Source organism: Eucyclogobius newberryi, unplaced genomic scaffold (genome assembly GCF_026437365.1).
Source record: "Eucyclogobius newberryi isolate DKJ021-1_F unplaced genomic scaffold, fEucNew1.0.hap1 SCAF_11, whole genome shotgun sequence".
NCBI classification, from domain to species: domain Eukaryota; kingdom Metazoa; phylum Chordata; class Actinopteri; order Gobiiformes; family Gobiidae; genus Eucyclogobius; species Eucyclogobius newberryi.
The window spans coordinates 18,210,673-18,352,183 of record NW_027315735.1 but is presented as its reverse complement, the minus strand read 5'-3'; the positions used below and the strand labels follow the sequence as shown (position 1 = coordinate 18,352,183).

The window sequence follows — 141,511 nt, the reverse complement described above, 5'->3', positions numbered from 1 at the left end:
GACTACAAGGTGCGGTTGCGTCCACCTGCCTACATCTGCTTGATCGTGTGGAGAGGCTTGGAGATAGCCACTCGAGTCACTGCCCTGGTTCTGTTTAGCACAGCCCTCACTCACTGGGTTATACTTGTGGTGATGTTGAACCTGCTCTTTTTCTTTTTCCTTCCGTGGGCTGAGTTTTGGGCCAGAAAAGGCTCTTTGGCTGAGAACATAGAGAAGAACTTTTCAAAGTTGGGCACCACTGTGGTGCTGTGTCTGTTTACTCTGCTATATGCCTGCATCAACATCTTCTGCTGGTCTGCCGTACAACTGGACCTCACTCACCGAGAGCTCATTGAAAGGCAGCTGCGATGGGACCGTTTGGCCCTCTACTACAGCGGCCGCTTTCTGGAGAACTTCCTCCTCATCACCCTCTGGTACTTCTTCAAGTCGGACTTCTACGAATATGTGTGCGCGCCTCTACTTGTGGTCCAACTGCTGGTCTGCTACTGCCTGGCCATTCTCTTCATGCTTCTGTTTTACCAGTTTTTTCACCCTTGCAAACGTCTCTTCAAGCACAATGTTCACGACTGTCTGCACTGTGCCTGTTTCCGAAGAAGAGTCACTTCACCCGGGAGTCGACGGGGAAAGCCTTCGTACTCCACTGCTGCCACGATGGTGTTGGTGGCAGAGGAGCCCGTGGACAGCCACAGAACACAACCCCTGGACCCATCCTGTCTGCTGGGAGAACAGGAGACGGCCATTCTCGACGATGATTCGGATGCAGCTTGATTTCAGAATATAGCTTAACGAACTGTGAGATTTAGTAGCGCAGGTTTCATTTTGTTTCTTTATGTGCAAAGATCTTTATCGAGTCATTGTTAGAGGGATATTCACACATTTTTTGTTTTGTTTTTCATGGCGATGGTTGCACACACACACTAAAGCCTCTGTACCAAAGAATGTAGCATGTTTTAAGCATGCAGCTCGGCACAAAGGTTGCCCTGAGCGACGGGGTAGGTAGATCAAGCAGGTGTACGGGAGTGGTGCCAAGTGTGGAGATCACAACCACAGGAATCTCTCGCCATGGATGCTCTTTTTTTTGCACATTTCTAACACTTTACTAAAACAAAATGACCATCTACAGGTCAAAAATGTAGAAAATCAGAATTACTTTCACCCCCTAGGATAAATTATTTTCATTAAACCAGGAGAAAAAATACTTGGTTGAAGGTTTTTTGCCGTTTCTCTTTAAAATTTAGAAATACATAAATGACAATATGTGCCTGAAAGCCTTAAAAAGCCTTGTTACACAAACGAGTTATTGAACAGTTACAGCACAACTGACCCGACTGGGCTGCTGTCACTATGAGCTTTTACATGTTTGTTTTAGTGCCTTGACTACTTATGTAATACTTGAAAAAACTAAATAACGCCTTACGTCCACTTAATAACTCAATTATGAAAGAACTTTTTGTTGTTGTTTAATTTACTTATGTAATAATAAAAAAAAAAAAAAAAAATCAATGTTGAAAACTGTAGTTTGACTTTCTATACACCAGCATCATTATTATTTGAGTCTTTATAGATTATGAAGATTGCGTCATAGAGCACACTTCACTATCTCAGTTTGTTCAAGCCATATCTGCTGCTTCATAGTTATTACCGGTAAGTACTTGTTTTTGAAAAAGTAGAATGCTACATTTTAGTAGATATAGTACTATTTTAATAAGTCAATGTTATTGTAGACATATTAACACCTGTCCGGCAGACGAAGCCCATCCTTACTTCCTCATTCCAGCAGCACCATTGTTCAACTCTAAAGTCTCCAAAGGTCGGAATGTAGTCTACCTGCTTCAAGAGGAAAGTCTCAAACTGGACGTGTGTCTTTATTTCCGTGTGCTGTCAATGGTTCCAGGAGATTTGTGTAATCGGGAGGAAGGTGGAGCTTTTCCTTGACACTATAATAAAGCTTGAGTCAGAAGGTGCTGAACAGGCACATAAAGCCTTGAACGGTGAATGCTCACATCATGGGTAATTGGTTTGTCAACAATGGGCTCACTTCATTCATACTGGTAAGTTTTGAGTATCTTTTCAAAATAATTTACAGACGACATAACGATTGTATTGCTGAAATCAAATTGTAAGGGTATTAACAAGTGTTTATCTCACCCTTATCGACTTTAAGGTTTTGTGGATGGGCATCAACATCTTCCTCTTTGTGTATTATTACCTCCACTATGACTTGGAAGAGGAGCATTTCTATACCAGGCATCTGTTAGGGGTGAGTGACAGCTGCTCTAACTGACACATCACCTTATGGCCATGATGTATGTATTGTCCACTGTTCTTGTCTCTTTCACAGTCTGCTTTGGCTTGGGCCCGAGCTCCTGCTGCTGTCCTTAACTTTAACTGCATGTTGATCCTGCTCCCTGTGTGTAGGAACCTGCTGTCTTTGCTCCGCGGCTCCTTTGTGGTAAGAATACACATACAAATATACAAAATACAAAAGTGTTTTAAATAAACTTCTCTGAGAGGTTTTCTGCCACCTGCATACTTTTACTCCTACTTCTGTTATATTTCATTCATTTTAGTAGTGTGGGTGGGACCACAAACAATAATGAGAATATTACATTTTTTGAAAATTTTGTTGTGTACTTTAAGATATGATGTAGTTTTTCTATTTTTTGATCCTTGAAAATGTCAGATTTTGTGCAGGTTTTGTCTTCCAAATAAATCAACTTCAAATTATAAATCAGTTATTCTTACTTGAGTAGCAGTTTCCCCGCACTTGAGTAATGTCTTTGTATGAAGTCGGTGTAATCGTCCAGGATTGTTATCATAGGAAAAGATTCAGTTGCAGATCTAGTCTGAGAACTCAGATATTATCTGAACAAAAAATTTGTCATAGGTGAAACTGATACTGTGTAAACAAATGGATAACACAACCGGCTCCCTGTATAATCAATAATAATCAAGAGTCCCACCCGGGCTGACGTAGGATTCAGAGTTCTCAGACCAGACTCTTGGATGATATCCATGTGAATTTAATGTAATAACATGATTATTTTGATCGTCAGTGTTGTGGAAGGTCATTGCGAAAACAGCTGGACAAGAATTTAAGTTTCCATAAGCTTGTGGCCTACATGATCGCACTGATGACAGGTGAGACATCCTTTACCTTTCACTTCAAATATAAGCTACATATTTGACAAAAAACATAAATACTAATTTATTTGAAAGTCATTTATTTTTCATAAGGAATGCACATGTGCAAAAAGGACTTGCTTTGTTGAATTGATTATCACCTGGACTGGATATATTTTGTGTTGTTCTGCTGTTATGTATACTTTGTTTATATTATTTACCAGTTCATTCCAATGTGATGAAGTGGACAATGGCTTACAGGCGTTGGTTTCTGACAAAATACACAAAAGTGACTTAAGTGGTAGATTATACTTTCGTTCACGTGTAATTAAACATTGGCTAAGCACTTATTGGCCAATGGTGGGTTTCCCCGGCCTACCATGTATCAGAAGGAAGCTGCATTTCTTTCTAATAAAAGCACATTATCTTTCCCCTCCCAGCCGTTCATGTGATTGCCCATTTACTGAACGTGGAGTGGTACAACAATAGCAGACAAGGAGTTTATGACAAACTAAGCACGGCCCTGTCGGATCTGGGAGACACCGACACCACGACTTATCTCAACCCAATTAGAGAAAAAGACATTGTAAGTAGTAACCTTTTTCTTTTCTGTTTTTTTTTTTACCATTCATAACTTACACATTGTGTTTCGGCATGTTGCTAGAATGGAAATGTTAGTTAAAAAAACACGATGCATTTCAAATTGACCTTGTTGCTTCTTCTTCCTTGTTCTAGGATCCACAACAGATTCCAACCTACTTTGTATTCACCACCATTGCTGGCATCACCGGGGTTATTATCACTCTGTCTCTCATCCTCATCATCACTTCCTCTATGGAGGTCATCCGGCGGAGCTACTTCGAAGTCTTCTGGTACACGCATCACCTCTTCATCATCTTCTTTGCTGGGCTGGTGATCCACGGAGCTGGGTGAGTCTTCTTTACGGTGTTTTTCTCCAGCATGTTTAACCTATGGCTTGTTAAATTGATTTTATTTGAACGTCTGATTTATCCATTTTCAGTCGTATTGTGCGAGCCCAGGATGACGATTATCCACATAATTTCACGTACTGCAAAGACCATGTTGACGATTGGGGAAAGATACCAGAGTGTCCTGTTCCTCAGTTCGAAGGAGGGTTTCCAAAGGTTTGTCGAAAAGGTTTTACTTCAAATCCAAACATGCATGCTAATATATCGATTTGTTTTTACATTTATATCACAAAGTTGTAACGTGCTATTATCTTGTGACTTTAGACCTGGATGTGGGTTATTGGGCCCATGTTTTTGTATCTTTGTGAGCGAGTTCTTCGTTTCATTCGCTACACCCAGACTGTCAAGTACAGAAAGGTAAAAAGCAAATTTGTGGCGTTTTAAGAGATTATACAAGCATTTATTGTATTGTTGTTATGTGACATTCCAATTGTATTTCAGATTGTGTTGAGACCTTCCAAAGTACTGGAGCTTCAGCTGGTGAAAAATGGGTTTAAAATGGATGTGGGTCAGTACATCTTCATCAACTGCCCGTCCATCTCGCAGCTTGAGTGGCATCCTTTCACCATGACCTCTGCCCCAGAGGAGGACTTCTTCAGCGTGCACATCCGCTCAGCAGGAGACTGGACCAACAAACTCATCAGCATTATGGAGCAGCTGCCAGAGGGAGCCCAGGGGCCCAAGTTAGTCCAGCCAATTTCTAATCTAAAGATTTGGTTGTAGTTTGAGGAATAGTAAAGCCTCTGGAGTTGCAAGTTTTATATTGTATATTTTTATTCTACTTCAACTTAGCATAGGTTTTGTTGGATGAATACCAAAGGAAAACATGTGCAGCTTTGCTTTCCTTTTGATAATGATGTGCCATTTATGCTGGATCAGAGTCTTGATGTTAGACTTTGTCAGATGTAAATCCAAATAAATGAATAATAGTATGGCAAATGTGAATTAATTTATGTAATCTATTTCATAATTCACTTCTTTAGGCTTGGTGTGGATGGTCCGTTTGGCACAGCCAGTGAGGATGTCTTTGACTATGAGGTGGCCATGCTGGTTGGCGCTGGTATTGGAGTGACTCCATTTGCCTCCATACTCAAATCTATCTGGTACAAGTTCAAAGAGTCGGACCCAAAGCTGCGCACCAGAAAGGTTAGAAGTGCCCTTCCCTTTTCTTAAACCTGGACCAAGTATGTGTTACAACACTGACGCACCATTGCACTTGCTGTAGAAAACAATCCATCTTTGTCTTCTATTGTGTTGCAGTCTCTTTTGTAAAGAACAATTGTTTTACAAGCTTGCATTTACTTCCTGGTTCAGATCTATTTTTACTGGCTGTGCCGGGAAACCAATGCCTTTGAGTGGTTTGCCGACCTCCTCCAGGTGCTGGAGAGAGAGATGGAGGAGAGAGGAATGGGTCATTTCCTCACTTACAAACTTTACCTAACAGGATGGGACCAAACCCTGGTAACTGCAATTAACTAGCAAGCAATGACTCAAGTCTACTGCAGTTTGTCAAAATGTAACTCCTTTTGTTTCTTTAGGCCAACTTCTTCAACGTAAACTTTGATAAGGACACAGATGTGGTGACCGGGCTAAAACAGAAAACAAACATTGGCCGGCCAAACTGGGATAAAGAATATGATCAAGTTTGCAAAGAAAATCCCACGTGAGTAAAAATATAGTTATTGTATTATTATATAGTATTGATTTAAACATACAAGTATTGTCCTTAAAATCATATTTCCATGTGTCCATACGATCCTCAGGTCTGGGGTGGGAACCTTCATATGTGGTCCTGTAGCACTGGCCACAGTTTTGGAGAAGAAATGTGCTAAATACTCTGATGTAGATCCTCGAAAGACCAAGTTTTATTTCAACAAAGAGAACTTCTAATGCTTACACTCTTACAATATACAGAAACAATGCCCAATGATTACAATTCAAGTGGTTCAGCTTTAAATCACTGTAGCACCATGTTCAGTGTAAATACATAAGGTTTCAGCAGCCTATGATTAGCAGCTTGGGTGTGGAATGTATTTTAAAAACTGTTACGTCTGACAGATGATTTATACCATTGTCAATATTGTTCATCTGACTATTCTGTTGTAGTTCTTTCATCAGTGTAAATAAAATGCAGTACTTGTGTAACCATGTGATAAAATGTTTATTTTCTTAAAGGGAATGTCACGTCCATGTTGCTAAATTAACACTTGAGAAATCCAAACAGTTTTTTTTTCTTTTTATTGGTAGTAGAGGTCAAAAAAATATTGTTACAACATAAATTCACAAAAGCCAAGACTGGTACAAAAAAGTTTACAACATTCCTAACAAGCTGGAACTTTCTCAGAGTGCATTTAAGCAGGTTCAAATGGCTGAAAAATAATTTTAAAAGTAAGTGGATTATCAATAACACTATGCTCATGTTACATTTCGATGCGTTTGGATCAAGGTGCTCCACTGGCCGTCTTCTGAATCTGCTCCTTGAGAATGAGGATGCTTTGTCGCTGTTCCGGGGGCAGCATGGCGATCTGTTCTGGCGTGAGCTGCAGCACTTGCATGATGAGGGCAGCCTACAAACAATGGAAGATAAGCAACTGATTACCAGGAACAAGACGGATGTTGTCATGTTCAGGAAATTATGAGTTTTAACTTCTAGACAATACGAGAATGTATAAGGGCATAACGCTTCACTTGTTCTGGCGTGTCCCCATAGGGAGAAAATGTATCTGCGCTTTGAGAAGTGCCGACAAAAGGTAAAGGTTGAGCCATTGTGAGCACTACAAGCATGTGACAGAAATGTGACACAAAAGAAATTTGACATGAAGATGTGTGGCTTTGAGTGACATTCACCTTCTCTTGGTCTTGAGAAGAAACCGGTGCCTGTCCAGGGCTAAAGCCTCCTGCCTGAAGGACAAATAGCCGGTCAACGGTCTGATTGTGATGAACAATTTAGTGAACATGAAGCCTATTTTAGCAGTCGCAGCTCTTACTGGTCTCACAGGTGGGGGGGCATTAGGACCCATATTGTGGGGAACGGGACCTGGCATTCCCCCAGCCATAGGAACCCTCTGGTTACCCACAGGCACGCGAGCATCCATTGCCCGAGGGTCACGACCTAGAGAACGTTGACCAAAATGGAGAAAAAAAAAAAAAAAAAAAAAGACGATGCAAATTTAACAACATGCCTCTTTCTGAACAAGATAAAGATCATTTGTCACACTTTCCTTGACAAAGGACCTTTTGTTAGAAGATAGGTGTAATACAATTGTGCCTTTATACAAAATCAAGTGACAGAGCATTGCCGCTGCAACTACCTCTCGTCTCCATTGGAGGTCCACGTGGCTCCATCATTGGGGGTCCTCTGGGGTCACCCATCATATTTCGTGGCTCACCCATGGGGGGACCTCTCATGTCCATTGGAGGTCCTCTCATATCTGGAGGGGGTCCTGCACTCATTTGGCCCATATGCCCAGAAGGTGCTTGCAGAGGAGGTGGGGCTCCCATGTAACCTCGACTAGATTCACACGAAAAACATGAATGAGTGGTCATATCATAAAATGGATAATCGTTTAATCATTAAACATTTGTGGCATGGCTTACTTGGGATCTATCACCTCAGTGACAGACAAGAGAGTTCCTCCTCTGGGGTCATTGGGACCATCTCCTAAAAGACCTCTCGGGGGGATGCCACCTGGTCCTAAAGGCAATGAAAAGATGCATTTGAACTAGAATTTTACCCATACCAAAGTAGAGAAGGGTGCTACATCATCTCCCAAAAATATATAAATTGTTGTTTTTGATGCAAAAAAGTTGATAAAATGAACAAAAAAAATTAGACTCTTCCAAACCGATGGTGAAAGGTGATATTTCTACTATTTCTGTGTGACAAAGACCTGTACAAGCAGGTTTAAAAAAAATTCAGATGAATTTATAAACACATTGGGGGTATTCCATCAACGTTGCTTAGTAAGTGCAGGCTCATTCTGAATTCTAGGCCCATCTCCAGCCTCAAGTTGGTCCATGACAATTGTGGGTTTGAAATGAATAATTGTGAGTTTGAAATAAATAATTGCCCCATGAGATGTGCCATCTCATTTTCAAGGGGTTTGCTTAATAAATACTATTTAAAGCCAGACAATTTGTATATTTTTTTTACATACGGAACTAAATCAAAAATATGCTTTCATTCTTGCACAAGGCAGTTTCTAGGCAAACTAATTTATCAAAGATGGTTTTTAATCCTGTGTTTGCAGTGGCTAACCAGCTCAGACAGAAGATACAAGCCCATTTAGTCTAATTTCCCTGCAGATCCGTCTTTAGTGGCTATATACCTACATTCTATTTTGCACGGCTTTACCACCGAGTGTGCCAGTGCTGTTGATTTTCACTTCCACTTCAGCTCATCTAATTTAAAAAGGGCCGTTTTCCAGAAACAGCAGAAAACACAGTGAATAATGTCCTATGTGTACGGGCCAGAGAGCTATAATAGAACTCTTCACAGGCAACAAAATTGGTTAAACAATTTAGCACATATTTGGAATGCAGTTTTACAGGATTTGAGACAAAGGGAAGGACAGGTTAGAGCCACAATAAAACACCAGATTATCTAGAATCCAGCTCCACCGTCTGTCCCATGCAAAAACACTTCCCAGTTATAGATTTGGACTATATTAGGCCATTATATAATATGTGCCTTGTATTTGCTCAGGCAGCATGAAACATGTTTTTATAGTTTTTCAACAAAGGCAAGTTATTTAACAAGAAGTTTGATAAAAAAAAATGTCCCTTCAGAAATTTTGAGGCATATAAATCATCAACAATCTGGTTCAGAACAGGATTGGACCAAGGTGTATTTTCCACTGCAACACAGAGCCCACTCATTTTGGCTACATTGATGGTCTTATTAAAACAATGTGTTCATGGAATACCCCCAGTTTGGCCATGTAAAACTTAATCCCCTTCTTGAGAGGATACACAGCAATAGCTTCTGAAAGAAATTGTGTGGCTGTGAGTTTGTGAGTTTATGGATGAACACGCTGAACAAAATCAGCAAAGTTGATCAGATCAACTTGAGATGACATTCCTGCAAATATCCTACAACCTCACAGAAGAAGTGAGGGGTACAGTGATACCTTGCGGCCGCTCGATAGCAGCTGGACTGGATGATCCCGTAGGGGAATGCTGTAGATTTCCTGAGCCAGCATTAAAAAATGAGAAGAACAAGAGAAACTGAAGGAGTAGCGAAGGAACAATAAGGGACGGAGGATTTTAATGTTCTGGCGGTAAAGGTTTCTGTACTTTTTATGGAATGCTTCTGTACAAAAACATTACAGATGTTCTTCCTTAAATATATCCCAACTATATGTTTTCATAACTTACTATTGCCATTTGCTGACAAGTCCTACTACCACTAACATGTTGGTGCTGCTGTTGGAGACAAACTTTCTTCAGTATTTATTTGATCATCCAAGCTGGCCATTGCTACCAGTTTCCCAAATGGAACCAATCTAATCTAAAAGGCTTCTCAGATAATACAATTATCTGTAATAATATTATCTAAAATTACAAAATGTTCTAAGCAGTTCAAGATTACAAGAGAAGCCTCTCTGAAGTTTGACATGCTCAAAATAAAAAAACACAAAAATGTAACAATCACCTGGAGGTCCAACTGGTGCAGGCCCAGGTCCAGGTCCAGGAACCACACCCATATTAGGAGGCTGCATCATTTGAGGAGCTCCATTGACATGCATTCCAGGCTATTCATGCAACCATATGTGAAAAATAATTAATTATTGGTTTGGTTTTTGTAAGAAGACATTTCGTAAGAGTGTGTAGGTCATTTTGCTCATACCCCAGGCTGTGGTTGTGAGACTGGCGCGTTGGGCTGAACTGGAGGTGGGTTACCCAGTGGTGCTCCTCCTCCTTGTCCACTTGGAACAAGGGGCTGGACTGTAGTTTGACGATGAAGCATTTTCTACATGTAAACAAAATTGATCACAACTTTACGGACTATAAATGGTGAAACTTATACAAGGCCAACAAAAAAGCTGATTTTAGAAAAGGTACTTACCAAAGCTATTTCAGGATCAACTATACGCATGACAACTTGGGCCTGTAGCAAAGCATATGCCAGCTGTGGATTCTGAAGCAGCATATTTCTTGCCTCCTGTGGACTATTTTGCACACATAACTAGAAAAAAGAAAATAACTTCAGATAAATAAAAAATAAAATAAATTAACAAGATAAAGAAACAAAACCCAACAGCATAATAAATGAAGCCCTCTAGTTTTGGACTCCTTACTGATCATGCTAATTGATTCAAATTAGCATGATCAGTAAGGAGTGGACCACTTGGATATTAAGATAACATTTGTCAAGAACAAGTCAATAAATGAGTTGTTAAAAGAACAAAAACTTGTGTACCTTCATCTGTTTCATGAGTTCAAACATTTGTTCTGGCGGTAGACTGGCCACGGCTCTGCTAATGGATTCGGGAGCTTCTTCTGGCTGTACATTATCCCCATATGGAGACTCAATGATCGGCGCTCCTGTGCCCAGGCCTGTGCACAGAAAAGGTAGTTAAATACAGTATGTGTGTGTGGCTTTGATTTTCGAACAATATTAAAAAGCACTTACTTTTAAGTTCTTCTTTATTCTTTTCACTTGCAGCATTGTCAACCCGAAGTGCACGACCACTGAACTCTCTCCCATTCAAGTTGCGCATTGCACTGAGCGCAGTCTCCTGATCCTGGTACTCGCAGAAGCCATACCCTTTTGGCTTTCCCGTTTCTCTGTCATACACTAACCTGCAGCAATAGAAAGAGTACATTTGTTGCATCCATCTATGTACATGGAGTTCTTCTGCACACATTAACCTAACATATTGTTTATGTTTAACAACGCATAAAGCCAGAGCAAAAACGTTAATAAACTTACCTGAAACTCACCACAAGTCCTACTTCGGAAAATATATCTTTCAGTTGTTCCTCTGTAGCTTCATATGGAATGTTTCCCACTAAAATGTGTGGCAAAACACAATTACATAATCAGAGGCAGGCCAGATAAGATTGATTGCAGATTATTTAACCTCTCCGTTAATTGGGCTTCACAGAAGAGCCAAGCCTGGATTCAATATCTCAGTTAAACCTAGTTGGCTTGAATGATGCTCTTTCAGTCAATTCTATACGATAAGTATAGATAACAACAATGTAGCAGTATCTATTTTTTACACTCAGAACTATGTGGACATGACAAACAATTAAAACTAACAATTGTCTGCTTTGGCCCTTTACAAAGCAAATACCAACTTTGTACTGTACACGTGGATATGTAGGCTACTTGTTCAATCGATCCACACACTAAAGAAAAGTCTGAGGAATAAAGTCTGGCGGTAATGCAACAATTGGATGCCAACCGCCATAAAACAACAACAACAACAACACACTAAAGAATGCACAATAACCCACCGTGTGGTCCGGCTGAGTAGAGGACAGTGGCTACAAACAACGACAGTCCCGTATGCATTTATTAGCTCAAATCAAAATAATAGTCAAAACGTCTCGATTTCAAAAACGACATTTGAAACCTTTCATTTTAGAAGTTTAGTTGTGTTTTCCCCCACACTTGGTTATCATTGTTTTGGCCCAGTAGATGGAGGTTAGCCACAGTGATGGCACGAGCCCATGGTGTCCCTCGTGTTAGTGGGCTGTATTTTGGACGCACAATGTAATGCATTGGATCATAAATCATCATAATTGACTTACCAAACACAGATCGAAGAGAACGATCAACAGCTGGATCTCTTGCAGCAGCAGCAGCGGCGGCTGCGGCGGCGGCAGCGGCGGCGGCTACAGTCGCCATTTTGGGACAGAAATTAATGTTGCACCGGAAACTCAAGGAACAATTTCCGCTAAAGCCACGGCGGAAAATGGTGCACTGGACGCCACTAGACGGCGCTATTTTGCCAAATGCAGAGCTTCTTTCAAACTTTTTACTTGCGCACCCCATAATAGAGCCATGGCACCCCCCATAATAGATCCATGGCACCCCCATAATAGATCCATGGCACCCCCCATAATAGATCCATGGCACCCCCCATAATAGATCCATGGCATCCCCATAATAGAGCCATGGCACCCCCCATAATAGATCCATGGCACCCCCCATAATAGATCCATGGCACCCCCCATAATAGATCCATGGCACCCCCCATATTAGAGCCATGGCACCCCCCATAATAGAGCCATGGCACCCCCCATAATAGATCCATGGCACCCCCCATAATAGATCCATGGCACCCCCATAATAGATCCATGGCACCCCCCATAATAGATCCATGGCACCCCCCATAATAGATCCATGGCATCCCCATAATAGAGCCATGGCACCCCCCATAATAGATCCATGGCACCCCCCATAATAGATCCATGGCACCCCCCATATTAGAGCCATGGCACCCCCCATAATAGAGCCATGGCACCCCCCATAATAGATCCATGGCTCCCCCCATAATAGATCCATGGCACCCCCCATAATAGAGCCATGGCACCCCCCATAATAGAGCCATGGCACCCCCATAATAGATCCATGGCACCCCCCATAATAGAGCCATGGCACCCCCCATAATAGAGCCATGGCACCCCCCATAATAGATCCATGGCACCCCCCATAATAGAGCCATGGCACCCCCCATAATAGATCCATGGCACCCCCCATAATAGAGCCATGGCACCCCCCATAATAGAGCCATGGCACCCCCATAATAGATCCATGGCACCCCCCATAATAGATCCATGGCACCCCCCATAATAGAGCCATGGCACCCCCCATAATAGAGCCATGGCACCCCCCTTGGGAGATAAAAAAGTATCCACGCCCCAAGAGGAAGAAGGGAGTCCAGGTCCAGTCGAATTGAGAAGACCAGAACTGATGGCTAAATTAGTTTTATTGTTTCCATTCCCTGTAATTCAACTCACGTCAGAACTAGGCAAGAACAAATAAAAGAATAATTACCATTTTGTCCGTTTAATCACATTTACTAACTCATTACATTAGCATAACTGTATCCCATACATTAAAAAATAGATATTTAAAATTCTTAGCTTCTTTAATAAATGAATAAACCTTATTTATTTACCTTTACAGGGAGGGAGAAGAGCGCGAAGGGATCCATGACAGAAGCGCGTGCGGGGCAGGGACAGGGACACAGAGATGGCACTGGGCATTTTCCTGTTGCTCAAAATGCATGTCTCGCGTAATAAGATAAGATAATCCTTTATTGTCCACACAAGGGGAAATTTCGTTGTTACAACGCAGTAGATACAGGGGGAAAAGACAGATTATAGGAAGTTTAAAAAAAAACACTCTTAATAAAAGAACTCTTGTGAACAAAACTCCTCTCCTATCTTAATAGGGAATGGAGGGGGGGAAATAAAATAAAATAGATAAATAAAAATAAAAAGATAAGATAAAAATAAGATAATAGTAATAATAATAATAGAATAAAATAAAGTAAAAATAGCTAGCATAAGACTAGGTAATACTAATAGTAAGTAAGTAAACTAAATGTGCGCCGCAGAGCATTGTTGTGTAATACGTGTAAATACGTTTGACTCCGTAAATAGTGAACAGTTTATATCAACAATTGACTTGATCCAGTTCGTCAAAACCACTCAATACGATGGTTCCACTGGGGCTCGAACCCAGGACCTTCTGCGTGTAAAGCAGACGTGATAACCGCTACACTATGGAACCCTGACGACATAATTTTCTCACTTGGATACTAACCTCACTGGGCGTTACTCAACAGCGGGATCTGGTGGCCATTCACATAATTAATATTATAGTTATTAAGAATTACTCCCATAGGCCCTTTAAAAGTTTTTGAACAAACACATTCTAAAATCTTAAATATATCTTATAAATATTGTATATAGATTAAATGTTAACCCTATATTGTTTCTATTGTATCTAAAGAGTTATTACATAATTTCCTGAATAGAAAAAGCTTCAGTTGTAGTCATCTGGACTCAGTTAGAAAAAATAGACGTTTCGACTCTCATCCAAGAGTCATTGTCAATAAAAGAATTTAGGTCGAGAACTCCGATATTAATACTGTTCTGTGGTAAGACCCGCCCATTGGGCGGAGCCTTCCTGAAGTAGAAAGAGTTGTTTGTTTCAACAGAAACTCCCCCCTTGTATCTACCGAGCCTATTCAGAATCTTAATGGGCTATTAGAATCCTCTTTGTCTTTGTGAGACCCTGGCTCAACCACCCTGAGTACCTGATTAGCATCTGAATGTCCTCTACCTTTCCAGGGGTTCAGTATACCATTATAGATACCAGGAAGATTGAATCTTAGCCCTCCATTTCTGTTTAAAGAAGGTCTTTCTTTTTTAACAAAAATAGCTTCCTTGACTCCTCTTTCAAACCATCTTTTCTCCCTGCTTAAAACCTTCACCTCACCGTCTTCAAACGAGTTATTAGAGGCTTCAAGATGGAGATGCACGGCACTCTGAGGTCCTGAACTTGTATTTCTTCTGTGCTGATAAAGCCTCTTGTGTAGAGGCTGTTTCGTCTCACCTATGTAACGTTCTTTACAGCTTTCTTCACTGCATTGGATCGAATAAACTACATTGCTCTGTTTTTGAGTCGGCAACTTGTCCTTAGGATGAACCAGTTTTTGTCTTAAAGTGTTTCCTGGTTTAAAATAAACAGGGACTTCGTGTTGTCTAAAAATTCTCTGCAGTTTTTCCGAGAGGCCAGACACATAAGGGATAGAAACACCCTTCCTTCTCTGTTCAGTTTCCCTTTTGTCCTGCTTCTTGGTTCTCTTCACTCTGTTGAGAGCCCAAGCGGGGTAACCACAGGCAGAGGGCATTTCGGACATGTTTTTCCTCTTTCTTCTTGGCCTCTGAGCTGGTGGGCACACCTTGAGCTCTGTGTTGTAAGGTTCTGATCACACCCAGCTTGTGCTGCAGTGGGTGGTTGGAGCCAAAGAGCAGATACTGGTCCGTGTGTGTAGGTTTCCTATATACTTCTATTTGGAGTTTCCCGTCCTCTCCTCTGATCGTGGAACAATCAAGAAAGGCCAAGCGATTCTCCTTAGCGTCTTCTCTTGTAAACCTAATATGTGGGTCCACAGCATTGATGTGATCAGAGAAGGTTTCCAGCTCTTGTTCCTTGATTGTTACAAAAGTATCATCGACATAGCGGAGCCACAGTTTTGGGGCTATGCCTGAGAATGAGGCCAGTGCCTTCTTCTCAAAGTGCTCCATGTACAGGTTGGCCACTATGGGAGAGACGGGCGAGCCCATGGCACAGCCATGAATCTGTCTGTAAAATTGTCCCCGGAATTGAAAGTAGGTGGTGTTCAGACAGATGTCCAACAGTTTACATATGTGTTCAGGTGTCAGTTTGGTCCTTTCCTGTAGGGTGGTGTCTTCCTGCAGTCTGATCCTCACTGCTGCTACTGCATCAGAGGTCGGGATGCAGGTGAACAGGGACACAACATCATATGAAACCATGAGGTCATCTGGGTTTCACTTTATCCACAAAGTTGTGCGTGTTTTCCACATGATGTTCCGAATTCCCCACAAGCGGAGCCAATATAGTTGTTAAATGCTTGGCCACATTGTAAGTGATGGAATCTGTGCTGCACACTATGGGTCTGAGTGGAACATCCTTTTTGTGTATTTTTGGAAGGCCATAAATGCAAGGCATGGCTTCACCAGGATACAGTCTGTAATACAGAGGCCGGTCTATCGCTTCCTCTTTTTCCAGCCTTTGTAAACAGTCTATCACTTTCTTCTTGTAGCCACTGGTCGGATCTCTTTTCAAGCGTTCGTATGTGGTCGTGTCCTCGAGGAGGGTGTGGACTTTAGCTTCGTAATCAGCTGCGTTGAGAATCACAGTGCAACGTCCCTTGTCTGCTGGGAGGATGTTGATGCTATGATCTTTTTCCAGTGCTGAAAGTGCTTTTCTCTCTTCAGATGTGATATTTGAAGGAGGTGGTTTGGCACTCTTCAGAGTCGCTGTGACACGTAACCTCAGGTCTGCAGCCTCCGATTCAGTCATTTTGTTGTTCCTAATTGCCGTTTCAGTGGCTGTGATGTAGTCCTCTGTAGGGATGTGTTTAGAGGTGACAGAAAAGTTGAGCCCTTTAGAGAGCACCTCCTTTTCTGCCTGTGTCAGAACACGATCTGATAGGTTCTTAATCCAATTGTTTTTGCTGGTCGCTAATTTGTCTGTCTCAGTCCTAATGTCTAGCTCGACCTCACCTGCATTCTTTTTGTTCAAAAGAATGTTGAACTTCTTGATTTGGCGTTCCTTGCTCTTCTTGTGCTGTGCTTCTTGTGCTGTCTGTGTAAAATCCAGCACTCTTTTGAAAGCTTCTTCAGGGAGTATGCTGGTTAATTTCTCCTGTAAAGTTCCTGTTCCGTCTTTCAATTTATCAATTCTGACGTTGTTTTCCTGGATCCTTTCACTGAGCATCTGCATAAGGCTCCTTCTCCAAATCTTATCTGCTCTGTGTCCTCTGACCGGTGATTTGATCTGCAACTCTTTCTACTTCAGGAAGGCTCCGCCCAATGGGCGGGTCTTACCACAGAACAGTATTAATATCGGAGTTCTTGATCTAAATTCTTTTATTGACAATGACTCTTGGATGAGAGTCGAAACGTCTATTTTTTCTAACTGAGTCCAGATGACTACAACTGAAGCTTTTTCTACTATGGAACACGCCTGGACGAATGAGGGATTACACCGACATAATTTCCTGAAATCATATTTTCTGTTAAGCTCAAATACTTTGTAAGTAATAAATATGTGATTAATGCTGATTCTGTCCACATAACAGCTGTAAATAAGGGTGTTCTCGTTAAGATTATAGAAAAAGGTTCAGTTGTAGTCATCTGGAAACGTTTCGACTCTCATCCAAGAGTCATTCTCAATCTGCAAATTTAGACCGGGAACTCAGATATTTATCCTACTCTGTGGTAAGCCCTCCTGGGTTAAACCTCAATGGTCGGCATTAGATCATACACGCATAACTCACGGAAGTCAGAATCCCACTCGCTTTTTGCTGTTGTTTGTTTTAATTGTCAAAATTCTTTATTACAAAACATTTATAAAAGACAATAAACAGTTTCCACAAGTTAATATACGGAATCTGGGCGAAAGTGACTGAATCTGAATCCAACATGGCGGCGACCAAGACCAGTCCCTCTGATACAGCTCAGGCATCATTTTCTCTCTCTAAAAAGCTTTTTTTCATTGCATTACAGTCTGTTCCACTTCACACCTTGTATAGTCTGCTCGAAGATAGTGTTTGACCATAAAATAAATAACCCGAACCCTAAACCTTACCTTAACCCATCTTATTTTAATGATATATATAACCAGGGTCCATTTCACTGTAAAACTAAAATATATTTGATCTTTCTGGGCCCTTGTCAGTCCCAGGGCCCTTCGAATAACCCATCAAACTATTGCATGTGTTGGGCAAAATATCTAATTGTGAGTTTTCTGACCAGTATTTCGATTGCAATTAGATTTGCAAATTATGTTTTAATACTAGGATTCTGTTCAAAGTTTACATTCTAACCATCCAGGAGAATTTACACAAAATACATAAAAAAGGTCTAATAAAATAATCACATGTATTTCAGAACGTGTTTGTACAGATCTAAACTAGAAGGTTGTTTTTATGCAGAAAAAGACAGGGTATTTAGTCATTTGTGTAGAAAATGATGGTACTTCAAAAACTGCCTTTGAATTTGCTTATTGCGTCCAATAAAATAGCACTTTTGATTAGATTTTGATTATTTGTGCAGCCCTAGTACGTATCAGAGCAGCCAAAAACTAGTGTCCAATATTGCAGAACAAAGAAAAATACACAATGAAAGTAAACATAACAAAGTTTTAAAAAAAATTAAAGGTCTTAGATGCAGCTAGCGTTTGACTGATCAATTTAATTACCATGTAGAAAACTTTGGGTGACCAAGAAGTAGGATCTGGAATTTTTACAAAGGGAGTGTCTACAGAGCCGCGGCGCGTGGCCGAAACTGCTGTTAGGGTTAGCCATGAGGCTATAGGGTTAGGGTTAGCCATGAGGCTATAGGGTTATGGTTAGCCATGAGGCTATAGGGTTATGGTTAGCCATGAGGCTATAGGGTTAGGGTTAGCCATGAGGCTATAGGGTTAGGGTTAGCCACGAGGCTATAGGGTTAGGATTAGCCATGAGGCTATAGGGTTAGGGTTAGCCATGAGGCTATAGGGTTAGGGTTAGCCATGAGGCTATAGGGTTAGGGTTAGCCATGAGGCTATAGGGTTAGGGTTAGCCATGAGGCTATAGGGTTAGGGTTAGCCATGAGGCTATAGGGTTAGGATTAGCCATGAGGCTATAGGGTTAGGGTTAGCCATGAGGCTATAGGGTTAGGATTAGCCATGAGGCTATAGGGTTAGGGTTAGCCATGAGGCTATAGGGTTAGGGTTAGCCATGAGGCTATAGGGTTAGGGTTAGCCATGAGGCTATAGGGTTAGGGTTAGCCATGAGGCTATAGGGTTAGGGTTAGCCATGAGGCTATAGGGTTAGGATTAGCCATGAGGCTATAGGGTTAGGGTTAGCCATGAGGCTATAGGGTTAGGGTTAGCCATGAGGCTATATGTAGCCATTCAATGACACACAGGACCGAGAAAATGACATGAGTGAAATACTGAAAGATGTCTGGGACGGTAAAAATATTACTGAAGACATCATCCACCACAATCCTGCTTTAGGCTTAATTATTTATCAAGATGCATTTGAAGTGGTAAATCCCCTTGGGTCAGGAAGAAAGAAGCACAAAATAATGGTGGTTTATTTTACACTAGGAAATCTAAAACCTCACAACAGGTCAACTATTGACCAAATGCAACTTGTGCTTCTCTGCAGAGAAAAGGATTTTAAGCATTTCAGTCAAAATGCTGTTTTTGGACCTTTGGTCAAAGACTTGATGGATCTTGAGAACAATGGTATTGTATTATCTGATGGACAAGTGTGCAAAGGATTTCTCCTGGCTATTCCTGGTGACAATTTGGGGTCCCATGGAATTGGAGGGTTTTTGGAAAATTTCAGCACCAGTGGACATTTCTGTAGGTTTTGTGAAATCGACAGAAAGACATTTCAGGATGACCCCCTAAGCAGAGCTCCAGATCGCACAGTTCAGTCATATAAGGAGCATATCCAAAAGATTGGACCAGGCTTAGCTCATTCTGGTGGCATAAAATTTCACTCCATCTTTAACAAGCTGTCTTTCTACCATGTATGCAAGCCAGGACTTCCTCCATGCATTGGCCACAACTTATTTGAGGGAATTGTGGCATTTGATGTGGCTTTGTACATCAAACATCTGGTGACAGTTGACAAGCAATTTACCTACCTTGACTTGAACAGAAGGATTAAGCAATTTAAGTATAAAGGAAATGACGCAAATGACACCCCCTGTGTAGTCTCTCCTGGAAGCAACACACTGAGTGGACATGCTGTCCAAAACTGGTGTTTGATAAGACTTCTACCACTGCTGATTGGAGACAAAATTATTGCTCCAAGTGAAAATCAGGTCTGACAGCTAGTGTTACAACTGAGAGAAGTAGTTGCTCTTATTTGTGCACCTGCTATTTCAACTGGACAGATTGCATACTTGAAAGTTCTTTATGAAGAATATTTGTTTTTCCGGAAAAAAAACTTTCCCTGACCACAAGCTACGGCCCAAACATCACTATGTGACTCATTATCCTGAGCTCATTATCCATTTGGCCCACTAATTTGTTTATGGACATTACAATTCGAAAGCAAGCACAGCTATTTCAAACAATGTGCCAGGAAACTCCACAATTTCAAAAATCTCTGCTCAACTCTTGCTGAAAGGCAACAGCTTCTCCAGGCATATCTCACGGCAGGTGACCTCTTCCCTCCATCTGTGTCAATGGAAAGAGCAGCTGTTTTTTTCCTGGATGACTATAATGATAAAATCAAAGAATCTGTCTCAAGCCATAATTTCACCCCTCTGAACACTTTAATTGTTCACGAAGCAACAGTGAAAGGCACAAAATACAAGAACAATATGCTTGTGGCAATAAAAAATACATCAGATGACCTCCTTTTTGGTCAAATTATTTTAGTTCTTCTGCAAAATAATGTATCTGTCTACCTTATCACCAACAACTGTCAAACACAGTTTATCCCTGACATAGGAGTTTATGCCTTTCAACCAACAGGAGATGTGTCATGCATTAGTCAACAAGAGCTAGTTGATTACTACCCTTTACCTCAGTACACATGGTGTCAGATGCCAATTATTGTTCCTCACCATCGAGGGAATAAAGTCTGGTGGTAATGCAACACTCGGATGCCAACCGCCATAAAACAACAACAACAACAACAACAACAACCATTCATTTCTTCCTTTTTAAAGAGAATGTCAACTTTAAATGAGTTGCGTAGTATAATCCAAAGGACCCTACCAACCTGTTCAGAGGAGACCCAAGAAAACATAATGGAGCGATCTGGTATCGACTGCATTGATGACCTGAAGTATTTACAACAAGAGGATATCAAAGATGTTCTACCCGTTAATCAGCAAAGAAAACTGATGGAGGCCTTCAAAATGGGTACTGCTTAAACTTATTTTATTTTCATCATTATTATTGTTAGATTTTTTTTTTACATCTTATCATTGCTTTTTCTTCATATCCCTATTGATATATGTGATGTGTCCAATTTAGTGACGGAATCCATAACGCTGAATCTTGAAGATGTGACATGCGCCCTGGCTGATGACACCATCATTGTACCAATCCCAAGTCCATGCAGCTCATCCTCATCCTGCCACCCATTCTCTAGCGAATCTGAGGAAAGTCCAGGCACCTGCCAAATACTAAAAACATGGCCAGAAACCTTCCAAGTTCCCTGGAATCTCATGCCAGCAGACACACAATCTGCAATTGTAGAGGAAAAAAGGGCGTCACCAGGAGGACGCCGACAAATGGTGAGGATAATTGCAGACAAAATGAGAAAAAATGAGCTGAACCCTACCCGTGCCCAGTGTGCAGTGGTGTGTCGAAACATCGTGAGGCAATATCCAAAAACATTTGCAGATCAGATGAGCAGTGGCCAAATAGTTGGAGGAGGATATGATTCTCTTCTACTGCAGATCAAGAATAGAATCGAAATATTAATCGACCCACCAGCTTCAGGCAGCATCGCTCCAGCAATGGAAAGAAAAGAGGACCCACAGACACTTATGGGTGTACACGTTTTCAACCTGCTCTACCACCAGAGGAAACCGAAGAGACACAGGAGACAAAAAGGAAACAATTATTGGAAATATATGCAAGAGAAGGGATGAATGGAAGCGAGAGAGCTGATGTCAAAGAAACAATGAACGTGACTTTCGCCTTACAGCGGCTACACATTAATGCTCTTCCATCTCCAAACATCGCTGAGCTTAAAACAAAGTGGCCCTACCTTTTCACCCAAAAAGGCCTGTTCAGTCATTTTGAACTTCTAACTGTTGAGCACACTGGAGATGGCAATGGAGGAATGTGGGAAGGCTATTATTGAGTTCTTCAAAATAAAACCAACAAACAAACAAGTTAAAGAAGTTCTCAAGTTGGCCGCAGATGTGGAGGTCCCCTTTGTGGTGTTGCAGCTCCTGATGGCACACTTTGGAGAACAACTCGACGGCTTAGTCCTGCTAGCACAAGTAAGTAGCCTACAGCACAGCCATGGGGTTGCAGTGTAAAGTAGGACATCAGGCATTCAATTTTTGGAGCCCAGGTCTGGGCTCAGACCTCTGAGCCCAGGTCTGAGCCCAGGTCTGAGCTCAGACCTCTGAGCCCAGGTCTGAGCTCAGACCTCTGAGCCCAGGTCTGAGCCCAGGTCTGAGCCCAGGTCCATACACTATGCTTGCATTTCCCAGTTTGCCTTTAAAACACATAGAATACAAATGTAAAATGAACAATAAAACCAAATAAGTTATGTTTGTTTGTGAAAGGAACACATGACGTCTGCTGACATAGAGGGAACCCTTTCCCTTCCTGCCACGCCTCGTCTCATACTGGTATGTCACCTGAAGTTTTATTCATGTTATCATAGTTCTCCATCTTCTTGAACTGTATTTTGAAGGATTTATATATTGTCATTTCACAGCAGAATAAATACTGACTATATTATATTTACACTTTATATATATTTTACACTAAAACCATTGTAGTTTCAGGTGACACTGGTGGCAACTGCATCAGGCACTGGAAAGTGAGCCTTGAGGGCAGCATCGTCTCTGATGGGATCCAGCCAACCTTCGGGACAGGACTTGCAGCTGTATTTTCCACCTATTATAATTTTAACCTGGAGTACCCGGAAGAGGCAGCCTGCACTTTGGAGTTCATTCAAAGGTTAGAACAGTAATTATTATAAAAATGAATAGAAGCTATGTTCTCTAAGTAATAGATTTCCTGACTTTATGCCTCTTCTATTTTCCAGGCGTTTCATAGGGATAAACCCTGAAAGGGGCACCAAGATCACAAGGGGAGAGGTCGTCTCCAAAAAAAAAACGGGAAAGTGACGGTGAAAAAGACATCCACCGTAAACCCACGTGTCTCCACACTATTAAGATAAGATAATCCTTTATTGTCCACACATGGGGAAATTTCATTGATACAACGCAGAGGAAGCTCATGGACTTTGAATGGGATTTCATTTAACGCTTTAATCCCAAAGAACCTAATGTGACACTAGAGAATCTTCCTCTTCTCAGGTGACTTTGTTCCTCTGCATCAGCGTTGGCTGTAAGTTGCCTGTAAGTTGGCTGTAAGTTGGCTGTATCTTTAAGAAGGTGTGAAAAATGACATGCAGTATAGAATTTGCACTTTATTTTATAATAGGAAAAGGAATCCCACACATCAGATTCTGTGCCAGGTGTGAAGGAAAAAAGGCGTATGTGACGCTAAATGCAATAGGAAAAGGAATCCTTTTCAAAGGAATCCTTTTCCTATTGAAGGAATCCCTTTCCTATTGAAGGAATCCTTTTCCTATTACATTTAGCGTCACGTACGCCTTTATTCCTACGCACCTGGCACAGAATCTGATGTGCAGAGCACCTCCTTGATAGCACTTTATTTTATAAAATCCTGCTGCTGCGATGTTTTATTTTGTTATTATTCACAGCCAATTATATTGATTTGTTTAATAAAACAATCAAAAATAATGCAAAATTGTTGTTTCTTTGTAACATTCACATATTTTTGAATATATATATATAAAAAAAAAGAACATTATTATACTGTTTTTGAAATTAGATTTAACGGCAAATTAAAGTTAAATCAATGAAATCACAATGACCTAATGTTATTTCATGAACAGTAATAAGCTGTTAAATTTGCGACAGTAACGAAATTCTTTACAGTGTACAACTGAATGTTAAATGTCATTTCTTTCATAACTTTGTTTGGAGAACAATATAAATTAATTTCATTGATTACGATCCAAACCTGTCTCCTCCTGCTCTTTTGGAGCTGGTCATAAAACTGGTCTTAAACAATGCAGACTTAATTCTGAAAGTAAAGGTCTGCTTATAGTTAGATTGTATCAAACATTTTGCCTGTTCTTCTCCAAGTTGGCAATTTTGGTGATGTTTATAATGTGACATGCTGGTTTGACAATTGATTTGGAGGAATTTAACACAGGCTATGTCCAAAGCAAGGTGTAAAGTCCCTTGTGTTTCCCTTGCCTGACCAGCTAAGACCCAACGCTTTGACACTACTTTACAAAGACGTTTTGGTCCAGAATCATATCCTGTCTCCCTGATTTCCAAAGCATTTAAAACTGCAGAGGCTCACCAGCAGCCCAGGGACAAGTTCACAGACAACAGCGAGACAGTAGAAAGAAACTGAAGGTATAATAAACCAAAAACTTAATATTTTAACATGTATTCAATTGCAGGACGCAGCCATGTCCAACTCGGATAAACTGAAATGTTTCCTGAGTTTCCAAGAAGGAATTCCGAGATGTGAGGCAGAATCCAGTCAGAGCTTGAGTTGAGGAATACTGGTTCTAAATGTCACAAAGCCACTTTACAAAATGAAAACACGTAAATGACAATTTACTGCTTGCTACAGTGAAATGCCACTAGGGATGTCACAATATTAATTCATTAATTAAGAGTCACAATTATCATGAAGAGAAATATCACGATTTTACGATTACTCACAATTATCAGCAAAAAGAAAGGAAATATTTCCATTGTATTTCTTTTACGTTTTAACTTGCAAATATTTCTGTGAGAGGAAAATTTGGTTTTATAACAATTAACTTCCCTGCTCTTAAATACAGCATATTAATTCAAAATCAAAATATAAGTGCTACAAATTGATTAAATAATATAAATGTACGTTTATTGGCCGTTCATTGTAGCTCTTTTAAGCATTATATAATTAATTAGTGAGATGAGCTCCATGGTAACACTTGGGGGAGGCGCTTAAAATTTTGAGAAAGTCACTTTCCTTTGGCTCACGCCAACAACAAACTGATTTGTGAAGAATAAAAGCGTTACAAGTAAGATTACGCTCTGGAACTACCTGTCTCCTCTCCCGCTCTCTCTCTCGCTCGTGCGTTCCGTGTCTCCACTTTCGGCTCGCGCTGAGCGTTTGTCGTTCAGCGCGTTCATCCAGTCTTGTTTGACACGCTGGGCTCTGTTACAGATTCCAAAAAAACCACAAATAACTTATCGTGGCCATAAATAATCGCGATGATTGAAAAAGCGGTTAATCGTGACATCCCTAAAGGCCACTAATACCCCTTTTCCATCAAGGTGCTGGTTCTGGGCTGTGAAGCCCATTTTCCACCAAATACGGGCTCGTGTCTGTTGCCATAGCAATGCACTCTGTACTAGCTAACATTCAGCATTTGTTTAGTTTTTTTCTCCTAACTGATAAATAGATTTTCTGAATTTAAAAACATGAAACACCAGAAACAGAGCGAGACCAGAGAGAACACAAGAGGTATAAGTAAGTTGAATAAAAAAAGAAAATAAAAGGAAGAAGACATCTAAAGAAGTAAACTCATACAAAGTCCAAAATAAGCGTTCCATTTAGCTAGCAAATTTGTCAATTTTCAGATTTATATTTTGGACTATATCTATATATATATTTTGTTTCAATTTCTTGTGTCTGTGACAATGCCGGTCCAGTCCTTTATCGTTGGTACAGTTTGTGTCATGCTTTTTTTTGTGATGGCCTTTTTCCTGCCGCCAGAGGCTCAGTGGATTTATGGGTATTTGGATTTTCTTTCAGTAATGAGAATCAAATATTAAGTCGTAATTTAAATTTCAAAATAACAAAAATCTTAAATGAAATACTAGATATATTTTTGTTTTAACTCATACAATACAAGCAAAAAAACACAGAGCCAGAAGTGAAAAAGGAGTTATTAAATGATTTTTAAACTGTTTTCTGATGTTAATGCTAAACTTTAGACTGTATTGGAAAGCCCTAATGCTGCATTGTCTCTATACTTCTGAACACCACTATAATGCCTCTGTGCCAACTCTGTGCCAGGCCCAAGAACGGACTTTTCTACTCTGCAGGCCTCTGCAGGTGCCTTTGTAAGACGGAGAAAAGGTAGTAGTAGTAAGAACATTAGTTGAAGGAATAATAGTTGAGAGAAATAGTAGAATTAAGAGAAATGTTTCTAAAAGTAGTAACAGGAGCAGTGAGTAGGTGGAGCTGCAGTGTAGCGTCAGTCCAGACTGGGGCGTGGGGCGGGGGTCATGGCTTGAGAATGGCTCACTCAACTTGGCAACATTGGACTGGTCCCCACACAGTTAAAGTCCCCACAGTTAACGTCCCCACACAGTTAAAGTCCCCACACAGTTAAAGTCCCCACACAGTTAAAGTTCACATTTCAGTGTGTGGACAATGTTCCGCAGTGTTGATAAATTAAGGACCGATTTGTCAAGTATAAATCCACAAGATGGACACATATGAAATGAATGTTCCATGCACAACTCTGATGAATGTGCCAAACGCTCTAACTCTGGAGGATAGGCACAGCGGGAACAAAGAGAGAGATAGTAATAGTAATATCCATGCATTTGAGGTGGTGTGTCATATTTTCCATGACAGCTTTTCACTTCTTTCTTCTTTTGGATTTTAAACTCCAAAAGATTCTGAAGGTCCATTCACACCGCTGCGTCAAAGCATCTAGTTTCGATTCAAAGTCTACGTGGACGCGTTTTGAGCGTTCTTGCGGCGTGAATCCTGCGTTTTGAGAGTCGGACTCAGAAAGGTTGGATGAAGCTGAACTTTATTGCGGCAGACGCAGCTCAGCAGCCAATCAGAGATTCCACTCTAGTGACGTGCCTACACACTACCCGGAAGAAGGCCTAAAACAAACTCTGCAAGGACCAAAAAAATCCTCAAGACGAACCTATAATGATGATTAATGATGAATGATATTCACCAAACTCTACTCACCAATGAAGTATCTGGGACCCAGACAAGCCCCGGAGCCGATCGCCTTTGGACGTTGTAAAGTAAATACACTAATGTCACTCTCTCAACCTGGTCTGTCTTCAGACCAAGAGAACAGCAACACCGGGGAACACAACAACTCCTCCACCGGCTGGATGCCTCGGACGCGTCTGTTGGAGAGTTTATTTTTCTGACTTAAAAAGCACAGGCGTCCAACTCGGCTGTCCTCGGGTGTCCAGCGCGAATTTGGACAACGCGGTCTGAACGCAGCTTCAAAGTTGCAATTTGAACTTCCTGTGGTGCTTTTATTTTTTACTCACAGGCGGAAACAGATTTCCCTTCCTTCTCTCCCCGACTATCGGAGAATTCAGAAAATGAAAGAGAATCCCTTTTTCTTTACTTTATATACTGTATGTAAAAAGTAAATTACATTTGTTACTGTTACTTGAACATGAAAATAAAAAGGCAACAAAAATCAAATAAGAACTCATTGTTTATTTCAATACTGAATTCTGAAAAGAAAATCCAAATACCCATATATACACTGACCCCAGAATATTAGCCGATGTTCCAAAGAAAGGGGTGAAACGCTATTCTTAAATGTCACGATATGCAACGTACATGTGTCCGTCTCGATGCGAAACTGACTACATAAACTACACAACAACGTCACCGCAGACACGTCCTGAGAGCCCGGTGGGCGCGCCGTGTGTCTGCATGACATCCCCGCACTATTGTCACGCGACAAATGCGAGCATGAAATGTCCATCGTAAACATGCTTTTGTACACGGCACGTAACGTGCTGGACACAGCTTTGATGACACGCCATGGACACAGAAACTGTTCTCCGCGCATCAAACGTCCTTCTCTGTGTTTTTGAGCAGAGCAGTGAGCGAGCCGCGCGCGCACGGACACACGCGCGGCCACAGAGAGAACTGCCCCGGGACAGAGCGCGTGCACAGTCATAGCAGACGATGTTTCCAACAAGTCAATCTGGCAAAATATTTCATCAAACTGCTATAAAGATGCAGAAACACTTGGTCATTCAATAAAGAAACGCACGTAGAAAACGATAAGCACAGACTAAATGTATCAAGCAGTTTTAACCTAATAGGAAAAAAATCAACCTAAAGTTAATATTCATATTAAGGGCGATGTAATCCCTCATTCGTTTGTAGAAAGATTCAATTAAAGTCATCTGGACTCTGTCTTAAGAAAATCAAACCGTTTCGACTCTCATCCAAGAGTCATTCTTAGTCTGCAAATCGAGTATGGGAACTCAGCTATTTATCCTCAGAACTAATAATGGTGAGCCTCCAGGCCCCCAATGAAATGCCATCAGAAAGACTCCTGGACCATGTATCTCTTGGGTATTTGTTTATCAACCAGATGCTCATACCTGAAGCACTCAAAACTGCCAAACAAAGGCTCCAAGCCTTGGCCAGCCGCCTAAAGAGGTACACAAGAGATAATGAAGCCAGACCAATAAACCGGCTCAACCTGCAAAAGTGTATGCTCAATGGCAGGGTAATAACAGCAGAGCAGACTCATCAAGGCTGGAAACGGAAAGGTACATGAAAAGTATATGGGGAAAAGATGCAACGCATAATAGTGATGCACAGTGGTTGGTGGATCTAGAAGTGGACCACAGCAACCTTCCAGAACATAATCCAGTTGCCATCACAGTGGCAGACATCCAAGAAGGAGTCCCAGGTATGAAAAACTGGACAGCACCAGGCCCTGAAGCACCGGGCCCTGAAGCACCGGGCCCTGGCAGGATTCGCGCCTACTGGCTAAAGAAACTCCCAGCAATCCATGAGCGCCTAGCAGCACTAATGAACCAGCTGACCGAAGGGAGTACAATCCTGATCCTGAAGGATCCTTCTAAGGGTACAGTCCCATCCAACTATCGGCCAATAACCTTTCCCTCCACAACATGGAAGCTCGTGTCAGGCATCATTGCAGCAAAGCACAGAAGGGCATTGGCAAAGACACCAGAGGAGCCAAACTACTGGTTGATAGAACAGTCGCTCAAGACTGCAGAAACCTACACACAAATCTGTGTACTGCCTGGATTGACTACAAGAAAGCACAAAGACTCCATGCTACACACATGAATCACTGAATGCTTGAAGATGTACAATAGGACTCCACAAGTCTCCATCAAATGCAAATGCTGTGTGTTTTATCACAATCAGACTCATATTCACAAAGAAATTAGGCTAATGAGGACACGAATCTAGACGCGGCCGAACGCAAAGACACACATGGAGCGTGGACATGCAATATACGGGGGTCTGCAGTTTAGAACCTGCCGCATTGAAATGAGACTTTCTTGGCCAGATCAGCCTCACGAGTCAAAAGACAACCCTGCATCACTACCGTGGAACATATTTTTGTGTAAATATTTTATATAATATGTTACAACGAAAAATCACTCGCTAAGCACAAGCTCAAGAGCAGATCGAACCAGATGTGAAGACACAGAAAAATCCGCTCACACAGAGTAATCAAGGACAGCTCAGACGTGTTCTCTGTTTGTTAAACTTCAAAATTCTGTATGTTTTTTTAAAATCCAAATCGACCCAAGGCGCAGCGGACTGCAGGTGCGCTACCAGACAGTTCAAAAGACAACCAGCGCATCACTACCGTGATGTGTGTGTAATTGTCTCATGTTACAATGCAGGCACCTGCAGCTTATTGACAGGTGCGGCCCGTATATGTACAATTTATTTATTTTTTGTAAATTTTGTTGGTGCGGCTTTTATTCTTTTAATCAACAAGACTGGCAATGGATACTGAACTCAGGAATGGGGCCACTATCAGACACCTCCTCTACATGGATGACATCATGCTGTATGCCAAGAGCGAGCGAGAAATAGACTCACTGATCAACATGACCAGGATATACAGCGCTGACATTGGGATGTCGTTCTGGTTTGAGAAGTGTAGTCCAATAGTGACAAGGAGAGGGAAGGTGGTCCACACAGAATAGGTCTCACTCCCAGAAGGGACAATAGCAGACATTGAGGATGGTTACAAGTAACTAGGAATACCACAGGCATATGGTAAACTCGAAAAGGTAACAAGGAAAGCTGATCTGATTGGTCGGATCAGTTACGTGTTACTTAAGTCCTTCTGTGCATGGTCCTTTGATAGCCCAGTCATCGGATGTGCCTGATTGCTAAAGGCTAAAGTGGCGACAGCCGCCAATGAGCGTGACCCATTTACATGAATTGGATGACATCTTGCAGTTGTTTTTCTGACTCTCGCAATGCATTGGTTTTCAATGTACAATATTGGACATTTTAAGCGCTGTACTTTTTCCATCTTCTGGAAATTTGGCGAGATCCTTAAATAAAGCCCTTAAAGTGCTCTATTTCATAGAACATCCAATCTAACCTAAAACCGTTTGGATTAGTGATCAAAACTAGATTACAATAAATCAAAGAATTCCAAACAAAGTTTAGAATATCAAACCTTATCAAAAGAATGGGGCGTGTCCATTTGGGCCATGGCTTTGGCGTGTTCCCATTTTCCCCTCACAGTGCTCGTCTTCTAGTTCCCTAATCTAACTTGACCTGTCTTTTTGCAATAGCTGTTACGCATTCATGTGCATTTATAACATTTGATTTCATGCAATTTAGTTTCAGTCTCAGAGATGTGGACGCAGCAGCAATCAGTGCCTGCAAAAAGCAGAGTAGATGATTTATGGTGACCCAGTCCCAGAAGTTAAATGTTGAAACTGTTTGCGCTGTGATGATTTTCATCCACTGCTCGCAGCGGGCAGCAAGTGATGACCCTCTGTCCATGCAGCTGAGAGGGCGATCTAGCCATGAAGGGGAGGAGCAGAGGAGCTGAAAGGAGAAGAAGCGCCATCAGAGAAAGGCAAATTTCATATCTGACCCTGATTGTGTATGTATTGAAAGAACAATTTATTTTGCATATAAAATGTCCTACCTTTTAGACAAAAACTAGACAAAAAAAAACATATTTTTTAATTGGGGATATTTTTATTGGACTGAAAAACGTAGACAGAACTGTGTAGTTTAAATTTTCCATGGAATTATGCATGTGACGTTCCACCTTCAGAAAGTTACATATTGTGGCTTTAAAGTAGCACCTACCTAATCTTGTAGTATACTTGATCAAAGGTTCCGAGAAAGGCTTGTTTATATCTCATTTTTGGTTTATTTTAGCCTGGTTTATCAAAAGTTTTAACTTTGAATATTTTCACTTCAAATTTAGTTTCCCCAGACACTTCCTCCAACTCCTCCGGGGGGTCCCGAGGCGTTCCTAGATCAGCTGAGAGACATACTCCCTCCGGCAATTCTGGGTCTTCCCTGGGGTCTCCTCCGGTGGGACATGACCCGAAACACCTCCCCAGGGAGGCGCCCAGGAGGCATCCGGAACAGATGCCAGAGCCACCTCAACTGGCTCCTCTCGATGAGGAGGAGCAGCGGCTCTACTCCGAGCTCCTCATGTGTGACTGAGCTCCTCACCCTATCATTTCAATCTCCCGCACAAGCTGTCCCCAGAGTTAGTTTCTGTGTCCGGAGGTCTTGACGTCGAGGCCCCTGCCGTCGACTGCCGCCCAGATCTCTGCACCACCTTAACGGATCCTCCTGCAGGTGGTGGGTCCACGGGAGAACGGCGCCACATCACTCATTCGGACTGTGCCCGGCCGGGCCCCATGTGGAAAGGCCTGGCCACCAGATGCTCACCATTGAGCACCCACCCCAGGCCTGGCTCCAGGATGAGGCCCTGGAAACGCTAATCCGGGCGACGTAACCAGCCCATAAGGTGCTTCTGAACCACTCTTGGTCTAGTTTCCAAACTCCCCTCTGTAATTCTTTTGTATCTAATATGTCAACTGTGTAACAGATGAAGTCGCTAAAAGGTTGTCTCACCTGCAAATAAACTTTTTTGTCATTTCTGTCATGTCTTTGTGATTTTAATGCATTTTTTCCTGTTTGTAGCACTTTTAATTGTGTTGTGTACAAATTGTGCTCTACAAATACATTTGCCTTGCCTAAAACTTACCTTGCATGTAAGACAGTGTGTGGGATTTTCATCATCATCTAATATGTTCACAAAATGAAGCAAGAAATTTAAACCTGGCTCTATTTTTCACATTTATGTCCCAAATATTTTATTTACAAATAAAATGCTTTATTTTTTTATATGAAAACATTATATGGTGAAAAATCTGCAAGTTGGCCACTGTCCAGGATGTACCCCGCCTAAGGCCCGAAGTCACTGGGATAGGCTCCAGTCATCTGCGACCCCGAAAGGGAACAAGCGGTAGAAAATGGATGGATATATGGTGAAAAATGTAATATTTTGTTTCTTACATTTATGTGATTAAACTTTCATTTTTAGGCCCATAGGCTTTATTTTGACCGGACAAGAGCCGGATCTCACAGTGTTGGGGCTGGCTCCATCAGGCAGGCATGTGGGCTATCCAGTCCATCAGGAGCTGCACAGATTTTCCGTCAGTTGTCTTTGTTGAAAATCAAACTCCTAAAACAGGACCATGAACTCTCGTACATTGGTTGAAAATGTGTTTAGTTTTTTTCAGTTTAGTTCAGGTCATTTATGTCCATTTTGTGGCAAAGTGCTGCTACACAATTTCATCAGGAGTATGCCTTCTGTAAGATTAGGTGTAAAAATACTCTTTTCTCTTGGGCATTTTTTTGCAAAACCGGTTCAACCAAAATAAGATAAGATAAGATAATCCTTTATTGTCCCACATGGGGAAATAGAAATAAATAGTAAAAACACAGATTTACACTTTTTATTGTATAAAATGAAGTTGTATTTATACAAATCCTCAAGATTCTAGGTTACGTAATATGACTTGACAGTGATATTACAGTATGTGATTTTTGGTGTCACACCAGTTTTGTACTTGGGCTCATTAAAAGAAACTCCCAAATCGTTTTTATGTCATTACATCAGCAAGGTGTGCTCATTCAGATTTTATTAGAATAATTCATTCATTATTATAAATATAAATCACACATATGAATCCAGAATTTGGGGACTTTGTTTTATTTGATTAAAATATGCAGAGAAAGTGACAAAGATTAAAATAACTTTTTCACATCTTTCTGTCTGATTAGGGTTTAACAGACTTATACATTCCATTTGACATTTAGAAGACTTGAAAAAAAAGAAAACTCACACAATCTACTAGTAAAAAAGGCAAAGACCCAGCTAAATATTTGGTTCTTCTCCATAATTCAACTCACAATAATGTATTCGACTACAGTTTTAAAATTAAGTTGTGCTTCTTATTATAGTAAATTATGCAACAAACATATTCTGTAACATTCAGGTTCAAACTTTATGTCAGACATTATTACTCTCCATTTCAATTGTGCGTTATTTACCTTACATTAATAGAGCTCCAGCCACGTCACAAAATTTGTTGAGGACGCCATTACAACAAGAGAAGAAATAGCAGTAATGAATGGCAACAAGCCAGAATTTTTGCTCTTGGAGTTTTACTTCGTCATTCAATTCACAATTACATCTTAAACAGTAATCTGATTAAACATTAGCAACCTTTCCTTGGTCCGAGTGAATGGAATAGACGTGTAGCTTGCATCCTAAATCTGATTGACTTTCCACCTTCTAATACCATCAAAAGTGTCCAAGTGATCATGTTTGTGAGAAATAAACTGTATTGATAAAACCCTACATGTAGTGGCCAGCGGCCCTGTGCTACCAGCTACTAGGCTAACAGAGTTAAAGGTGTTAGGATGCATGGATTAAGAGCCCGATACTCATGTGTTCAGCGAAGAATCCTTTTATTGGTCCCTGTTGCCATTTTCAACACCTACGCATCGACCATGGTCAAAAACTGTATGCCTGCACAATAATATAATAGATCCATGGTCTCCACTCTGTAGCCCTGAGGCCAGGCTAAGTAGGCCTTAAATAGGCAGACCTGCCCACACCTGGACAAGACCCAATGAGCTGCAGTGCCACACAGTGGCTGGTGGTGCATGCTACATGTACAAGGCCTCAATATGGCTCTTACACTACATATAATTGATAATGAATAAATTGTGAAAAATGTGGGACTCTCTCCAATTTCTGCTTTACATGACAGCAGGCTAATCCACCCATGTCAATGTAATAAATAATAAGTTTATTTCATTTAACAGTCAATTTGGCAAAAACTGTTTTTGAAAAGCATGTATCTTCAAACTACTTTCCCTCGCTTGATTAATAGATTAATAATTAATAGTATCACCAATGCACAGTCTTATTAAAACATGTTAATTGCTTTGAAAGTATAGTTAAATCATTCCCATCATATGAAAATCCAAATCAATGCAGACATACATTTATAGCTTAGTAAATGTGAGGCTTGACTCACTTCCAAATCCGTTTTCTCAAAAAAAATTCACTAATCTGGTAAAATGATTCACAATTCCTGAAATTCTGATAAAGTTTGTTAATTGTGGCCGTTTTTGCAGTTTCAATGCAAATTAATCACCACCATCTCTGCTACTGTGGAGTTTGATGGTGCATGCCGGGATAACGCGTCGACAACTACAGGAGCTCTATAAACATACTGGCATATTATCTAACTGAAACTCCACATTAAGGCTACAATGAAAATAAAATAGGTTTTATGCTATAATCCTGTGGAGTGACACAAAAAAATTGAATAATTACAGACATTTTTACAAACATACAACACACAATTGTATATAGGTTGTTTTATTATTGTTCATTGTTTTATGTTGCTCCGTATCACCAAAGCAAGTTCCTATCTTTGTGAATTCTGTTCATAGGCAATGCCAATAAACCGTTTCTGATTCGGATTCTGACATTTCTGAAAAAACATTAAAACATTGAACGTTTGATATGTATTTAATAAGAAATAAATAAGAAGAAATAATATATATATATATATATATATATACATATATATATATATATATATATATATATATATATATATATATATATATAAATAAATAAATATATGTGGTGAATGTGGTGTGCCACCTCCTATCTAAAATAACTTGTAGGTTGTTGTTCCTTTTTGTTTAAAATATTTGTATTTTACTATATAGGAGACATGCGGTGGAGTGTCACACCAAAGGCAAGAAAACACCCAAATGGCCTTTCTAAAAAATTGGTTAGACTATTATTACAAATTGGTTAGACTATTAGCAATTGTAAACTTCAATGTCAAAATATAATGTGGTCACACCATATGACAATTATTATTCCCCGTGTGGACTGATTCAACACACACGTGCCTTTGTTTATTAGCGCGACGGATCGCATCGCATCGCTCGTCTCCCGTAGATTTCCGTCTACTTCTCCGTCAGCTCGAACTGTCTTTCTCCGTCTTCATTTTGCCCCGTACACTGAGGGAACTATATTATGATAGATCAATGCGCTTAGACACGCGGAAACGTGGGGACGAGCCTGACGCGGCTGCAGGTGAGCGATAGGTGCGTGTTATGATTGATACGTGGCAGGACTAATCGGCAGTCCACGCCACGAGGAAATGAGACTCAGATTTGGGCCAAAAAATCGTCCATTCAACCTTTAACTGTATCTTCATTATTTTTAAAAAAATATTTAGCAGAACACATTGTTTGTTTGAAATAAATACAAATTAAAAATATTGAATCGTACTTTACATGGACACTAAAGATTCCAAATTATGTCATTGACCCTTTGAGTCAACAAAGGGTCAATGACAAGACAAATTGGACAAAAGGACAAATTGAGTAGATTACTACAGCGCTGGAACTCTGTAAATCTGAGGTAAAGAAGTTCAAGATAGTATTCCTTTAAAATCTTACTGGGATAATTAAGAGATGTCTTCCATATTAGAGAGACACAAATATGCAGCTGCGATTGGATAGTCCCAAAATTTGATGAACAGAAAGTAGGACAAACTGGCAAGCAAGAATTGTAGAGTAACTTCAGCTTCCAAATAATAAATGCCTTGTAGTAGTTCACCTTAACCATGAAAGTCCCACTGAGATATGAAACTCTTACTTTTACACAGGACTCAAAGTGCCAAAAAGTTAACATTATAAGATTCAGCCAATTCAGCCTCTAGGCCTGGACCAGCTCACACTTTGACTTTCACAAGGGAGTCCTGGCCCCACTTTGCACATTGGAGCAGAATTTTAGTTTCAATTGTAAACTACTTTATTAAAGCAGCACCGCATATGATTCCTGATGAGCATGTCGCCTGCATCACTCCATGGAGACGGAGATAGAAAGTCAAAATCAATATTTATAATAATAGTTATAATTTATAATTTATATTAATGATCCTTCTCCAAGGAAAATGATCAGTCAGAGAACATCTTGGGGGCAAGCAGATGGCAAGCCTTTTACCAGAAAAGTTACAAGTCATGGCTGTGGAGAAAGCATTGAGGCTGTATGTTTTTCAATATGTATCAGTGCTTTAAAAACATCAGTAATTAAATAAATGGCTTATCTCAGTATTTATTATCGTCTTTTCTGAAAAGTTACTGGGGCTTTAAACCTTACCGTGAAAACTTGAAAGTTTGAATTTGGCTAAATAACAAGGATTTGCACAATAACCATACGTCATAAACTACTGTAATGCAGATTGCCTTATATAAACTATAATGACGATGTTCGTCAGCCAAGTGCGTTGCTGCAGTCTCCTTGGTGACTTCAACACTTGGAGAGCATCAAATAATCATTTAAAATATGTTCCAGTTCTGGAATGGTAATGATGTCCACGTTGTCTGTTGCTGGTTATGTGCTGTCTTCATGTTTGTGGGGGCTCCTGGGGGTCTCCAGAGTCCCCGCGCAGCTGCGTGTGCAGCCTCTTCACCTGTGGGGCTTCCTCGGCGCTAGGACCCTGGGTGCGCGATTTTCTCCAGCTGCTGCAGACCGAAACTGGCAATAAGGAAAGAAGGCGAGGACAACCCAAAATTGCATTCTGAATTCATCTTACTGTAGATCCCATCCCTGCCCGTGCGTGCAGGACGTGTGAGGGCAATAGCTTGTTGCTCTGTGTGCAGCTTTGTGGCTGAAATAAGCTCGGAGCACAAGGTAAGACGGCGCAATACCACGCGATTACTAATAACAAAGGCGTTCTGGGCGAGCAGGGGGCATTAAAGGGGGCATTGCACTAAGCTACTGAGGTTGAGTGAAACTCTTGTCAAACTTTGACCTGCATGTCTGTATTTGGTGCCTCGCGTATCGTAGAACGTGTCTCTGGTATCCCGCGGCATTATGTACAATCGTGTCATGTGGAGGCTATGGAGTCAAGTTGTCTGTCAAGATGACAACCCCAGTGTGCTCTCCACACACAGACTGTCGGCGCAGACAGTCCAGACGCTGCCGCACGAGTACGAAGAGAAACAACCACTGCATTTCATCAAAGCCTTGCACCTGGAGAGGGGACATCACCCGGCTTCATTTGTCGTATCGCGTGCCGTTGTTGATTATATCTGATCTCACCAATAATGACTTATCTCACCATCATTGGGGAAGTATAGTGACCCCTTTGACCAGCCGTGCCTCTTCCCAAAGCAGGACATTTACCACGTGAACAGCGAAGTTCTACGGGACATTAATAACCTCCAATGTGACTAGAATCTAGATCTAGATGATCGTCAACCCAAGTTACAGGACGACATTTTCCAGAAGCCACGCAGGACTGCGTCTGCGTGGTCTCGTACTCGTGTTTCTCGTGGTCGTGTGCGTTCTCCTTTCTCCTCTCATGATATAATTGCACAGAGAAGAATTTCGGCGTGTTGACCGCGGGTCACCCACACGTCCAGGAGCAGAGCCCTCTCACAGTGAGGGTCACCAGGCTGCCCCGCTCAGACAATACAATGTGCCAACTCAACTTGCCCCTCGCTCACAATCACAGTTTAGCTCCGAAAGTGCCTCACGAGTCCAGCGGCCCCCGGCCTGTCATCTGTCCGTGTCCCCCGGCCTGTCATATGTCCGTGTCCCCCGGCCTGTCATCTGTCCGTGTCCCCCGGCCTGTCATCTGTCCGTGTCCCCCGGCCTGTCATATGTCCGTGTCCCCCGGCCTGTCATCTGTCCGTGTCCCCCGGCCTGTCATCTGTCCGTGTCCCCCGGCCTGTCATATGTCCGTGTCCCCCGGCCTGTCATCTGTCCGTGTCCCCCGGCCTGTCATCTGTCCGTGTCCCCCGGCCTGTCATATGTCCGTGTCCCCCGGCCTGTCATCTGTCCGTGTCCCCCGGCCTGTCATCTGTCCGTGTCCCCCGGCCTGTCATCTGTCCGTGTCCCCCGGCCTGTCATATGTCCGTGTCCCCCGGCCTGTCATCTGTCCGTGTCCCCCGGCCTGTCATCTGTCCGTGTCCCCCGGCCTGTCATCTGTCCGTGTCCCCCGGCCTGTCATATGTCCGTGTCCCCCGGCCTGTCATCTGTCCGTGTCCCCCGGCCTGTCATCTGTCCGTGTCCCCCGGCCTGTCATCTGTCCGTGTCCCCAGCATCGTTCTGGTCTGAACGTGTCACCTGTCGATCCCGGAGCACGCGGCCTCATCACAGACGGCATCGTGCTCTCACAGCCTCACTCCGCGACAGGCAGCAGCTGCAGAGAAGTAGTTGCTCTCGATAGGACTTTAGTTCGCACAGATTGAGACCACGCAGAGGTTAACAAACAGACTCGCACAACACCAGCTGTGGCGTTGAGGAGTGATATATCCCAATCATCTTGTGAGGGAAACGTCTCTCTTGGTGAAGGGATTTGGCATCAAGCAAATTATAACTATAACCAAGGCCTGCTTTTTGTCTAGACAGAAAGTTCAATTGTATGAGTGGACTTTTTTTGTTCTTGTTTAGTAGGTTTAGTAGATCTGTTTGACAACAATATTCAGTGTGTGCTTTGCAATATATTTTATGGATTAAATGTAAATAGACAGTTTGGAGGCTAAGCAGTTAAAGAGTATGTGATAGACATAGACTCTTTAATACTGATTGTCTACTTGCAAAGAAGGAATTCATCAAAGTCCTCTGGAGTGTAGGCTTATATTATATATTTGAATTAATTAATTAATTTCGACAACTGTTAAACATCTCGTATTCGTCGGTATCCCACGGCCTCTGAAACATGGTTGTTGACACTGGACGGCCCGTGCGTACAAAAACACAGTTTATTACTTGGTTACCCCGATAAGGCTTTAGACTTTAGCGCACCGTTACACTTTGGTTACGATCCCCCATTCCCTGAGCCGCTGGAGGCCGCGTTGCATGCCGGTACCTGCAGTCCTCACCCCTCCCCGCCGCCTCAGCGCCTGATCCTGGGCGTGGATAGGCTCGCACTACATCTCCCATGCGCTCCCCGCGCGCCCCCTCGCGCTCGCGCTCCCTCCAGACCGGAGACTGGAGATACGGAACGGACCGTCTTGACGACCCCCACCTCCCCTCCTCACGTACCCTCCCTCCTGCCTCCCGCCCCCCGGACTTTGAGAACCGAAAAGCGTCGAGATTAGTGAGAGCCACGGACGGCAGCGGCGGGCGGCTGGACGGACACGGCCGTATCGGAGTCGTGCAGTGCGTCGTTCACATGCCATCTGGACGAGCGGTGCGTAACTGTTTCAGTCACTACAGATCTTTTATTTAGTCTTAGCTTTGGGCTTTTACAGTATTTATGGAGCGAGGGAGTGTGCGAGGGGACGAAGAGGGGACGAAGAGGGGCTGAATGCCGTTCAACGCCGAAGTGGTTAAGTCAGTCCAGCAAGGGCCGAAACGAGGCTCGCGCACTCGCGGAGGGTCGCGCGGGGATAGAGAGCCTCTCGTGCCTCAACACGTTGAGCAGCGACAGCCTCAGAGCAGCAGCTCCGGAGCGGAGGGCGCTCGCTTCACTTGAGTGTTGTTCAGTGTTGACCTCCCCGCAGAGGGAGCCTGGAAGAAGTTGTTATCCGGGCTCTGGCTTCACACTTTTCTTCGGTAAGTCAAACGCCCTGCTTCAGTTTCAGTCATGATCGGCAAGTGCGTTCGATTGTTCCGTTTGAGAAAGCCGTGCACAAACTCGTTTAACCGGTGAGAATGACGGTTTGGCCGTGACTTTGTTGTTGTGTTGTGTATTGCGTGTGTGTCTCTCACGTTTGAGTTTTTGAGTCGTGTTATCTGGATGTGACGGATTATCACGATGGTCCATCACGTCGCAGCCCCGTGTGCATCTGCGTCCGCGAGCCATCCGTGTGCGTCTGATCTCACGCGTTTAACCGTTCGGATGGATAGATATATTAGTTAAGTCCACTTTTTGCTGAACCGTAACATCTTTTTCTTTTCAGACTACATGTTTATAGATTGAAATAATGAGTGTGACCCCTTAGCCTACATGTGGTCTTCATGCGCAGAGTGAACTGTGCCGGCGGCAGGACGCTGCTGTGGCGGGGGTGAAATGATCAGGCATGTTTGGGATTGTTTGCTGTAATATTTAGCATTTTCACTGCCTGCGGGTTAAGTGAGGACTGCAAAACTTGTCTCTCGTTTTAGGGATTAGACCTGCTGTATTGTGGTGTTTATCTGGCAGCTACATCTCAAACAAGCTGCAAACAAGAGTTGTATATGAATGAAATGTCTCGCTTCAGAGCACTGAGTTTGGTTAGTTTGACCATAAATGCTCTTACATTTCTGGCCTGTCCATCTGATTATCTTGTGCACCTTGTTCCTAGGGTTTCAGTCTATATTGAGGTGCACTTATCAACCAATGCTCCTCTTTAATTGTTTACTATATCCTTGTAATATTAATAGTGTACAGTAATATGGCAACTAGACTATTTATTATAATGGCAAAAAGGGGAAATCTGATTGACTAATCATGGCTAGTTAACTATAAAAACTAAAAAAATATTTTTATAAATGTAATTATTGGTTGGACAATACAGACTCCAAATGTTTTTCATAACAAAGACAACTGCAATATTAAATATACAATGTAAAATAATCAATAATACACTTTTTTCATAAACATTCTCCATCTTGAAGACTTCAATCACCATATTTCAACCTTTATTTGGTTGATTATGTTTTGTTTTTTTAAACGCAATGTACAACAGAAATGATCGCTGACAAGTCGACAGTATTACAATAATCATTAGTGGCAGCACTACTGCAAATAATATAGTCAGACTAACATTTTTCAAGCAAATAGGAAATGTGGTACAACGCTCAAAAAAAATAAGCAGTAGTACAAATATTTGAGTATTCCTGCAAAGTAACATGCAGTGCAAAAAATACTTCCTAAGTGTTTATTTTGTTGGTTTTATTATACCACAAATACCTTTTTACAGAAGTATTCATATTATGGGTGAATGGTTGAGTGGTCAATTGACCACAGCCACAGAGGGACCATCGTGTTAAGGCAAATGCTGCAGTCAATGCTGCTGAAATATACATTTGTAAACAAAATGTATAATATTTATAGGGACAATTTCAATACATAACTCGATGATACACTACTATTATTTAGCTGCTGAAGCTTTTGATATAATGGGTACCTTCATCAGACCTTAATGTTCTCTAACTCCAAATAAATTAAATGGGTCTTAAACTGTTACAGAAGATTTAATGAAATCCTTTTGTTCCGTGTAATTAACACTAGTGGTGATACTTAAGATCATAATATGTGTTCCCTTTTCCATTTGTACAGCTGATGAAAAAGTTGAAGAAAACCCACTTAAATGATACGGCAGTACGCAGAAGCATGCTGTATTAAAAATACCTATGCAGGTAATTCCTAACATTTCTTGAAAAATTGTCATTTTTCAGTGTCCATCCTATTGTTTTTATTCATCTTATTCTATCACATAGGTGGATCCCACACTGATGAATGTAGGGGATGGAGGAACAGTGAGCAGAGAGATCAGTGCTCCAAATAAAGTCACCACAACTATGGTGGGAAATCCCTCCCAGACGCTATCCCCCGAATTGAGAGGAGATGTTACCCTCAGTCAACAGAACAAGACCATTGCAAGAAATACTACGGCATTAAAAACGAGCTCGGACACTTGTCATTATAACCACAGTACAGGGCTTTCATCCCTTCAACAGCTCAACAATGCACCTGTGACATGCTCGGCCCTCATCGTAACAGACAAAAGGACTGAAGTCCCTCAACCTAAGGCCGAGAACACAGTGGTTTTCTCTGCTCCTCAGTGGTCGAGTGGTTTCAAAGTTAATAGAGAGGAATCACTGAACCCTTGTCACAGCACCATGACATCTAGTAACCAATCAAAGACACAAATGCATTCTCAAAGTACTCCTCCTGGTTTCCATTGTTCCACAATATTTAAACCAACTCAGTCTGTTGCCTTCCTCCCGTCTGCTAATTTTTCGTCCCTTTGTAAAATTACTCTTCCACCAGCACTAGGTCAGATTGCAGCTTTGAGAGAAGCTACAGCAAGTCAGTTTCAGAAAAAAATTCAGCCACAAAGTTCCGGTGTCAGTGGGGCGCCTTCAATGCGGACCTTTCCCTATCCCTTCACCGTGGGTCGGACTTCATCATCTGAACAGAAAGCCAATGCATGCACCTCAAAACAAAAATCAAGCCATTTGTCAAACAAGAGCTCCAAATCTGTAGAGCACAGATCTTTAGCTTCTGTGGTATCCTCACCAGCTATTGCACTCCCAGTGCAGCATCCGTCACTGACATCCCTTGCCCCCACCCATTACACTATGTCCCCCACCGCAGCATTTTGCTGTGGCTCTGCACTAGCTAACTTCGCCTCTCAGGGCAGACTGTTGAACCCAATAGACAAAAGCAACAGCATAGACATGACAACCATAACCTCACTGAATTTAACTATTCTTCCAACTTCAGAAGACCAGGCAACATCATGCGCCAATGAATCAAGGGACGTACCGCTTGATTTATCTGCAAAATCAAAACGTGCTAAATGCATAACAGACCCATCTGGATTCCCTGCAGTTACTTTTAAAGATGAATCAAATCAAAATGATTTTGTCAATTCGAAGCGGAGTTACTCTTCAACATTTAATTCAGCTGTGCAATATCCACTTTTACCCCACACTCACAGAAATGGATCTCATCAAAAACAATTGCAGCCGCTTCAGAACCCTCAAATTTTGGATTCCAAATCCTGCTGGTCAAAAGGGTCTTCACAAGACCCCATCCAAAATATTCCAGGGACATATGTTGGTGTGGCAAGCCCCATTTTAGCATCAACACTTCGAGGACAAGATGGCACTTTTGCCGATGAATTTCAGAGTTTTGCAAAGCAGGAGTTTATTTCTATTATTGACCAAGGAGAACATATGGCCTCAGGGGAACATAAGCCATCTTCTCTGAAGAGTGAGCAACTTGCACTCAGAGTCAAGCATGTCAAAAACACCAGCACAAAAGTCTCTGCAAAGTGTCTCTCCAAAACTGCCCTAACTGTGGCCCAATCTAGCTCTGCAAATAAACAGATCCATAAATCTGGAAGTGGCAAATTGGCGGGATCATACCCAACTACTGCTGTCAGTCCTGCTTGGCAACAGTCAGAAGATTTCTCACAGCAACCTTTGACACTTCAGAGAAAAAACGCATCAGCATCCCCAAAGAACAAGAACACTCCGGCCATTGATGAGTCTAAAATTGCAGATTACAGCCTGCCCAATTCAGAAGATAAGTGGGAGAGAATTCAGTCTCCTCTGTCTAACCTAGCTTCTATTGTAAAGCAGCAGTCTCTGGATACAGGAACGTTTGCAAGTGAAGCAAATGCTAAAGTCCCACTTGTTACATCAAGAAAATCCATCAATCCAGAAACGTTTAAAAGTAACCAGGATATTCAATTTAAAGATAATTTGGAGTCTCCACCGTTATGGTCTGTGAAGAAACAGCCACCTACCTCTCAGAGGGATTTAACTGATTTAAGTAAGACTGTACAGAGACTTGAAAAGATGACGAATGCCACTGAGCCTGTGCAGAACGACCGAGAGATACAGAGCCGTCAAGAACAACACACAAAACAGACTTGCTTGAAGCCAATCAAGTCTAAACTCTTAAAGAATTCATCAACAAATGGGAGCAGAGTGGAAAGCCAACTGGCCCAGGTGTTGGAGGGGGAGATCCTGAAGAGGGACAGGGGATTGTCAGATATTTCAAGTCCTGAAAAATTAGAGGGTACTGTTGCATCTAGTGTTACAGGCGAAGGAGACCGCGACATAGAAAATAAATCAGAAGTGAAAGATATTTCTCCAAACAAAGCTAAAGCTGCACTTATCAAACAAAAGAAGCAAAGTCCTAAGAAACTAGTGAAACTGAATTCACCAGTTATATCATCAAAAAAGTCCAAGTCCAAGAAGAAAGTTCATTCAGATGCCCTGCCAGAGTCTCCCAATAAAAAGGTATGTGTTCTATTAGCTACATTCCAATGTATGCCTCCTCCTCATTCGGTCAACTCTTCACTTTTGCGCCGGCCACAGAGAGCTGGTGTTTCCTAATGCAAAGGTTCTCAAAGAGAGGGTCGTGAAGCATGTGCTCGGGGTCGCGGGATAATTTCAAGGTGTAATATAAATGAAATGATGACACAGTATTTAATCACCTTTTTATTGAAAGCAGTCGGTTTTGGTGAAATTGGATCAGATGACTTAATAAACTACTAAAATAAATACAATGAAACCACATTTTTTATGAACTTTGAAATTATTACGGACATCTATTTAATTTTACTGTGGGGGTCCCCAGCGTGGACAATTTGGGAACCCCTGTCCCATAGGCCTCTCTCCTCAGTGGATGGGCCTGAAAGTAGGAGAGTTGAGATGTGAAGAGCCAGGGTTTTGTGAAAATATATTTGTCTTGTTCAACAAATATTATTTTTTCCATTTGAAACATGCTCTTTAATTACTTGATTGAAAGACAATTATAATGTTCTAATATTTACTTTAATCTCAAAACAAAACAAACTTATGTTGCAGCAATGTTTGCTGGCGAATCAACTTTCTCAGCATGAAGATGACTTACCATTGGATCCGATCAGTCCCAAAAAGGTTGAAAAGCCACGCCCTAAAGCAGGTGAGCTATTTCTTAAAATCCAGAGTTATTATCTTGTGTAGTAATGTGCTGATCCACAATTCATGGGTTTCAGCTTCCTGTGTACTCGGGAGTGGGGAATATTGACAAAAATGGATTTCTCAATATTTTCTTAACAATATTCAGACTTTAATATGTCAATCCAACATGTCTTCAAACATATTAGTTGATGTTTAAATATCAGACCTTATATGAACATTGACAACAAGTTTTTTTTTTCTTTTTGTAGCATTTTTACTATAAACAATACACTCAATATTCCATTTCCATATTTTCAAGACAACATTCTTATATAAGATAAGATAAGATAATCCTTTATTGTCCCACATGGGGAAATTTCATTGGTGCAACGCAGGAAGATACAGAGGTAGATACAGAAGAACAGATCACTTATAGGAAGTCTGAAAAACACTTTCAAAATAAAAACTCCCATAGACAAATAAATAAATACCATTGCATGTGATCACGACAGTAATTGCACATTAATATGTGTCACGACGGCACATAGATTGCACATGAATTTCACAGTAATTGCAGATGAATTCCAACAGAATTCCAACAGAATTCCAACATGAATTCCAACAGTAATTGCAAATGAATTCCAACATATATTGCCTACCTTTGACCTGGTCCATGGTTATTATCTCTGTCATCACTGGGCCAATCCACATGAAACAAAAGTTCTCTGCTTAAATAAACTAAGGGGAAATACTTTTTTCAAGATGGTTTAAAAAAGTTTGGCAATATTGAACCCAAAGTAGGGGTGGGAAATATTGACTAAATTTATATTTCAATATTTCTGTGCATTATCTTGATAACAATATTCAGACAATATTTTATCCCCCAGAAATGAGCTAAAATGTGCCTGTAAATCTATTGGTTCAGTTTCAAGTCTAGAACAAAACGTGCCAACCACAAAAGGGCTGAAATATTTATATTGTATTATTATATTAATAGTATTCTTATTATATTTATATCCTGGTGTGGGAGATTACACTGGATGTCTGTTTTTGAGGTAATTTTTAATACTTAAAATTGTAGACAATATACTTGATGTTTACATCTCCAAAACAACAATTGTTATATTATCAATTTATGATTTTTTAAGACCAGATTATTGTCAGTTGCAAGAATGTTAAAGTCTCTATGACAGGTTAGACGCCACGTTTCACTAAAATGTTGTGAACACATTTCAGATTTTACATTTTGTCCCAATTTGACAATTTTTTGAGAGTTTATAATGTTAATTCCTGGTTGGACATGGGTAGCAAATATGACATAGGTAATTCCACAAGTGTTACCCAGCAACCATACTGGTCATATTCAGTCATAATTAGAAAAACTGATCAAATATCTCATATAGACTTTAAGCCTTTAAGGCCTTTAACAAGAGTACAACACACGACTTTTCAGTCAAAATAGATTGAATAAAGGCATTTGCCTTGAGGGGGCATCTCCACAAGTACTTGAACCCTTTTGGAAGAGGATCTGCTGCCACCTGCTTGTCTCCATGAAAATGTCTTAAGAATGACAGAACTGATCTTGTCGCCATGGAGAATGTTCTATCTATAGTTTGATTTGAACTTTTTTATCTCCATGGAATCATGCAGGGATTCACTATCTCACGCTTTGCTGCTAGAAACTCTGTTTAAGTAAAGGCTTAAAGGTAATCAGATAATGAGATTAATATGGCAAGTTTGTAACAAATAATACATTTCAACATTTGTGAATTGTAAGTTTGTACATTTATTCAAAAAACATCTCTCATAGAATTTATAGGCCCCTGCCCTCCATCTGAAGTGATCATATCATAAACTACTATATTGCTGCCTGTTAATTGTCTTGTTACAAGTACTTAACATTGTGTACTCTTGTGTGCTAGAGGTGGGAGCTGCATCAGTAAAATTGATAATAATTGTTGTTTTGAAGATATGCAAAATTTGAATTTTGAGTACATTGTCAGTAATTAAAACAATTAAAATGACCTCAAATGTCTTGTGGGATCTCCCAAACAACTGACATTTCCCCCTTTTGTGGTTAATTTTATGGTTCATAAAACTTTTGTGCTGGACTTGAACCCCAAGCAAGACATTTCAAGATGTTCCTGGTGGATTGTTAAAATATCATCTGAATATTTTTTACAGAGATAATGCAAAAAAAACAACAACATTGAGGTGTTCATTGTTGTCAGTATTGTCCATTCATACACTGTTGACCATTAAGTGACAAAGCCACTTTAGAGCTTATAAATGAATAAAATGAGTAGAATTTATATATTCAGTTTCATTGGAGTTTCCAGATACAAAGTTAACATTTTCAAATCAAATATTGCTTTTACTGATAACATTTGTAATTCTGATTGATTATTAAAGGGGCTATGTGTAGTTTGACTCGCTAAAGCTGCCCAGCTGTTGTTCATACACGCTGTTCAGCTCTGTGCCTGTTCGTGCACAACACTCAAAAGCATCAAGTTTTTAATTTGTAATTCATTATTTCTCTTTATTGTGAGATAGTGATTTCTTTTCACCTCCACTCATTCCTGTCCACATGCTCTCTCTCTCCGTCACACATCATACACTGGTCCGTCTGCAGCGGAGGATCCGGTGTGGGCCGGGTGTGTGAGCAATAGGGCATGGGCAAGCGAGGGGGTGGAGACTGGTGCACACACTCACCTCTGCTGCTGTTAGAGCCATCTGTCCCGGTGCTCGCTACGACCCCCCACTGTCTCTTTCTACTTTGTTTTATCACGGTCCGTGTAGCTGTAAAGTCCAAAAGTTTCCCTGATAAACCACAAAACACTTTCTGCTGTGCTTTCAACATAAAAGCTTCAACAGTTACCACCTGAGAGCTCGGCTGATTATAAAAGTCAATTTGTTTGCTTCAAAGGGTTAGGGTTAGCAGTAAGCTTGTGGACACGTTGCATCATAGTTGCAGATTTAGCAGGGAATCGAACCCGAGCACTCAAAATTGAGACGACGACTTAAAGGAGCAGTCTTGGTAGAGAATGACCCCACATCAGCATGAATGTAGATTCATAAAAAAGTTATTTAGGTAGAAAAAAACTACACTTAACCCCTTAATTGCAAAAACATTGGACATAATGACCAAATTGATGTTTTTATGTTTGATTCTAAAGAAGATTATCCAAGATTGAGTGATGTTCATGAGTCTCTCATTTTGGTTGTCAGTTCCAATGCCACGTGTGTTTATGTGTTATTGCTCATGTATGCGGTTTAACCGGTTAATTTACAATATTTTCATAGTAAATCACAGATGAATATTGACAGCAGTAGACATGGGTACTGGTCTGGTTTTGGGCCCCAACACTATGTATCCCAGTACTCGAACCTTGTTGCAATACATGTTGTGATACATGGTCGCTAGGGACGGGTCGATACAGCTTTGTCACAATTCGTCTCGATACACAAAATATTTTTCTGTTCATTTGTTAAACAAAACAAAAGTTACCATAAATTACAATACGTGTTATTGTAGTCTAAAGGCTATTTGTGTTTTGTTTGGTTTAATTATTAGACTATAACCCTGAATTTTTAATAATTGAAAATAATTGGAATAATTGTGTCTCATAGGGGCATGTGTTTATGATATATGCTATTATGCTATTAATAGGTTATTGGACATACAATCACCACCAGACTTCTATTTTGTGCATTTTACTTAAATAGCTTATTTTACGGCCTCGTCCCCATCAGCAGCAGCCCCTCCTCTTCCCTTCTGCTGCTGATAAAATAACACACAACTCTCCTCTTCTGTTTTACTTCTAAACCAATTATACCAAGTAAAAGGGTCTAAACGGGTTGTTTTCTGTGTTTTAAAAAAAGGTTGCATATTTGCTGTAAGTTGCACTGTGTGAATTGCGAGCGCCTTTAATTACTGACACTTGAACTCATTCCTGGGTCAATTTACGTCAAATAAAAGGTGACAGAAAGCTGAAACTCTCTTGAATTTAGCTGCAATAAGTCTGCTGTTTACTTCCCCGGTCTGCGAACAGAGGTTTAACCCTTTCCCACCGCACCAAAATGACATGTGAGAATTGATCGCAACAGTGAAGTCTGATCAAACCAGCAGAATCGTCCCATCCCTAATGGATGCCTCTTAAATCTAGTATTAAAAGTTTACTAAACTGATGTTTTGATTACCGATATGTAGAATAACAAAATCAATTGGAATGTAATGTTCACAATGTCCTTAATTTATTTTTACAATTGTATTATAAATAAGCCTTAATGCTGTACTCAGTATATTATTAAGTGTAGAACTCTGCAAATTATAATTAATTTATGTTCCTTAAAAGAATCACGATGCACATCTCTGTATCGATACATGTATGTATAGAAATCGGTCACAAACCGCGAAAGAGAACGTGAACAACATCCAGATTTGCAAAGTAAATACACTTTGCACGGACATTATTTTGATCAGATTAGTGATGTTTTACAAATGCTGCTTTGATAATTAGACTCGAGCCATTAACTTTCACTTCATGTAACTGAAACACAAAGAAGAGAAAACTTTTATGGACTTGTTCGCAGTTAAATGCCTAATTATCCTCACGTTGGAGAAATGCGCCCGCAGGAGGCGTTCTGTGGCGCAGCGGACATTCATGTAGTGGACTCGGCCCACAAGAGAATAATTGGTTGATTTGTGCGCTTCAAGTCCACACATCATATTAACGTGCTGCAACTATGCCGTCTCCTTTTCAATATATAAATGACTTTATTTAGTATTTGTAATGCTCCTGTCAATTTTCCAAATAAATTAAACGTTTTACTTGACATTAAGATTATGCTCAAAGAATTGTGGCTTTCTCTAATATTAAAGTGGTAATCAAACATTTTCTTTGAGTTTTAGATGGAAAGTTCTGTCACCAAAAAGTAAAGGGTCCGACCAGAGCAAGTAAAGAAGCAACAGGGCAAAGTGTTCCCAGATTGAGGAGAGGGCGACGGCGGGCAGATGAATCTCGGCTGGATCTTTGGGGCTTTGCCACTCCTTCTCCACCAACAACACCCCCTCCAGTGTCGCCGCCCCCAACTCCACCGCAGGCAGCTCGGCGGCCTCGAGGGCGTCCGCGTACCACTCCTCTGCCAGAGCGAGGTGCCCAGGGCAAAGGCAAGAAAACCAGTGCTGATGCAGAGTGTCCTGTTAACAGGAAACGGCAACGCTGCAAAAACAAGAGGTATCAAACTGGGGATTACATCACTGACAAAGATAAACTGGATGATGGAGAGCACCGTGATGAATCCCACTTGCACCGTCAAGATCATGACAACACTGCAGGTAACTAATTCCAGTCATTTTTTATTTACTTGATAATAACAATCTTTCAATAGACAACATTGTCTTAAGTGGTGCCAATGGAAACATTACATACAGTTGCATTGTTGAGGAATATAATGAAAACAAAAACATTGTAGATTTGCAGAAGAACCAGTGTTTGAATCCTCCTGCATCCAGCCGTGAACTCCGAAGACTTTCACTGTCTCGGTCAGCAACAGTGTGCTACCAGGAGCGTGAGGAGTCCCCAGAGTCCACAAACAAACCTTCAGGGAAGAGGAAGTTCAAAACCAAACACTTATGTCCCAGTGATGAACAGAAGGTAATCTAATTGACCTACACATTCTGTGAAAGTTTTAGTTTGTAGTGCCCCCTTGTGGCAAGTCATATTTCCGATGGATGGGCAGCTCATTCAGTGTTGCTCACTGGTAATTGAAACCTACTCCCTTGACATGAATGAGCATTTAATTAATTTCTATAGTAAGTGCTATTTATAACTTATAAATCTGCATTTTAGATTAATTCCAAGCGTATCTTGGGAAAGAGAAGTGGCTCACGCGTGGCAGATGAAGATTGTAGTGACGCTAAAATAGCATGCAGCCCTCCAACATCTCCTAAAGGTTTGCCCTCACCTCCTTCCAACATCAATGGTTCAACAGAGTCACCTCCTAAAAGGGTCATTCCCCCTGAGGTGCGCCGGCTCATTGTTAACAAAAATGCTGGAGAAACGTTATTGCAACGTGCTGCTCGTTTGGGTTATCAGGTGAGTTTTGAAACATTGAGAAATATTGCTCTAATATTAACTCATGCATTGTCCCCCAACCTCTGTAATGCTTATAATTTTAGGATGTAGTTCAATACTGTCTGGAAAAGGACGTACGGGAAGTGAACCGTCAGGACAATGCCGGTTACACAGCGCTGCACGAGGCTTCCTCCAGAGGCTGGGTTCAGATAGTTCAGATGCTGCTTAAGAATGGAGCTGATGTCAACTGTAGTGCTCAGGATGGGACACGGTAAAACTTGCAACGCACAGTAGTAAACACCTGTATTGAACAAATGTAGATATGCCAGATAGCTACAAAGTACATTTACATCCGCAGTTCCTAAAGCTGGAAGTCATTCCCTTCCTCCCTTCCAAACTTTGAGAAACATTGTCCATTAATTAGTCTTAGTTATAGCTTAGCTTTAAAATGATACTCCAACAAAACATCCTTCTGGCACTCACAGTGCAGTTTACATGTTTCTCCACGTCTCTTCTTCTGGACAAAAAGTGCACAATAAGCCTCTGCTTTCCCCAGTGGCACTGCTTGAAGGACGGGTCGAATGCAGAGAATTAATTTCCGTCATGGGGGATTAATTTGAGTATATCTTAAGTTATTGAGGTTGTAACTAGGGATATCACAATGTCAAATTTTTGTGTTCTGATTATTGAAAAAAAAATAAAAATAAAACGCCACAATAACAATTAGTCAGTGAACTTAATGTGACCAAAACATAAACATTCTTTACATTTAAGATTTCATTTTTGGACTATAGATTGAATTAAAGGTTTAAAGTCTTAAGCAATATTGCTTCAAAAATTGTCACGATTACAGTATTATTATTATTTTTTTACAATTGTACTGTGACAAGAATAATCACAATTATCAATGAACCTAATAATCCTGACATCCTTAGAGTCACAGAAATATAGATCATTCTTTGTTTGCTTGTTTGCGTTGTACTTGCTGAGCTCGGTGCTAACTTTGTTCTTTCTTCAGACCTATCCATGACGCTGTGGCTAGTGATAACTTGGCAATCGTCTGGTTGCTTTTAAATCATGGAGCAGATCCAACATTGGCCACCTACTCCGGCCAGACCCCAGTGAAACTGGCACACAGCTCAAGCATGAAGACTTTTCTATCAGGCAAGGGCCTAATTAGTGCTTTGTCTTTAATAATATGGGTACAATTTATGACTGTAAAATGTTATGTTGAAAATCTAATTTGTTTTCTATGCAGAATACTTTACCGATCTACAAGGCCGAAGTGAACAGGACCCAGGTCTACATTGGGATTTCTACAGTAGCACTATGTTTGGTGCGAAACACTATATTCTTTTTGTTTTGTTCTGCTAAATACGTTTTGGATAAAACCCTGAAAAAGATGAACTGAGTATAGTAACCAAAATAATATAAAATAGCTGATGGGATTATATTATTGCAATGCCAGTATTTTTAATATTGCTTGATGTGTCCACTAGGTGGCACTCAACTGCCGCCTTTAATCATTGCAGATCTGCCAACAAGTTTAAGTGCTCTTTAACTTGCTTTGAATGGGTGTGAAACTTGTTTTTCTCCCAGAAACGGAGCAGGAGCCATGCTGGGACTTCCTGCTGTTGGAGCAAAACCACGATCTGGAAAAGGAAACTGGTTTGAGGACAGAAAAGGACCCTGACATAGACTGCCTTGTGTTTGAGTTCTCCTCTGAGCCTCTGCTTCCCTGTTATCACGTTCAGGTGTCGCTAACACAGGGGTGAGTCTCCTTGACAGTGCAGGCAGTGCATTAATCAGACATACTTTAGTGTCACAAATATCCAATACACTCGTTACCTCCAGCTAGTGTCACTTTATGCAGATTGACCTTTGTTTTGCAGAAAGGGTAGAAAATCTAGTTATTCACGTATTGAAACACACTTTTAGACTCAAAGAATGCACTTTTAGGCGTGTGCTGTGAGGGTGAGGTAAATGCTGCAAATATGTATAAAATATTATACACAATTTATGTCACAAAAAAACTCTTTTTCAACGCTTTTCAACTTCAATAGTCTGACTCTAAAACATGTTCATATTGTGTTTCCTGTGTTCTGCTATGTCCTCGTGTTTTTGTCCACCTCAGTCCAGCACACACTGACCCAGGCCCATTGACCAGGCTGTTGTTCAAAGAGCGTGTTACATCTGAAATCTGTGTTTGAATAGTTCCTCATTGTGTTTTAGGCACTGCGAGAAGTGTTCTGTTGTTTTGATAAGAGAGTTGAGGCTTGAAAATGTATGTAAGGTTGTGCCAAAATGAGTGTTTGCTACTTAAGCGGCAAGTTTAAACATTTAAGCCAAAATTTAAACATTAGCTTCAAAGTGATTGGTCATTTAAAAAAAATATTTATACAGCTAAAAAAATGTAGATATAGGAACTGTACCATATTACCCTGTAGTTACAACAAAATCGTAGTGAATACATTTATATTTCAGATTTTAAGATAAGATAAGATAAGATATTCCTTTATTGTCCCACATGGGGAAATTTCATTGGTGCAATGCAGGTAGATACAGAGGTAGATACAGAACTATTTCAGATTTTACTGAACATTTTGCCCATTTGTACCCAGTTAGAAGTTTATAATTGTACTTCCTGGTTGGACATGGGCAGCAAAAATGCCATAGGAATGGGTAATTCCATAGTTGGGTAATTCATACTGAAAACAAGAGCCAAAATCCATATAAATTACACAATATTTATTAGTTCTTCTTTTGTGTTTTATGGCAGTTGGTATACAAGCGTTACATTACCGCCACCTACTGTAGTTGTACACGTTATTCTTCAGACGTTATTCTTCAGACTTTATTCTTCAGACGTTATTCTTCAGACTTTATTCTTCAGACTTTATTCTTCAGACTTTGTCTTCTTCTTTGGTTGTTGTTGTTGTTGTTGTTTTATGACGGTTGGCATCCGAGTGTTGCATTACCGCCTGACATTCTTCTTTGGTGTTTTATGGCTGCTGGTATCCAAGCGTTACATTATCTTTAGACTTTATTCTTTAGACTTTATTCTTTAGACTTTATTCTTTAGACTTTATTCTTTAGACTTTATTCTTTAGACTTTATTCTTCAGACTTTATTCTTCAGACTTTATTCTTTAGACTTTATTCTTTATGACTTGACAAGGTATGAGCTGTTGTTGTTGTTGTTGTTGTTGTTTTATGGCGGTTGGCATCCAAGTGTTGCATTACCGCCAGACTTTATTCCTCAGACTTTTCGTAGTCCTCTGACTGTCGTAGTCCGTAAAAGTACTCCTTCCATTGCTTTGGTGTTACAAAGCCCATGAGGTCATGATATGTGTTTTCAATGAAATGTCGCCTTTTGATGACATCACAAAAGGATTCTGGTTTTAGAAGTCAGCTCTACTTCCTGTAATTTTTTAAAGTCTAAAGAATAAAGTCTTAAAGTCGTACAGCTGCAGTAGGTGGCGGTAATTTAATACTTGGATTCCAACCGCCATAAAATACCAAAGAAGAAGAAGAAACGTATTTTTCAAAATGTCTTCACAAACTGACTATAGACTTTAAAGTAAAGCCAGTCCATATGATTAAAAAAAGAAAAGTCCAGTCATGTGAAAAATCTATGAATTCTATATTGTTGGATTTAGAACAGTAAACCCTTTGAATTTCAACTCTTTCCGTTCTAATTTTTGTTCTGACTTTTTGTTCTCTGCTCAGTTTCTGCAACTGGTTCCTTCTGACTGATGTCTTGAAACGTGTGAAGATGTCAGCGAGAATATTCAGGGCTCGCTACCCGCACCTGAAGGTGGTGAGTCTGCCTCATGCAGAGCTCATGAAGCAGGTCTCTGTGAGCCAGGTGAGCCCCGCTTTGGCATCACCGCATAAAGGTCAGAGCAAAGACACAGACGAGGCAGAGGAGGAAGAAGAGGAAGGACATGTGGATCTGGTGCGTTGCGTGCCTGAACTCCAGAGACTGCTGGGCTCCTCTGTTCATATCCTTCAGGACAACGAGGACGATGAGGAGCCAAAAGAGGACAAACTGAGTAACACAGGGAAACTACGCAGCCGGTAGCCTCCAACCATCAGACAACTACATCCATTTTCCCTTTTCTACAAGTAGTTTAAAACAAACTTGTCTGTTCAAGGATGATCGTGGGTTTACCCCAACCAACCATAATGACTTGACCCTCGCCTTTAACCTCTGACCTCTGCCAGAAGGTGATTAAGTGATCACATCACACAAGGACCTGCACATAGGAGTGGTCAGTACTGGAAAGCAGCTTTCAGGTTCCTAACTATAGATATATTTGAATACACCATTAGGAAACCTTTTTTTGTTACAATTATGTACATGTGAGTGTATGTATATCTTGCCATCGGGGTTAACACATTTGGTTTTATAAATGTATTCTTTTGGCAAGGGATGGATTCTGTTTTTTGGACTTGTTTGTTTCTGTATGAAAGTGATATTTTTGCTGATCTATGTAATCCAAAGCAGGTGAGAAGAGCCTGTGGCAAATAGTGTTCAAACTCACTGCACCCTGACCTCTTTTTTTGTTTTTTTGTTGTTCCAATTCAATTATGCTCATTAATTAAGTCATTGACATTCGGAAACACGATGTTTTCCTCACATTTTGAAGAATGAGAGGCACTAGATTCTCTCTGAAGGCCGATAATGTGTGTTTGTGGCCTGAGGTGCAGCCGCCCTCCGCTCTGGGTGTGAACTATAATAAGAGTCCTGTGGATCTCTGGAGTCCAGTGCACATGCCGTCACGACTGTTCCATCTCCTCAAGAGTTTGGAGATGGTGGAGTACTTTGTGTTGCAGTGTTTTTTTACTTTGTTTGTTGTGCTTAATTTAATAGTCATTAATATATTTGACCTCTTGTATACCTGACAAGTGTATCAAAGACACATTTGTATGGTTGGTGCTTCATTTTCAAATGTGCTTATTAGAGTCCCTTTGCTCCTGTGTTTAAACAGTATTTCAAGAAAGCTGAAAGTACAGTTTTATTGTACCGGTGCTGAAAAAGATTTTGTGTTGACAATCAATGAAGTTTTGATTTGAAGTCACAAACTAACAAACATATTTAAAACAAAGAGTCTAAAGATAAGAAAACAAGATAAAAAAGGACTGAAAAACAGTGAGGTTTTATTTGATTTTTTTTTTTAAGAAATCAACAAGAATAAAGCATGGTTGTGAATCCAATAACCGTATGCTTTGTGTATGTGTAAGTGTAATAACGCTACTTTTGCAGATTTATCAGCGTCACATTGAAACCAGAACATCTGAATTTTGCTGGGTTTTATCTGATCACATTTTACAAACCAATAATGTTAAATACAGATGGGGCAGCTCAAATCAATATGGTTAAAATTCAAATATTTGTTGCAATAAAGTGTGTTTATTGTGTCTAGTAACTGATAGAAATGATCAGGTTCAAGTAGATTTTTATTTTGAATATTTCATGGTAAAATACGATGCAATGAACTGGGAAAAGTGTCAGTTTCCCGTCAGATTATGAGGTTCTCTCATTTTAGAATCAGAACTGAAACAATCCTTTAGCAGTTTAAAGGTGCACTGTGGGATTCTTCTGGTGGAGTGCATGTCTCCATAGCGATGTTCTTGCGTGGTTTATTGAATGACTGTGACAATAGCGATGAACAATTTAAAACAGGATATGTCTTTTGAATGGTGAAAAAGTCCTGAAAATGCTGCATAAAACAGGAAGCTGAACCCCATGAATTTCCTCAGAAAGTGGTGCCATTATTCAGTCCCAAAGACGTGGTCAGTGAAAAGTCTTAAAGCCGTAATGGTCAGTTTAAACAGTATACCCCTGCCCTCAATCTGAAATGATTACATTCTTGAGTGTGAATGCAACTAATAAACTATAATGAATTGGCGATGTTCAGTTTGCTTCTTACTGTGATCGCCAATCCACGGATCAGACCCGTGACTTGGCCTGGATGCGTCACTTGCTTGTGTCTATAGAGAACAAGCTGGAGCAATGTAAGCTATTAATAATTTCCATGGAGATATTTACTCTACACCAGAAATAGTTACGCACTGCACCTTTAATCCCATGTTGTTTGTACCTAGATACTTCCATACACAGATGTGTCCTGTCTTGTCTCTAGTACAGCGGAAGTTCTACACTCTTGTCAGGGACGAAAGATAATCTTTTGCAGAGGACAATCAAATGAAATGTGATCACAATCGTCTTAACAATTGAGAAACATTAGATGTAAATGTTTTGTGAAGGCTCAACAGGACTCGTTGTCATGACTGTCCGCTAGAAGGATGCAGCCATGTACTTCATCCTTCACCTTTTTGCCTTGTATTCATATTAATGGTGTCAAATTATAAATGCGCTCCTTCAGTGGTGAGCAACGAGTAACTATCCTGTTATTGAGATGTCGAATATGTCAGCGCCAATATCATCACATTATATATATCTATAGATACAGAAACGTTATTACAACTTCAATTAAATGTGTGGGCTGATCCCTATTTGACCTAGACATTTTATTGTTTGGCCGGCCAAAATTATATTCTTGCATTTCATATGAAGAAAATGACTTTCTCCGTATGGAAAACGTATAAAAAGTCAGTTGTTTTCCCAGGCAAGTGTGACAAAGCGGGCAGAGGGCCTCATGCTGCAGGTCTTTACAGTGCTCAGTACAGGTTACTATAGTTCATTCACTTCAAAGAGCGTTTCATTTCAAAATATAGTCCCTAATTCCACTAAAGTTAACTCATAAGCATTTACCGGCTAATGCAGTCGAATTAGTATATTTTTAGAGTTTAAGTTTTTGTTTCCAGTAAATCTAAGTTATTACAGTTATTACATCATTCAAAAGAACAGTTAGCACCGCCCCTTTCACCGGGCCTCTGTTGGTTCTCGTCTTCCATTGGACCCCTGTTGCAGACCAGACCGCCTCTGATTGGAGCGAAAGGAGGGCAAGTCTGTACTGGGCCTACACTTCCACACATGGAAAGAGGAAGGCCACTTTGGAGGGTTTCCCACTGTTCAAACATGGAGACTGAATAGGCAAAAAAAGAGGGAGCGGCGTGTTTTCCACATCAACATTCAATACTGTTGAGTCCTGCCTAACCGGAACAAAACTGTAATGGGGCAACGGCTCTTAAATAGTATCAAGTCGTTGAAATTAGCTTTTGTGTGTTGCCTTGGGAGTTCAGAGAGGACATCTGTTTTCTGGTAATGGCCGTTGGATCAGCTTATGTAACGTCCATGTCCTGCTCACTTGCATCTTAAGTGTAGCCTAGATACTTCCCTTTCCCTCACGTCAAAACAACTGATCTATTAAATCGTGAATGTTACATGTACCACAAGAAATCCTTTTAAAAGAAGGAAAGCTCTGTCTCTGCATTGTTGATTGTTGTTTTAGCTTTTGTCAGAGCCAATTTACTCCATCTCATGAGACCTTTTGTTGTAAACAGCAAATGAACACCATGGTTTCTCCAGCATCCTCTGGAGATGTCATCCTGTTTTCTTCACCACATACAGTACATTTATTCCCAAGTCATCTGGTTACGTTCTGGTGTAAAGGGCCATAGGTTAGATGAACCATTGTATGTTTAATTTGCTGCTTGGTTCATCTCTTTAGTAAGGGTCATATCTAAATATATCCCTAGAGAAAACATGTCTTGCAATACCAGTCTGATGTTACAAGGGACTGATCTTGCTTCACAACAGTGTTGTTTACACAAGTTTCAAACTTGAACCTGCTCACCAGTTACAGGAATAATCCACACTTTACTTAAAAAACAACAACTGGTGACTAAAAACACGCTTAGTTATTAGTTGGTCTGTAGTTATGATTGTTAATGGAAATACATAATTCAACAAATAGCTGAAGTGGAAAGTTCAGTTCTTATCTAAATTGATAAGAGGGATGTTCCTTCTGTTTGCGGTCAGACTACACCATATCAGCTCACAAAGCCCATAAACAAATAATTACAGTAAAGAATGACTGCTCTTCTCTTTTCTGGACCCCATTGGCCATCATTAATGGTTGCTAAAATGTTACTCTCCTCTTGCCTTTACAGTGATATTCCGTCTCATATCCTTATTTCCTGATATTGACAAGACGTCAAAACTTCTATCACGTCAAAATGTTCACATCCTTCTCAAACTCTGCACGTCTTTTGTAGAAGTTGTGATACTAAAATATTAGCAAGTGCTTTTGAGTCAGAAACACACTCCACAAACTGGAGGAGGTGTAGCATGAAGTCCTGGGCCCTGGATACAGACAATCTTGGTTGGTGAAAAAAAAAATCACATCAGAGACTTTGCAAGGTAAACAAGTACCCTTTAACCCCCCAGTCTGACACGGGGAGGCACCAAATCTGAGGGTTTTAAATCATCACTTAGTAATGCACGTTCAAGGCAAATCTGAAAAGAAGTGTATTTGTTATACTGCATTCTCTCCCCCCACAATGTCTCTGGAGACAATGTGATCTGTTCTTCCGTGGACAGCGGTGCCATTGTCCTGCCCTCATCCTGCAGATTAGATATGGAGTGATGGGCACATTTGCTGGCCCTCGCAGAAGCTGTGGTCCCATCACAGATAGCTGTAGATGACTTTAGTATCAAGGCCTGCCCCAATAGTTATCACTGCCCTGATTAAAGTCAAAGGATAAAGTATTTCTTCTCTTGTACAAGGATTCCTCACTTTCATTTTGTTACATTTAGAGAAGATAGACATGGATAGTGTTTGTTACTGTTTCTGTTTTGTTTATTTTCAGAAATGTGCCAGATCAGCCAGATCATTACTCACAACAATAGACATCTAACTCCAGATCTTGGTTGGCTGGTCCTTGTTGATTCCCTTTGTTGCCATACTAACCTCTTTAACATATGCCTACTCACAATATATGTGCCAGAGAAGACTGACCTAAATATTGTAATCTGCTGCAAAAACAAAAGGATAGGGACAGTGTCTGTGTATGTGTGCATGCATCTCTCTGTGCGTGTGCATGTGCGTGTGTGCATGCATGCGTGCATTCATGCGTGTGCGTGCGTGTCTGTCTGTGTATGCATGTGTGCATTCATGTGTGTGTGTGTGTGTGTGTGTGTGTGTGTGTGTGTGTGTGTGTGTGTATGCGTGCTGCGCATCTGTGTGTGCGGAGCTGGGTGCTGGCTCAGAAACACTCGGTGTCAGGCTGTAAGCTGCTCCTGCTGAACCACACACCCACCCGCCTGTTACATAACCTCTTAGGGGGAGTATGCATTCCTCCTACTCCTATAGAGTGCGTGTGGATAATAAGCAGTTTTTTTGGTTTTGTCTCAACGTTTTGGCACTTGTAAAACATGACAATTATAAATGAAATGTATTTCTTGTGTCATTTTTAGTTTCCCAAGTATTCAAGGTCTATTGAACATACTCCATGAATCTTTCAATATCACATTGAAAAGAGCTCCATGTTTGTTGAAAATGCTCAGAGCTGAGCAAGGACATGGTGTTCCCAGCCGTCTCCATGCGGCCGAGACAAAAGATGGAGATGCAGTTTTCAAGCTTCACTGATTGAGCTGAGACGGTCCAAATGACAAAACGGGCAGTTCAAACAGACATGTGCAGTGTTCTTCTGACACAGATCAATAACTTTCCTATGCCTTCATGCAATGATTAATTAAAACTGCAGATTATGATAGCAAGAGCACACTTTGTACATTGACACAAACAGTTTTATATAATTCTTGCAATTGTGCAAACATGTTGCTGTTGTGGAGACACTGAAACAGAAATGTTAATGACATGAGTGAGCATGCAGGTTCTTATTACTGCTGCCGTACAAGACACTATTCATGCCAATTGCAGAGCTCCACATGAGAGCAGTTACCCTCACAGCCTTCTACAGCACAATGCACAGACACACATCCACCTTATTCCTGGCCAGTTATATTGACTTTACTGAAACCATTTTAAGAGTCTACAGTGCATATTTGCTAAGGGATCACAGAGGTGTCAGCATCAAGTTGAGCAATCATACAGAAGATGTGGCCCAGGGTTTAGTTAGTCTGATGACTTCAGTACTTGAATCAGCTATTCTAGACCAGGCTTTTATTACCTGAGCTTTATTTCAGTCAGTTTATAGCCATTTGCCAACAGACAAGGCTGCTGTGGTTAAGAGGGCACTGCCCATGCAGTGTACTCATGCAGTGAGGGTGCACTTCTTATCTGCCAGCCTGAGGTCAGGGTGCTCCAGACACGTGCTCCAGACAGCTGAGGCTGACCTCTGCCAACATCAGCGTGCCAAACTCATGCAGCTCTCACACACCAAAGATCATTTATCAAAATACATTAAACTTTGTACTGTATGTGCTGCGCAATTTTGAGCCCAAGAGTGGCACACGATGCAGATAACATCCGGACTTATCAAAAAATTCTGTTGCACCACAACTGCCCTGTGTGTGTGCCCTGTGTACTCCAATAAAACAGATTAGAAATATACCCTATAAGTTTCAGTAACGTTTTAGAGTCTAATTTATGAATGATCACTGCTTTAATCCCAAGTGACAGGTTCTCTTTAATGTCCTATTTTTTTTTTTTAACTTTATTGAATAAAATCTATTGTAACTATAAATGGTGTAAAACTAAGAGTTGACTAAGAAAAGTTAGAAAACATGACATTGCACGGGAGAGACTTACATAGGTTTTCTGATCCTTGAAACTATTAAGTGTGTAACATTAAGTTGTACATCCAATGTACAACATTAGTGTGATGTCATGATTTACAACCAGGAAGTAAAATTACTTTTTATTTGCAAACTCTAATCAAAGTGCAACTTGTCTCAAGCACTTTAAACTCAAGTTATAAATTAAATGCATGTATACACAATATACTGTGGATTATCCCATTTGGAATTAGTTTTTTTTATAAAATTTTTAACAGCCCAGCTTTGTCAGCGACTGACCAGCTGTTCCTGATTCATCTCATCTGACCCAGTTTATCAAAGTGGGCAAACTCAGTGACCAGTAGTCATGCATCTGGTCCACCGTCAAGGATTTATGCCAATATTCCCTATTCAGAAATAAATGAGTTTTAGGTTTAAGTGCGTTCATCTCATGTGGTTCCTGCATTCACTTCACTGCTGTGCTTTTGGAGGAGAGGTGGAGCTGTTGCTAGGGGAGGAGTCAGCTAGTCAGGCAAATAAGTGAATGCAAGAGTGCGGTTCTACACCCCATCTAGGAGACTGGTCATTAAACATGTCACAGGGAGAACTCATTGCCATTTACCCACACCTGCAGCTCCTCACCCCAGACTTAAGATTTACGCAAATACAAAAGACACCGCTTTGACAAATTGTTCCATGACCAGTTAGTTATATAGCAGGACTTAGCTTTCTTTAGCCAAAGCCCTCCTTAATAAAGCACCTAAAGCCTTCAGCACCGAGATTAACACAGGTGTCCCATTTTAGAGTCACCGCAGTGCATTTTAGATCCAAGAGACAGAGCCAATCAAGCGTTTGACCTGATGAAATTGCAAGACAAATAAAGTTTATTTAAAATATAAAACAGTTAAAACAACGTTATAATACCTTAAAAAGTCCAGACAATTTGAACCACAGAGAAACTGAACAGGGCATGAAGATGACATACAAACGTCAAGGCACGCCATGTTACAGCAACACTTAGTGGGAATGACTGCTCAGTCATCAGCTCAGGTTTAAAACACTACCAATTTATAAAAGGGGAGGGACCGAATAACCAGCATTCATCTTTCTCCTACAATTAGAATCCTTTTTGGGTAACATGTGTCAAATATGAAAATAATTGCCATTAGCTGTGCTTCATCTGGACTGACTTTATTGTAAAACCTCTGCCGAGCACAGACACGGACTGATGCGAAACCGAACATGCAGGCGTCACTGGTTTTAAAAAGGCGTTCACTGGGAATTCAGGAGAGCAGCAGGAGGAGACTGGAGTGAAACTCAGTAGACATTTCAGAGTGGTTGTCCCATCATTGTCATCGACAAGCGCCCTGCTCATAACAACCTAAAGTGCAAACCAGTCCAGACACGAGTGCCCATTATCTCATGAAGTTTCCTCCTCCGATCTCACGCTTGTACCTGTTGGTGAGGTGGTCCGCTTGCACAGTGAGCTTGGACAAGACTCCGAACAGTCCCCGGAGATGGAAGTGGAACTCGTGCTCCAGGTCCGCGTTGTCCTCCAGAGGCAGCTCCCCCCTCACGGGCTGCTGCTCCTCTTGCTTCACTGCCATCTCCAGGAAGCTGGCGCCACTGCTCATCTCCCTCTTGAGCAGACCCCACTCCATGTCGTTCTTGATGGACTTGAGCAGCAGGTAGTGCTCGTACATGTCCCGCTGCTTGTTGGGACAGGGCGTCTGGTTGTTGTTGGCCTCCAGCTCGCTCCTGACCTGCTCCTCCAGCGGCACGTCCCGCAGCAGGTTCGGCACCATGATGGTCTCGTCCATGTTGTTGGCGGCGGCGATGAAGCGGTGCATGACGTTGATGAGGGAGTGCTTGTTGCAGGCCGAGTCGCCGTTGATTTGCATCATTTTGAAGGCTTTGAGTTTCAGCTTGGGTTGCGGGTTCGGCTGGCAGGTGAGGTTAAGGAAGAGCCGATCTGGGGGCTGATCTGCACAAAGAGCAAATGACTTAGCATCAGTGTTTGACCCGATGATGGAGTTTACCGTGTTACTTCGCATACAAAATATAACTAGCTCGTTTTGAACACACACGCTTTAGCACTAGGCAACGTGTACATGTTTCAATCGGTTGAACTTTAAATTAACCATAAAATCAAGCGGTTTTCTACGACGGAGAACAGGAAACTCAAAATACGTGCTAAAAGGGCATGCGACGCAGCGGTTTGCCACCATCGACGGGTAGTTCGTAAATTACACACAAACATCACATTTTAAGGACTCACCTGGACCACGAGGTAACGGGCAGAACCTTTACTTTAAATTTCCAAAAAACCCGTTTTTGTCCACGCTCCTCACGCCACCCGCCAGGAAGGAAAGACGAAATTTTCCCCACCTAATGGAGACGCTCAAACGGTTTTTATGTCGGTCAGCCGGTTTGAGGGCGGAGCGAGCACCGCGGCCCTGCCCATTTGAGTTTTTCTGCGCTGCTGATTCGCCACCACAGGCTACTTGGGCGGGACTGATCCATACTGACCAATCATGAGCGCTGTCAATCAAACAAACGAGTTAAGTTCGGAGCTTTGATGTGCGCAAGCCCGACGCACTTGTCACGTTTTCCGCTCGAATACTTCTTACTGTTGCTTATTGTATCACCGAAAGTACTTCTCACGGCAGCTAAACTCTGAATTTAGATATTGCACAGTACAAACTTAAGTATACTTTGTCAAATAGTTGTCCGTTTGTCCTTTGTGTTCATGGCTAACGCTGTTTCTTTAACTACACTGCCCTCTGGTGGCCAAGAAGTATAATCTGAAGTCAGAATCAGTATACAGTATTATAATGGGATATTATTATATTCATATTCACTGACAATTCATAAACTAAGAATGTGTTTCAGTGATGTAGTGCAACAAAAAAAACAAAGAATAATAATTGTAAAATACACATTTTGATGAATTGGGTAAAAGGCAATGAAAAAAACAAAACAATATGAACAGAAATGCAAACTAGCAATGCAAATGATGTTGTCGAGAGTTATTTAATGCGACAAGTATTATGATTATAGATGATTCAAACTTGTGCAAATGTACTCATACCAAAAACTAAATATTTGTAAGCCACAATGCTAGATTTGACATAAAAAGGATAACAGCATAGGTGAATGCAAGAAAAACATATTTAATCAAGATTACAATTATGAGAAACACATAGGGTATCAAAATCAGCTGTTAAATCTGAATCAATTTTTATTGTTCAAGTACTTTACATGCAGAGACAAAATATATATATATATATTGATAACACTGAAAACTGAACTATATGGGCATAGAAAGGCACATATGAGTTCTAATAGGCAGCACACAATATTGGACACCTAAGAAACACAAAGAAATTCACTGGGTTTTGCCTAATTTAACTAAGACAAAACACTAAACCAATGTCATAATAACCAAAAGTACAACATAGCACAACTATTACAGACACATAAGAAAATATAAGAGGGGAAAATACAATTGTAATGCCTTTTGAAAATAGCCCTCCTGGACCTCTTGAATTCACAACTCCCAGACTTATTCCCTTCCCTTTTTAGTAGCAATTATGTATAAAATCATCTGCAGGAATCCCTTTATCTACAATGCCAGATGCATAAAATCACAGGAGTTTCTTTGAATCTGAACAACCTAAAAAATATTAAAAAAAAGTATTAATAATTATAGATATTGATTTTTGTCATGGAACTAAACATGTGTAAAATGCAGTTTGACCTGTGCAAGATGCCGTTAAACCATCTCATACTGGTTATTGGTTATGTATCGGGACAAACAGCAGGCCAAGAAAATTCCAATAAGCTGAGGGAAAAAAACAAGAGTATTGCATGTTTTAGTAGTAGTTTGATGATGATGATAATGATGATGATGATGATGATGATGATGATGATGATGATGATGATGAAAAAAAAAAATATAAATGGAGTTTGTACAGACCTGGAAGAAAGCGATTCCAAAAGAGATTCCAGCAATGATTCCCAGGTTTGCCTCCATTGCATTGGTCACTTTCATAAAACAACCCTACGACAAAACAAAATCAAACCACTTGTTGTAGTGATCAATGGTTTTATTTTAATTTGTATCTGAATCATTACCTCATTGAACACTACAGCTTTAGCTTTGTCTGGGATCTTTAGAGTTTCTGCAGAGCAGTTGGAAACGTCTTTACAGCAGCTCGTGGGGAAGCCGTTCTCATTGAAGTATGCAGTGTCGATCCAGTCAGTGTAGTTATTGACACCACAGCAAAGAAGCTGAAAATAATCCACAAACACGGCAAGAAGTTGACAGTGACAGTCAACATTTTCATTAACTAGGTTCAATAAAGGGAAGGGATCAATCATCGTGATTATTCATGCCGTAAAAATAAGTAGTTTCCATTCCTAAAATATAAACCTAAATGTAAAATGGCTTGTATTTGGCTCAGAACAGCACAGAACAGCACCATCAACAGAGCAGGATGGAGTTCTCTTTTTGGTCGCGGTGTCAATAATCTTGAATAATTGTTAAATTGTTCCCAATAATCAGAAGACAAAATACCGTATGTACATTATGCCATTCCTTCTCTAATAACAACTAATCATAAGAAATACAAAGCTAATTGGTTTTAATGCATTTTATTTACCCATTTTACACAGGAAAGTGCCACTGAGTTTCAGAGCAGTTTACAGAGTCTGGATGGGCAGGACTGATCCAGAAGATTCATTCATTCAGACAGATTTATCTGAGAAGTGCCTGGTCCGCTCACATAGGCTGTGTTGTGATTTCTGTCATGTCTTTGTGATTTTAATGCATTTTTTTCTGTGGCGTGAAGCACTTTGAATTACCTTGTGTTCAAATTGTGCTCTACGAATAAACCTGCCTTGTCTAGTTCAGGTATAGTCCTGGTTCAGACCCGGGTGATACTAAACTTAGTCCTAGTTTAATTCTGGTTCAGCAATGTTTGTCAAGCCTTTTGAATTTGATTTTTCTAAATAATAAATATAAATAATTGTTGTTATATTATCATGATTGAAACAGATATAATGTTATGGATATTTTTGCGACACCACATTGTGTCAAACACATGTGTTGTGCACGTTTCTGGCCCAGAGGCGCGGCCCTGAAGATAATGCTGCTGAATCGCGCTGCACTAGATGCTGTTTAACAGACACAAAGGATTTAACGTGCTGAACGATAGCGGCAGCTTTGAATGATATTTGAATAAGTCTGTGTAATCCCTCATTTGTCCAGGAGTGTTCCATTGTATACAAAGCTTCAGTTGTAGGCACGTACTGAACAATTTGACTTTCACCCAAAACTCGTTCTCAGACTGAGAATGACTTTGGATGAAAGTAAAACTTTAAAAAATGACCACAACTGAATCCTTTTCTACGATATTTGAATGCCACATTGCAGTTGAATGGCTGTGAGGGAGGGACTGGCACCCAGACACGAGTGGAACGCAAACTTCACTCAGTTTAAGCTGTAATCATGTGATCTCGGAAACATGGGAGATTCCACTCCGACTGCACACCATCACAGCTTGGTGTACTCGCAGGTCAGTGTTGCACACAAGTTACCACCTCTTTGTTGTTAATATAAAGTTGTTACCACTAGAATTTGGTTTATCTTTATAATAATAATAATAATACATTTTCCAGTAAAGTTTCCCACATGAACTATTCTATCACAATCTTTCTGATGCTGCCTGTCCAAACACTCTCTGGGGCTCAGATCTGTAGAAAAATAGTTTCTTCTTCCCCTTGATGCCAATGATTTGACCCTCCTCAAACACACTGACATCTTTTCCATGAGCACGGGATTTGTCTTTCCATGTGTGTTTTTTTTTCAGAAATGAGAAGCCATTCACTGCATGAGGCGGGTTTAAATACCTGCAGCAGTTCTCCAGTAGGAGGAGAGGACCTACTGTATTGGCTTTGTTGAATCCTAGTGGCGACTTATATTTTTAGGACAGGCAGTGTATGTCGAGTTTCCGAGATCCCATGAACGCATCATCACGCGCCATTAGAGGGGAATGACACATATGGCTTTACTGCTGTGAGTGAACCAGAAATGCAAACGAACACTGGGCCTAATGTAATCTGACACTCTTATTAAAATGCTGTGGTTTGGTTTTAGAGATCTCAAAGTAACCGTGCACAGAAGTGTCATGGTAAACAATGTACTTACAGTTTTCTGGATTGTATCAATGGCAGTGCTTCTGGAGTCTGTGGTGTTGTAGTTCTGCACTGCGTCTTTATAGGCACCACCTAAAGTAGCTTTGATCTGGTCAAATACAAACGCAAACATATTGTTTTAGAACTAGATTGTGTTATTGAATAAGATCTTGTTATTCTGTTCTTACTTCATGTCTGAAAATGAATCCTGAAATACCAGCCACAAGCTCAGCAAGGAAGACCACAGCTAGAAACATGGCATACTGAAAAATGAAAGTGTTTAAAACGACTGTTAGTCGAGCAGGTCCAAGGCCTTTGCTGTTCATCTCGTTCACCCACCAGTTTGAGCATCCATGGACTTCCACGACATGTGGCAAAGCAGCCAAAAAGCCCAAAAATAACAATGATGGCCCCTGTTCCAATGAGAACATATGGTGCATTGGTGCCCTCCTCCGAGGCCAGAGACAGATAAGCCAGGCTCACCTTCCCCGACACGCCGACAGCCAACAGGATCACTCCAGTGAACTGGAAGAGCAAACACAGTCAATCTGGACAAGTCTGAACGGAAAATAAACATCCAACAGAGATCTCATTTCACATTAAATTGCTTTCTTTAATGTTCACAGGGCAATATTTGCCCTTTCGGACACAGTTGTTTCCATAGACCGAGATATTTAAGATGGTTGTTCCTTTCTTTTCCAAAAGCACACCTGGAGCAAACCTACTGTAGTTTATCATCTGCAGCCCACTTTAGCCATGAGCCCAGGGGGCCAGAAGGACAAGCTGCCAAGGGCCATAAATTGCCAGATAAAAGTAATGAGCTGAACTTTGTGTTTGCAGCTGTTGGTTCAGTACACAGATTGACTGGAACATGGCACCAAACAAACTCCACTTTAGTACTTAGAACAAAACAGAACATACGTTTAAAGTATACGTTTGATTACTACTAAACTTAAGGCAAAGAGCCCAAATAGAGGCTTTTATGGGGAGACTTTTTTCTTTAGGGGACACGTCAGCTTAAACAGATAGTTCTGATCTTCTGCGATTAACTCAAGCTAAACTTTACTTTCCCACAAACAAACAAACAAACAAACAAACAAACAAACATGGTCCGTGTCTTTCGCGTTGTGTCTGTCTCGTCTTGATCCCGGGACAGAGCCGCTTCAGGCTCGCGCTCCGTCCATTGTTGCTGTTGTCTCTGGAACACGTAAACCAAACTCACCCAGAAAATGAGGCTGTAGGAGACGAGGAAAGTCTTGAGGCAGGTGATCACGGGCTTCGTCTGAAGCCGTCGAGAGTGAGGCGGCATCGTGACTTTAACCGAGGACAACAACACAAACAAGTTTACTTCAGCAAAAAGTCTGGGTCTGAGGAAGAAAAAAAAACCTTCGGAGGTGAATCCCAGGAAAGAGGGAAGTGTCGTCACAGAGCCAGAGTCACGTCCTGAAGGGAGAAAAGCACCGCAGCCGCCACAGATCTGACTCTTTATAACAAGAACTTTCTTATTTACAGGATCAAAATGCTATTTATCATTGGTTTTGCGTTACAGTTTTGTATACAGGAAGGGAAAAGTGGAAAAAGGCGTAGTGCCTATTTAAATAACCTATTAAATAAACAAAATATACTGTAAACACATTTGAATTTAATATATATTTATGTATATATAAATAATTATAATTATAATTATTATATATGTGTATATGTATATAATTATTATTATATATACATTATTTTTTATATTTTATTATTTATTTTTTTTCACATTAAAGGCGCAATGGACGATTTTTCGGCGATTTGAGAACGCAGGCAAAAGTGCGCATGCGCACACCCCCGTGCGGACTGATACAACACACACGTGCGTTTGTTTATTAGCGCGACGGATCGCATCACATCTCTCGTTTCCCGTAGATTTCCGTTTACTTCTGAGTCAACTTGAACTGTCTTTCTCCGTCTTTATTTTTTCCCGTACACTGAGGGAACTATATTATGATAGATCAATGCGCTTGGACACGCGGAAACGTGGGAACGAGCCGGAGGAGGCTGCAGGTGAGCGGTAGGTGCGTTTTATGATTGATACGTGGTAGGACAAATCGGCAGTCCACGCCACGAGGAAATAAGACTCAGATTTGGGCCAAAAAAATAGTTTTTTGAGTTTCAGCTTCCTCTGAAACTCTGTGAGATTTTCTATCTGGTACCCTTGGTTCTCCTGGCTGTGTGCTGAGGTCATTGTCATGTTGGAAGACCCAGCCGGGGAAGGAAGTTGTTGCCTTACAATACATGGCCCTATTTACTTTCTCCTTAATACAGTGCAGTCGTCTTGTCCCCTGAGCAGAAAAGCACCTCAAAGCATGCTGTCGGACTCCTCTATAATTTGTGAGTGGGAGCAGGGTGTTCAAATGCTTACTTTCCTCACTATATATATATATATATATATATATATATATATATATATATATATATATATATATATATATATATATATATATATATATATATATGTAACTATTTGACTTCATCAGCGTGTACAGATGTGCATAAAACGGTTTAAAGGGTTTCTAGAAAAGACTGAGGCAAAGACAAAAGTGTTTATAAACCTCTGTACAGCCAAACCATGAATCTTGGTAAGTGTTTGTTTGTTTTTTGACATTAATTATGTATTAATTTAGTTTTGAATATTTTAAGATAATGTTTCTATCATAAATGATCCGTGAACTTGATCACCTGGCGTTAGTGCAGATATTTTTTCTCTGTGCTAATTATTATCATTGGATATGAGTCAGGGTGTACATATTATACATTTAGATTTTTTCTATTATTGTTTAGGCTGATTTTTTTCCCCTCTTTTATGGCCTGGTGCTAAGCTTTACTCTTAACGTTAACGTTACCTCAACTCATTAAGGTTTATTTGTGATCGCATCGACAATACTCTTCCCTAAAAGATCTAATAACTAACCAAGACAGTTACAATTATTAGTAACTTTGTTCTAACATATTTTGATGTCAGTGCTGAATGTTAACATCACTTCAATAAGTAAATAATGTTACTATTTTATTGCAGTTTTGCTTTAATCTGTCTTTCAAACAGTATTTGACACATGCTTTTTGTTGGGTGTGTTTTCCAGCGTGAGTGCCTCTCTGTGCACGTACTACATTTGTTCAATAAACCATTTATCTGAAGTAAAGACAGTGTTTTGGTGTTTATCATATATAATGCATGCTGTGAATACAGACATTCTAGCACCATTTTTGAAATGAATATACACACATTTGTATTGAGATACTAAAGAGTTGCTATTGCATAGCTTAAATCATCTGTGCTAGAAATATAATACTCTTTAACTCACAATACAACATGTAAGTAACTTTTAGCCATCTAACTGTCTGGTGCTGTGCGGCCTCACAGCGCCCTCTGGTGGTGTGTGGCCTGCAGGACAAAGGGGCAGGGGCTACAGACTTTCTAACAGAAATTGCGGAGACTGAAGAGAGGGACATTATTTGACTCTGGCTCTGACACGACGAAACGCAGGACGTTTTGGGACCAATCTTACTCTTTTTAAAGCTTCACCTGGAATACAGCATCGTAGTGAAATTATTGTGTTTTTACTCAGGTGTTTTCTACCGACCTCAACATGCGACTTTTCACCACCAGTGCTGTTCTAATGTTACTTTTTACAGGTGAGGTGAGACAATCTTATTGAAAAGTATGCCATGGCCTACACACTTTACTCTAGTATAGGCTGAACACAAACTTGTAATACTTTTTATGACAAACGTGATCATTCTTTTGACAGTTTGGGGGGAAACTGAAGCTTTAGCTGTGGTGGAGCTCTTGGTTGTTTCTGGAAATGCCTCCTCAGCAGTTCTGTTTATTCCAGATGTGATTAATTTGAAGATGAGCCAATATAAACAGACCTCCTTCAACACGTCAACATGCAGCTGACTTAAAGCTGTGTGATGTATAAAAGGGGCCAAATGTGTCTTAATTACAGTTACAGTTACAGTAGCTCAGTATTAAGCCTTAAATAATCACGTGACTTCACAGTCATAACGGTGAGACAGAGTGTGCAGGGAGTTTGTAGGATGCAGTGTGCGTTTGTCACTTACATATCTTCTAAATATAAAATATTTACTCTGCTTACAAAAAGACACCCAATCTGGCTCTAATGAACACTATTTTGTAGTGTACAAAGCCAAAACTAGCTGCAGATGTTTGAAGAGGGTCATGCACTGTGTGCATAATTAAAACATGTTTGTCATAATAAGCTACACGCTTTATCTATCTAAGTATTGCACAAGCTGGATTCTCATTTCATTTTCATGCTTCCTCTTTATGAGCTTCCTGCCAAACAAAGGGAGCTCATTGTAGCATGCTGATGAAAATGCCAGGTGTCTTTGGATAGGAATGTTATTGAGACTAACCCAACATCAAATAGTTGTGTGGATCTGTTCGTATTTGCAGAATTGTTTAATTTGCATCTATTAACATTAAACGTCTACTAGATGTGATAAATCACAGCACTAATTGTTGGCAAGTTAAAGTCTGGTGGTGATCAGAGATGGTTTTACTGTCTGCACATGTTGCACTGACTGTGCTGTTACAGCTGGCTCTGGGACCACTGAAGGCTACTATGACTTTGTCGAAGAAGACTACACTCCACAGCTAGACTACACTCCACAGCTAGACTACAAAGGTATGGCACTCACGTTATTTGAAAATCAAAAAAACAATGAAAAGCAGCGATATATAGTCCGAGCTCTGTGCCATGGCTAGACCCTCACTGGTGCCACACTCCGGGCCTGACCAATGGAGAGGTGACCTGCCGCTCCCCTCGTGGACCATCTTACCGCAGCACCCTTGGCACCCGCTGTAACATGAAGTGTGACCCGGGATACAGACTTATAGGAAGGAGCTCAATACAGTGCCTTGCCAACCGCCGCTGGTCTGGAACAACCCTTTGTCGCAGTAAGTCCTTCGAACGCACATGTTTTTAAAACCCACATGATAATAACCCACTGATAACTGTGTTTATTGTTTGAATAGAAAGGCGCTGCCATGTACTGCCCCTTGTTTATCATGGAAGATACACTTGCACTGATGGCTTTATGGTGGACTCAAGGTGTGACTTCAGGTGTGACCCCGGTTACAGCTTCGAAGGGGGCCACTCGCGAACCTGTCTGAAGACCAGCCTGTGGAGTGAAGTCCAACCAGTCTGTTCAGGTATACTGACAAGTTAGTTATAAACACCTCAAGCTCTACTGTGAAGCATAACTGAGCTCCATCTGTGCAAGACTTCCTATTCATCATTTTCCTCAGTTCCCCCTTTTGTGTCCGATATTGCACACACAAGCGTTCCCCTTTAATACTTGGACACAAAGCATTTTTTTTGTACTTTTTTGGCGATGCTTTTTATATGTTCCTTTGCAGACATGGATCCTCCAAAGATCAAGTGTCCTCGATCTAGACTGAAGTTTGCTCAGCCCGGTCAGCTCACGGCTACAGTCACCTGGGATCGACCAGTGGCCTCAGATACTGCTGATAAATCACTTGAGTATGCCACTGCTTCCTCTTCTATTCTCACCCGTTTGCGTTGAACATCGGGCAACGATCTGCACTTCTCGTTCAGGGTCATACTTGTCGGACCGGAGCCGGGCAGTGAGTTCAACGAAGGACCAACCATCATCCGCTACAAAGTGTACGATCAGGCCAAAAACAGAGCTGCCTGCAAGTTTATAGTCCGCGTCGAAGGTAATCGCACGTAACCCGCACATCCACACAGCAGTCCACGAGTTTTCACTGGATATATTCTGCAGTGAGGCGGTGTACTGAGCTGACTCCACCCCTGCACGGCTTCCTAACCTGCTCCTCTGATGGGAATAATTACGGCGCCGCTTGCGAGTACCACTGCGACGGAGGCTACGAGCGCCAAGGCCTGCCCAGTCGAGTGTGTCAGTTTAGCCTCAGCTGGGATGGCGAGCCTGCGCAGTGTGTCCGTAAGTATGGAAGGGGTTTGTGCCATCGTAATCGGGTTTAATATGTCAAAATTTAGATCGTATCAGGAATGTTGTTTTGATGGTGTAGTATATTTGTTGTAAAAATGCTACAAAAAGGATTTAAAATGAAAACAAGATGTTGTAGATGTTCAAATAAAGGTAAAAGGTGATTCATTTTACAGATATTTCACATTTGTCTGATAATTGAACCTCTACTAATATGTTAAAGACTGGATTTAGCACATTAATTGACATAATATCGCCTGGCTATTGTTATCGGAACACTTTAAAAATGTAAATATCACCGACCCCTGGTGTAGAAATAATCCAATTGGTGTTGTGTAGTGCTTTCTTTGGACCCATCTAGCAGTAGTATTTTCATTGTACTTCATGCTCCAGTATTAGTTTTATTCTGAGAGTATAAAATGTCCTTTCTTTTTAGCTTTAGACTTCAAATCTGCACATCTAAAAACGGCCTCTTCTCTCCTGGAGCAGTTCTATGAGAAGCGGAGGCTGCTCATCGTCTCTGCCCCAAACGAAACTGACCCCGACTACCAACTGCAGAACATCATGATTCAGGTGAGAAAACACTAGAGTCAGGTTTAATCGCTCATTCAATACTAATCAGGTGTATTTTGTCAGACCTCCGACTGTGGCTTAGACCTGCGACATGTCTCAGTGGTGGAGCTGCTGGGCTCTCCGCCACAAGAGACGGGCCGCATCAAAGAGGACAAACTCACAGCTGATGTCATCCAAGGCTTGAGGTACATAAATAACACAATCCCTCCTGAATACACAATATGTCTCATTAAGATAGCAACACGTCTCCCAATAAAAAATCTAAAGCTTTTTTGGGTTGACTTTAATGGAAAGAATGTGCTTATGCATAAACACAGCTAAAAATAGCAAATACTTCACAGAAGCACCAAAAGCACTTTATTACAATATATTTATACTTTCCACTTAATTCTAGACACATATTTAAAATTGTGGGTAAATATTAGTGTATTTCTCTTTTCTACTGTTGGACTTAGTGGTTTAAAATAACTAAAATTCAAACTTTATTATCCTTTACTCAAAAAGTCACTTCCCATTTAAACTTTGGCCCAAAGTAAACTTGAGGGCTAATATGTGTACATGGGATTTAACCAGTTGTTATGTGATACACTTTTGATGCTTTCCATTGTTTTTGCTCATTAAAACTGACCCTTTGATAAATGTAAGTTAGGACCAATCTTTAGGCTGGATTTGATGTATCATTTGCACAGTACATACACATCTAGCTGAATCCATCAAATGATAATTCAAGGGTCTATTTAACGCATGCATGTCTTGTTATTGTAGACAGACTTTTCGGATCTCCAGGTCCTACTTCAGCATGGTGCTGCTGGACGAGCTGGGACTGGACCGCGAGCGCTTCATCACTCCTGTGTCGTCTGATGAACTCTTCTCCTACATCGACAGCTTTGTGTTGAATGAGGAAGAGAGAGAGAGACTGGAGCGCCACAGAGACCTCTGCCAATAATCACTGAGCTCATTGTAAAACGAATGACGAAGAATAATACACGGTATCCTCAAATGTGATGTGATACTGAAGCTGGTGTGCACAGTACAGGCACGTGGATGTGTGAATTATACCACAGTCAGCCATCATTTAGGTTAAATAAATGTTTATTGCACAAACCTAATCACATACTTTGGAATAAACAATTTAAAAATGTGCATTCTTTGTATCTTTTACAGTAACTTAACACAAGATCAAATCAGTGGATGCAGCTAAATTAAATCCATCTCATTGGCCTACATTACAATAAGCACGTCTAAACATGTCTAAACAGAGACACATATATATTCATAGGTGCTGGATTTCAATAGTAGCAATATTTAAAAAAGGAAAGCTTTGTCATTACTTTGGTGTTGAAGCAAATATAGTGTTGTGATGTTTTGGCACGGCTCATAAAAGTGAAAGCAAAGTGTAAATAGTGAAAGTGTTTAAGATGCTGGGTCGACCACACCAAAGTGAAACCCAGCAAAGACTATTTATGGCACAAAACACAGTTGACAAATTACCCTCAAAACTCTCTTAAAATCATCCAAAAATGACATCAAACCAAACACACTGCTCAGTCCAGTGTTTGTTCAGGAGATCTCAGTTTTCCTTGGACTTTCCCATGGTAGAGCGCAGCGGAAGAGTGCCCTCTGCCCACGAGTCTGGGTATTTCATCATCTTCTGCCAAAGACTGACTTCTTCTCCAGCCGAGTCCATTTCCACCTCATCATGTCCTGTTTTTACAGTTTGTGACGAGGTAAACACAGAAGAGCAAAACAAATCGAAACTTGTTCTTAGTATCAGTTTCAAAAGAGAACGAATAACACGATTGTTTTAAGTAGTTAAATAAAGTAATAATTGACAGATGTACCTTTTCCAGAGCTGAGGCGAACTCCTCCCAGAAACTCATTGCTGGACATGGCTTCTCTGTCCCACACAGTCAGCTCGAGGCACATCTCCTTCAGCTCTTCCAAGCACACACTCTTGTACACAAACGTATGATCAAAATGAGGGTTCAAGTTTTTCTTTACCACAGGCGTTTTCCTCTTAGTCGACTTTCCTTTAGTTGGCAACAAGTACCTGTAGAATCAAGAACGCAATTACTTGTCATTACCTCAAAACAATCACTGGGTTGGTTGTGCGTGGCATTTCTCACCCCTTTACAAAGCTGTCTGCTGTATCTCCAATTTTGATGGCTACTAAATTCTTTGCCTCTTTGACCAGAATGTGCAGCTCCCCCTCTTCAGTCACAGCCTTTTTACCTAGACGCAAAAGGACACATCAGAATACAAGTAGTATAGTAGTATAATATCATGTGTTTTTTCCCCTCCTTACCTTTGAGCTTCACAGGTGTTTGTGTTTTAGGCGTGACATATTTTAATGAAATTACCAGCTCTCCTTTGTGCTGATCAAAAACTGGAACTGGAGATGGCATCTGTGAGGATGAATGAAATGGGTGGAAACAAATATTTGTATCAGTAGCAAAAAAAATGTGTTAATAATGACAAATGTACTAAAGATTATATTCTGCGTGTAGACAAAAAGGCTGATGTTGAACGTTAGGATGTGTCGTGTTTTGTGATTTGAAACAACAATATTTCTCATAACCTTTGACATGAGTACGACGGTTTCTTCCGTTTCTGAGTTCAAGTCTCTGCAGTCTAGAGCGATCTCGATCTCACCCAGGAAAGCGTTGCGGCTGAAGCGGCCGTGATGCCACACCGACATGAGCACGGAGCGACCGAACAGCTGAGAGCGACTGATTGAGTACTGAGGAAACAAGACAAGACCACGCGTGCCTGTTTTGGAAATGCCGATTACTGCGGCTTATGTTGAGGTGCAGTATTTCACAATATGTAATCGTATGTACAGTGTCAACATCCACGAGCGCGGCCTCTAGGAGTTGTCCGTGTTTGCGGTGGCATGAGGTCATGGGTCTGGGAGTGTCGGAGAGTCAACAGTGTAAGGTCAATAATAGTCACGCAGTGTCACGGTAGCACTTGTACCTTCAGCGTTTCATTGAAGACCGGGTTAACCGTGTGTCTCTTGATGTTGGTTTTCCTCTTGCTCTGACGGGATTTTTCAGGGAGAAGGTAGCATTTGACATAGCTGAAGAAAAGACACGATTTTGTACAACATGACACACAGAGAACAGCGTACTGGTTAGACATTTCCTGACTAAATATCTGATGATTTGCAATTTCCTGTGCAGTTTGACTAAGCGCCCTTGGGATGTGATTATCGAGGCCGTTTCAACATCGCAGCGCTTATCCGCGCAGATCAAAGACGTGCGTGTTAACATCACAGAGGAAGGAACACAAGCCTCAGAAAGATCCCCTGCCAACTGTGGTTTGGTGATGCACATTTCAGAGGCTCAGACACGCGCTTAACTTATGTAACTCAAGGTTTTGATAGTTACGGGTTGGACTGCCGGCGTGAAGAGTCGCCGAACGCCAGGTCGTGACACTCCTTGACGAAGACGAACAGGTTCTGGGCGTGTTGGTCGTATCTGATGGAGAAGACCAGGTCTCCGCTCACCTCCACGCTGTCGTAGTCCCCCGCCTCACTGTAGATGCTCATCAGGCTGCCCAGTGTGCTCTGAAAGAAGCAAAATATAGTGGATTTACTCGTGGATACTTGCAACCTTATGTTACAGTAGTGTTAGCAACTGTCTTTTCAGTTCCAAGGTTGAACAGAAGCACGGAAAAAAAGTGAAGAAGGAAAAGATAGGCTATTACAGTCAGAAAACATCAACAGATGATTTGCTTGTTTATTTTCCATGTTCACTTTCCTGCTACTGGCATTTGTCCTGCTTTAAGTGGCTTTCTGAGGGATGTTTGTACTGGTGTATACAAACCTAAACTCAATAGTTTACCTTGGAGGTGTTCAGGCTGGGGGAGCTAGAAGCCATATTCCTTCTGTGGAAACTAACCAGGCTGTCAATGTCTTCATCTTCCTCTTCTTCCTGTTGCATGAATATAATCATTTATATTCGCTCATATGTGAAAAGACTGAAAGACTGTGACAAATACAGGTTTGGCGTTCTCGTGTGCTACATACTGCGAGGTCCAGGCCCGGAACAGACTTGCTCCTGCTGACTATTGAGGCTGGAGGAGAATCTGGCTCATCGCGGAGGTCCAGAGTCGACGTGTACTCTGAGAATGACACGTGGAGGAGGATGTAGCTTTGATTTTGGTGTTTGTTTTGGGCCGAGTTCGCACATACCAGAAGTCCTGTGTGTGCGCTTGATACTCTTCTTGAAAAGTTGCTCAACATCAGGAGAGGCACTGCTCTCTGGGACGTCCTGGCGGAAAAGCAGTTTCACATTATGATTGGGTGAATAGCCTGAAGACGCAATCATTTGGTCCTTTTTTTCTTTGATTCTCAATTGATGAAGGCCGAGTTTGATGGCCATTGATGCATTGATGGAATGTAAGGACAAACTATAATCAATTATTGCCAGTGAAAATCTTTAAAATAAGTGATCGATATGTGATAAGGACTAGAGAAAACCAGTTGGAACAGTTTGGAACAGGCTAGGTGGAAACAAAAAGAAAATAGTCCCCAAAAATGATGATGAAATGACAAAATATGACATAAAAACAAGCTTCTCAACACAAAAAGTTACTCAGAGTTATTATTTTGTAGATAACCTTAGTCAGAATGGTAATGAATAGAAAATAACTGAATCTTCTTGTACCATGCTCCAAATAGCAGAAAACGTGTAACTACATTTCTTTTTAGACCTTTTCTGTTTCTATTTTTGACCTGATCTCTTTATCCAGAATGTGCATAGGTTATTTAGAACAATAAACGATGTGAGCCGATAAAGATACATTGGTGTAGTATGGAGGTTTCTATCATGTAAATATCCTTGATATTGTAATGCATGGACGTGTATTCGCGCTTATTTGGCTACAGTGGGGATTGAAACACATGAAGAAAAAAACCTGAAGCAGCAGCTATATTTAGCCAGATGACCTCTGTTCAGATCGATGAGTGGTAGTGACTTGCAATTCAAGTGCCAAAAAGATCAGAGGAAGATGAGGGAAGACGTCTCTCTCATCCCCCAATTCACACTGTCCTTTCCTGTCTAATAAAGCCTTCAGGCCAAAAAACCACTGAACACTTTTTTGGACACTTTGTCCAAACAGACGTACATGAGTGAAACAAAAGAACGGTCAAGGTGTGAGTGAAAGATTTAAATAAACATTTTGTCTCCATTAACCACAAAAAACGTACTTGGTCAGCTTCAGTTCTTAAGCTGTGATCCATGACATCAATTCTCACTGGAAGCTGCAGAGTAGAAACACTGGATTCTGCCAAACTGGAATGTGGTGGTTGACTCGCTTTCCTTTAATTGGCATAAAATTGAAATTAGTTGCAGCAAATTAACCAGAGTCATTATTAACTGAATAAGAGTCTTGTTTGCCCTTTTTCCTATTGGGCTTTAATACCTTTCCACTTCTGGTGTGACATGGCAAGACTCTGTTGCCGTTCTATTGCTGCTCAAACTAGTGATTTCTGCAGACTCTGTGTCACTGCGGGTGGACTTTGGCAAAACATCCTCTCTTGATTCAAAAGATTCCCTTGAAGCAAGGGATACTGAATTTTCACTTGAAGCATTACTAGAAAAAATCAAGTATTCATGAATAGAAAAACAACAACAAATAAATAATGCAATATTGACAAACCGTGAGTGAGTGGCTTCCTGTTTGAGTCGAGCCCGAGGAATAGGAGTTGGAGGTTGAAGAACGACTTCTGTACTTCTTAAAAGCACTTCACTGGTCGTCTCACGCTTTTTTACTAAACAAAACACAGTAAAACAGATTATATCCAGAACATGTACATGTGTAAAGGAAAAAAACATACATCACAACACACCTGTTTAATTAAAGTAAATACATGTATATGTTTAATTAAAGTAAATACATTTAATTAATGGATTGACAGAGCTTCTGACATTGCAATTTGTGCATCCAAGTTAAATCCACAGGCATCTTCAGGCACTGACTCCTCCTGTCAACTCTAATCCGATTATGTTTTGTTTTTAGAAAGATGTGTAATAAGACTCCTTATTCTGTTTTAGTCCTTTTTTCTTATTTTTATTGTATAAAAATGTAATGTAATGTAATGTAATGCAGATGATGGGAACATGAGGTAGTATTAGGTTTTATTTTAAATAAAGAGTTGACTGTATAGCAGTATTTCTTCTTGAAAACATTCCAACACTAGAGTGCTGTTTGCATTCCTACTGTTGAGCCACTTCCTCTTCCTGTACTCACTTGGATCAAGCTTGATGGAGCTTCTCACAAGGTCATGTCCAGGACTTGCTGAGAAGCGGTTGACCCTCTGATCATAAAACCAATCACCTGTTCTCTTTTTCATGTCCCTGTTAATCACAGTTAAGCGAGGCGTGCAAAAAGAGTCAGTCTATACCATGTGTGCAGTAATTCTGCTTAGGCAAGTATGACTAATGAGGCTCTTACGATTCCATGGCACACACACGGCAGAGCCAGGACCCCTGGCCGTCAGGGGTCCTGCAGTCGCCACAGATGTAGTGATGGCACATCCTGCACTGACTGGAGAAGACGGCGAGTCGGGTTAGAGGCTGGAGGCAGCGACCACAAACACGCTGACTGTATTTTCCACTGCCACGTTTGGCCCCTCTCCTCTTAATATCCAGTAACTCAGTCTTCAACTTGCTGAAAGAAATGATGACAGCAAAGGAACAACTTATCCATAATCATTTTTGGATTCACAAACTGTAAGACATTATGACAGCAAAGGATCTGTACACACAACACAAGCAGGTTAACATGTTTGAGATGTGTCATTGTTGGGTGAGCAAAATGCACCTCTTTATTAAACATTGTTCAGAATCTAAACTGTGCTATGGTCAGCTGAATAAATAAGTCTTAATGGACATCTTGCAGTATATAATGAGAGCATGTGGATACCGTATGCGCTGGTCCTCGGCCTGTCGTAGCTCTTCATCTCGCCTCAGCACCTCCAGGATCAGCTCCCGCTCACAGTCCGACAGAAAGCCCAGGTTCATGTCCGCCTGAGGCATGCTGCAGAGCTCAGGCTGAATGCAACAGTATTAGGAAAATCTAAAGAAAAGTCAGATGATCAGATCAGTTCAGTCCAAACCCAAACATGTTGAGGGTTTGTGACTCTTCAGTTTGGTAACGGCCATAGTGTCTTTCTCACCACATCACTGTGATTGCAAACAGGTTATTGAGTGTGGTGCAAGAGTGCGGGGTCGGTGCTGGTCGGAGCAGCAAATGGCCACATTTTCAGCCTCGTTTAAGTCAGTCAGCCCCAGGGCAGCTTTGGCTACAGAAGTAGGGAGTGAGTATTGACTTTATTATTATAGTGGAAGCAGGGTGTTTACTGATAAATATCTACTGTGCCCCAGTGAAAGATTGTAGGAGCAGCACAGTAAAAACAACATTAGCTTGGCTCTTGGCTGCCATGTATGGTTCCCACCCTTTAAGGATACAGAGAGCGAATGGAGATCAGGAGTTCAGACATTTGTCTCAGTCCAAACATGACAGGATTATGTGTCATGCTCCATCTCAAAGTATACGCTTCATTTCATCTACTTCAAAGAGAATATGTAAAAATGCAGGCTTTTCCTCATAGTTTAAATGCCTGGAACCTAGTCTAACATGTTTAATACTTACAAACAGCCTCTTTAACTAAGCCTTTAGGAACTGGAATTCAATTTAATCTGTATTTAAGACTCCAGGTCCAAATAAAACAATTAAACACACTATAATAAACTATTGTTAGGAATAATGTCAAGAAGTTTAAGTTTACTGGAGCACCTTTGTTGTTTTAGTCATGAACTATCCCTGTATGCCAGCTTTATTACTAACCTTATATGTGCCTCTGTCCCGAAACAAACCTTTTCATACACATTAGCCACATTAAGTCAAACGTTTGACAAGCCCCCGCTGAGGTGGGCTTTGCTCTTTTCAATTAAACAGGATGAAGTAAGACATTTCCTCAAATAACGGTCCCATTGGCGGTATTAAACACGCGCTGAACACGCTGTGGCTCCATGAAGAGGACGCACCTGCTGTCATTAGTCGCGTTTCTGGAGCTCGAGACCTCTTGAGCGCGAGCCCTCCTCAGCGCGTGTCCTCTTCAGCGCGAGTCACCAAGCGACCGCCAAATCCTCTTCAAAACACCACGAAATCATGCGCTTTGTCCCAGAGTCCGATCACTGTTATTTGTAGGAGAAATGAGGGTGAAGCCCGCGTCCCGGCGCCTCACAAGTGACAAGAAGCACATCCGCATGTTTCTCCTTGACTCCGTCTCCACAAGTGTTGACTTAGTGCGCGCTGGACCCGACGCACCGGAAGATAAGGGAAGTTTGCAGCACAAACGCCACGAGATCCTCTCCACATTTTCCATAACCACAAAGACTGGACATGGGAATTTGTGACAAAACAAACTACACGCTTATATTGTATACCATGTTTGATATTTCCTCCTTTTTGCACTTTATTTTTGAAAACACCAAACTGGAATAGACTCGAAGTGAAGGTTCAACCATTGACAGGCCAATATTGTTTTTATTATTAATGCAAAATTGCCAAACAAAGAGCACCATATGCATCTAATATACAAATAGATCAAATCAATTTTATTATATATATATATATATATATATATATATATATATATATATATATATATATATATATATATATATATATATATATATAAATCCGAACAGAAATTTGAAGAGCACATTTCATACACAAGGCAATTCAAAGTGCTTCACAACAGGAAAAATGCATTCAAATCACTAAGAAATTACAGAAACAGAAATACAATAAAATTAACTAATTAATTAATTAAAAATAAAAATTAAAAACACCTAGCCCACAGAGGGTAACGTGTTTTCGGAGTCCAACTCCTTTTTAAATCAGTCCAACTGATTGTACTTTTACACGTCCAACGTGTTTCGGAGTCCAACTCCCTTTTAAAAGGAACAAAAATAGCAGAGCTGACACTTATTATACAACACATTATTTAAAAAAACAACATTTTAAATCAACTGTTGTCACACACTTTCCATTCGTCATGTGTGTTTTCCTCTAATAATGGTCTGCACTCCAGGTCCACTACAACATGTTGGATGTGAGGAGCATAAGACTTCACGTGCTCAATGTGCTGGACATGTGTTCTCCATTCTGTCCCCGTCGTGTCCTTTAGAAGAGCAATAAAGCGTTCAGCTGTGCAATCAGCCCAAACCTGCCATGCTCCTCTGTCATTCTTCTTCCCAGAAAACCTCAGAGTGTCATTTCTAATCTCCAAGGAAGTGTCACTCTTGAACATTGGAGAGGTGACATTGTGATGAATGTGCAAAATGCCCCCAGTGGATCTTTTCAGCAGTCGACAGGCAACAGGCCAACCATCCTCAGAGCTTGGTATGAGTCCCAGGTTTACTCTGTCCGCAACATCACACAGCTGGAGCTAAGACATCGCCACAACATGGTCAGACTTTCAGAAGTTTCAGTTCAGTGCAGTTTCAGTTTGTAAACAAAATGTGAAGATTGACTAACTTACATGTCTGTTGTCCCCTTGATGGATAGTGCAACGCCTGGAGACCTTGTTTGAGTTGAGGTTTTTCCTCAAAGCTTCAACAGCATCTGGATTCCACTCACACGCGTGAACATGAGCAGCTCCCGTGTGAACCAAATAGGGCAGTGTGAAATATCCAATTCCTACAGTACACATGTGGTTATTGATTATTCTCTGTAAATGTCAGCATATTTACACGTTATAAATAATTTTACCAGCATACAAATCCACAACAGTTTCTCCTTTACAGTTAAATTGGGCAACTCTGAGTTTTTCTGTTATGTTCCCTGATGAAAACATGCATTTGGTGACATCAAAACTGTACCTAGAGAATAAAAACATACATGTTAAATATTAGTGTATTATATTGCAAATAAAATCTTTAGTTCTCAAACTACCTGATGCCATTATCAACATGTGTCACCCAGCTGTGTCCTCCATGCAGCAGCGTCACAACAGGAGATCTAAATCCATTATCGGATATACAACTCTTTTTTGCAAGTCGATCACCTCCCAACACATTTGCCACCGTGCTCCACAGTGAACGACCTGTATGGGGTCAAAATAATTCAAGAATCTGACAACTATGAGGAAAAACAGCAAGATGTGTCAATTATACCAAACTTCATCCATATTGACAGAGAGAAACAGTTGTCTGACAGTAGTATAAGGTCTCCATGTCGCTCAAAGCCACGTGGGAGGTCTCTGCTCTGCTCCTCTGTCCATTCTTCTCCAGCAGACTCCAGCAGCTTCTCAAGGGCCACCTCTAGTTTATTGACAATACTTTGTTTCTGCTTATTTTTAAAACTCTATTCAAGTAAAGATAGATAGTGGGAGATAATACATCGTCAATCTACAGATGTTTGATGGGGGTAAAAAGACGTTTAAAGTGGACTACCTGGCTCCAGGTTATTTCACAGATGCTGTCAGACGTGTCCACTGTGGACTGGAGATGTCCCATGTCCAGCTGGGACACACTACCGGGCAAAATGGGCAGCAAAATCGTGTCATCCGTGTCTTTGTATAAGCGGAGAGTTGTGTCCAAAACATGCTGAGACTGTAAATATGTCCTGTAAGATAACAGAGATGTAATTTCAACAACATAGGGACTTATTTACAAGCTTTATGCGGGTGGGATATGTCTATGCTACATGCGGCCAGATTAGCAAAACTAGCAATGTAGCTCTTCTTTAAGCTCCTGTAGTGAGATTACCTGAAATGCTGTGCGTGACTCTGCGATACACGAAGACACGGTATGTTTTCCATGTTTGTACAACAGCCACAAAGCTCAAGAGTAAGTAATTAAGCACTGAAACGGCTTTTCATATGCCATTTCTGCAACATGTTTCTAGTCGGAGGACATTTCACGACGCGCAGACTGTAACACTTTCATCTTCCAGCAGATGGCGTCAATGACCCGAATGTCTTTGGTACACAGTTTAAAACATCTTTTCTTTTTCTTTCTTTAATATATCGACTATCCCTATTAACAGATCAATAAAACTGCACATTGTATTGTATTCCTAACACTAGCTCCTGAACGACAAACATGTCCCATCCCTCATGTCCTGACAGAACATGGTGAACTCTAACAGGACTTTTGACCTGGGTCATAACCTGCTGGTGGGAGACAGAACTATAGTCGTGGTTTTAACGTAATTTAGACTGGTTAGGCGAATCCTGCTTGGGTCTGTTTAAAACAATTATAATCCAGCCATTAACTGACTATTGACTATTGATACTGCCAGGTTGGAATAAGTAAGAAGTCTATTATTGAATTTTAAAAAAAACAACAACTCCTGTCCAGGGGTGGAAAGTAACTATTTACAAATACTCACGTTACAGTAATTGAATAGATTTTGGGGTGTTGTCTAAAACGACTTTAAAATTTGGTATAAAATATTGATACACCTAGTACTTTGAGTAGTATCTTTACAGTACTTGTACTTGTAAATGAGCACATTCTTACATTTACTTTGGGAAAGACTATTAGTATTTCTCATCAGTGAATGTGAGTAATAGGACCATTGACACATTAAATGACAAAAAGCAGCGTTGAGTCTAATCTAATGATCGCTGCAGGATCATTCTCAGTCTAAAACGCGCTGTAGTGAGACATTCAGCGCTTTGTTGTTCTGTCCTGCCGCTTTAAGATGAGGCATTTCAATCTAGGCGTGTTTTCTGCCATTGACTAAACCAGATCTTCTTTCTGCGGGAAAAGCCACGGTAACATCTCCCGTTCCTCCATTTGCGCTGCGCCTCGTTATCATCGTGACATTATCGGGACATTATCGTGTCACTTTCCACGTCCTTCCCGGCTCTTTCAGCGAGTACGTGTGCGTGATTTGGACATTCAGAGATGATATGAGTCAGCCGGTGGTCAAGCTCCGCGCTGATGCCGTCTTCCTCCGGTGGGAAACATCTGCCGCAGGTTCTCGGAGGATTCTGCGCTCACTTTGCGCCTTCACGGTGACGGCCTGACCTCGTCTTTGTGAGAACTTTACTGCTGAAATGTCCTGCTGCGGTCAGACGGGGGAAAACGTCCCGCGGAATCGTCTGGATTAAATAAATAGATGATGTGACTGCGACACTGCGCGCGGGGGGGAAATGGTCCACGGCATCGGTTTGGCGCACGCGGCTTCACGTCTATTAACCGGACTCTTTGTCTTCACATAAGTGTCAGTTTTGAATCGTGAGAACATTGTTGTGTTTTCCTGAGCACTCGCAGACGCTCCACAGCGGCAGATCCACGTCCTCCAGAGCCGGGGCTCCGGCAGCATCATGTCCGCAGTGATGATCACGAAGAAGGTGCGCAAATGGGAGAAGCTCCCGGGGAAGAACACCTTCTGCTGCGACGGCCGCGTGATGATGGCCCGGCAGAAGGGAGTCTTCTACCTCACACTCTTCCTCATCGTGGGCACCTGCGCGCTCTTCTTCGCATTCGAGTGAGTACGACCGGCCTTCTGTTCACAGGCCTGTGCAGAGAGAAGAGCCTGCCCTGTTCCAACTGTGACCTCAGATGGGCCTCGTTTGTAAACAGTCTTATTTGTACAAACCTATATTCTACATCAGGCCTCTTTACCCTTGTGTGATTGACACTGCACTGTTCCCTTCACAATGGGCCTTTTTTTAAAATAGTTCTGCTCATATCAACATGATCCTTTATGGCATCTGTAAAGGTAATGTGCCTCTTACAATCAGTGTTTGCTCTGTAACCTGTGGCCTACTCTCTGACTCAATGTGGCACACTGTCCTTTTGAAATCCTGGCTCTGTTGAGATTCTGACCATTCTCTTTCCACTGAAAAGAACGTGCTTAGGATTGATCCCTGGTGGAGATGGTTAATATTCAATGGCTTTAGCTGCCCAGCCTCATATTTGGTTAAATAAAGGTTGTCTATGTTGTTGACTGAGCAGAGGAAACAAACACTGTAAATAATCTCCTTCTATCCAAACGTTTGATTCAATGTGTCGGAGCATCAATTACAAGAGGCGATTCAGTTAATTGTCATTATTGCTTGTTGCTCTATTGCCCCACAGGAATCTCTAGTCAGAATCTCACGCTGCCACACTGTACATATGGTCTGGACTCTGCTGTGTGAGCAGATGCCTGCCCGACCCGAGCCCTGCCATCGCTCTGCACTGTTATTGAGCTGAGGCACAAGTCGCCGTTGTCCAGAGCAGCGAGAGGGAGAGGCAGCTCAGATTCAGCACCACGGTGGAGCAGGGCTGTGTGCGCTGGGCTAATGGCTGCCAGGCTGTTGCTTTACTCTGGTCACATTACAGCGCAACCTAATTATCGCCAACAGGGATGATATTATTGTGGAGATTAGGCCAGTCAACATGGGGTTCATTTCAAGCTTCTGATCTGAACGGCAGGTTTTATGGTCGGTTCTGGTTCTAGTCCTGGTTTAGTCCCATTTTTGATGTGGTGTGTGTTGTTAAAGACAAACTTTTAAGGCTTATGAATATCATTTGATGTAATTTAGCATGTTGCTGTTGCTAAAATGCTAAAACAATATATTTAGCTATTTAAGATGGTATTTTATTAACCTTGGAATTTTCATAAGGATGAGAATATTTGCAAATCCTCATGTATTTTGATCAAGTCTGACAATATATATAGCTCTTCTTTAATTGTAGTTTGATGGTCGTCGTAGAGAAAGCGGTCCTTACTCTGGCTCATAGCTCTCTTTTCTATCAGCAGCCATTAACATAAAGCACAGAAAGCCCTCGCTGAGCTGTAATTTGTGGTAAACAGCGGAAACGAGCATCCATAAATGACGAAACCTATTAGGAACAAATAATGCATATATTTGTAACGAAAGACAAATCCTCTTAAATATAATTGTGATTGTTTGGTAGTATTAAAACATAGAGTATTTGAATGGGTAAAGGTGAAGAGCCACATCCCAGGATACACCTCTTGATATGAACTGTCTGTGACGGTAAGTCACAAAAGGGCTGTGCAATTAATGCAATGTGTAATCATAATGTATTACAATACATTATTAATATATTCATTTACAAAACTGTTATAATAAAAAATGAATTTCCTTCTATTCAGAAGGATTTGTGCACTCATTCTGCCACTGAACCTGGTGCTAAGTCAATGTTCTATCTATAACACAACAATATTATGTTTAATGATTGGAGATTTGAGCTATGAGCCAAATAATTGTGATTTTACATTTAGTCATAATTGAGTCCTAAACCGTAATCTCTCTAATAAATATCCAGACTGAAAGTACATGTGGTGATGGTGGACATTAACGGCTGCATGTGGGGCCCTCAGCACACACCCATCACCTCACAGCCAATGAGAGGCAGCTGCTGGTCCCAGCTAAACAAGCAATAACATGATTTATGCCCCACAGAGACGAGAAGCTCCTTTTATAGCGTTTCACTGGGCAGTGTTCTGTTCTGTGGAAGCTGTTAGACTTTCCCGGTCAAGGAAGTTTATATATTTATTCACTCAAAATCATTCCAGTCTTTTTCTCCTATTTGAATTCAAAGTATTCTTTCATTCATATTTGACTCCACCTTACATGTGCACACACTGACGTAATAATTAATCCAGGCTTTAATCCTAGTCACAGAATACGGACATTTGCTGACATTTCATCTCTCATGTGGTATTTAAATGTTGCATAACGCTGAGGCACTTACACCAGATGATATCTGCATTTAAAGATAATGCACACGTGTAAACGCAGCCTGTACTCTCGCTTGCTTTTCTTTTCCTTGTTAAACGGTCATAAAAATGAGTATTTAAATGTTAGTTTAGATTTAGTATCAGACAAATCTGAAATGACTTTAAAATTACCCACAAAACTGCGATATTAACACCCATAGAGACAATATACTTGACTTTGCATATCTTCAAAACAACATTCATGATATTGTTGTTATTTGTATGATCGGCCCACGCCTATGATGAATACAAGCTACTACATAGTAAACAAGGACTATTCTTTCCTGAAGTATGGACACAAGCTGAACACCATGTTTGAACAGAAAGCTCTTATAAACTTGATGGTAAAACGTCAGTGTCTGCAAATGTTTAAGTCCTTCAACGATCACATGATTCATGCAGTTTAACATCAGCTCAAATCATACATTGAAAGGCTTGAGGAAAACGTCAGGAGTCACCTCAAAGACACATTAATGTAATTTTCAATCTCTCCACACTGAGAGCAATAAAAGGATTAGGCATTCTTATGCAATTCCTATGGTTACGTTTATCTGTTTAGCTGCTCAAACTGTATTTATCCTGTGCATCAGTACAGTCCTCTGCTGTGCGCATTGTACTTGTTAAAATGAAAAATTAAGCCCGAATAAATATACAGAATAGAAATGTGAAGTACCTATACTTGTATAAATATACACAACACATATTTCATCATTCATTCTGTGTGGACGTTCCAAATTCAAAAGCTTGTCCTAACACACTTATTGTCCTAACACACTTATTGTCCTAACACACTTATTGTCCTAACACACTTAATACACCTATTTTAGTAAATTCTTAACCTCAATTTGATCTGCTAATTGCGCTGTCTGCGGAGTGGTAAACTGTCGACAGAAGGCTGAATGAGGACCAGGCGTGTGCTCGCTGGTCGTTTGGCCTGATGGACCTGAGCTAGAGCTGATTGCGTTGGGTTTGTGATGATGAACACACACTTAGACACACACACTGTTAGAGCAGCAGCACGTCAGGAAATGGTCGCACACAGGAAGGACGCGAGGGGCTGATGGGAAGAGATGACAAGAGTGTGCTTCAAATGCCAACCAGTCATAATTATGGGAATTAGAGTGCATCGACAGGCCGCCTTCCTCCTCTGGCCGGCATCTCTGCTCCACAAATAGTGCACACATAACTCACAGGGCCTGTTTGCTGTAGGAAGTGCAGGAAACTGCTCGGACCGGTCCTGCAGGTGTGTGCCGTGGAACCCTCAGGTATGCTGCCTAACATGTGCACAGGGAGCCAGACAGGAGACCTTTGTACTCTGGCATGTGTGTAAAAGCAGGTGATGTACTGAATTGTCTGCTCCAGGACCTGAAGTGTCTCTTTTGTTGCAGCAGTGTGCTAAAATAGGAAAACAACACAGAGCATGCTGAATCCTGACGGGACAAAAGGCTTGTCTGGGCACTTTTTAGATCATTTCACATCACAAATAAACAAAAGCAACAAAGAGGCCTGCAATGATTAATCAACTCATCATGACGAGCCGAGAATAAAAAGAATAAACGTAATCATTATCTGGACTATGCAGACCCAAACAACGCATACGAAAATACCTTTTATAACAAATGCAACATTATTATTAATTAAAGTTTGAAAAGAAGAAAACAATTTTAATAATAGTACACCTTATTCATGAATATTCTCTATATAGAAGCCTCTAGTCATCAACACTTACAATATAAGACAATATAAATCATCGTTTGACTTGAGAAAAAATTGCTGACTGATCTACAATTAAAATAATTGTTAGTGAGCCCTTAAAGTTAATACTATATATTCATTCCTAACAACAAAGACCTACTGCAAATAAATAAAGGAAGTTACTCAAATCTTAAATAGATTACTCTAAACTGATAAGCCACACCTCATTGTTGTAATACTATAGTATCTACTGATATTTGATACTTTTTAAAATACCTTGGCTAATGCAGCTAGTAACTCCAGCAGCAGCTTCACTGTAAAACATATTGTAAATAGCATTTGCTGTCAGTCTTGGATCTCTCAAACTGTCTCTCCCAAGTTTACAAAAGGCAAATTAATTTGTGTTTACCTCTGGGAAAAACTACATGATGCAAGGGAAACGATTTGCCTCTTTTTAAACCAACACGGTTTAAATTATTATAGGTTTACTGTAGGGTTGAGGAAAGTGCCTATTTAAATGATCACTATGGTATTAAAATCGGAATTGAGTACCGGTGTATATTCCTTGATATTGAAATTAAGGTGTAAATGTCATTACCATGACAACATGAGTTCACTTGGAGCTTTAGACGTCCAAGTGAACGTTTAAAACAACATCTCAGGCTGCAGTTGGTGTGATCCGTATAAACTCTGTAGTGGAACATTAGTGATGCATTATGAATAACAGACAGATCTTTAAAAATTCATAAGCCAATGCAGAAGCCAGGGCCTCATCTCTATCCCTCTGCCCTGTCCCTCTGCCACCTTGTCCCTCTGCCGCCTTGTCCCTCTGCCGCCCTGTCCCTCTGCCGCCCTGTCCCTCTGCCGCCCTGTCCCTCTGCCGCCCTGTCCCTCTGCCGCCCTGTCCCTCTGCCGCCCTGTCCCTCTGCCGCCTTGTCCCTCTGCCCCCCCTGTCCCTCTGCCCCCCCTGTCCCTCTGCCCAGTGCCCCTGTCCCTCTGCCCCCTGTCCCCCTGTCCCCTGTCCCCCTGTCCCTCTCCTGCTGTTATCGCTCTGGTAGCAGGACCAGTGGATTTAGTCCTGACACTCAGAGATTTAAAAATTTTTCCCTTCTTTCCCTGAAGACGAGGTGACTTTTTATTCTGCTGTGCTTCACCACCACGAGAGTTCACAACCTTAATCTTTAAGGTTACAATATATATTGCAATCGAAACACAGTTTGCAAATTGACTGCATTTATTGATGTAACATATTTTCCTCTGCTAACAACAACATTGTTAATACCTATTCAAACATTCACTCTAATAAATGATTCTTGTTTTAGTTTAGTAGTTCATATTTAAATCTACTAGCCCCTGGACATGTTTAAAATGTGAACTTTGAACATAATCCTACAATTAAAACATAAATCACAAGATTAATCATTTAGCTCTGTAAAGTACACGTGACACAGGACCAAATGTAAGAGGTTGTATTGTCATAACCTGTTTCTTATTGCTATAGTTATAAATGCTGCGCAAATGATCACAATGGAATTAAAAGGGCAATTTGACACACATTATCAGCTCACTGCAATTATTTAGAATGTGTTAGACAAATATCCTGCTGTTGTCCTTATAGTTAAATTGCTAAAAACATGTTCTGAAATGTATGGGATTCTTGATTAGTTTTAGTTTAGTTAATATTTCAATCTTCTCTCAGATGTTCTGCTGGTTGTGCTTAATGTGCACTGAACCTAGATTGTTACACGTTACTTGTCAAATCACACTTTCTTTGACCTTTGTGCAGCTCGTCTAGTTATACGCTTTGACCAAGTGACTAATGCTCTCAATTGTTGTATTTTTGTCACTTGCAGGTGTCCGTACCTGGCTGTCCACCTGTCCCCTGTCATCCCGGTTTTTGCAATAGTTCTCTTCCTCTTGGTCATAGCAATGCTGCTGAGGACCAGCTTCAGTGACCCAGGGGTGCTGCCTCGCGCTCTCCCTGATGAAGCCACTTTCATTGAGATGGAGATAGGTAAGAAACACTAACTTCTCTACATTTTGACAGAACAGCAGACAAAAAAGATGATGCTTTCCAGCTCCGTAGATTTTGATAAACACCATCTCTGTTGTTCTACATTTTATCACAGTAGATTTGACCATTGTGCCTGCTTTTCACTTTAAAAGTGTTGTGCTCAGTCTGTGCTGATGATAACGTATCTACAGCCATTCAAGGTGTAAGTCAATAGAGCTCCATGGGTCATTTGAGCAAACATGCTGTTCCACACACACACATACCTGCTGTTCCACACAATTCAATTCAATTTATTTTTGAAAAATCATAACAGTTGCCTCTGAGGGCAACAGTGAAAAATGAATCAAGCAATGTCTGTGGTGGCGAGGAACGATGTCCCAGATGTCTGTCCTACAAAACTACAAAAACCTTCTTGGGGAAAAAGGAGAAACCTGGAGGAGTTCCAGAGTGAAAGAGAGATCTGACTTTCACAGACGGACAGACGGACGCGAGGGAGACTGGAGCTGGACCCACTCTTCAGGCAGATGAGTTTGCAAGTGGAATTAAAGAATACATATTGTTAGATAGATTAAGTAGTCAGAAGAAGAGGATAGTGCTCAAGCTGCCATACTTCCCCCAGCACAGTTTCTCCTAGGGCAGCATAGCTAAAGCTGTGGGTTTATATTTCTGTTCCTAACTGGTCTGACCATAAGCGATTTCAAAGAGGAACATTTTAAGCCTGGACTTAAATGAAGAGACTGTGTCAGCATATTTAACATGGGTCGGGAGCTGATTCCATAACACAGGAGCTTGGTAGCTAAACACTCTACCTCCTACAATACTTTTACAGTAGGAGGTAGGAACACATACCTGCTGTTCCACACACACATGCTGTTCCACACACACACATACCTGCTGTTCCACACACACACATGCTGTTCCACACACATACCTGCTGTTCCACACACATACCTGCTGTTCCACACACATACCTGCTGTTCCACACACACACATACCTGCTGTTCCACACACACACATACCTGCTGTTCCACACACACACATGCTGTTCCACACACATACCTGCTGTTCCACACACATACCTGCTGTTCCACACACATACCTGCTGTTCCACACACATACATACTGTTCCACACACACACCTGCTGTTCCACACACATACCTGCTGTTCCACACACATACCTGCTGTTCCACACACACATACCTGCTGTTCCACACACACATACCTGCTGTTCCACACACACATACCTGCTGTTCCACACACACATACCTGCTGTTCCACACACATACCTGCTGTTCCACACACATACCTGCTGTTCCACACACATACCTGCTGTTCCACACACATACCTGCTGTTCCACACACACATACCTGCTGTTCCACACACATACCTGCTGTTCCACACACATACCTGCTGTTCCACACACATACCTGCTGTTCCACACACATACCTGCTGTTCCACACACATACCTGCTGTTCCACACACATACCTGCTGTTCCACACACATACCTGCTGTTCCACACACATACCTGCTGTTCCACACATATACCTGCTGTTCCACACATGTTGTTCCACACACATACACATGCTGTTACACACGTACATGTTGTTCCACACACACGTACGTGTTGTTCCACACACGCGTACGTGCTGTTCCACACATGTTGTTCCACACACATACACATGCTGTTACACACGTACGTGCTGTTCCACACACATACGTGCTGTTCCACACACATACGTGCTGTTCCACACACGCGTATGTGCTGTTTCACACACATACATGCTGGTCCACACACATATATTGCTTTGAGTGTGCAACATATGAAGTTAAAAAGCAGCCCTTGCAGACCAATTTCGGAAATTATAATGATGCGGCTGTTTTAAAATCAATTTTCCAAAAAACATATTTTAATCTCATAGTGTGGGTTTGTGTGTGTGTGTGTGTGTGTGTGTGTACAAATGTGTTTTATGTATTTTATCTTTTGTTTCTGATTTATTTGGATATCCTGTGTTTGTTTGTTTAAACCCATTAAAAAAGAACATTTCTAAATGTTTTTTCTCTGTATAAATAAGTAAAATAAAATGGACAAAACAAACATGAAACAAAGATTGCTACTTGCCGGCTTACTTTTTTGTGTTACTATGAGTTGTTGTCCCTTCCTGTGTGTCATAGGTGAAAGTATTGACAGTGGAGTATATATAAAAAAGGGGTGTGGAGTCCTTTGAGTCGATTCGCTCATTACGGCTCTGACTCACCTTCAATGACGAAGACAAAGGTTTTACTGTAGACAATGTAGAGACCATGATGACTCAAAGATGTGCCTGCTATGAATTCATGGATAAATACATTTTCTTTATTATTGTTTTGTTCAAACTCGATGCCTCCATGAGAGACTTTAATGTGCACTATGTAACACTACCAACAGCTACGATTACAAAAATGATCACATCTACGTATCGTTCGATGAAAGCTGGAGCAATATCATTGTGCACTCAATATTGTGTACATTTTCTTGTGGGAAATTGTTTGTTGTTTTGATTTTGGTTAATATGATTTGAGCTGTTCGAATACGTAACTTCTAAATTATAGATACCAACTAATGACTGAAGTGTTTCATTGGGATTTGCATTTGTTGCTACTTATGTTTTTCAAGGCTATTGTTTGTTCGAATTCTGCGACTTTAAAGTTATCACGTCAGTGGCATTAAACAATTTTAATATTATTGTTTGTTGTGATATGTTGAGGTAGCAATATAGATCCCGCTTCAAAATGTGTTATTGTGGCCGGCCTTGCTATGATTAAATGAATGCAAGATGGATTAAGTTTAATGCCATACTGTGGAGTATTCCAGGCAAAGCAATAAGACCTCCATGCTGGCGGACATTTGGTATTTTTCGCTGGATGCTCTTGCACAACTCAATTTATTTTATTGTTTGTGTATTCTTGTTACATTTTAATTGAATTCAAACAGATGCACAGTATTGCTCTCACGTCTTGTCTTTCTTTGGACCGTTTAGGTGCATTAAGCTCAAACTTTCTCGTGGCAGAAGTGGTCATATCTTCCATTTTTTTTATTTCATATTTTACATTTCCCCCTGACGACTGTAAACCTGAAATAGCCAGATATTCATCACTCACGGGCCTAAAATGGGTCACTTGTAGCCTTCTGCGGGATAAAAAAAAATGGAAAACCTCCGTTAACAAGCTCCAGCGCTGCACTCTGAGCTGTTGAAAAGAGTGGTCCTGGAGCGTCTTTGTTAAGGCTGCAGATGTGGGCGTGTGCGAGTGTGACAGTATCTGCAGAAAGGCTTGTGGATGCAGTTTGTGAGGCTGAGGTCCCACGGGGGAATGTTAATGTGAGCACAAGCTTCCTCATGGAATATGTAATGCCTCTGTAGACTCGGCTCTGCCCGAGAGGGAGCCATTATCCCCCAAGATGACTCATTCATTCTGCACCGTCGAATTCTCCCGACACAAATCCAGCTGCTCGTTTATGACACGAGATGCAATACAATTCAGCTTCAGATTTATTAAATACTTTAGTAAATCAATAAAAAATATGGTTTCAATTTCCATCTACAATTTATTCATTTATTCATTTTGGTAGATAGAAATTTCATAAGAGCTCAAAGTAACACATAACCAGCTATGTTGTTTTTGCAATTTGAATCATGTATTTTCATATCAGATTATTTATTGTAGTATCAGAGGTGGGGAATATATCAAAATGTAGCTAATATTGTGAATCTTGTTTTGAATATCAAGTCTATATAATATTTCACATTAGTTTCATAATTAAACCTCAGCTAACACTTTTAAAGACATAATTTAACACATTTTCGTTGGATTGACATGGTATAATTAGACAAGCGTTATCGGGGTTCTCCAAACAATTATAAACATTATTTTCAATATCGTCCACCCCTAAGTACTATTACTTTTATCAGAACATTAGCACATGCGCTAAAGGCTATTGACGTGTAACACTTGTAAAAGAAGGAACTAATGTGACCTTAATGTGTTCTAATTTGAAATTGTATAACTCTTTTTGTATATAGTATATTTTCAAAACAACAGTCACAGTTCTATCTGATTATCTAATGTATTGTTTTCTTTGAACGGGCCACAATTCACACTCTGTGTGTGTATGTTATTGTACATTTCCCCCATGTTCTTCATTAGCTCGTCTCACTCGCTCCAGACTCCTGCTGAGAAACATAATGAGAGTGAAACGCTTGTAAAATGTACTATAACTCTGTGGAGCTGAGACTGCTTAGAAATTCATTTCAAAAGCCAAGTTCTGCTAAGGCCACAACATAAATAGTGTATTGAGTTTTCAAGGTTCATCTGTGCAGATGTATATCTCATTTTCTGTAGCCGTTGTCAACACTTACTCATTCTTCACCGCCTGTTAACAAAATATGCTGGAAGCAGGTGCCAGTAACTCGAGGTCTATGTAATACAGACTCTGAACTTTATGCATTAACAATAAAAGTGCTTTGTGCTTTTTATTCAGAGGCGGCTAATGGAAACGTGCCACCCGGTCAGCGCGCCCCACCTCGAATCCGCAACGTGCAAATCAACAACCAGATTGTCAAACTCAAGTACTGCTACACCTGCAAGATCTTCAGACCCCCGCGGGCCTCGCACTGCAGCATCTGTGACAACTGCGTCGGTGAGGGAACAAAGAGGAGCAAAGGCTTCGGTTCAGAAATGGCAAAAATTAGGACAAAATAGCTGTTATAAAAGTCCCAACTTTATTTTCAGAGAGGGCCTTGAAATGTCTTTGTCGAGCTCCTTTTGGCTCCTGATTAAAGAAGGTGTTTAACTGTTTCTAGACTGGCAGGTGATATGAGAGCGCACAGTGTCAGCTCCGACAGACGAAGTGCTCAGTCACTCTGAAGACTGGTGCTTCTTTGTTCAAACGCTGTAGACAGCGCTGCTTTTATCAGCGGCCACTTTATTCCCTAGTCACTTGACTATATTAGACTAGAGAATATAGATTGAGTGTGAAAATACATAGACCAACACTCACGACACTTTAGAATCCCCATAGTTTAAACTGGAGCTGGAGACGGGTCAGAATTCAGGTTTGTTTTCCTGGTTTATGGTTCATATCTCTGTTTTTACTGGACATATCCACAAGTTCAATGTCTTCTCTCTCAGCATAGATAAACAAAAGTGACATTATGTTTTCATTGTGGCTTTAGAAAGTGGTGCCATTATTCAACCCTAAAAACAAGACTGTTGAAAAAAGTTCATGCCATGAGATTAAGTTTGTGGGGCCATCCCAAACCAATATTTATGAAATTCACCATTTGTGGATCATAGATTTGGTGATTTCTTTCAAAAGCAGTGAATCTTCCATAGAGTTATACAGCTCTGCCCTCCATCTGAAACTGTGACATCATTAAAATATAATGCCAACTATTATTTATAACAAGCTGTAGCACAAACTGAAAAAAATATATAATTTTAACTTTTTAGCACATTTTAGTGCTGTCATAAAACTCAAAATTCCAGCTTAATTGTAAAATTTAGAATAAGTTGTTTCGGGTTTGGACAATGTTTTAGATCAATGTTTTGACTTCAATCCGGAAATAATTTTCAGATGACAATCTTTGAAATAGGAGGAATTACACCAACAATAGAGGCATTTTCTAATACAAATGATAGTTTCTTTAATGTGGTTTTATGTGGTCTTGATATTGATCAAGACCATCTTAGGATCAAGTATATTGATCCTTATATTTCTTAATTTATATGATTTCTTACCAGCACATGTTCTTATAATTATGTAGTTTTGGACTGCCAATAACACCAGTGTTTGTACTGGAGTATATTTAACACTGATGGATGTATAATTGATCCTGATGTTCTTTCTCTTGTGCCCAGACCGCTTCGATCACCACTGTCCATGGGTGGGCAACTGCGTGGGCAAGAGGAACTACAGATACTTCTACCTGTTCACATTATCACTGTCTCTGCTCACCGTCTACATCTTCACCTTTAACATTGTCCACGTGGCCATGCGTAAGTAACGTCTCAATGCAAACACGCCGCAAGTTCAAGCTATATCTGAAATGCAAACATGACGTGTGTATGTAAAGTGTTTCATATGACATCACTGTATGGGGTAATAAGAGGACAATGCCTAGATCTGCTTTTAAAATGGAATATAAAACAAATATGAACCTGTGTGAACAGAGTGTGCTGTATTCTGTAAGTAAATATCAAAGTAACAAGGTGTTGTAATATTGCGTGTTTGTTTTTCAGGCTCTGTGGTCAGTGGTTTTCTGAACACGCTGAAGGACACACCTGGAACATATCCTTACATACTTAAGACACGTTGGTTTGAGCCCAGTTACGGACACTGTTTGGTCTTGTTCTAGTCCTGGTTTAGTTCCTGGTTGATATGGTGTTTATTCAAGAGTGAACGCACCCTTAAAGTCCTCTCTCATGCGGATGTTGACTAAACCATTTCATCATCTCTGTCCCGCCTATCAGTCTCACTTCTGCTCACTGTTGGTCAATGTTTAATCTGTGTCGTCACGTTCGGGGTTTCATAACCACAGAATTATCTGTTACTGTTTTCTTTAACTGCTCCTCACTGTCATCGAGTTGTTGGTGTGTTTCTTCACCTTGTGGTCGGTTGTGGGACTGACGGGCTTCCACACGTACCTGATCTCTCTGAACCAAACCACCAACGAGGACGTAAGTGCATCTGAGCTCGCAGCGGTCGCTTCGCACTCGGCCTCTGACGCTTTGCATCTACTTTGTTTAGGTTAAGGCTACAATAATTTACATCTCTTTTCCCTGTGTCGAAAGTGTGAGAAGATGAGCGCTAAAGAGTGGAACGGCTCAAACAAAGCTCACACCTGTAGCCGTTAGTGTCAGTATTGAGATTCATGTTAAAGTAGGCAATCTTAATGAAATAAATGATGAGAACTATCTAAAGAAACTGGCTGTTAAGAGACAATATGCAGACATGAAAAGAAACGACACCCTCCAGATATGTTATTGATGAGGGAAAACAACAACCAAAAGTAGGATTTATGTTTATTTCCGAGAGTAATAAAAGTATTTTGTGTAATTCTAAAGTTGCTGCTTGTAACGGTACATCCTGAGGGGGAAATGAGACATTTGCTTGTAGTTTGTTCATTTCTATTCATCCAAACCAAATAGCATTATTTATGTAGATAGTGAACCCTGCTGTTTTATACTCTTCAATTAATAGAATTACAAGAGGATAGTGGCCAAACCTTCTGCACAATGCATATGTCAAACAGGATTGCTTCTCTTAAAATGCTAATGGCTGCATTCTTAATGCACAGAAATAGACTGCTTAAATGGCTTCTTTTATTCCTAAAATAATTCTTGTCTAAACTCGCTATTCGTGGAAGTGAGCTTCCCGTCTGAGTCTAAATGAGGAGGAAAGTATTGATTTGTTAGGCACATTAGCATTGAGTCAATGTTTAGTCACTGTAGTTGATGTGAAGCAGGCTGTGCAGGTGGATGATTGGACAGTTTATGCCTGTCTGTATATAGTACTACTTGGAGTATGTGTACTTCCAGTAACTGAGGTATTTGTGAGCCCATGTTTGACAGCAGGGGCTCTAGCACTGAGCAGCAGCAGTGGTTCTAAGTCATGCCTGAAAGCTACTGCTCGCACTCATACTTTGTAATGATTTATTTATAATCCCTCTCTTTCTTTCCTGTGGGATGGTTGGCCTCATTTTTATACATTTAATCAGTAATGAAGCACACTGATGAGCGAATAGTGTGAAGTTGCAGTAGCAGTTGACACAATGGCTGTCAGACCCACTGTTTCAATATCTGTGATTGAACTAATAATAGTTGCGTCGATATCTGCAGGGCTGGGCACGCCGCCAAAATACTGAGTGGAGGGAGGGGCGCAAGCACACTGAGAGAAGTGGAAAACTGCAGCAGAAAAACATGTCTAAAAAGAGGCTCCTGGAGTGTTGTTGCTGGGCTCCCATATGCTCTGTATGCCGCTCAGTCTGCGTCTAGGGCCGCTTTGACCTACATTTCACAAACTGAAGTCTTTCTGCTGCGAGCTCTCCAGTCCAGTGCCACCGGGTCACTCGGTGCACTCTGAGGTTACTCAGCTGAAGCACACATATGACATCTTGTGGTTTTAGGTTGTTTCTGGTAAAACATGTCACACAAGTTTGTGTACAAGGCCCTGCTTTCTACAAGTAGAAGTGGGCAACTTGCTGATCTTGTAGATTCTAGTCATGTCCAGGCTCTAATTTCACTTGTTGAATTGTACATTTGAAAAGTGTTCACCTTAAAAGTGTCAGCTCCTAACTATTGTACAAAATGCTGTGACATTTGTTAAGATTTGCTTTTGGTAGATAAACTCTGTCTGAAATGTTTTAGTTGATGCACATTTCTATGCAGAGATCCAAAAGATCAAGAACAGTTAACTCCCCCAAAGGCTATTGTCTTCGAAACAAGACATTGAATTAGAAATGAGAACAAGCTAATCTTTGTCTGTTTGTAAGTGGTGGAAGTACGGGAATGTGAAAAAACTTATTTACATTGTTTACACAGATCAAAGGCTCTTGGTCAGGGAAGAACCGCCTCCAGAATCCATACAGTCACAAAAACATCATCAAAAACTGCTGTGAGGTGCTCTGTGGGCCCACATATCCCAGGTAAATGTCCCCAAATGAGTGCCTTCTCGTGTCTCAGTCAGTGAGTAAATCATTTCTTGTGTGTAGTGTGTTGGACAGAAGAGGTCTGATGCAGGACGATTTGGCTGCTCCTCCTGCTACTAACACCGACCCTGCACCACAAACTACAGTGAGACACATTTACTTTTCTCAGTGGAGTTTTATATAAACTTGTGTAGCTTTCTGACTTTTCAAATATTTAAGACCAGAAATATATTTTGGAGAATTAACTCCAGCAGGTACAGAGAGACTCATCCTGGTGAGTAGCCCCTGTTCAGCTGCTCATCTGAGGGATAGAGACTGTTCTCTAGCTAAAGACTAAAGGAATCAATCAAAAAAAAGAAAAGTTGATTTTGTATGATATAAGCCCTTTTAATGTTTACAGTCCCGGGCCCACTGCAAACTCTAATTTTAAAATTACTTTTAGAATGGCCATGCCTTTAAATCTGAGATAATGTTTTTGTTAAGGCATGCAATTTTTCTCCTCTTGGCACCATGTCTTGGCACCATGTTTGAACGTCCTGTCCTCTGCCCACAGAAAACCACCGCTCCTCTTATCCCAAATGAACATACGCCTGATGAAGCCAAGGCCGGTGCTGGCTCAGCACTAGAGAAGAGCCACTCTCCCAAAGAGGAGCACCCGCCCTCTGCCAAACAGCCTCCCCTGGCCTCCCCCGAGACTGACGTGGAGACATCTATCGTCAAGGACAAACCTCATTAACTCCACCAGAGGGCGGAGTTTGTGTCCTTGCCCTGCCTCCTCCAGTATCTTGCGCACTCAGGAAATGAACAGTTAAACATTTGGTGTGCGCATCACTCAATCACTCGACCACAAGAGTTACTGCTGCAGCCATCTCCCTACAGAGACCTCTTAATCAAATATGAACTCTTATGGAAAGATGGAGGACAAAATGGGACGTCAGCTGTATCCTGTCTCCTAACACTGCATGGATAAGACAATGCTGGATGCAACTAAAACAATGTCCTCTTTTGATACAGCCCATCAGACTGTTGTCCATTATTTAAAATTGCATAGCAACGTGTATTGTGAAAGTATAATCGAGCCATCGGCAAAGTTGTTTTCGTTGTGCACATATAACATGCTCTATGCAAATCACAAAGAAGCTGATGATTGTGGAGGTTGTGCCGGTCAGTTCATGATTATGTCCAACAGGGGGCGAGTGTGTGCGCATTGGAAATCTAAATTATTTCACTTGTAAGACAGTCAATCTACCTTTTTTAAGTTATTGCTGCAGTCAGCGCTGTTGTGAATTGATCAAAACAGTCCTTCCATTTTGATAAGTCAGTTTCATGAAAAATAAACCAGGTGATCTTCTGAGTGTTAGCGAAGACGTTTCATGAATGACGGCAGACACTTGAAACAGTGCCTTATTGCTGCAGTTGCACTGTCCAATGCAGCTGAGATCCACCACCTTTTCAGAACTTTAATACCAGTGTTCATTCAGAAATGCCAAGGTTTAGTTCAGTGGATCCTTCGGCATAAGAGACAGAAATGGAAAATACCATCTTGTTTCGAGGCAAAGCTTTGTGCAGTCACTTTTTCTCTGCGAGTATTATGTTCAAATCGACCCAGTGATGCCAAAATCCTGTCACGCCTCTTACTGCTGCTGGGAACCACTGACCTAGACTAAACAAAGCAAAAACATAGCCATTGTTAAATTGTACATAGACAATAGTTGTAGTAGTCTTTGGCCAATGAGTGGTGAAACTGACAGGCGCATGTTTTGATATATTTACAGCCAGTGTTGTAGTGTGATGATGTGCACTCCATCTGCAGATCTTCCTGACAGAGCTCTCTTGTCCCACAAAGCTCCGTCTCTTCACCCATGTCTTTTATATCTCACTCACTTCAACAGTTTGACAGTTTTCCTTTGGCTCACAGCAGAGCCAGCTCCACCGTGCACACGATGTCAGAGAAGACCTGATTCACACTGGGGTAAACAAGCGACAGAGAAGACACTTCTTACACTATAATGATATTAGCGGTTAGAGAGCGTTTGTATTAGTGCCTGTGGTGTTTGCAAGACAGTGTTTGTGAAATAATATATCAAGTAGAAACCCAGTGTGTCAGTAGTATTGCAGTTTAAATACACCCAAAATGTATCTGTCAAATTGAAACTTCTTCAAAATTGAAAAAAAAAAAATAATAAAATTTTCAGCTAACAAGAAAGAAATTAGGAATTGACCAAGTATTTAGACATGCTCTATGTAAATAAGTATTTATACAGCTAATGATGGTTGGGGTTGTGGATACTGACCACTGGTTAAAGGCAAACGGCTCCCTAGCAAATATTGATAATGTATTTATTTTAATTGTGTTTTCTTTTGTGTAGATGCTAACTTGTCATTGGTCATTGAGGCCAAAACATCACTCTTCAAGCACTTCTGCTTAAATCTACTGATCAAGTTTACGTTTTTTGTATTCAGTTTTAGCTGATAAGTGTTTAAATCTATTTCTTTTCAAATCCAAAACCAGTCAAAGGTTTAAATGCGCCTTCTCATTCAGTGATTTTCCTTTGCGTTTTTATGAAGTAAGATTTATGGAATAAAGTAGCAAAGAAAACAATGTTAAATCAATCTGAATATATTGTAGATCCAGGTTCCTGAAAGTAGCCACGGTTTGCTTTGCTGACTGCGCTGCAAACCCTCGGGCTTCATGATGAAGTCGGCTGGTTTTCACTTGACGGCTGTGACTGGCTCATCAGTGAAGCCAAGAGGGTTTGAGTCATTTCACACTTGGTTTACACCATGAGGCCATGTGCGTTCAGTCATAGTGGTCATGCCTTCAGTGAGAGTACACGATGTAAAAATAAAGACAAACATTAAATGAAATGGTGTGTTCCAACTTTTGACTGGCTGTGTTTACTGTAAATTGTTCACAAGTTTGTGTGACGTGAGGAAATGTAACACATTTGAATAAAACTGTTCACTGGAGTCAGGACCAAACCAGTCAGTAAACGAGAATGTAATAGATGCTGTTAAAGGGATAGTTCTGAGCACATTTAAAGGGATTGGTTAACAGTGTAAACAAATCTGAACGCTCTGAAATATGGTGATGGAAGTCTCCACCTTTAGTATCAACACTGTGATTCTGTGTACTTCATCCAATTAAACTCACTTCTTTTACATGATCCTTGTGTCTGGTATAGAAACGATAAAGCCTAAAACTGTGGGTTTCATACATAACACAAGAACAGATGAAGCCCAAAGGTGGAATCCAACAATCTGCAACAACTTGTGAAATCCTTTGTGTTCCTCTTTTGTCACTTTCAGTCTTTTATTGGAGTGTGAAGCGCAGACGGAGAGATCACCTTCTACATGAGGAAGTGTTTACACTGCACCAGCGCCAATGAGAGCCAGACTACTGCTGTTGTTGTTTTCAGCAGGAGGTGGCTCGTTGTCATGGAGATGGTGCTGTTTTGTGGTTAATGTCTCTTGTCATTTCTGGTGCTACGAACAAATGTGAAATTATGTTTTTGTTTTTTTCTGTTGAAGCATTATTCAGTCATTGTTATCAGTTGAAAGATTTGGGGGATTTCTTTTGATTTACACCCTTATGTTGTCACGGTACTCGAAGGAATAGACCACAAAGAGAATGATTCATTTTTAGGTTAAAGTTTTAGATAATAGATGCTCTTTCTCTTTTTAATTTTGTTAATATTTTTATTTATTCATTTTTAAGAAAACTTTACATGAAAACACAGAACAAAACACGACCAGAGAGAAAAATCTAAAATGAAAAGAACACAAGTAGCAATGGACAGAAAATCCCCAAAACTAAATAAAATCACGGCACATTTAATGACACAACTATCCCACAGTCTCTCAAATGTGTCCTGTTTCAACACAATGTTCAACACAAAATAATATTACATTCTTTATGTTTCCAAGTGAACTTATACTAGTTCTGGCAAAGCTCAGAACATTCTAAGCCTGTTAAGAAAAGGTCACGCTTTGTATTGTTCAAGGGCCTTTAAAAAAAAAAAAACACTATTGATACTTGCTCAAACTAGTAAATACTTTCAATACTAGTTTTAGCATTGATTAATATTAGATTTTTGATACGTTTTTACAACCCTACTCCCTTAATATGTCATATTTCCTTCAAAAAGTTCAAAAAATCTACTTCCAGACAGTGAGTGCAACCGTCACCATAAAATAGACATTTCAGAATATTTCTATTTATTGAAAAATGTGGTGGCAATGATTCAAGAGATAAGAATGAATTTGCCTGGAGTTGTTAAAACATGCAGTGCTATTTACAGCTATGTCCCATCATCAAGACACCAAGATAATAATACAAAACACAGGATGTTGTTGTTCATTTATCCTTGCTACGTCTTGATCATCTCTGTTTGATCAAAAAGACAAACAAAACATTATCTCTGAGAATATAAATGGTATAGTGTGGCATGACTATGATAATACCTGTTTTTTCTGACACAAACAGGCCTTTCATAGTCCAAAACACAAGCAAAAACCAATAACATTCATTTAACTGAGAGTCAAGTAAAGAGTGAAATGCGTTATGCTTCAGAGAGTTTGCACCAGTGTCAAATGGCCCCGTCAGCACCTGAAGTACTGCAGTACAATCGGTTACTGCTGTACTTCCAAGTCGTATTTACATCTGTGCCCATTTAAAAGCTGTATTTGGTTTCAGTTTGGAGCACAGTCTTTCCTTCACAGTCCAAGATGATTACAAGTTCATTCATTAGTTCGGAAATGAGTTTTCAGTGACTGTCAGCTCCTTCATCTGTTCCTCGATGGTGGTCTCCTCTTCCTCTGAGGGGGCTTCGTGTTTCACCTCCGGTTCTGGCAGGTCTTTCTCCTGGTCGGATGAGTTTTCTGTCATTTCTTGTGAATTTGTTTTGGGTTTGTCCAAGTTCTCTGAGCTCTCAAAACAACCTGAATCTCTGGGCTCTTTTGTGTCTTTTACAGATTCTTCGTCATCCTCTGCTGACTCTGACTCTTCATCAGCTACAGGAAACAAAAATCAGGATTTTAAATCTAAAGTTTTAAATTTTCCCTTAAAAGGTGTGTGAGAACTTCTGATATGAATAAACCACTTTTAGACACTGGCCAGTGCCTTGGAGAATGTGTTTGTCGGCTGTGGCCCAGTCATCACAGACATGTTTGCATTTTAACCATGTTAGAATGGTTTCCCCTCATCATGATCAAGCTAAAAGTAGTATTTTGATTGATTCATGTTTGAGTAATCCTGTATTGTCAGTTTTCACCTACCCCCAGTACTCTGACTAATGTTTTATTATCTAAAAACATTCAGAATCTGAGTAGTAGTTTTCAACAATAAAAATCCACTCTAATATGAAATGCCACTATGAAGTTCTGCAGTTTTGAACGGGTCAATGGACTATTATTAATCAGGTTTGGATCAAATTTGCAGTTTGCAAGGAACAAAAATAAGGATCTGTGTATTTAAGATTTAATACTAAATACCAGTAAAATCATACGTCTTCTTTAACAAATACCATTTCACATTTTGCCTGCAGTCATCGCCGTTATGCAAATCAGTCAAATTCTTGTATTTTTTTATGGTTAAAACCACCCGAGACTGAAAATACAACTGCAAACAGGTCAATGGGTCAGAGTTGGACTTACATTCTCTAAAGAGCTCCGTGGCGCCCAGGATCTTGCAGCGCTGCTCTGGGTCAGTGATGTTCAGTTCGTTGAGGTGCGACGCCTTCAGACCTGTGAAGTCCTCCAGGCTTTGGAAACCGTGCATCGACAGCAAACCACTCAGCTCCTGCCAGGCACACAGCAGTCACACTGTCATGGCAGTTTACACAAACACACCAATGTGTTCCAACAGCAGGACGTGCAATTGTATCCCTTTTGTAAACTGTAAACTGTAAGTATGAGTGTGAACTCAGCAATATAATAAAACACTTTTTATGTCCTTGTGATAAGGCATATTTGGCAATTACAGGTTGGCAATGTTGAAATTGTGTCAGGCTTATCATGGCAAAAATAAATAATATAAATAATAAATGCTATGGAAATGTTCTCAATTAACTGTACCATCTTCTGTGTTTATTGTTCTTTTAAAGAATTGTACTTTGTGATAAGTGAAAAATCACTTGCAATTATCACAATTATACAAATTGTATCACAAATGAGTATTGTCTTTTTTATGGAGATTAGAAATATGATTGTTTTTTTGTCCAGTCCCACCTTGTGACACATGTTGGACTGGAGCTGATGACTAGTGCCACATGAGCCATTCTGATCTCTGAGGAGGAACTGGCCAGTTTATGTAGTTATTAATCTGGAACAGTCTTCCTGAAGATGTGAGACTGACCTCACCTCTGACAATGTTCAAATCGAGACTAAAACAGCTTTAGGATTTTATCTGCACTCTTCTCTTTTAAATTGTTATAATGTTCTAACTGTTTGTATTCTGATGTTAATGCATCTTTTCTTGATATGTAAAGCATTTCTAATTACTTATGCAAATAAACTTGCCTTGCCAGAAGAAAAACTGTGATTTTCTAATAGTGAATAATGAGTCTCTTACAGTGAGTCCAATTCTGTCCAGTATTTCCTCCAGAGTCCTGGGTTTGCTCTTCTTGCGGGTGTGCTGTCGTCGCCTGGTGCAGGGGCTCTCGTCCGGCAGCAGGTTAACATAGATGAACTTAAAGGATCCCACCTTGTTGTTCAGTTTCCCTGTCCACGTCCCCACTGGAGGCTTCTCTATTATGTGGATAATGTCTCCTCTCTGTAAGAGTGCAGGCACAATATTTACAGAACTGTGGTTAATGCATGCATGCTATAATATGTATAGATAGAGTAAACAAGCTTCCCAAACTGAACATACTGGGATGAGGAACAGGCCAAACCTCACCTGTAGTTTGAGTGATTCGTTGTCATACGGGCTCGGGGTGAAGTCGGTGTGCACCACAGCGCGGCCACAGAAAGGGCCATTATAGGAACTGTCCTCTAGCCTCACACTGTCCCGCTGACTGTAGCCACTGTCCAAACTCTGCCTGTCACAGTCTACGAGGAAATATAAAGATGAGTAACATTTTAACAACATCCTTTCGGTCTGTAGTGTTTTACTGAGACTGACAGCTTCTGAACAGTTTATGAATTATGATTCTGAAGACTCACTGGTGGAGAGCTGCCTGGTGGGGCTGGGCACAGTGTCCTCTGATCCTGTGGAGCACACAGATATCCTATGTCCCAAACTCAGATCGGGAACAAAGTCTGGAGAGACAGGGGACAGGTCCTCACAGCTGTCGGCCTGAACAAAACAATATTTGTTTAAGAATTGCTCCTCACAAATGATACATATAGAATAAACACTGCATGTAGTTATAGTACGAGGGTGTCCATATTTTAAAACATTTATTGGGGAAGGTTATTGTAAATGGATAAACATTATGGTCTACGCTTTTTAATGAGTGAGGTTATTAATATTGTCTAGCAAAAGCACAGGGATCCCCCTGCTTTTGCACATTATTTAACATGTATTCAAAAATGCAGTTCCATATTTGTCCACTAGATGACGACAGAACAGCTTCCTCGTTTCAAGCTCCTTTTACTGTTTGTTGAGCTTAATTTTTGGCCCATCATCAGTTTTGCTGTGATATTTACAAAGTGCATGTTCACTAGTTAATCCTTACTCCTTCCTCAGCCAGGGCCTTCTGCACCATCTTGGACGTTTTGCGAGTCATGGTGCGTGAAATGACGTTGCGCCATTTCTTGCCCAGTTTGATGCCACCCTTCCCCACATCTTCGGCATGCTCTCCTTCAAATGCCTGGAAAAGAAAAAAGAATGATCTATGTTTTCAAACTGTTGTGTAATACAAGTCTTTGTTAGTCTTTACTTTCAACACTTCAGAGTTCTTGTGGTAAGCCATGCCACCCACATTGCTCACAACCAAGTCACGTGCCAGGTGCACGGTGCACATCTGAGAGTGCACATGTGAACCTGTTGCACTATGTTCTGCAGCACATTCTGAGGTATCCAGTTATCCAATTATAGATCTAGGTTTCCAATAAATATGATATGATATCTAGCCAAATGAGAAATGTGTGATCAAAAGTAGCCAGCTGTAAAAGTACATGGACAGAAAAGTAAAAGTAGAACTTTTATACTCATGAGTACAGGCCTATAGCAACTAATGTGTCACCAATATTCATAACATTCATGCACATTCAACATCATGCATTAACAACTCTCTCTGAACCTTACAAATTCCCTTGATTTGAGATATGTTTTTTATTTTTATTTTTTTAATCTAATTATCAGTTTCTTTCAGTCACAGGTATATATTATATATTATTCCAAAGACATTAACACTTGACATGCAGAAAAAACATGGCCTACCCTTTTTACCTCACTGTAATAATATAATTGTGAAACCCTTCAGAAAACACTGTCCACACAGGCTGTAAAACTAAAACAAATAGGACTTAGATCATTCAAGGGGCTAAAGTATCAACAATAGTTCTGATTAATTCAGACTTAATCAATTATATAAAATAATTTGACCTTTAGAGTCTGTGAATAATTCCCCCTGCTGGTGTTTAAAGTCTTAAGGTATTTGCAGACAGCGGCTCTGTGCTCGGCTGCCTCTCACAGAGGATGTTCTGTCTCCTGTCCTTTGGGCTCAGTGCACCCGTCTGACTTCCTCTGAGCTTTACATACGACTTCCACCTCTACAGAAGCAGACACACTTCTACTACTACTACTTACTGCCTACTACTATTTACTGCCTACTATTACTTACTACCTTCTACTACTTCTTACTACCTTCTACTACTTCTTACTACCTTCTACTACTTCTTACTACCTACTACTACTACTACTACTACTACAACTACTACTACAGAGAAGCCCCTTATAAATAAACTGCAACAAGAGTAGGAAGTTGCATGTTTAAATACTGAACCAAAGTTATTCACAGGATGAAACTCACCGACTCCTCCAAACTGAATTCTTTGTCCAAAGCGACAGGGGATGTGGGCTTGTGTTTCATAAAATCCTTGAAGCTGCTTGATCTTTGTAACGTGAGCTGTAAAAAAGAGATATAACAAATGAAGGGAAACATTTAAATATAATGAAGTATCTCTAGAACAGTGTTTCCAAACAGGGGGGGTGTGGGCACGCTCTTACAGGGAATGAGTTTAAGATTTTGGAGAAGGTGGAATTAGGTCTGTCATAAAAAAAGAGTTACTATATTCCATTTTCTTTTCAATTGTGGGGAGATGTTTGTAGTATTTGAGTTGAATGAATAACTTTTTATGGCTATTTATTGTTTCATTATGCTATTTATTTGTTGCTTTGAATGATACTGCACATTTATGAAATGTTTTTTTTGCCTGTCATGCTTTATGGTTATTCTGTCAGTGTAATAATTTTAGTTGCAATATAACATGCTGCAAAATATAGTATATGTAGTATATCTTTGAGAATGTTTTTTTTTTTTTTTTTTATCAAGGATTGACATAAAAATGATTAAAACAAATGACTAGAAACTGTAAAAATGTACATACAAGTAGATTCATACTCATAAGGAGTCATGATCACAGAGTTAGCGTGAGAGGAAGCTCAGGGGACAGAGACGTAAGGGAACCACTGCTCTACGGGAAATAAATGCAAATACATCTTCCTTTTATCTAATTATTTCAATGTGGGTCAGAAAATTGATGCTCATAACAGTAAAGGGCATAAAGGTATAAAGGTATAAAGTATGGTGTTTAACAATAACAAAACCTTGAACCATGAATCCAAGACAAAGCATTATTGGCAGAATGACAGCCATGTTTCCATCAGGGCAGCTGTGGCCACCACCAATTGTGTAATGACTAATGCATGACTATGAAGTGACCTTCACTTTGTAGAAGAGCACAATTCACAGCACTAAAAAAGGAAAGTAATGTGTCTAATGTTGTAGCTTTACGGGCAGCAGTGTAGTAATTTTAACAAATCTCAATTTCTTTTTGCGACCGGGTGCCATTTACATTTTAAACTGTCAGCTGCTATCTCAGTGTTCTCAGTACAAACCACAGGAAACAGGTAGAGCTTGGGCAACTGCTGTCAACCAATCATTGCACCTCTGCAGCTCCTGACACTGAGTCTCTGCACACTTAAAACACTCACAGCTCCTGCAGGGTGAGCCTATTCCTCTGGCAAGTGTTGGTGACTCACAACACCGAACTGTGCTTCACAAAGCCACAGAAGATACCAGTTGAGTCAAACATGCGTCAGAGCCAGTTTTCAGAGCACTTGGTTTGTTTCATTTACCAGGTTAATGAGTTAGACAAGTGTGGAGCCCCCTGATGAAATGTGCAGTAAGAATCTGACCACAGGGAGCGACACATTTATTACAGTATAAAATTGGACAGAATACAGCAGTAGACACAGGTAAACTTTGTACTGATAAAAGTTTAACTGCATACAAGTATTGACATTAGTGTATAGAATATCTGATGTGACTTCAGCTCTATATAACATAAACCACATCCTGTTTACTGAAGCTGCAGTTGCACAGTATGTTCAGCCATCATGTAAATTCACCCAAACATAATCACTTTATATGGTCACTATGGTTCTATACATTATATACGGTCACATTTTTGTACACAATTGATTGACTTGATAAACCAAACTCACCTTTTTCTTCTGCACCTGCTCCTTCTTCTGCACCTGCTCCTTCTCAGATGCATTGGATGGCCTTCTCCGCAGCATCGTCTTTGGTCCCACGTTTTCTGGACCTTTAGAAAAAGATCCTTCTCCACAAACTCCAGTAATGCTCAGGGGTGTCTGGTGTCTTGCTAGTTTTGTAGTGAGAGAGAACAGAGCGGCGGCTAGTGTCTGAGCAGCTGAAAGAAGAGCAGAAGCTGGGAGGAAGTCACATGGCCTCAGAGAAACCAGGGAGGTAACTCAGGTTTTTTGTGTTTGCTCACTGCATGTGGTTAGGGCTGTATGCAACTTGAACATGACTTTACATCACTGTACAAGAAACAGCTGAAAGAGTAAGTTTAGTGATTAGAGAGCCATTTTTACAGCATGCACTTGAACATGTCAAATCCTCACCAATGCAAGCTTTCTCAAATAAATACACTACCCACATCAATAGTCTCCTTCTTTAAGCATTTTCAAATAGCATCTGCAATGACCATATTCATAAATGAAAGTTAAAAATATCTTAGATAAAGACAATCCGAGCTGTAAATGTTAAGTACAGTGGATGGAAAATATTGGTCACAAAGAGGGAAATACAGTGTAAGCAGCTTGTTATTTTGGTTGGGTAGCTAACCACATGATAAAAGGATGCCCCACTTTAGTTTCCCGTCAATAGTCTTCAGGTTGGCATCACAACTTCACTTGAAAAGACAAAAAATGTTTGAGAATTTGTCTGCACGGATAACAACCTCAAAACCCAACAACAAAGCAGTGATTACAGGAAGTTGATACGCACAGTGCAAGTTTAAGCCAATTTAATATTAAGAAGACATTTTCTTGTTTACCTTAACCCCAGAAAAACAAATGGGGATGTTTCCCTTGTTACAAAATGTTGTATAAAGGTAGCCAATGACAAAGGTGTAGCATGCAGAAGTGGAGCAGTTCACTAAAACAATGATCTCATACTCGAGTTCCTCTTTACTGAAAGGAGGCCTCTTGACCGCCAACCACCCTTACAAAACAAACATGAAAAAAAGGGCTTGGACATGTGTGTGGTGTATGTGTCAGGGATCACTTACACCTTTGAAACAACTGACAAGACAAATAGATCAAGATAGATCAAGTTAAAATAGACTTTTAAAGCTGTTTACGATCCCTCATTTTTATATAATGTTGTAACATGGATTACACATGTTTGTCTTTAGCAAAGGCACTCACGGAAAAGAGGGAACGCACCTCTTGAGTTTTCCCCTGTATAAATAAAGTAAACAAACAAGATCAAAGAAAGAAAGTCTTTAAAAACTTTAATAAAATAGTGGGTTTGAAACTCCAGTTTGAAAACATCTAAAAGTCTTAAATCACTAAGAAATATCACACTTTTCATTTGTATCATTGATATTTTGAAACTACACTTTTGTACACATCAGGAAGTAGAAAAGTACGTGGCTGTTGTTTTCAGCAGATGCTGCATAGACATATGAGTGCAAATCTGCTACAACAGGCAGGGGGCGCTCACAGGAGGCTTTGGATCAGAGCAAACACCAAAGTGAGAAGGGGCAGTGAGGAGGAGGAGATGTTTGATGAAGATTCAGCCACTGTGATGGGCGCGGTGTTCCTCTGCACCCAGACCTTCTCTTCAGACAGCTTCTGACGGTCCAGCTCGGGGCCCAGCACCCTCTGGATTGTTTCATAGTAGTTATTCAGCCACTGGAGCTGGGGGGGCATAAATGGCCATGTTAAATCAATGCATCAAGTGAATGGACCAAGATGTGATTTCACACCCATCAGTGACAATCATATGGACCTCTGCAGGAGGCGGGCCTCCAGGGTCATGAGGACACGCCCCTGACTGAGGAGCAGCATTCAGCTTCTTTCAGCGGGGCAGCAGTGGCTCTAGTTTATACTGTTGTTGTGTCCTTAGACAAGACACTTGCCTAGTATGAATGTGGTGTGTGAGTGTGAGTGGTCAAAGGAGCTCATGGCGCATATTGGTTGCCTCACTTTTGTCAGTCTGCCCCAGGGCAGAGGGTGTGGAGTGAATGAATAATGCAGTGTTAAGTGCTTTGTTGTCTTGAGATACACAACTTAAAACCAATGCTTATGCAAAATGATGCCATATAATCAAGCATATGGATCCACCAAACATAAAAATCCAAACAAATGAGTTTTTCCAAAATGGACACTACTCAACAGTGCTGTACATTCTTCCATCAAGTTGCTGTTGTAAACGCTGTTACGCATAAAAACACAATGAATAAAGTCATATTGTTTTGGATGAGTGCATGTGACAAAATCGATTGGGAATAGAATTGTATTCCTCTGATAGGATCCATAAAGTCTTACCTGCTGTGGGCTCAGAAGAGTGATGTCAATCAGCTTGCGGTCATATGGAACCAGAGATACGGTTTCAAAGGTCAGATAGTTGTTACCAAACTGAAGAGGAACAAGAGAGAACATTCATTAAAATTAGCATTGTTACAGAATTACATTGTGAATGTCTTTGTCATTTCACCTTTGTTTTTGCAGGCACAGTCACAGCAATGTCCTCAATCCTAATCCCAAAGTCGTTCTCCTTGTAGTAGCCTGGTTCTATCGATGTGAACATGCCCGCAGTGAAGGGAATGTTGTTGCTCTGAAAGCCAACGGGCCCTGGAGAAAACAGTTCAACCAAGAACTATAAGTGTGGACATTATTAAAAGAACATTGATCATTGTAAAAAGTATAAATCTTACACTCATGCACTCCAAAATAGTTCCCAACACCATGACCTGTTCCATGACCATAATTCAGGCCCACCTCCCATAATGCTTTGCGGCCCAGCATTTCCATGTTTACACCTGAAACAATAAAATACACATGACACAAAGGTATTAAATCATTCACTGGAGAAATTATATTATGGAACCAAATTATTTAAAAAAAAGGACCATGTACAACAAGAACATAAACGTTGCCATTTGATGCATGGTACAAGAGTTAGGCTCATTTATATCTGCAGCCTCTTGGCAGGAAAAGTACAACCCATAAAATGTGCTGTCCCTGTTTGAATAAATACTGTAATAAATAGTTGGTGAGGTAAAAAATCCATCTTGTAGTGTAGTGTTGCATAGTACACCAACCTCTAGTTCCGGATGGAAAAATAGTCCTGGAAATTTCAATATTTCCCATGAGCACTCGAGTGTAAGCCTCCTGTAGTTTGAGATAAAACACAGGTTATTGTAGTATTTAAAATGTGAGGAGGACTTTTGTGCTTTCAATACCTTTTGCATGGCTGTGGGTGTTCCCCAGTGGACGGTCCGTGTGATGTCAGTGGTCCCATCTCTGAAAGGGAAAACAAACATGACTTTTCAGACTAAAGTGAAAATGGAAAAAAGTGTTTTTACTCACAAATATTGGCCTCCAGAATCCACCAGGTACATCTCATTCACCGTCAGCTTTCGGCTAGTTTCATTGTTTGGACTGCAACAGAGACGCAGTTGTTCTGTCTGTGACAGTTTGCGCCCAAAACTGGTGACAATAATAACACACCTGTAATGGGCAAGAGCGGCGTTTGGTCCACTGGCAGATATGGTCTCGAAACTTGGGCCTCTGCTGTCCTTTTGTTTTCTGGCAACATTTTGATAAAACAAAAATGTACTTGTGTTCTGATAATTATTGCCAGTTAAGGATGAACAAACTATGTGGAAGTAACAAATGTTAAGCAAATGTAATGCATGTAACGCTAACTCACTGGCGACACATATTGACGTAGAGCGCTGCAGTCAGTTCAGTCTCCTTTCCTTCAGGCACGACCTTTTCCAGCCACATCAGCAGCTGGATCACGGCCACTGCATCCCTCACCTACACGCACACGCGCACAAACACACACATGCACAAACGCACATGCGCACAAACGCGCACACACACACACACACACACACACACACACACACACGATATAGAGTGAGTCTGACTATAGAAGCAATGACAGCCTCTCGTGCATCACAGAGACAAGGCGACGTCTGGTGTGGAGTGTTCACGCTGTTAATGTGTTAATGAGCAACATCTATAAAATGTGTTTGCATCTTTACAGTTAAATCTTCATTGGGCTTGTCGGTGTAGTCCCTCATTCGTCCTGGAGTATTTCATTGTAGAAAAATATTCAGTTGTAGTCAACTCTGTTTTTTTTTTTTTTAACGACTGGACTGGGAACTCAGATATCTATCCTACTCTGAGTGGAACCTCCTGATAAAAGGTGTTATTGGTTTCACCAGAAACTAAACCTCTTTGTTTTCTATCTAGAAGCTAGTTTTAATGTGGCCACTGTTTGTATCTATGAGTCTATGAGACATACATGCGCTTCTTTCAGAATCCGCTGCTCCGTCTCATCCTTTACAGCTTTGGTGGTCAACACTGGGGAGTAAGAGGAGGTCAGGAGCTTTTCCTGAAAAGGAGAGTAAATTCGTCATACTGAATGAATTGTAATGGCATGAACAAGATAAAAATTAATATGTGGAAATTTAAACTTTTGTAAAAAACAAACGTGCTGCACGATCTTTTGGCCACAAGAGGGCAGTCATGAACTGACCTACACAGGACAAGGTATAATAAATTGCATTCTCTTTCTTTTTTTATTTGGTTCAAAATTCAACCCATAGTCACAAAATATATACGTCATAAGGCGCTGGTACAGCTGGCAGCCCGGTGTAAACGCTCTCTCTTCTTTCTCACACTTATTGTGCTTTATCTCCTATATTTTGTAAATATAGTTAGTATATTTTTTCTATTTTACTGTACGATAGGGACACGCGCTGGAATAGCTTTTTAATTCAACTGTTTTTGACTTTTTTCGGCTGGATTTGAGCGTTTTTCGTTGCGTTCGTTGTGTTGTTGTGACGTGAGCTAGCTCCGAGCGAGCCCACCAGCCCCTCCCCGCGCCCTCCGGCCGCGCTAAAGTACGGCGTGTCGTCGGTACACGTTTATATACACGTTTATATGAAAGAGGAACTTCACGAACGATCGGGACACGCACTGGAATCGCTTTGAATTAACTTGTTTTGACTTTATTCGGCTGGATTGAGTGTTTTCGTCGTGTCGTGGCGATGTGTCTTGGCTCTGAGCCCCCCGGCTCCGGCCCCGCCCCCCGGCTCCGGCCCCGCCCCCTGCCCGGCGCCGTACCGCGTTTCCACAAAGGAGGAACTCATGAAACTGCGGAGAACAGTCGTCTTACCCGGAGATCGTCACGTTATCCCGTCGCAATACTGACCTAACCTAATACTGATGTGCAATTCTGTCGTATGTGCAATTACTGTGAAATTCATGTGCAATCTATGTGCTGTCGTGACACATATTCATGTGCAATTACTGTTGTGATCACATGCAATGGTATTTATTTATTTGTCTGTGGGAGTTTTTATTTATTTATAGGAGATCTTCTACTGAAAGTGTTTTTCAGACTTCCTATAAGTGATCTGTTCTTCTGTATCTACCTGCGTTGCACCAATGAAATTTCCCCATGTGGGACAATAAAGGAATATCTTATCTTATCTTATCTTAAAAACAGATCTATGCAGATAAAATCAAGCAACCAACCAACAAATTAAATAAATAAATAAATAAATATTGTTTTTCCTTTTCCCAAATAATGGATCAAACATAAACTAAAGCCTGTTATTGTTTTGCATCTACGTATCGTGTGTAAATTCTGTACCTTCGGTGTAATGATCTCGTAAAGTGCGTAGTTTGTGTAATCTGCCCCGATCCACATTTTGACCAGGGGCGTGGCCACATACTTCTGGACCTGGCCCAGCACAGAGTCGTAGCTCTGGAGCTGCACACAGAGCGGCCCGCGGCAGGACGAGTTCAGGTACAGCTTCAGTTCATCAGTCACTCTCTCCAAGTGCAAGAACAACCTGTGGACATAAAAACACATACGTAATCAATCATTACATAGAGCAATTACAGCATACGGGAAAAAAAGGAAAAAAAAATGTCACTCTAAAATATCTCAAAATATATACAATTACAAATAGTTTGATGGAATTACACTTGGAAATGTATTCATACAAAATTTTTGGGTAAATATGCTGATGCATCTGACTCTCTTGCTCTTGGATGACTATCTCAATCTGCCTTCATGTTGTATATGAATAACAAACAAACTTGAAGGGCACAGAGAGAAATTAGGATATCTTCCATCAGAGTTGCATGAAATATTCCAGGACAAGTGATAAACTGAATGTAGTCTTAAAAGGACCGCGTGTAATCCAGAAAGCTTACCAGATTTCATTCATGGTGACAAGTGTGTAGGAGTAGAAGAAGGGATTGTATGGGATGTCATTGCCTCGCATATTGAACAGCCCTAAAGGAAGATACATCAATTACTGCGTCACAATTGAATGACCACATCTTCAGATCAGTCATTTGCACGAACTATTGGAGAAAAGCCCCAGCTCTGTTTTGAATAGTCTTAGATTATGGAAAGATGCGCCAAATGCCTTCCTGTCCATGTGGAAAAATTCAAACGAGCGGAAGACTTAGGACGTAGGCAATAGTCCAGATACATTTGTTTGAATTTTTTTTGCATCTGCTTTACATCCCCACTGTAGCTAAGAATATGCTTCTTACCATCACCAATGGTAACTTTATAACTTTCACTATTTAACATTAAGCATTTAGGATAGTGTAGCAGTAACTACACTATCCTAAATGTTAGTTTCATCATTCGCAAACAAATGTCACTGCTATATAATAATTTGATGTAGCTGAAAATGACGTGCATCATTCACTAATTCCCACTATTTCATTCACTAGAGGTAATTGAGAGGCCCCAACTGGAATTCATCATCCGTGCAAAATACATTGACATAGTTTTGATCATACTCTTTTCTTTATATTCTACATAACACAATATAAGACTACAACTCGTCTTGTGTAACTAAAATAGTCACTCACATGCCGTCTCATCCAGCGCAGACAGGAGCAGAGCGGTGGGCTCGTATGGGGTCTCCTTCATTTGCCTCCTGATGTCCTGCACTTTCTCCTGCCAGGTTCTTTCTGTGAACAATACTCCTGATTCAAATGTCATTTCCAGACGGCACCAACAGATCTAACATGTCCATTAAGAGCTTGGAAAGTAGTGGCTTTCTAATACATAGAGGGCACTTCCATTATTTTGTCTGTCTTAGTTTGTTCTGTCTTGTCTGAAACAAGTCGCTTTTTTGATCCAGTTAGACTGTTAAATATGAAAACTTTACAAATATACTACACAAAGACTGCTGAAACTGCTAGTGTGGTGTAAAGATTATTTTCAGACCATTGATGAAATTCATCACGTCTTCTTGTAATTATACTTTTGTTTCTTTCTTTTTTTAAAGACAAAAATTGGTTGTTTTTCACCTTGACATGTATCTGTAACATCTGTCACCTTTCTCAGAATCGTCATCCGACTGCTGTGACATGTCACTTATCAGCTGATCTTCCCGAAAGTGGCCAGTTTGACAGATCTGCCTGACTGGCCACGCCCCCTGATGCCTGGTGGTCTCTGGAGAAGCGTGTCTCAGACCCATGTGGGCTGCATGAAAGCTCCTTCGTCTCTGTTCATTTTTGTTGTGCCTTGTTTCCTGATCCGTATTGCTTCCCATATCCAGCATTTGCATTTTGTTTTTTCCCTTGACTTATTTTAATAAGGACAAATTTTTGTCTTTATAAAAAAAAGAAAAAAAGTATTATTTTCAGGCCTTTCCGTTAATACGTGAACGTATACATACATACATACATACATGTGTATATACCCACATTTATATGTCCACACACAAAGCTATCATTTTAAAATGTCCTGAGCTCTCAATTGATGATAGTGTTCAGCAAACTTGATAAATAATCAGGCAAAAGGCCAGTGAGAGCTTTACAAACAAAAGGCAAATAAAGAAAATAACATTTTAAAATGTAACCTTTTTTATATAATAGTTTATAACAAACAGTTTTTTAATAAAAAGCATTTTTACAACGGTGTACTACTACTGGTGGAATGTACGTGGAGAGGTTTGTTCCACACTATGGCATTAAAAATATTTAGTATTTCTATGGAAGCAAGAAGTAATTTCTATGGAAGCAAGAAGTAACTACAACCCAAGTAAAAGATCAGAGAACAGGAGAGACGTTCCCGCTTACAGTAGGAATGCTTCAGCCACAAAACTACCCTTAAAGGTGGTACAGATGTTTAATGCCATACTGTGGAACATTCCAGGCAAAGCTATAACATCACAGTTGAGACAAGCAAAAAGATGCATTGTGCACCTTTAAGCTTTAGTTTAGTACTGTAGTTTTAGAATCTAACTTTAGTATTAGTTATACTAAGCTGTCTGTACTGTAAACTATATGGTCTGTTTGCTCATCACTGCTCCTTTGCGGGGACACTTTTGATCATTTAAAAGATTACATTTAGGAGCTCTGATTAAGCATGTTACTACTTCTGACTGAATTGTTAAAAATATTCAGCAATTCACCCACTAACAACAGCCTCAATAATTCACTTCATGTGACAGTGGACATTTTACTTGACTGCGTTTTAGTCCCCTTTTGTTTATAATACACTCCATTGGTTCCATTTGCCTATTCCTTGAATAAATAAGAGACCGGGTAATCCCCAGATGTTGCCTCTTCAAGTTTGCATTAGATATTTTACAGAGCTATAAAATCATAAATTGAAGCTTAATGGCTTATATTTTTGTGTACATAGTTCAACACAAGATAAATGGCACCACAGCACTGCAGACTGTACACATAGACCTACGTATGACTCTGTCTGGCAGCCGAATCAGGTTGTCCGGCGGCAGAGGAGGTCTGTTCTTCCACACTTCATCCACCAGGTTGTTGGGGACAGACTTGAAGGTAATATTGGTCGATTCAAGACTGATGGCGAATTCCTCATACTTCTCTAACAAAGGGAAATGCAGGTGATTACACACAAAGTCAAATCCATCCAGAGTATTGATCATTTGTATTTGTTTGTGAGCTTTATTGACATCAACCCGTATGGGCTAAAATGTGTGTCATATACATTTATTGATGCAGAAACAACAATTAATTAAAAAAAACAACAACAACCCAGTCTATATCAAAGCCTGTAGTACTATTATTATGTATTTATTTATTATATACATTATGATATATATAATATTTAAATACATTTGTAACAATACTACATTTATAATTGTTCTTTCTGCATCAACAATATTAATGTGACATAAATTTCACCCCATAAACCTGGACAGACAGACTTACTGAGAGAGAAGAGGAAGGGGTCAAAGCTGATCTGGCCACCTTTTGGAACCTCCGCAATGAGCCACTTGACTATTGAGCCAACGGACTCTGAGGAGAAGAACACCACAGCAACAATGATATGTATCTCTCTCTCAATGATTGAAACTCCCACATTAATACTCAAGCAACATCAACAGTGGAGTTATATAAAGGCTAAGGGCTAGATTAAGCCACCTTTCAGAAACAGAAGGACTTTAATGTTCAGTATGAGGTTAAACACATGAAAACAGAAATAAGTGTAGATTCGATAGAAAGTTTAAACAAATCAGATTTTCAAGCACAAAATGTTGCATTTGAGGAACATCGTTTAAATGTTGAATAAAAACAGACTTAAGAGTTATGATACTATTATTTACTTTGTATTTCCATGGACATGTGTTATATTTTTTTAAGCATTAGCTTCATAAAAACTTCATTTATTTATTAACCAGGGGCATGTTCACACATTTTTCACTGGGATGGCCTAAGTGTGGCGGTACAATGAATTGGCCAGTGACACTGACTGAATTCTAAGCTGTGTTTTGTGCCCAGAAGTTGCCAGTAACAGCATTAAATATAATCTTATCTAGTTTGTGCTCTGGAATGACTGTCACAATAGATTATTTGTTTGACGACGGCACAAACAGTAACATGATGTGACCAGAGCTGCGATTTCATCAAGTCATTTCATACAAATCTGAAGAGCGTGTTGGCATTTCTATTTGCACATCTTATGTCATCATGAGAACCCCTCACGGTCTTTCTGCAGCTCCCAGTTGCAGTCCATCTCCCTCTCTGCTTGAACCCAGTAGCGACTGTCTGTCCAGAGAGCGGCTTTGGTCCGAGTTACCACTGCAGTGCCTATGGGCAGAGGAGACACGGCGGGTTATGGTGACAGTGAATCACACCACTTGTAAATGTCAAAATGCTGTTATGAGGCGTGACTGGGCAGCTAAAACAGGGAAACTAATGTGTGTAGGGCACAAAAGGTTAGCAGAAAAACAGCTAAGATGTGTGGTGCTTACATAAACACGGCTCATGTCAAGATTATCATTCCACTAGTGTACGCTGGTGTCATATACAGTAAAATATTAACAGCTCAGAAAAGGAAGCTTCACCCAAAGATATAATTACAGCCCTTTATCAAATGAGGAACTTTTGCATTAAGCTTGTCTTGCGTTCACGCTGTAATAAACAGTTTCTCTGTCATGCATGAAATGGAATAAAATGGTCATTGATTGTGGAATGAACATGGAAAAAAAGAAGTGGACAAGAGAGCACAAAGGAAAAAGAATGACTTAAATGCAGCGTAGTTTGATGTGGGATGAAAGTAGCTCTGAATGTGGGGAGTTGAGTTATCAGGAGGAGGAGGACAGAGGCGAAGAATAGACGAGAGGGGGACACTGTACCTGATGAGCCTTTAAAGCCGCTCATGAAGGTCATCCGCGCGTCACGTGGTGCAATATACTCACTCTGGAACAGAAAGAGGAAACTAAATCTAATCAAGTTTGTCAAAAAAGTGCTGAGATCTCATATGAATTCCTTATGAAGATGGTCGGCAGGATGTACCAGGTGAGCATCGGTGCCAGGGATAATGTATGCAGAAATCTTCAGGGGGAACATTTTCTTTCGTAGATCCTGCAGCTGAAGAGTGCTGTTGACAGCTGTACTGGGAACGTACTGGAAGAAGACACACAACAAATACAGTAAAAGGCAAACGCTGTATGAAGTTGTCATAAACTAAAGGTCTTCCACTTTTCTATCATTTTATCTTAATTTTCCAACAGAATTACAAATTATAAAATAGCTTTTGTCTGTAAGTCAAAATGGTACACAATTAAAATTATTTTGGTTGCAAACAACCATCTGAGTTCACATCAAGATATATTAACTTGTTCTGTCCCCTTAGTCCTGATTAAAAGAAAAAAAATGCAGAATTGATATTTCAAATTTCTTAAATGATCTGTGTCCTCAGTTATATGAGCCATGTTCATATTACTTTGACGACTCCACTGCAATCAAATGTACTATATGCGTTTGAAGGAAGAAAGTATTGCGAAATAAACATAATCATCATGTAAAACATTGGACATGACAGCCTAGTTTGAGATGTTGTAATTTGGTGTGTTTATTGGTAACTCCTTGTATCCACCATCTGACTACAGAACAACAATCATTAACAAAAGGCAGTAAACGCTAAATAAAAATTACTTACAGGTGGAGATATGGAGCAGTTCCTCTCAGTGCGTTCATAGCCCACAGTGAATCCTACCAACACAAGGCAATCTTATAAGAGCATGTCTTCTCTAAAAATCAATGCCAATTGAAGGCTTAGAAACACTTGTCATTTACATTCTGTAGAGGACACTTGTACGTGTAGAGGACACGTAAGTGCGCACCAGGCAGAAGGGATATTAATCACATTAAGTGAAACAAAGAATAAGAATATGAAGACGAACAAGATGAGTAAATCTTAAATAATGGCCACTACACGGTCTATTACGAAACAGAACAGACATTAACATTAACTGAAATGGCATACTTTAAAGGGCTTCATTTGTGCACGAAAACAACAATGTTAAAGAAATGCACCTGATCCAAAATACAAGTGATAAGAGTAACTTTTTACCCGTCAGCGCTGCAAGAGTCAAGGCCAGCAGCCAGGGAAGCATTTTCCCCTGCTCCTCACGGCGTGGCTACAGCAGGTGCTCCGATGCGACGTATAGGAGAAATATTGTGGGTGTGTGGCGTGTCAGTGTCTGCTTGTGAAGTGTATGACTGTCCTCTCTGTCTCTACCCCACTATCTCTCCTCCTCCTCCTCCTCCTCAGCTGTGGCTCAACGCTCCCACTGGCCACCTGATTCTCATCTAGTGGAAGTGGCTTTTGGAGGTGGATCCCAAGTCTTATGGCATATAAAAGAAGACAAGTCAAGGCGCTATGGACGCTCACATTTATACCAGTCTGTCTAATACTGTGAAAAGAGACTGGAGTAGAGACTGTGGTTTTAGTACATTTTGACAGGCAGTTCTATTAATTCTACATCTATGGGGGGCTGGGTAATCCCCCCCATAGAAAATGAACTGGACTTATCCCCCTATTGAAACAACAGAGATGACACAAGTCAAAGGAAAACACATTTCCTATATAAGTGTCTATTTGCTTTAGTTTTCCTTATGCAAATAGATGTTTGAATAGCAAAGTATTGAATGACTTTGTCTTCTGGAACAGCAGAGGACATGGGATTCTTGTCATTAGGCTTAACCAAACATGTCTGTGGCAGAGATAAGGCAAGGCAAGTTTATTTGTAGAGCACATTTCATACACAAGGCAATTCAAAGTGCTTCACACAGCAGAAAAAAGGCATTAAAATCACAAAGAAATTGCAGAAACAGAGATACAATAAAATTAACTAATTAAAACAATTTAAGTCATAAAAGAGAAGAAAAATCCTTTCAGTCATATGCACAGCTAAACAAAACTATTTTTAGCTTAGATTTGAACATTGTTGGAGTAGAAGGCTGTCTACTCCATTGTTCAGTCTTCCTGAACAATCTTCAGGAAGAATGTTCCAGATTTTAGCTGCATAAAACTGAAACGCAGTTTCCCCATGTTTAGTCCTGACTCTGGCACCAGCAGGAGGCCGGTCCATGTTTAGTCCTGACTCTGGCACCAGCAGGAGGCTGGTCCATGTTTAGTCCTGACTCTGGCACCAGCAGGAGGCCGGTCCATGTTTAGTCCTGACTCTGGCACCAGCAGGAGGCCGGTCCATGTTTAGTCCTGACTCTGGCACCAGCAGGAGGCCGGTCCATGTTTAGTCCTGACTCTGGCACCAGCAGGAGGCCGGTCCATGTTTAGTCCTGACTCTGGCACCAGCAGGAGGCCGGTCCATGTTTAGTCCTGACTCTGGCACCAGCAGGAGGCCGGTCCATGTTTAGTCCTGACTCTGGCACCAGCAGGAGGCCGGTCCATGTTTAGTCCTGACTCTGGCACCAGCAGGAGGCCGGTCCATGTTTAGTCCTGACTCTGGCACCAGCAGGAGGCCGGTCCATGTTTAGTCCTGACTCTGGCACCAGCAGGAGGCCGGTCCCTGAGGTCCTCAGAGTCCGAGATGGTTCATATGGCACTAACATATCCAAGATGTACTTTGGTGCTAGGCCATGGAGAGACTTGTACACAAGCAGAGCTGCTTTAAAGTCTATTCTCTGAGCCACAGGAGCCAGTGCAGAGACCTGAGAACAGGACTAATGTGATGGTACTTCCTGGTTCTGGTCAGGACCCGAGCAGCAGCGTTCTGGATGTACTGCAGCTGTTTTACAACTCGTTTGGAGAGGCCAGTGAGCAGGCCGTTACAGTAGTCTAATCTACTGGAGACAAACGCATGGATAAGTCTCTCCAAATCTAGTTTAGACACTATATTTTGATTTTGGCAATGTTTTTTAGATGGTAAAAAGCTGCTGATGTTATTGATTTGATGTGGCTGTTAAAGTTCAAGTCTGAGTCCATTATTACCCCCAGATTCTGGAGGTGACCACTAACACTTTCTCTTTGTTTCTGTGGCCAAAAACGACTATTTCAGTCTTGTCTGAGTTCAGCTGGAGAAAGTTGTTTTGCATCCACACACTGATCTGTTGGATGCAGTGACAGAGTGAATCCACTGGTCCATAGTCACCTGCCGACAGTGAAACATAGATCTGAGTGTCGTCTGCATAATTGTGATAGGACACATTTTTGCTGCATATCAGCTGACCTAAAGGCAGCATGTAGAGGTTGAACAGAAGGGGCACTCCACAGGTCAGGGGCATGTGGTCTGAGACACAGCTACCAAGTACTTCCTGTCTTCCAGATTTCAACCAGTTTAGGACAGTGCCAGTGAGGCCCACCCAGTCCTCTAGTCTCTGTAAGAGGATCCCATGATCGACAGTGTCAAAAGCGGCACTCAGATCCAACAGAATTAAGACTGAGGCTTTGCCCGTGTCAGTGTTCAGGCGGATGCCACTTGTCACCTTGACAAGAGCGGTCTCAGTGCTGTGATGAGGTCTAAAACCTGACTGAAAACGTCAAATGAGTGGTTTATTAAGAGGAAATCTGTGAGCTGTTGGTAGACAACCTTTTCAAGGACTTTGCCCCAAAATGGCAGATTAGAGATGGGCCGGTAATTACTCAGTACTACGGCATCAAGACTGCTCTTCTTTAGGAGAGGCTTTATGACAGCAGTTTTCAAAGACATTGGGAATGTTCCAGATTGAAGCGACATGTTAACTATGTGAGTGAGTGGTGCAAGTAAACTGTTCAGCACAGACTTTAGAAATCTGGTGGGTAACACATCAAGGCAGCATGTAGATGAACTCAGACTGGTGATGATCTCATGGACAGTTTTGTCAGTTACAGGTGCAAAGTGAGTCAGCTCTAAGTGTCTAAGTGTCTCTTTTAGAGACTAGAGGACTGGGTGGGCATCACTGGCACTGCTCTCAACTGGTTAAGGTCCTATCTGGAAGACAGGAAGTACTTTGTTGGAATTGGTAACTGTGTCTCAGACCACATGCCCCTGACCTGTGGAGTGCCCCAAGGGTCAATCCTGGGACCCCTTCTGTTCAACCTCTACATGCTGCCGTTAGGTCAGTTGATACGCAGTGAAAATGTGTCCTATCACAATTATGCAGACGACACTCAGATCTATGTTTCACTGTCGGCAGGTGAATATGGACCAGTGGATTCACTCTGTCACTGCATCCAACAGATCAGTTTGTGGATGCAAAACAACTTTCTCCAGCTGAACTCAGACAAGACTGAAATAGTCGTCTTTGGCCCACAGAAACAAAGAGAAAGTGTTAGCGGTCACCTCCAGAGTCTCGCTCTAAAACCTATAAATCAAGTTAGAAATCTGGGGGTAATATTGGACTCAGACTTGAACTTTAACAGCCACGTCAAATCAATAACATCAGCAGCTTTTTACCATCTAAAAAACATTGCCAAAATCAAAAATATAGTGTCTAAACTAGATTTGGAGAGACCATGCTGTTGTCTCCAGTAGATTAGAATACTGTAACGGCTTGCTCACTGGCCTCTCCAAACAAGCTGTAAAACAGCTGCAGTACATCCAGAACGCTGCTGCTCTGGTCCTGAGTAAAACCAGGAAGTACCATCACATTAGTCCTGTTCTCAGGTCTCTGCACTGGCTCCTGTGGCTCAGAGAATAGACTTTAAAGCAGCTCTGCTTGTCTCTCCATGGCCTAGCACCAAAGTATATCTCGGACATGTTAGTGCTTTATGAACCATCTCAGACTCTGAGGATCTCAGGGACCGGCCTCCTGCTGGTGTCCAGAGTCAGGACTATACATTAGCATTTCAGTCTTCCTGAAGATGTGAGACTGGCCTCTACCTTAGCAATCAAATCTAAGCTTTGTTCAGCTGGGCATATGACTGAAATGATTTTCTTTGCACTTTTATGTCTTAAACTGTTTTGTGATTTATGTCATGTCATTGTGATTTTAATGCATTTTTTTTCTGTTGTGTGAAGCACTTTGAATTGCCTTGTGCTTTACAAATGAACTTGCCTTGTATGTTGTCTTCCAAACACGTGTCATCTTCAATCCAATATAATTATTGGGTTATCTGTTTTTCTGACCGTGTAAATATGCCACACAATAAGTGATTATGTTACAGAGAAAGGCTATTGGGATTATATCAGATGTGAGTTACTGTTTGGACTTTTATAAACAGCAACATCATAGTCAGGGCTGTAAAAAGTATTGAGTGTTTCTTTACAAAACTGCAGGCCATCATAATGCTTAGATATTCTTGTTGGCCAACAGTAATCGCTAACTACTGAAGTGAAGTTTATTACCCTGCACTGACCATAAAACCCATCTGATAAAATCTATGTCTCACAGTGACCACTAGAGGGTGTAATGTGACTATGTTAAAATACAATGTAAGAACACCAAGAATGTCCCAAATAACCAGTTTATAAAATGGATATTATATACTCACATTTAGTGTTGATATTATATAGACTCACATTTAGTGTTGTCCAGGCAGGATTTTATGTCCAGTAGAGCAATATTACTGAATGATAGTGACAGCTGCCCTGAGACATGAGTGCCAATAAGCCACAGGATTCTGAGAAATGGATCTAGCTTCACATTGCAGACAATGTAGGGCCTGTATGTCCTCTTTCCTGAGGCCAAATGCATTTTTTCAAATTATTTTCACTTGTTTGAGATGATAAGATATTGCACTTTTAACAATAAGAACAACACCAATTGTAAAAGCTAATTAGGCCTGATTTTTTAGAAATAAATTAATCACAACCAATCAATTATTAAAATAATCATCAACAAATTTAGTTAATGAATAATCGTTATCTGGAATATTCACTGATTCCAAAACAAGCCATGTGCTGTGGGAATAGGTTAAGACACAGACAAAACAATAAAAGACAAAAATGTTTGATCTGTAACCGTATTACATGGACTATGAGATCCAGAATAAAGTTTAATTGATTTGTTTGAATCAGGATGGCATTATGTAGCTTTGTCTGGGTCAAACTTTAGAAAGCTATTCACTTGGCTTTTTGCGATTTGATTAATCAATTAGCAAAACAATTGTTAGCTGGAGCTCTAGTGCTACAGCATCACTTTCTGCACAATGCACAGTGAAATGCCATACAATACAACAGATGCTCACATTGTGTGCTCCTAACAGGTGCCCCAGTGGCACTGAAGGATGGAGTAGACAAAGTTCTCTCGTAGGACTATAAAATGTACTTTAATCTTAACCTGTAAACATCTGGTACTATTGCAAAACCTTTCAATGATGCATCACAACCACAGGGGGTCAGTAGTGCCCATCGCTGTGAGCCCTTCAGTGAACACCCTGTTTTCAGCCTGTGTTCATTACAAGTGCATTCATTCACAAGCAGCTCTGTGTTTATGCCTAGTGTTTATCATCAGCTGTATTTCCCATGTCACCCTTCGGTCGCTCTGCTGTCGCTCGGTGGAGGCCACAGTAATGGACCTGTATGGATAAACGGTAGCCCTAGCAACAGCGTTCAAGAGGGAGTCAGAGTGGAAAGGCAGGTTACTCTCAAACAGCCACTTTCCACATCTGCACTCACTTCATTATAAAATCATCAAACAGATTAGAAGAGATTCGGTGTTTGCTTTGAGTCAACTCTCAAAACCAAAGCGGTCACTTGTAATGACTGCAGCGCGGTTCAAACAATGTGAAGGATTATAACCCAGTAAACACAGAGCGTGAGCATCTTGGGTGTTCCCAGTGCCGTTTTGGATTGATGGGACGCGCTGTAGTGGTAACAGACATTCCCATGTATCTCCAAGGAGCCCATGATATTTTTAAAGTGACTTTGGGGTTTATCAAGCAGGTGTAAATCACGTACAATTCAGCAGCAGACAGTGGAGGCCGTCTCCTGGACATCTCCGCTCTGTTGAAACGTGGTCCTCTGGGGGCATTACTGTAAGTCAGAGAGATGCATTGTAATGAGGCAACTTGGAGACAAAGGATCAGACAATAAATATGCACGGGTAAAGGGATAATTAGTAGCAGTTGGGCAGTGCTTTGGAGGCCCCTGTGCCCTCTGTCACATAGGCTTATATACACTGCAGGCTTTGGTTTCTGTATTAAGTAAACAGCTCTGACCACACTGGGGTCACTCACTCCCAATCTTTTTGCTGCCTTTGTTTGCTGTGGCTCGGCTTGGCTCAAACTGATTACACAATACACATACACTATTGGTCTGAGATTGCAGCCATTTCGTGCAACAGTTATTTAGTTTCCGCCAAACAAACATACACTGGCTATTGAAGAAGTTTAGATTCAACACACGGGAGAGCATGCATTTTCACGCTTACCTGCAATATGGTAAAGCATTTGAAAGCAATTGTAAATGTTTTATGCTTGTGTAGAGCCTGTTTTCATATGTGTCTAGTAAAAAGTAATCACTACCATAGCCACATAAAGGTAGCTTGTGCTTCTACAAAAGGCCTACATAAAATGTCTATTCCAAACGGCGTATTGCCTGGATAACTCTGAGATTGCAAGCATATGTTTTGGAATCATTCACTTCAAAAAAAGGCATTTGTTCTTGGAGATGTAAAATGGCGCTTCTTATATTTTATGACACAAAACATAATTTCAGGTGCTTTGTCTGGGAGTAATACTATCTCCTCGTGTGTTGACAGAGTGCTCTTAAATGGGGCTGAGAATCCAAGTGAAACCAGATTGTCCAGTGCGATACAGGCAGCAGCAGATAACGCGCGTAAATCTGGCAATGTAAAGTCGGGAGCCAGAGATTCACTTTTAGATGAGAGGAAGACCTTTTAGCAGTCGCTTCCTCTCATAATTACTGTGTCTGTAAAATTCTCCTTTGTAAAGTGCTTTGTCTGTGTTTTGTTTTGGGCAGAGGCAGTTCAGGACACAGTGTGACATGCTCTGACCCCAGCTCTTTGGGTCCACAGATAGCTCTTGGTAGGTTATGTTGGGTGAAGTCATTCATTATTTATATTTAAAATGTTGCTCTTCTGTTGTTTTTTTCCACTGTAAACTTCCTTTGAACCTTTTCCTATTGGGGACAAACTAAGATCCACCAACTTGAACCTTGGGTCATGGGGGCAGACCAAGTTTGTAGGGATGTTTAGTGTCTGGAGGTTGGTGATGGAGTGTATTATTCTGTGCTTTATACGACAAAAAGGCAGCTACATCTGAAATACCTGCTTTGACACGCTGTCCAATGTTTCCAAGTAGGGCTTTAGTCGACTGAAGACATTCTTGGTTGACTAAAGACATGCCCTTTCGATTGATAAGTTGACTAAAACTATTTTTGCTCTGATCAGCTGCACACACAGGTTCCTGCAAAACAACTATTTAAACAGAAATGTTAGGAAAAAGACAAGATTAAAGTCATGTTTCATTCATTCTCATGTCCTTTACTAGCTCACAATATTCCTCCTCCCTTCAACTACTATCCCATATAAATCCTTATAAATCTAATTAAAATAATAAGTCAACTAAGACACCATTAACTGATTAATCGACTAAAGGCTTTGCAGTCCTACTCTGTATGTCCAAAGGAAAGCAACCCAGACACAGGGACTGGGAGAACAGAAAGATATTCTTATTCTTTGAGTGCTCATCATGTTTAGAATTAAGGGAAGGAAAAACATGTTAGCTTTTTCTGTAACATTACAAGATCCATCCTTTAACGTTTGTGTGACGCTTTCCACTGAAAATCTGTTCTTAAAAGGAGCAAAAAGATAATTCCAGCCACCCTATCTCCAAGTGCCCTAAGCAGCAGCACATATACCAGTCTCGCTCACTGCCGGACTCAGCGTTGTGAGATAGATTCCCTGCTCTGGCGATTTGGTGAATGTCCCCCCCTGCTCTTCACCCCCTTTAAACCTATATCAATGGTATGGCCACTTCTCCTTGTCAATGCCTGATCCTGTCTGCGACGGAAGCTTAGCAGGATTGGGCCTGGTTAGTACTTGAATAAGAGACTGCTGTTGTGTCCCTAGGCCAGACACTTCACTAGTAACTTACAACCACTGAGTATGGAATTATTGAACAATGCCTGATGTAAATGTAAAGCGATTTAGAGCATCTGGAAACATGCTATACAAATTTCAAGCATTATCCTATTATTTTTATTATACTGTCCAGGCAAATAAAGTGAAGAATAAAAGAACACTCGAAAGAACCAAAATTGTCTGATCCAAAGCAGAAAGTCTGTGAGTCTCATTCGCTGAAGGAGCAGGAATGCAGATAGAGAAATGGCAGGTTTGAGGTTAGTCAGTGACACAGTCCTGAGTGCACCTGTCCATCAAACGGCAGCAGAAGAATGAGCTGCTGCTTTGACGCTGGCTGGTGCATGCAGGAGATAGCGTGAAATACTAGCATCAGTGCAAGGTCGTGCGCTGACACATGAAACACAGCCAGGACGATTGAATCCAGTCCATTGAAAAGTGGAAGGCGCCTCTGATTCACTTAGCTGAAGCCTGTAGTGTAACCTCCACACTTGAGCTGGTCCAATCAGCAGGATTAATGAAGAGGTATCATGTTTTACTGTACAGCAGAGCATGGGACTCTGGGGAGAAAAAGGTCCTGCCTGTAATGCCTCATGTCTGTCTTCAATAACGTAATCGACGCTTAGGCTCTGACATAGGCTCGAGAGGCAATTTGTACAACTTTGAGGCACGCTCGTGTTCTGCTCCTTAACAAGACCATCACATGCGATCTGCTACTTCAATAGGCCCTCACGTGTAAATATAGCACTGGTAAAAAGAAGCATAATGGTTAAAGCCACAAAGTATCAGAATAACAATATTAAAATCATTTGGAGCTAATGGGTCTAACACAAAAGAATGATTAACTTGTGATCAATAATAAGGGAGGGCAATAAACAGATAATGGCTTTTAATGATGAAGATTCATTACCACTCAACACTGACCATAAGGAAAAAAAATATCTAATTAAAAATCGCATTCTATATTTTATGCAGGAATAAATAGAGGATAAATAACAATAAGAGAAAGAATCCTGGATTGTATGAGATAAAACATGAAAGCAGTTCGTGACTTGTCCAGTGTTGCATCACGTGGTAAGGCCGGTTTGAAAACACATTCATTTTGGTTTGTTTGACAATTATTGCGGCCACAATGCGGGGAGCCATTTTGGGAAATGAGATCAAGGCACATTCTGAGGCATTATACAATAACTACAGCTGCTACAGATAAAAACGGCAAGAAAGTTGTACTTGAAGATCATATTCACACACATTTTCTGCACTTAACACGCTCTTTCATAGATCATTCAAGGACAGTGGCGCTCGAGGTGGTGGTTGTATCTCTCGTACATATAATGGTGTTAGGTGAGAGCTCTTGAACCAGCAGACTTTCATTTGTCATACACAGTGTCAAATACCAAAGCTCTGAGGATATAGACCCACTTGTACCAGGCCGGAGCGTACAGTAGATGTGCTGCAGTCACAGTGGTGTTGATAAAAGCTGAGTGAGTGTAGGACATGTTAACAGTTAGCAGAGCAGAGCAGCCCCATCTGACTAATCCCCAGTTATCAGCCCGTGTTGTGATGGGGAGAAGGGGACGGTATGTGAAAATGCCGCTGTGTGTATCTGGGTGTGTGCGTGTGTGGGCATGTGCTTCGTGACGTCCTGATGGTGTCCGATATGAGCTTGAACAGAAGCCTACAGTAAAGGTGTGTGATTAGGAAGATGAATGTGTGAGAGACGAACACTGAGCCACACGACAACCTGGAGACAACTGGAAAGTACAGTAAAGGCTTTGGAAGATGAACCTCCAAAGTGTCAGTGCTAGCTATAAAGCACAGGCTACACATCCTCTACGGGGGCCCAGGGTCCGCTCAGACACGTACTTATATACTGAACTTAAACTGTGCATTTTCTTTACCGTACGCGCAATGTTTAGTTTGATGTTTAGTTTTATTATTGGTTGGTAGATTGTGTCTGGAGCATCCCTCTTATAAAGTTTGTTTTGGTCTCCAAAAGCGTTAGGCTTGCACAAGTGGATAGAAATATGTTACAGATTATGACTTGCTAAAATTCCTGAATGTCAACAAGCTTGGCCATCCTTAAAACATATTTGAGTATTTGCCAGTTACCAAAAAAACTCTTGGCAGATCACATGGTGAATTTTGTGTTTTCCAACATCATGTCCAAAAAAAACACAAAATAGCCAAAGTGTGTGATTTATGAACATGCTATTTGTATGTAGATATTATCATAATGTAAAACATGTCACCACGAACATCACTATCATATTTACAATATCTTAAACATTGCAGAGTCTGTGGCAGTGACAAATACAGCCTTTGGAGAGAGGAAATTAATGTAAACTTTAAGGACGTCCTTGGGAATTGCTTTGTTTGATTTGGCAATGAAGGCGTGGGTGGAAAATAACAACTTTGAATACAGTTGATGAGCAGCTCCAGAAATAACTGAGACCCAAAGCAGCATGATTTCAACAACAAGGCAGCGATGACTGGACTTAATTAAACTCTATTTGGCTGAACAGGCATTTCAAATTATCAAAAGATGATGTACGGCTTTTGCTTCTGGTTTCATTAGCCTTAATTGTCCACAAGACATTCAGTTTCTGACCAATCACCACCAGACAAAATTACAGAATTAAAGCTTTTTTTTTGCATTTAAATGTAGAATGCATGAGCGCGCCAAAAGTCACTTTACTGTGATTTGTTAAATCCACCTGTCACTCACTCAGAGCATGACAGAGGCCGACCAAGAGGCGGAGTAGAAGGGGAATGAACTAACTATCATTGTTCAATATAAGGAACTGCAATAAATGGAATTCATTTAAATTGAAAGCTACAGTCAAGTTTCCAGAATACTAATTGTAAATCCATTGGGTATTTGTAAAAGATCAAATGCACATCAAGTGTGTTATACTACAAGCTTTTTCCCTTTTGTTTAAATATTATCAACGCCAAAAAATATTGGTATTATAACAATGATATTGGTTATTTGACACATTTTATCTTAGTCAGCAAACACAAAACAACACAAAAGTCCATTTTAGAAATATCATCAGTATTATGTCATAATGTTTGGCAGATCAAGTACATACAGCACTGCCCACTCATGACCTGCAGCATTCATGTCCACTATTCACTGCAAAAGCAATGGACCACTGCAAGATACACGTGTAACAACAAAAGTGTATTGTGAATACGGCAAAGCAACATTTTGTCCCAGTATAGAGCTGTAATTAACAGAAATATCACAATATCACAAAAAATAGCAGATTATCATAAGAATAAGACCACGATTACATTTGTATGGATGTATCGCCCAGCGTTAATTGAACTGACGTCCACCAAGGCCAAGACCTTCTCATAACGGTTAAGATCAAGGCCCGAGATGTGATACGCAAGTAAATGTCCTTGCTTGGCTAAATTATGACCTTAATAAACAAACATGGTCTTATAAATTTACTCTATTCTCTCCAGTGAGACGTTCAAAGCAGCATGAATCCACAAACAATATTGTTCACCGGACTTCATCTCACTTCCCTTTGGCTGATATTCTGGGCCGCTTAATGACCTCTGCCAAGACCAGGAAGGTATCGACTTGAGAGACCAAAGGAAAACAGACAAACAAGCAGGCGGTAGCACAATAAACAGGAAAAATATACAGAGGAAGACAGCTGGGTCGAGTGTACTGCGTCTGCTCAGCTCCGGGTCACACTCCGCCTCGCGCTACTGTTTCCTATTAATTCACAACAGCTTCCTCACTTCTGGATATCCTGTGTCACTGAATCCGTCATTATGTTGTTTGCTTGTGCATGCCTCTAATTTCACTTAGGAATCCAGTCTATTTTCATCATAGGATGTTACAGTGTTGTGAAAGAATGCCTTTGTATTGAGCTGTGAGCTGTTATTATACATTTTGATATCAGACATTTAAAAATGTATTTTTACTTATTTGCTTTTTTTTATATACAGAAAAATAAGCAATATCATCCACTGCCACACTCAGACATGAGAGACTAAAAAGCATCGAGTTTTTTTTCAGCTCAAAGGTTTTATTTGACAGGACATGGGTGGTATGAAAGGGGGGGAGAGGGGGTTAGACAGCCAGCAAATGGACTGGAACTCGGCCTTATCCACTGCACCGCAGGCGAATCACTGACATGACTTGATTTTGGTTTTGAAAAACAATCGGGTGCACCAGCTTGATTAGCCGTGGATATATTAAACTTCCTAAACAAATCCTTAATCAGGGATTAGAGCTTGATTTCTAAATTAGCGACAGCAGGTTGGAAGCAAAGGAGGAAAAATCTAATTAGAAATTACTGGAAGCATCTGCTTACTGCTAGGTTAATGAGGCGCACTTCTGCTGTGAGCAGCTACAATCAATACTTCTTATAGTAATGATGGATCAAATGACTTATCACATACTTATAGTATGTGCAATGAGTAAAGGCTGAATCATCAATAACTATCTTAAATTTTACATTATTACTATTGCAATGATTTTCATTGGGTTTATAGCAATGGGTGGAATTACAAGGATTGCTGACTATGAAGCACATTTACTTTATTTTCCAGTGAAGTGCATGTAAAGGTTATTCATAAAAAAATGTACTGCACCATCAAATAAAAAAATAAATAAAAAAAGTTTCAATTTGGTCTGAAATTACTAAATCTAGATTATAAATACATTTAAATTTGTCTACAAAAATGATATGCTAATTTAGACCATTAAATCCAGAAAATGATTATCATTATTATCTTTTTGTTTTCAGCCCGTATTATTAGTGAGTTTGGATGAGTACGGATGTGGTCTGGTTTGGGGCTCCGCGATTGAACTGGAACTTTATTTGATTATGCTTCGTTTTTATTAGTAGTCACAGATATCTACTTTTAGTCATTGTATTAGTTACTTCAGTAATAATTTGAGTCATTATGATTACTTTTTATTTAGTTAATCAGCAAAAATATGACATTGACAAAACCTATGATGAAAAAAATAATAATAATAACACTGTTGAGAAATCCACATTTATCAGAGCGAGGATCTCTGAAGCAGCACAATATTTCATCTCTAATGCTTGTGTTGTGACTGGAGCATCGTCTGAGATATAGGCCAATAGCAGTGTCACACAGGTTTTACAGGAAATGCTTTGAATTACAATCATTACTATCAGATCAACACTCATTTTGAAATCAGCTTTAGATGAGAAATCCAGATATGCCCATTCCATCGAATCTGTTTGAAAGGTTGTCTTATTATGTAACATTTGTCTACAGGTCCAAAATAAAAGATCCACAACAAGATAGTTACTGAGCTGAGATATAATTCTGGACTGGACTTGAACGGACATTGTTACTAGACACTGACACTGTAGATAATGCAAAGGATTTAACTTTCATTCATTGTGCAAATTAGGAGGCTTTCAACTTAGTCCCTGTTAATGTCTATTTAGTCCCTGTTAATGTCTATTTAGTCCCTTTGCTTTAGTCCTGCTTTAGTCCTGCTTTAGTCCTGCTTTAGTCCTGCTTTAGTCCTGCTTTAGTCTTGCTTTAGTCTTGCTTTAGTCTTGCTTTAGTCTTGCTTTAGTCTTGCTTTAGTCTTGCTTTAGTCTTGCTTTAGTCTTGCTTTAGTCTTGCTTAAGTCTTGCTTAAGTCTTGCTTAAGTCTTGCTTAAGTCTTGCTTAAGTCTTGCTTAAGTCTTGCTTAAGTCTTGCTTAAGTCTTGCTTTAGTCTTGCTTTAGTCTTGCTTTAGTCTTGCTTTAGTCTTGCTTTAGTCTTGCTTTAGTCTTGCTTTAGTCTTGCTTTAGTCTTGCTTTAGTCTTGCTTTAGTCTTGCTTTAGTCCTGCTTTAGTCCTGCTTTAGTCCTGCTTTAGTCTTGCTTTAGTCTTGCTTTAGTCTTGCTTTAGTCTTGCTTTAGTCCTGCTTTAGTCCTGCTTTAGTCCTGCTTTAGTCTTGCTTTTAGTCCTGCTTTAGTCCTGCTTTAGTCTTGCTTTAGTCCTGCTTTAGTCTCGCTTTAGTCTTGCTTTAGTCTCCCTTTAGTCTCCCTTTGGTCCTGCTTTGGTCCTGCTTTAGTCTTGTTTTAGTCTTGCTTTAGTCCTGCTTTAGTCCTGCTTTAGTCCTGCTTTAGTCCTGCTTTAGTCTTGCTTTAGTCTTGCTTTAGTCTTGCTTTAGTCTTGCTTTAGTCCTGCTTTAGTCCTGCTTTAGTCCTGCTTTAGTCTTGCTTTAGTCTTGCTTTTAGTCCTGCTTTTAGTCCTGCTTTAGTCCTGCTTTAGTCCTGCTTTAGTCCTGCTTTAGTCTTGCTTTAGTCTTGCTTTAGTCCTGCTTTAGTCTTGCTTTAGTCTTGCTTTAGTCCTGCTGTAGTCTCCCTTTAGTCTCCCTTTAGTCCTGCTTTGGTCCTGCTTTTGTCTTGTTTTAGTCTTGTTTTAGTCTTGCTTTAGTCCTGTTTTAGTCCTGTTTTAGTCTTGTATCTCAATTCAACAGAAATGTGTTAAAAATGTCTTCAAATGCATTCATTGAGGTTTAGGTATCTGACAAATGTGAATTGTGAAGGGATTTTATTATCCAAAAGAGTGAAGAAATACAATTTTACTGTTGTTTTAGAGAGAACAGCTTTTTTTAAACTGCCTTTTTACAAAAAACAATATTCAAAATATTCAAAGGTTGTATATCTTTAAAACAACATTCACGATATTACCCATTTGTAATATATTTCCAAACTGCACATAGTGTACATAATATTGTCGACTAAAAAGCTGAAAGTAATGCAGTCTAAGAGTTTATCAAAGCTTTTGTCCTGCTACGATTTAAATTATTGCTGTGTGCTACATGTCCACACAGACGAGAGCTCATAAAAAGCTTGTGAAAAAATTAGTGCAGTGCCTAACTTGACCCCTGACCCCCGAGAATAAGGCTGCCCACGCTCAATAGCTAAGACCCTTCCCCTTGTCCCCACAAATTCCTCTTTACTTCTGACTTGTAAACGGCTTTAGTCTTGCTCACTCCGACCCCATTACTAAATGACGGACAGTAGACGGGCCACTTCATACGCTGTTTTTGTGCTTGGCAAACAACAGTGAAACAACGGAAGTAAAGACTGTTTTTCTAACATTGCAAAGTCTTTATGAACCCACTTGATATGTCAAGGTTTATATAGCAATTTTGGAAAGATGATCATCTTTTCAACGCCAAATGTTTCCACTTGGCTGCCTCCTGTCTCACTCAAAACAAGATAACGAAGGAGCCTGATAGCTCACAAAGAACTGTGCAGTTATTTCTTGAACGGCATTTAGCAGAAATACTACACTATTTGGCAAGAGCTAGTATAGAATAATAAAAGTACAATCACTGCACTTGCATTTGGCTGGAGCAGTTACTTTGGATGGGGAATCAAACAAAGATAAGTGCGCTGGGACCCGCTGCTGTGGCCCTGCGGAGCCAGGATTTTATGGGTGTCAGTACTGACCAATGGAAAAACAGCAGGTCTCCACCGGTCTGCATGCACGCTCTGACCTCAGCACACATGTCATCCAGCCTCACTCACCTTCATCCAGCGGCTCTTATGACAAACACTATTTATAGCTCCAGCACCACACTGTTTATTATTGCCTTTCACTGTACCCTTATCATACATTCGAATGCAATTACACCAGCCCACATTTCCAGACTTTATTGCTGTGAAAAAATGTTATTTCAGCCCTAAAGAAACTGTCAACTCCTGTCAGTCTGACAAGCCAAGCGTATCATCCAATGATGAATAGGGAGAGACGATGAGAGAATCCACTGTGTTCATGATACATTTCAAAAGGATAAGAAAGTATTTTTTGTGAAGAACTGTTTTACAGGCGACATTGTCAAATGAATAATTGATGTAGGCTTTATGTGCCAGCACCAAAGAAACATGGGGCATTTTAAGGACGTACTACACTGCAGAGACATGGATGGAAAGTCCATATCTTATCATATTCTAGATATGCACGGTTGCATTGCGCATATTAAAGATCAATGACAAATTTCATACTTATTTTTTAAACAATTACAATGCTGTTCAGAACCCATTACCCAATAAACAGTATTTACAACAATGAAAGTTGAAAATAGTAAAAGGTTGTGCATTTTTCCCATGATGTTTTACTATAGAAATCTCAGGGCGACTGCGGCGTTTGTGGCATGAGCTCCCACACTCCAAATGGGATGTACAGTCGTTAGTTTGGCCTCACTTCTTCTAGAGCAGCACACTTTCATCAAAACAAATATTATCTTACTTACTACTGCATTGCTGCCTATTATCCTGCAAATACTGTGTAAACATGCTCATTCCCAAATGTGGAAACCAGGTGACCAGTGACTCTCTGTGGAAGTGTAATTTCAGTCCGCTGCCTGTTGATTCATTATGTCAACTTGCAGTCTCTACGAGTAAAACTCAAATAGGCAGAGTTACCTCGACCAAACAAAGCCGTGTCTACATAAATCTGGCACTGTACTGTGGGGTCAGGGGAAAAGGGAGAGCTGTGACACCGTCCCGCTGAGCTGCTGCAACACTCCACTCACTGAAGGCCTTTCTGATTGTACGTCCGAGCTGTCAGTGGAGTTGGGAGACATCCTGCTGAGAGGAACATGATTTCGGCTTGTGGAGCGGACATGTGCCGTGACAGAGAGTGATGTTCAAAGCAGAGGAAAGTATGCTCCCATTGAAGGAGTAACGTTTTATTGTGCACGAACATGAGGCCTTTATTCATTTTACATATGGAGTTAATGCATTTCCAGACAGTAGACTTTGAGTGCAACGTGGAAAGACCAACATTGCGATAACTTGTTGAGCTTTAAACTACAAATATTTCAAGTGTTGAAAGCTGTAATATTTTCAAAAGGATGCACCAAAGCCACAAGGCAACTGAATCCAAAGTGATGGAAAAGGCTACACATTGTTTTATTATGCTTTTTAAACTGGAGCTTTTTTTGGTTAAGGATAGCAGTGAGTGAGTAATGGAAGGTTTAGAGCTATGGCTTCTTCAATGCAGGAGAATAATGATTTGATTAATTTATATATTTATTCATGTCATTTACTTTGTTACGTATATATACATATATATTATAGAAAACACTCATTATTACTGGGATGAACAAAAGGAACAGGAAGAAGATACATCGTATAAACCCTGTTCCTTTCACAGATAATTAAAATAAAACATACTCCTCAATCTTTCCCCTCCTCTACCAACAAACCATATTATCACAGTATGTATTTCGTGTAATTACTTTCGTTATTTACATTGTCCATCATTAATTTATGTTTTAATTTATGAACATTAGTGCAACATTTAACACAATTTAACACTTTACAAAGCTGGAGTCCATAAACAGAGACACATTGCTGTTTAATGTTGTCCCTGTGAAAACATTTCCAAAGAAATCTTGTCTTCAATGGTTATCGTCTTCTGAAACAAAAGTAAAAAGACTTTGTACAGCTTCTGGTAGAGTTCTTTGTTTGGCTCTCCTTTCAATTCAATAACATTTATTTTTGTAACACCCAAAATCACAACAGTAGATCACCGGTAAACAATGTTCATTGGAAACTAGCAAATGTCCCAACATCCCCCGTCCTTACACCCTCCTCTGCAAGGAAAAACGACAAAACTCTGCACAAAAATAATACAAAATAAGCTTACTTAACATTATTATATTATTCATTGTTGTATGTTGCACTTTAATGCCGAAACAAG

General features: G+C 40.6%; 12 protein-coding genes and 1 non-coding gene across 13 annotated transcripts in view; 5 read left to right on the top strand and 8 right to left on the bottom strand.

Moving 5' to 3' along the window:
* xkrx (XK related X-linked) overlaps positions 1-1,423 on the top strand; it is an 8,726-nt gene extending 7,303 nt beyond the window's left edge. The window contains exon 3 of the mRNA XM_072436697.1: positions 1-1,423. This exon is cut by the window's left edge and continues 83 nt beyond it. Within this exon, the coding sequence (XP_072292798.1) occupies positions 1-768 (768 nt within the window). The 3' untranslated portion in view covers positions 769-1,423.
* Positions 1,424-1,919: 496 nt separating this feature from the next.
* On the top strand, positions 1,920-6,053 carry nox1 (NADPH oxidase 1). The gene is made up of 13 exons (XM_072436684.1): positions 1,920-2,051; positions 2,165-2,260; positions 2,342-2,452; positions 3,057-3,141; positions 3,564-3,709; positions 3,859-4,052; positions 4,145-4,268; positions 4,377-4,469; positions 4,554-4,795; positions 5,096-5,258; positions 5,427-5,573; positions 5,651-5,775; positions 5,876-6,053. The coding sequence occupies exons 1-13, from the start codon at positions 2,007-2,009 to the stop codon at positions 6,000-6,002; spliced, it is 1,698 nt and encodes a 565-aa protein (XP_072292785.1). The 5' UTR covers positions 1,920-2,006; the 3' UTR covers positions 6,003-6,053.
* A 465-nt stretch (positions 6,054-6,518) lies between these two features.
* On the bottom strand, positions 6,519-12,083 carry cstf2 (cleavage stimulation factor, 3' pre-RNA, subunit 2). Its single transcript, XM_072436673.1, has 13 exons — positions 11,874-12,083; positions 11,047-11,125; positions 10,747-10,916; positions 10,534-10,670; positions 10,180-10,299; positions 9,961-10,083; positions 9,766-9,865; positions 9,242-9,301; positions 7,710-7,806; positions 7,424-7,623; positions 7,100-7,224; positions 6,960-7,013; positions 6,519-6,679 (listed from the first exon to the last, which is right to left on the bottom strand). The coding sequence occupies exons 1-13, from the start codon at positions 11,968-11,970 to the stop codon at positions 6,554-6,556; spliced, it is 1,488 nt and encodes a 495-aa protein (XP_072292774.1). The 5' UTR covers positions 11,971-12,083; the 3' UTR covers positions 6,519-6,553.
* A 1,707-nt stretch (positions 12,084-13,790) lies between these two features.
* Positions 13,791-13,863, bottom strand: trnav-uac (transfer RNA valine (anticodon UAC)). Its single transcript has one exon. It is a non-coding gene; the product is annotated as a tRNA-Val (tRNA).
* A 25,063-nt stretch (positions 13,864-38,926) lies between these two features.
* On the top strand, positions 38,927-55,930 carry bcorl1 (BCL6 corepressor-like 1). Its single transcript, XM_072436660.1, has 12 exons — positions 38,927-39,206; positions 41,280-41,359; positions 41,441-43,978; positions 44,549-44,645; positions 49,536-49,961; positions 50,099-50,280; positions 50,476-50,721; positions 50,805-50,971; positions 51,719-51,864; positions 51,959-52,036; positions 52,300-52,471; positions 54,429-55,930. The coding sequence occupies exons 2-12, from the start codon at positions 41,354-41,356 to the stop codon at positions 54,781-54,783; spliced, it is 4,413 nt and encodes a 1,470-aa protein (XP_072292761.1). The 5' UTR covers positions 38,927-39,206; positions 41,280-41,353; the 3' UTR covers positions 54,784-55,930.
* Positions 55,931-62,417: 6,487 nt separating this feature from the next.
* mid1ip1l (MID1 interacting protein 1, like) lies at positions 62,418-63,757 on the bottom strand. The gene is made up of 2 exons (XM_072436649.1): positions 63,629-63,757; positions 62,418-63,334 (listed from the first exon to the last, which is right to left on the bottom strand). Exon 2 carries the CDS (start codon positions 63,252-63,254, stop codon positions 62,766-62,768), a length of 489 nt encoding a protein of 162 aa, XP_072292750.1. The 5' UTR covers positions 63,255-63,334; positions 63,629-63,757; the 3' UTR covers positions 62,418-62,765.
* Positions 63,758-64,555: 798 nt separating this feature from the next.
* On the bottom strand, positions 64,556-68,956 carry tspan6 (tetraspanin 6). Its single transcript, XM_072436638.1, has 8 exons — positions 68,771-68,956; positions 67,888-68,073; positions 67,737-67,811; positions 67,562-67,657; positions 65,488-65,643; positions 65,330-65,413; positions 65,111-65,194; positions 64,556-65,026 (listed from the first exon to the last, which is right to left on the bottom strand). The coding sequence occupies exons 1-7, from the start codon at positions 68,855-68,857 to the stop codon at positions 65,126-65,128; spliced, it is 753 nt and encodes a 250-aa protein (XP_072292739.1). The 5' UTR covers positions 68,858-68,956; the 3' UTR covers positions 64,556-65,026; positions 65,111-65,125.
* Positions 68,957-71,005: 2,049 nt separating this feature from the next.
* Positions 71,006-75,261, top strand: srpx2 (sushi-repeat containing protein X-linked 2). The gene is made up of 10 exons (XM_072436614.1): positions 71,006-71,223; positions 72,150-72,239; positions 72,320-72,511; positions 72,590-72,766; positions 72,974-73,097; positions 73,173-73,294; positions 73,360-73,539; positions 73,982-74,118; positions 74,182-74,303; positions 74,884-75,261. The coding sequence occupies exons 1-10, from the start codon at positions 71,178-71,180 to the stop codon at positions 75,062-75,064; spliced, it is 1,371 nt and encodes a 456-aa protein (XP_072292715.1). The 5' UTR covers positions 71,006-71,177; the 3' UTR covers positions 75,065-75,261.
* sytl4 (synaptotagmin-like 4) lies at positions 75,193-82,436 on the bottom strand. Its single transcript, XM_072436601.1, has 17 exons — positions 82,173-82,436; positions 81,049-81,201; positions 80,578-80,793; positions 80,374-80,480; positions 79,783-79,894; positions 79,546-79,716; positions 79,331-79,442; positions 78,314-78,392; positions 78,149-78,243; positions 77,964-78,053; positions 77,508-77,686; positions 77,095-77,197; positions 76,697-76,858; positions 76,424-76,523; positions 76,245-76,350; positions 75,960-76,168; positions 75,193-75,822 (listed from the first exon to the last, which is right to left on the bottom strand). The coding sequence occupies exons 2-17, from the start codon at positions 81,159-81,161 to the stop codon at positions 75,689-75,691; spliced, it is 2,088 nt and encodes a 695-aa protein (XP_072292702.1). The 5' UTR covers positions 81,162-81,201; positions 82,173-82,436; the 3' UTR covers positions 75,193-75,688.
* A 715-nt stretch (positions 82,437-83,151) lies between these two features.
* trmt12 (tRNA methyltransferase 12 homolog) lies at positions 83,152-85,098 on the bottom strand. The gene is made up of 7 exons (XM_072436588.1): positions 84,903-85,098; positions 84,588-84,759; positions 84,309-84,498; positions 84,088-84,238; positions 83,905-84,014; positions 83,675-83,832; positions 83,152-83,581 (listed from the first exon to the last, which is right to left on the bottom strand). The coding sequence occupies exons 1-7, from the start codon at positions 84,953-84,955 to the stop codon at positions 83,159-83,161; spliced, it is 1,257 nt and encodes a 418-aa protein (XP_072292689.1). The 5' UTR covers positions 84,956-85,098; the 3' UTR covers positions 83,152-83,158.
* Positions 85,099-86,014: 916 nt separating this feature from the next.
* zdhhc9 (zDHHC palmitoyltransferase 9) lies at positions 86,015-104,445 on the top strand. Its single transcript, XM_072436626.1, has 9 exons — positions 86,015-86,634; positions 92,430-92,590; positions 97,111-97,269; positions 98,490-98,627; positions 98,871-98,919; positions 99,206-99,308; positions 101,172-101,275; positions 101,342-101,423; positions 101,832-104,445. The coding sequence occupies exons 1-9, from the start codon at positions 86,471-86,473 to the stop codon at positions 102,012-102,014; spliced, it is 1,143 nt and encodes a 380-aa protein (XP_072292727.1). The 5' UTR covers positions 86,015-86,470; the 3' UTR covers positions 102,015-104,445.
* Positions 104,446-105,903: 1,458 nt separating this feature from the next.
* Positions 105,904-112,180, bottom strand: sash3 (SAM and SH3 domain containing 3). Its single transcript, XM_072436574.1, has 8 exons — positions 111,954-112,180; positions 110,257-110,352; positions 108,958-109,092; positions 108,443-108,575; positions 108,177-108,328; positions 107,850-108,050; positions 106,934-107,078; positions 105,904-106,291 (listed from the first exon to the last, which is right to left on the bottom strand). Exons 1-8 carry the CDS (start codon positions 112,026-112,028, stop codon positions 106,026-106,028), a joined length of 1,203 nt encoding a protein of 400 aa, XP_072292675.1. The 5' UTR covers positions 112,029-112,180; the 3' UTR covers positions 105,904-106,025.
* Positions 112,181-113,252: 1,072 nt separating this feature from the next.
* Positions 113,253-124,089, bottom strand: xpnpep2 (X-prolyl aminopeptidase (aminopeptidase P) 2, membrane-bound). Its single transcript, XM_072436562.1, has 20 exons — positions 123,877-124,089; positions 123,463-123,515; positions 122,817-122,927; positions 122,657-122,720; positions 122,004-122,108; positions 121,230-121,316; positions 120,739-120,882; positions 118,899-119,000; positions 118,224-118,305; positions 117,655-117,856; positions 116,299-116,388; positions 115,696-115,805; positions 115,494-115,571; positions 115,353-115,424; positions 115,226-115,286; positions 115,085-115,154; positions 114,698-114,802; positions 114,478-114,614; positions 114,309-114,398; positions 113,253-113,678 (listed from the first exon to the last, which is right to left on the bottom strand). Exons 1-20 carry the CDS (start codon positions 123,917-123,919, stop codon positions 113,478-113,480), a joined length of 2,007 nt encoding a protein of 668 aa, XP_072292663.1. The 5' UTR covers positions 123,920-124,089; the 3' UTR covers positions 113,253-113,477.
* Between the last annotated feature and the right edge of the window lie 17,422 nt (positions 124,090-141,511).

What these genes read in the sequence shown, in the direction of transcription:
- mid1ip1l (XM_072436649.1), bottom strand. Translation starts at nt 63,254, where the DNA reads ATGATGCAAATCAACGGCGACTCGGCCTGCAACAAGCACTCCCTCATC.
- sytl4 (XM_072436601.1), bottom strand. Translation starts at nt 81,161, where the DNA reads ATGCCTCAGGCGGACATGAACCTGGGCTTTCTGTCGGACTGTGAGCGG. An exon ending in TTCCGGGCCTGGACCTCGCA is followed by an intron (nt 78,054 to 78,148) that starts GTATGTAGCACA and finishes TTCATGCAACAG; the next exon opens with GAAGAAGAGGAAGATGAAGA. An exon ending in CCGTCGTACTCATGTCAAAG is followed by an intron (nt 76,524 to 76,696) that starts GTTATGAGAAAT and finishes TCATCCTCACAG; the next exon opens with ATGCCATCTCCAGTTCCAGT.
- cstf2 (XM_072436673.1), bottom strand. Translation starts at nt 11,970, where the DNA reads ATGGCGACTGTAGCCGCCGCCGCTGCCGCCGCCGCAGCCGCCGCTGCT. An exon ending in TGCACCAGTTGGACCTCCAG is followed by an intron (nt 9,302 to 9,765) that starts GTGATTGTTACA and finishes ATGCTGGCTCAG; the next exon opens with GAAATCTACAGCATTCCCCT. An exon ending in ACCTCCAATGGAGACGAGAG is followed by an intron (nt 7,225 to 7,423) that starts GTAGTTGCAGCG and finishes AACGTTCTCTAG; the next exon opens with GTCGTGACCCTCGGGCAATG.
- nox1 (XM_072436684.1), top strand. Translation starts at nt 2,007, where the DNA reads ATGGGTAATTGGTTTGTCAACAATGGGCTCACTTCATTCATACTG. An exon ending in CAATTAGAGAAAAAGACATT is followed by an intron (nt 3,710 to 3,858) that starts GTAAGTAGTAAC and finishes TCCTTGTTCTAG; the next exon opens with GATCCACAACAGATTCCAAC. An exon ending in CAGGATGGGACCAAACCCTG is followed by an intron (nt 5,574 to 5,650) that starts GTAACTGCAATT and finishes TTGTTTCTTTAG; the next exon opens with GCCAACTTCTTCAACGTAAA.
- xpnpep2 (XM_072436562.1), bottom strand. Translation starts at nt 123,919, where the DNA reads ATGCTTCCCTGGCTGCTGGCCTTGACTCTTGCAGCGCTGACGG. An exon ending in CCCCTTCCTCTTCTCTCTCA is followed by an intron (nt 120,883 to 121,229) that starts GTAAGTCTGTCT and finishes TCCCTTTGTTAG; the next exon opens with AGAAGTATGAGGAATTCGCC. An exon ending in CTGTGCCTGCAAAAACAAAG is followed by an intron (nt 114,399 to 114,477) that starts GTGAAATGACAA and finishes GTTCCTCTTCAG; the next exon opens with TTTGGTAACAACTATCTGAC.
- sash3 (XM_072436574.1), bottom strand. Translation starts at nt 112,028, where the DNA reads ATGCTGCGGAGAAGGCCATCCAATGCATCTGAGAAGGAGCAGGTGCAG. An exon ending in CACCAGGCAGCTCTCCACCA is followed by an intron (nt 108,329 to 108,442) that starts GTGAGTCTTCAG and finishes ATTTCCTCGTAG; the next exon opens with ACTGTGACAGGCAGAGTTTG. An exon ending in ACGAATCACTCAAACTACAG is followed by an intron (nt 108,051 to 108,176) that starts GTGAGGTTTGGC and finishes GCACTCTTACAG; the next exon opens with AGAGGAGACATTATCCACAT.
- trmt12 (XM_072436588.1), bottom strand. Translation starts at nt 84,955, where the DNA reads ATGGAAAACATACCGTGTCTTCGTGTATCGCAGAGTCACGCACAGCAT. An exon ending in GTCAATATGGATGAAGTTTG is followed by an intron (nt 84,239 to 84,308) that starts GTATAATTGACA and finishes GACCCCATACAG; the next exon opens with GTCGTTCACTGTGGAGCACG. An exon ending in CATGTTGATAATGGCATCAG is followed by an intron (nt 84,015 to 84,087) that starts GTAGTTTGAGAA and finishes TTTATTCTCTAG; the next exon opens with GTACAGTTTTGATGTCACCA.
- zdhhc9 (XM_072436626.1), top strand. Translation starts at nt 86,471, where the DNA reads ATGTCCGCAGTGATGATCACGAAGAAGGTGCGCAAATGGGAGAAGCTC. An exon ending in CATTGTCCACGTGGCCATGC is followed by an intron (nt 98,628 to 98,870) that starts GTAAGTAACGTC and finishes TTTGTTTTTCAG; the next exon opens with GCTCTGTGGTCAGTGGTTTT. An exon ending in ACCAAACCACCAACGAGGAC is followed by an intron (nt 99,309 to 101,171) that starts GTAAGTGCATCT and finishes TTGTTTACACAG; the next exon opens with ATCAAAGGCTCTTGGTCAGG.
- bcorl1 (XM_072436660.1), top strand. An exon ending in CAGAGTCTCCCAATAAAAAG is followed by an intron (nt 43,979 to 44,548) that starts GTATGTGTTCTA and finishes CTTATGTTGCAG; the next exon opens with CAATGTTTGCTGGCGAATCA. An exon ending in AGATCATGACAACACTGCAG is followed by an intron (nt 49,962 to 50,098) that starts GTAACTAATTCC and finishes AAAACATTGTAG; the next exon opens with ATTTGCAGAAGAACCAGTGT.
- tspan6 (XM_072436638.1), bottom strand. Translation starts at nt 68,857, where the DNA reads ATGCCGCCTCACTCTCGACGGCTTCAGACGAAGCCCGTGATCACCTGC. An exon ending in GATTCATTTTCAGACATGAA is followed by an intron (nt 67,658 to 67,736) that starts GTAAGAACAGAA and finishes GTATTTGACCAG; the next exon opens with ATCAAAGCTACTTTAGGTGG. An exon ending in AAGCTGTAGTGTTCAATGAG is followed by an intron (nt 65,414 to 65,487) that starts GTAATGATTCAG and finishes GTTTTGTCGTAG; the next exon opens with GGTTGTTTTATGAAAGTGAC.
- srpx2 (XM_072436614.1), top strand. Translation starts at nt 71,178, where the DNA reads ATGCGACTTTTCACCACCAGTGCTGTTCTAATGTTACTTTTTACAG. An exon ending in TGGAACAACCCTTTGTCGCA is followed by an intron (nt 72,512 to 72,589) that starts GTAAGTCCTTCG and finishes TTGTTTGAATAG; the next exon opens with AAAGGCGCTGCCATGTACTG. An exon ending in AGTCCAACCAGTCTGTTCAG is followed by an intron (nt 72,767 to 72,973) that starts GTATACTGACAA and finishes GTTCCTTTGCAG; the next exon opens with ACATGGATCCTCCAAAGATC.